The following is a 144,179-nucleotide window of genomic DNA, read 5'->3' on the forward strand; positions in this document are numbered from 1 at the left end:
ACACTTTTTAGGTTTACGAAACATACGTTATATTCAATTATATGTAAAGCAAAAATTATCCGAAAATGCAGTATACGTTTTTTAGTAAGACAAATCTAAAAACAGACGTGGATCATCATTAATCTAAATACTAAATAATGTGGGGTGTGATATTTTAATAAATAATTAATGCATGGTAAGAAAAACATTATATGGAAGAGAATTACAAATAACAAAGAATTAATTATTTATTTTTTCCTATGGGTGGAGCGGGAAAGCCGGCGCCCATGGTTTTAAGCGTCTAGTAACTTTCGCTCTTCCGTGCAATGCTGGACGCCATATATGTACCAGTACTTCGACCGACCCAAAAAAACAAAAAAACTTTCTTTTTATATAAATCAAAAGAGAAAATATGATAAATTAAGCCAAATTATTAAAGTATTTGTCAAGATATAAAAAAATTAAGAAAACTTCTAAAGCCAACCCCAATATCATAAACGAATAATAGTAATTGATTATGGGAAACAAAATTGATCAAAATTGATCAAGTCTTCAAATGAAAGAGACACCGTGTACAAGTCTTATACCTAGTATGTTAACATACGTTAGACTGAAATGCTAACAAATTAACTAAGGTTAACCGGAGTGGAAGCTTTTCCACGCATGAGAATCCGACGTGGCACAACAAAAGCCACGCGAACATCGCCCCAAGGCCGGTGTTCTGGCGCTGTGACGTGAGTCCGAAGACAGGGTGACACGACCAAACGGAGATGAGTTTGACAACGGTTCATTTGACCCACAAAAATCCTACCGTTCGCAAATTAATATATATATATATATATATATATATATATATATATATATATATATATATATATATATATATATTTTCAATTTAAAACCTATCAACTACAACTATAAATACCTACTATTTTACTAACATTTTACACTATAAAAACACTCTCTTCTCATATATATTTTTACCTTCTACCTATGGAACCAAATCAAAATACCCCCTACTCGAAACACTCAAAATTATCAATTAGTAAATATTAGTTACATGCAATTTATAACATCTTTAGTCCAACAACTTCTATTCACCAATCTTTCATACAACTCATACTACTACCAACAACAACAACCACCACAATTCAATCAACCCCAATTTCAAGCATTTCAACAACAACCTTCTCCGCAATTTAAACCCCAAATTTCTCAACGTCAACAGTTTCACGCACAACCTTCACAATCATCTCAAGTTCCATTGTCTCAATCCCAACATATAAACCTCGAAAATGACAACGACGACGAACGGGTTGAAGAAACACCACCAAATCATAGAAGGCAAAAAAATCAAAAGATCCAAGAAAAAAGAAAGCTACGCAATGGACCGAAGAGGGGGAGGAAGCTTTAGATAAAGCTTGGATTTTCATATCACAAAACGAGGATATCAGAAACGTACAAACAGGTCAAAGTTTTTTGGAATCGTGTTTTAGACAACTTCCGCACTTTATTAGGAATGCAAACGAACGGTACACACGACTTGGTCAATGCAAAATGGCGTGACCTTTGAGTGGCTTGCATCAAATTTAACGACGTATTTGACAATCTTAAAAGTATGGATAGAAGTGGTAGCAACGATTTCAACATTTTCTCAACCGCGTTGTACCAATAAAAAATTATCAATAATAGTAAACCATTCGGCAACCAAAAAGCATGAGAAACTTGTCGTGCTGGTCCAAAATGAGTCTTTTATCCGGATACAACGCATTCGGGGTCTACCACTGGCTCCAACAAAAGGGCAAGAATTTTCGAGTTAGACATTGGTGTTAGCCTCGACCTCAATGATGAGTTCGACACCACCAAGAGGGAGGGTCCACCGGACGTCCAACTTCGTCGACCACCGGGAAGGGACAAAGAGAGAAAGGGAGGCGTCTTCAAGCGGGAAATCAACCAACGAGGATGTACTAACGAACAAAATAGACAAAACTCTAAGTTTTTTAGAAAAATCTTTTTGAATCAAAATAGGAAGCTCGTTGGTGAAAAATAGCACTCACCGATCTTCAAATTTTAAACACGGTGACACAAACGAATCTCAACCCGAAAAATTTAAGCACGTTTTTAAAAATTCAACAATAAGTTCTCGAAAAATATCGCAACTAGATTCTATGGTTTTTATGTTTTTTTAGTAATTTAGGTTTAATTTTCTATGTTTTTTTTATGTTTTTTAGTAATTTGGGTTTAATTTTCTATGTTTTTTTTAGTAATTTAGCTTTAATTTTCTTTTTTTTTAAGGTTTAATTTTCTATGTTTTTTAATTAATGTAATGTGGTTTTAATTAATGTAAAATATTTTATTATGTTTTAAATTATGTTTTTTTTATTTAATTTAATCATAAAAAAATATTGTGGAGTGGTAACCATTTTCAGTGTCTAGTGAGTTGGTGGTGGGTTGGTAGTGGAGCTAACGTGGCGTTGAGCTGGCAGTGCTTTTCCGGTGGCTTGGCTGTGACCACTCCTCATAATCTAACTATCTAACTTGTCACTGCTACCAATCATCATAATGGTAATCATAAGGCCTAGGGGTATGGTAGGATTCTCACGCATGAAATGCGGATGTTGCATACATCTTCACTAGTGAACACCGCCCCAGGAGCTAGGTTATGATGTGGATTGGTATGCATCACAGATGATTATGGAGACTCTTATTGGCTGAGCAAAAGCTGGAGACTCTCATTGGCATGTCTCTATCTCTCTTTATGTTTCTCTCTCCTGTTCACTAGTAAACACCACCCCCAAAGCTAGTAGACATGTGGTGGAATGGATATTTGGATGATGTGGCAGCCCTAAACGCGTAAGAATCAAAAAAACAATTCCTTTTAGCCTAAATATAACTGCAACACCCGCCCTCAAGATGAGCTCGTAAATATAATTTGACGAGCCATTTTGAAAGTAATTAACAAAAGCTTTGAATCTTGGAAATGGTTTTGTGAATATGCCAGCCAAATACTTTTTTGTGTGTAAAGTGACAATCGATTCCGATATGTTTGGTCATTTCATGGAAAGTTGAATTTGATGCTAAATGTATGGCAAATTTGTTGTCTCAAAATTTCAAAAGTGGAATTAAATTCCAACATCACGAATTAAATATATCAAAATGATTTCATTTGTTATAGCTGCAATTGCTCGATACTGTAACACCCGGTCCATGGTATGTATTTAAATTAAAGTATTTTTCATGCTTTTCCCTGGGACTCGGCGAGTTGGAGGCTCAACTCGTCGAGTAGACTCGACTTTGGGCCCGGAGGTTTAGTGACCTACTCGACGAGTCGACGGACCGACTCGACGAGTAGGAGCTGTCTGGATGAAACCCTAAATTTAGGGTTTGCACCCTAATCAAACGTCTTATTCTGCCTCAACCCAACCCACATCGTCTCTCCCAACCCAGAGAAACCCTAACTCGAAACCCTAAGCCCCTTTTGAGTGTTCTTGAGCTTTTTGGTGACTTTTATGTGCATTTGAAGTTGGAAGAGGAAAAAAAAGCTTGGGAGTTCATGTGGAAGCTAGTAGATCCAGAGGTTTTGCTTCATTCTCAGTTCATTCAAGGTAAAAAGCTTGAACCTTGACCATCTATATCTTAGATCTTGTTTTGGGGCTATTTTCTACCCTTTTTTATGAGTTGTTAAGTTATAGTCGGATTTTGTGAGTGTGTTTGGAGTTACACTTCAGATCTGGAACCATTGAGGTTTCCCATGGCATAAAGGTGCCAACTTTATGGCCATGGGAGACCCATGCTTCTTATATACCTCTTCTTATGGCTTTTGAGCTAAAAATCCCCATGCATGGACGTCAAGATTGGAACTTTACGTATAAAATGGACCCTAGGAGGTCAGATCTATGGTTTTGATGCATTAAGACCCATTATAATCGACTGAATAATTTTAGACAAAGAGGGACTCGACGAGTCGCTTGGGTGACTCAGCGAGTCGGGTCATGTTTTCCCCAAATGTTTTCTGGAAATGGTCTTTGGTTGAGTGGAAGGAACACTCATCTTGTTAGGGGTTTGTGATGGACTTTAAGATCAAAGGACTCGACGAGTTCAAGAAGAAACTCGGCGAGTTCAAGGCAATGTCCCAACCACATGAAGACGGACTCGACGAGTTCAAGGATGAACTCGGCGAGTCATAGACTGAACACCTTCATATGGATGAAGATGGCCCCGACGAGTTCAAGGATGAACTCGGCGATTCGGATGGAGATAGTCTGATGTGCTGTTGAAGGCGAACTCGTCGAGCTCTTGCTAGACTTGACGAGTATGGGCGGGATTATTGGATTATCTGGACATGGGGACTCGGCGAGTTGGTGGACCAACTCGGCGAGTCGAGTCAACCAGATGTTGACTTTGACCAAGCTTCTGACCTTGACTTGGACTTAGACTTGAGTTTACCCTTGTAGGGGTTATGAGTATGGATTGGTAATGTAGAAAGGATGTTGTGTAGGGATTTAGGAGTCGAGAAGAGTTGATTTCCATACCGAGGGAAACGTAGACACTACACGACATTGAGGCGAGTTACCTTCCAGTAGAAGTGGGTCTAAGGCACCAAGGCCGACCCACTAGTAGTTGATTACAATTAAGATGATTGTCTTAGTGATAATTGTCTGGTTTGCTATTACTCGATGTGTTCCATGTGCCTGTATGATATGTTCTATGTGATAGTGGTAGTAGGGGGAATAGTCCCCCGATTCGGTCGTTAGGGCCGAAGGATAGGTCGGACACCCCAGATATGTCTGACAACATGATTATGATATATGGTAGTAGTAGGGGTGAAATAGTCCCCGTGACCGGGTGAGATAGACCGGAGGGTAGGCAGGCACCCCAGAATGGCCTGACACGGGTAGGTCAGCACCCCAGAATGGCTTGACATGGGTAGGTCAGCACCCCAGAATGGCTTGACACGGGTAGGTCGGGCACCCCAGAATTGCCCGGCAGTATGTATGATTGTATGGTATGAGGTATGATGGGGGAACTCACTAAGCTTCGTGCTTACAGTTTTTAGTTTTGGTTTCAGGTACCTCTTCAACTAAGGGGAAGGAGCCGGCAGGGTAGCAGAGCATCGCACACACATGATTTCCGCTTTGAGAACCCTGGGATTGTACTATGACGTTTTACTATTTGATGTTATGGTTTTCGAGACTTGAGATTTGTGACTTGATGTTTTGAAATCATAATAACAATGTTTTCCGTAAACTATTTTTATAAGTAATTAATTAAACAAAAGTTTTTGGGTCTCGATTTTGGGATGTTACAAGTTGGTATCAGAGCCTTGATTTGAGGGATTCAGGTACACCTTCGGGGGTGTCTGGACTCAAATCGAGGGCTTGTAGGATCTTTATAAGAAAAATGGCTTTTCTAAAAATTTAAAAATAAGGAGTTTGGGAAAGGAACAAAGTGTGTGATGCGTGCGACCGGCCGAGCTCAAGTAAGTTTTCCCCAAGATACCCATACATGATATGTTATGTTATATGATATGATTATGAGAGCTGCATGCTAGACTAGGGCTAAGGATCTAGGGAGGATGCCTTGTATGCCTGATATGTGATTATGAGAGCTGTCTGCTAGATTAGGGCTAAGGATCTAGGGAGGATGTCTTATATGCATGTTATATGAGTTATTGAGCTATATGCTAGGGTTGGTTAGTCGGCAGTATGATAGCCTGATTAGGTTATGCTTGGTAATGGTTACTCAATGCACGAATGTTGCTTGCTTTGTGCTTATAGGGGTTCCCGCTAGCTTTAACTAACTAGTAAGAGAATATGTAATAGTATTCGCAAGCTAGTTAGGGAAAGATGGTAGGGACTCCTTGTGCAGCTGATGGCGGAGAGTAGGTCGGAGAGTGCCCTAGGACAAGCCTAGGATGAGGTTAGTTGGAAAGCAGTATTAGTGAAAGGGACTTGGTGAAGTCGAAGCAATCATTGAGAAAAGTACGGATAAATGTGGAAGGTAGTATGGGCCCGTACTACTGGAAGCAGAGGATCCGTACTCGATCAAGGAGGGCTAAGATGGAACCAGGGAACTTGGAGAGTGTTTGAGACCTCTCGAGAGTATGTATGACCCTGACGTTTATGTGTCTTATTTCAGAATGGTGGTTACGCGACATGGAGCAGGAGGTTCAGGGTCTGGATCCGGATCAGGATCAGGCTCGGGTACGGGATCCGAGCAGGTTGATGACGGGCTACGCGAGTTCATCGCGTCTGAGATCACGAGAGGTATCCTTGAGTCAACCCCGGTCATTTTCGGGTCGATCAAGGAGGGGATTGTTGAGCTGATGGAGGATCGTCTCCGGGCATTCAGGAGTGACTTGGCTTCCAGCCAGTCAGGGACGCGCATATTGTCCTTCAAGGACTTCAGGGGGAGTGGTGCTCCAAACTTTCACGGGGCGAAGGACCCCATTGCTGCCAGGAGATGGATCGCAGACATCGAGTCTGCACAGTTAACGAGCTTCTGCCCGGAGGGGTCGAAGGTTCTCTTTGCTACAGGTTGTATGAGAGACAAAGCTAGGGATTGGTGGGAGTCGGTTGGTGACTCACTGGGAGCCCCAGCCATCGAGGCGATAACTTGGTCGGACTTTGTGACTAGGTTCAGGGATGAGTTTACGCCGGTTGTGGAGCTTCAGCAGCTGGCCAGGGAGTTTCTTGATATGAGACAGACTACGGAGACAGTGGCGGAGATCATCGCCAAGTTCCGAGAGAGGGCCTTGTTGGTACCTCAGTATGCAGGGGATGAGGAGATGCAGAAGACCCGCTATCATGATATGTTGAGGGCTGATATTCGGGAGCATGTCAGCTACTCAGCCTGCCCGACCCTGGAGTCCATGATTTCCAGGGCGAGGGAGAGGGATATTGATTTAGAGCACCTCAGGAAGAGGAAGGCAGAGACGGAGCAGGTTACTGGGGTTTCGAGGAAGAAACCCAAGGGATCCGACGCAAGGTCGAAGGGCCAGCCGGGCCAGAGCCGTTGCAGGAAATGCGGCAGGCCGCATGAGGGAGCTTGTAGAAGGGGATCATCAGGCTGCTACAAGTGCGACAAGACGGGGCACTTTAGCAGGGATTGTACTGCCCCTACCCCCACTGTTCAGACATCAGACCTGATTTGCTTTCATTGCAATCAGAGGGGCCATAAAAAGGCCAACTGCCCTAGGCTGACAGCAGCAGCAGCGTGACGAACGGTCGTTGTCGCGTCAAAAATAAAACCTTATTTCCACTAATCTAGCGAGTGGTAAGTAAGGGTCGGATCCAGAGGAGCTTATGGTTAATAGTTTAGTTACTATTTTGATTTAACGATAAAGAAATGATGATTAATTTGAGATTTATAAATATGATGACAAACAAAAAAAATATTATTTTAATTCAATTAAAAAAAATGATCGCTTCCGGTTTCAGAATTAATAATTATATGAATTAGAAATGAGTGTTATTAATTTTTCATAGCCGATTCAATTAAAGTCTAAGTCAAAAATAGAAAATAAGTGTAACCGCACCCTCCGCCCTACACACCGCTATTGGATGATTTGGCACGGTGGGGAGATCACTTAAAATTGTTTTAAACTTGGGACAATTAATTGATAAATGAATAAAATAAGTGTAACGATTTTATAATGTTAAAAACAAAAAAAAAATCCACAAATAATATTCAACAAATTCAAATGTTCACACCCAAAAATAATAGAATAAGTAAGAATTAAAACCTACTCCCGGTTGCGATCACGAGAGGATTTAGCCGCACATTGTAGACTTATACAAACTCATATTTGTATTCTTGAATTCTTGATGTCTTGATCTTGAATCTTGAAAAGTCTTGAATCTTTGATGGCTTGAATTCTTTGGAAAAAGAAAAGAATTTGGAAGACTAAAATTCTTCCAAAAAAATATAGAAATTTCCTAAAGAAAGTGGTGGTATGAAAATAGGTTGGTATAAGAGGTATATGAAGTATGTAAGAGTGTATGAGTGTGTAAGAGGTGTGTAAGAATGTAAGAGGTGTGTTTGAAATTGTGATTTTGAGGTGGTATTTATAGTGAATTTTTGGAAAATTAAATACCAAAAAGAATGAAATAAAGCTAGGAATATTAAGCTTTTAGATTGGATCTAAGATCCAATCTAAATCTTATGAAAAAGAATTCAAAAGAATTTAAAAAGATGGAATTATTTGGATCTAGGAATATTAAGCTTTTAGATTGGCTCGGCTGGCTCCGGCTGAGCTCGGCTTCGGCTTGGCTGGGGCCTTTTCTTTTCTTTTTCATTTTTTTTTAAATTAATTTAAATTAAATAAATTCAATTTAATTACTATAAATTAATTAGAAAATAATTAATTATTTCCCACTAATTTATTTTAATTAAACCTCATTAATTAATTTAAATTCTTTTTATTTTTATTTTTAAAAACATGATTTTTATATATTATTTTTATTTTGATTTTATTAAAAATACATTTAATTAAATTAAATTATTTAGAAAATAATAAAATTATTATTTCCTAAATAAATCATTTTAATTAAATTATAATTATTTTAAAAATACAATTTTTCATTTTTTTATTTTGTTTTCTCGTCTTTCCAAATCCGAACATCTTCAATTCTTTTGTTTTCAATCTTGATTTCTCTTCGTGTAATTCCTTGAACTTCTTTTTGCATCTTTTTGTACCATTTTCATCATATTTACCACCTACAAACATAATTCAAATACATGTCAAAGTAGCACCATTCTTAGATAAAATCGGTTATTTTACATAAATTATAGTATATTAAGCGTGATGTAAAATATACCGATCAAACCTCCCCAACTTATCTCTTTCTCGTCCCGAGAAAGATCCAAATGTAATTGATTAGCGTGCTGGAAAACTTCTTTGATGTTTTTGAAAACTAAAGATATGAATTATAAACTAGTTTTCACATGGAACCATAACAGAATTAAATAACACCAATCAATACCACCTGATCAAGATATAGCAACAAGTGTTAGGATGAGGTCACATTTCTTTCTTTGAAGTGGGGACGTGTTTACACTCAAGGTCGATTTAAAGATATCGCTTTACCATAGGCTTGATCTACCTCTACTTAGTGACTACTTAAATATCAATCAAAAGGACTTTCAGGTTGTAATGTTCGGCTAAGGGTAGGGTAGGGATGTTTTTGGATTGGTGACTTGGGTCTTTTAGACTTTAAGAGCACAACAAAGATAATTATTACAACTCGATAAATACAATACAACTATATACAAACATTAATAACATCTACAACTTATCTAACATGACTCAAAACGTTTAGATAAGACAAAAATCTTTTTGGATTATGTTCAACTTAAAAATCATGACATTATTTGAATATGTCATTTCAAATTAAAATTGTATTATTAACAAAAACACAAAAGTTATTCAAACTAAAATGCTTGGTTCTGGTTTTCTTTTCTTTCTTTCTTTTTTTTTCAATCTTTTTTTTTTCAATCTTTTTTTTTTGCACAGCAAAACCCCAAAGTGTATATATATGGACTCAACTTGAAACAAAAATTGCAAACGTTTACAAACATATAAAATATTTCAAACTAACCTTCACTAACGCTATACTTTTATTTTTAACATTTTTTTTGAACACAACAGATATATATATCAAAATATGGAAGCTCAAACTTTAGATTTGTTTCTAAACTTTGATTTTCTAAAAATAACAAATAACACATAAAAATCTCACATCATACAACTTTAAACTTAGGCTTAGATTTTCTAAAAATGTCGAAAATTTGTGTAAAATGTTTCGAACAACGTTAATTTCTTGATATCTAACCTTAAGTTTATAAAACTATAAATACTTACATAAACAAAAAGAGAACATTCAAATAAAGGGGTAGCTGTCTTCTTTTTCAATTTATATATATATATATATATATATATATATATATATATATATATATATATATATATATATATATATAAACCAATTTTTTTAGAACCAAGCAAGAGAAATTTTCTGAAATTTCACAATTTATTTGACTCGCTAAAATATGAACAATATATATAACAAATACATACACGGAAATGATAAAACTTTGCTTATAAAGTCGAAAGACATGGTAGGAAAGTGTTTGGGATATGGCTTAAATCTGCTTAAGAAACGAACAGGCTACGGCTCAAAGTGGTTAACAACAGGGATTTTAAATACAAATGGGTAGGCTTAAGGCTTAATTGGCTAAAAATAAAAATAAATGAATTGCCTTTATCATTTTGATATTCAGTATTCTTAAAATAGAGTTAAAACAAGTTCTAGAAAGCTGATCTACTGCATGAAATCTATCAGTCTGTTACGGTCCACTTTCTCACTGTTATGCATCCTATTGTTTGTTTCTATATCCATACAAGTAATACTAATTGGTGCTTCAAAATGTTTTTTTTATGTTTCCTGCTATAATTTGGTAAAAGCACACTAACATACTAACACAATTACATTCTTTCCTTTTTGGGATAATTTCTTATTTATATTAAAAAAAATCACACAAAACAAACAAAAAATCGAGATCACCTGATAGTTCTTGGTAGAGGAGGCTTTTATATCTTCAAAAATAGGAGAAAAATGTTGAATTTTTTTTTGGGCTCGATCAAAACCAAAAATTGCAGCATATTTGGTTTGTCGCCTTTTTGTCATTTAAGTATACCTCCCCAACTTTAAACTTTGCATCGTCCTCGATGTAAAACACAAAAGAAAACCATAAAACAATAAAATGAAATAAACCACAAACACACCAAATAAAATAAATCCATCATTTTCGCTGAGGATCGCGATTGCACTTGGCATGTGCAACAAACCTTTTAAACCCCTAGGTTACCCTAGTGGACGAGTGAAGTCTCGTGAGGGTTTGCAGTGAACATACCCACAAAGTTCTCGGGTTGCCTCCCGAAGTAAAAACTAGATGACGTAAGTGGGTTGTTCTTGTAAAAAGTCAACCCGTTCTACTTGTACCTCATGTCGTGTGGCGGATGAAATATAGGGCTTGAGACGATGCCCGTTTACTTTGAATGACTCACCGCCTTTTTCATCTTTGATCTCAATCGCTCCGTGAGGTGTGACATCAACTACTTCATATGGTCCTGACCATTTGCTTTTCAATTTCCCGGGAAAAAACTTTAATCGTGAATTAAATAGCCACACTTTTTGCCCTTTTTCAAAAGTTTTGATCTTTAATTTTGCATCGTGGAATGCTTTCATCTTGGACTTATATGTGACAGCATTATTGTATGCCTCATCCCGGAGTTCTTCCAGTTCACTCAATTGTAGTTTTCGTTCCTTTCCTGCTTGATCATACTCCAAATTTACTTCTTTGATGGCCCACAATGCTCGATGTGCTAACTCAACCGGTAAGTGACATCCTTTTCCATAAACAAGTCTATAAGGGGTTGTGCCAATCGGTGTTTTGAAAGCAGTCCGATAGGCCCAAAGCGCATCGTCTAGTCGAAGTGACCAGTCTTTGCGGTCAGGTCTAACGGTTTTTTGTAAAATTTCTTTGATCTGTCGATTAGACACTTCCACTTGACCACTTGTTTGAGGGTGGTAAGGTGTGGCAATTCTATGATTCACACCATATTGTTTGAGTAGTTTGCCAAATTTAAAGTTTTTAAAATATGACCCCCCATCACTGATGATCACACGAGGGATACCATGTCTCACAAAAATATTTTTCTTGACAAACTTACAAACAACATGGTGATCATTTGTTTTGGTGGCCTCGGCTTCAATCCACTTTGAGACATAATCGACAGCCACCAAAATATAAATATTGCCGAAAGAAGTTGGAAAAGGACCCATAAAGTTAATTCCCCACACATCAAATATTTCAACAACCAAGATGGGGTTCAATGGCATTTGGTCTCTTTTTGAGATCCCCCCAACTTGTTGGCATTTCAAACAGGATTTAACAAACACATGCGCATCACGAAAAATTGTTGGCCAGAAGAAACCCGTGTCTAGAACTCTGTGACCTGTCTTTTGAGCACTGAAATGTCCTCCACATGCGTATGAGTGACAATGAGCCAATAAATCTTGAATTTCATGGTCAAGGACACATCTCCGAATTATTTGATCTGGTCCAATCTTGAATAAGTCTGGATTGTCCCAAATAAACCGTTTTGCTTGTGCCATGAAATGTTTCATCTTTTGCTTTGTCCAATACTCTGGTATTTTTCCTGTAGCCAAATAATTCACAATATTAGCAAACCAAGGTAATCCATTGATGTTCAATAATTGTTCATCGGGAAAGGTATCCCGAATTTCTTCCTTGAAAGTGCTTGATACATCAATGGGGAGTCTGGACAAGTGATCAGCTACTACATTATCACTTCCTTTCTTATCCTGAATTTCTAAGTCAAATTCTTGTAGTAGCAATATCCATCTAATAAGCCTCGGTTTTGCATCTTTCTTTTGCATGAGATGACGCAAAGCACTATGGTCCGTAAAAACAACGACTTTTGACCCCCAAACATATGAGCGAAATTTGTCTAAAGCAAAGACAACTGCTAACAACTCTTTTTCCGTTGTTGTGTAATTCAATTGTATATCGGAAAAAGTTTTGCTAGCATAAGAGATTACAACGGGCTTTTTATTCACCCGTTGCCCCAATACAGCACCAACCGCATAATCACTTGCGTCACACATGCTTTCAAAAGGTTGTGACCAATCAGGTGATCGCAATATTGGTGCTTGGGAAAGTTGTCCCTTTAGATTTTGAAAGGATTTCATACACGATTCATCAAAAGAAAATGGTGCGTCTTTAGAGAGCAAATTGCATAAAGGTTTTGAAATCGCACTAAAATTTTTGATGAATCGTCTATAAAAACCTGCATGTCCAAGAAAAGATCTCATGCCTTTGACATTTGTGGGAGGTGGTAGTAAGGAAATGAGTTGTACTTTGGCATGGTCAACTTCAAATCCTCTTTCAGAAACAACATGCCCAAGTACAACTCCTTCTTTAACCATGAAATGACTTTTCTCCCAACTTAAAACCAAGTTTGTCTCCGTGCAACGTTTCAAAACTTTTACCAATTGTTGGAGACATGTGTCAAATGTTGATCCAAAAATAGAGAAATCATCCATAAAAATTTCCAAGGACTCCCCGACCATGTCTGAAAAAATACTAGTCATTAATCTTTGAAAAGTGGCAGGGGCATTACATAATCCGAATGGCATTCGTCGGAATGCGAAAGTACCATAGGGACATGTAAAAGTAGTTTTGGCTTGGTCTTCAGGATGTATAGGTATTTAATTGTATCCAGAATACCCATCCAGAAAACAATAAAACTTTTGACCTGATAATTTCTCTATTATTTGGTCAATGAATGGTAAAGGAAAATGGTCTTTTAAAGTGGCAGTATTTAATTTGCGATAATCAATACAAACCCGCCACCCGGTTACCGGCCGAGTGGTTATCTTTTCACCACTTGAAGTTTCTACGATCGTGACGCCAGCTTTCTTTGGAACGGTTTGCGTTGGGCTAACCCATACACTGTCAGAGATTGGGTAGATGATTCCGGCATCTAACCACTTTAACACTTCTTTCTTCACGACTTCCCTCATATTAGGGTTCGATCTTCTTTGCGTCTCTCTTGATGGTTTTGTCGACGGTTCGGTAATGATTCTATGCATGCAAACTGCTGGGCTTATTCCCTTAAGATCAGCAATTGTCCATCCAACTGCGGCTTTGTATGTGTTAAGCACCTTCAGTAATGCTTGTTCTTGTTCCTCTGTCAAATCTGATGCAATGATCACCGGAAGCGTTTGATTTTCTCCCAAAAAGGCATATTTCAAATGCTTCGGTAACAACTTCAATTCCAATGCTGGTGGTTCTTCCAATGATGGCTTTATCTTTGAATCAATTGAATCTGGGAGATCATCAAAATTATTTGACCAAGTTGACGTGCGACCATGGATAACATTCAGAAACTCTTTTTGATCTTCAATTGATTGAGATCTGTCACTGTCACAAAAAACATCCTCCAAATCATTGGTTATGTCCAGGAGCATATTTGCGGTATGCTCGTGAACACAATCCCCGATGGTATCTATCATAAAGCAATCATTATGATCTGGAGAGTTAGCGTTGGGTCCAAAGGCTTGTAGTCTCAACTTGCGGTTGCCAAAAGTCACGTCAATTGCACCATCTCGACAACTAATTTGAGCATTTATAGTTGCTAAAAAGGGACGACCGAGAATGACATTTTGTTGTTTGTCCTTGAAGTGTTTTTCAGAGTCCATAACTATGAAGTCAACTGGGTAATAAAAATCTTCCACCTTGACTATAACATCATGCAACATCCTCCGTGGTAATTTAAGTGACAAATCGGCCATGGACACAGTAATGTTAGTTGGTTGCAATGGGCCAAGGTCATATTTATCATATAAACTACCAGGAAGGACATTGATACTTGCTCCAAGATCAAGAAGTGCCTTTTTGATTTTTATGTTTCCAATTTCAATTGTAATTAAGGGTGCTCCAGGATCTTTTAATTTGGGTGGAAGTATTCCTGTCAAAGCGGCACTAACATGTGCTGTACCGTTTGATTTTGTTGGAATTCGGTGACGTCTCTTTTGAGTACATAAATCTTTGAGGAATTTAGCATAAGCCGGAATTTGCTTAATGGCATCGATAAGTGGGATGTTAATTTTGACTTGTCGAAAAGTTTCCCAAATATCATCATTTTTTTTAAAAACTTGTTTTTCTGGGTTTTTCAAAGCTGTTGGGTAAGGGGTGGTATTTGTCTCCACATGTCCTTCCCCAACTTTAGACAGTTCCGACTCATGCAATTTTCCTTTCAATTTATGTTCTGGTTCAATTGGTGTTTTAAGAGTCTTTTCACTTTCATTATCAGAAGATACATAATCCTCCACTAAAACCTCATCATGATTTTTTAACGAGTTTGGTGTAGGCTTATGCACTTGATTATCATATGATTTACCACTACGCAGAATAGTTACCTCATTTAGATGTGCGTTGTTGGTGGTGTTGGTGGTGGTGGTGTTGCTAGTTGAAGCTCTTGAGTGTTGAGGATTTACTTGCGTGGTGCCCGGAAGGTTGCCAGGTGGTCGCCGATTTATTTGCTCTGCTATTTGTCCCAATTGCTTCTCAAGTATTGAAATTGATTTGGAGTTAATTTCATTTTGCTTGAGACTTTCCTTCATCATGTTCATCAATTGTTCCATTTGCTTATCATGGTATGGTTCACTTGTCTTTCCATGATTTGCTTGAGAAAAAACTGGCCCATGATGTTGATTTTGACTGGATTGGCCCGAATTGTTGTTGCTGACCTTGTTGCCTTGCCAGTTTGGGTTGAAGTTGTTGTTGTTGTTCCGCCAATTTGAACTTGAATTGTTGTTGTTCCTCCATCGGTCATTGTTGCTTTGGTTGTTGAATTGATTGTGTTGTTGTTGTGGTCTATAGAAATTTCGCCTTTCTTCATTCAAGTCAGCCTAATCACCGGAAGAATAAAAGACTTCTTCAACTTTATCATTGTCTTGAGCAAACATGTTCCCTTTTCTGCAGTCTTTAGACTTGTGTGGTCCTTCACATAAAGTGCAAACAGTTTGAACATTAGATTGAGGGTTTTGTTTAAGTTGACTGATTTCAGTTGTCAGTTTCCGCATTTGGGAAAGGACTTCAGTCAGCACTTCATCGGTTTGATGTACACTCTCAAATCTAAGTTGTTTGTTTTTGTTGCCATGATATTGGACCGAATGAGCGGGATTGCCATTCATTGCCATTTCATCTATGAGTTCATAAGTCTCTTCTGGTGTTTTGTTCCTTATGGAACCTCCGGCAGCTGCATGGAGTGATTGTTGTGTATGAATGTCCAAACTATTGAAGAATGTTTGGACCTGCCTCCACATAGGTAGCTCATGATGTGGGCATCTTTGGAGTAGCTCTCGGTATCTTTCCCATGCTTCGTATAGCGATTCGCCATCTTCAGCTTGAAATGAAAGGATTTCATTGATCATCATGTTTGTCTTTAAAGGTGGAAAGTACTTGGTTAGGAATTTGTCAGCCAAGTCTTCCCAAGTGGTGATGGATTCAGCGGGTAATGTTGAGAACCACCTCTTGGCACGACCTCGTAGAGAGAAAGGAAAGAGGCGTAGTCGGATTGCATCTTCAGTTACTCCATCCATCTTGAACATGTCACAAATGTCCAAGAAACTAGTGATGTGTGTATTGGGGTCACTATCGGGTGAGTCATCGAATTGCGCACTATTTTGCACCATTTGGATCACATGCATCTTGATCTCAAAAGTTGTAGCTCCTACTTCAGGTCGTTTAATGCATGATTTGGTCCCGTCAAGTGAGGGTCGTGCAAAATCTCCCATGGTTTTTCGGTCTGTCATCTTGTCGTCGGTTTTGTTGGCTTCTTCAAAAATTAAGGCGCGGTGAGTAACACGATTTCTTCTTGCCGCTCTTTCGATTTCTGAATTAAAAAGCAATGGAGAGGATCGTCTCGAATAACGAGTATGCATGCACAACAAAAACATACAAACGCGTAAAAGGAATTTAACAATTATAAATAAAGACTATAAGAATCAAATAATTTTTTTTTTAATTTTTAAGAAAGACCAAAGAGAAAAAATTCTTAAACTAAAAAAAAAGTAAATAAACCCCTTTTTAAAATGAACAATTTTTTTTTCTATAAATTTTTTTTTATAATTTTTTATATATGTGTTTTTTATTTATTTTCGAAAATTAAAAACAAATAAAAAAAACAGTGAATTAATTTTTTTATATGTATTTTTTATATTTTTTTATATATTTTCGAAGTTATAAAAAAAATCAAATAAACAATTTTTTTTTATATTTTTTTATATATATTTTCGAAATTATACTTAAAAATCAAAAAAAAAAATGTGAATTTTTTTTAAATGTATATATATATTCGAAAATTATACTAAAAATGAAAAAAAAAATATCAAATAAACAACTAGAAAGAAAATGTGAAATTTTTATCAATTTTTTTTTTAATTTTTTTTTAATTTATTTTAAAATAAAAATCAAAATAAATAACTAAATATTAAGCGCAATAACTCCCCGGCAACGGCGCCAAAATTTGACGAACGGTCGTTGTCGCGTCAAAAATAAAACCTTATTTCCACTAATCTAGCGAGTGGTAAGTAAGGGTCGGATCCAGAGGAGCTTATGGTTAATAGTTTAGTTACTATTTTGATTTAACGATAAAGAAATGATGATTAATTTGAGATTTATAAATATGATGACAAACAAAAAAAATATTATTTTAATTCAATTAAAAAAAATGATCGGTTCCGGTTTCAGAATTAATAATTATATGAATTAGAAATGAGTGTTATTAATTTTTCATAGCCGATTCAATTAAAGTCTAAGTCAAAAATAGAAAATAAGTGTAACCGCACCCTCCGCCCTACATACCGCTATTGGATGATTTGGCACGGTGGGGAGATCACTTAAAATTGTTTTAAACTTGGGACAATTAATTGATAAATGAATAAAATAAGTGTAACGATTTTATAATGTTAAAAACAAAAAAAAAAATCCACAAATAATATTCAACAAATTCAAATGTTCACACCCAAAAATAATACAATAAGTAAGAATTAAAACCTACTCCCGGTTGCGATCACGAGAGGATTTAGCCGCACATTGTAGACTTATACAAACTCATATTTGTATTCTTGAATTCTTGATGTCTTGATCTTGAATCTTGAAAAGTCTTGAATCTTTGATGGCTTGAATTCTTTGGAAAAAGAAAAGAATTTGGAAGACTAAAATTCTTTCAAAAAAATATAGAAATTTCCTAAAGAAAGTGGTGGTATGAAAATAGGTTAGTATAAGAGGTATATGAAGTATGTAAGAGTGTATGAGTGTGTAAGAGGGTGTGTAAGAATGTAAGAGGTGTGTAAGAATGTAAGAGGTGTGTTTGAAATGGTGATTTTGAGGTGATATTTATAGTGAATTTTTGGAAAATTAAATACCAAAAAGAATGAAATAAAGCTAGGAATATTAAGCTTTTAGATTGGATCTAAGATCCAATCTAAATCTTATGAAAAAGAATTCAAAAGAATTTAAAAAGATGGAATTATTTGGATCTAGGAATATTAAGCTTTTAGATTGGCTCGGCTGGCTCCGGCTGAGCTCGGCTTCGGCTTGGCTTGGCTTGGCTGGGGCCTTTTCTTTTCTTTTTCATTTTTTTTAAAATTAATTTAAATTAAATAAATTCAATTTAATTACTATAAATTAATTAGAAAATAATTAATTATTTCTCACTAATTTATTTTAATTAAACCTCATTAATTAATTTAAATTCTTTTTATTTTTATTTTTAAAAACATGATTTTTATATATTATTTTTATTTTGATTTTATTAAAAATACATTTAATTAAATTAAATTATTTAGAAAATAATAAAATTATTATTTCCTAAATAAATCATTTTAATTAAATTATAATTATTTTAAAAATACAATTTTTCATTTTTTTATTTTGTTTTCTCGTCTTTCCAAATCCGAACATCTTCAATTCTTTTGTTTTCAATCTTGATTTCTCTTCGTGTAATTCCTTGAACTTCTTTTTGCATCTTTTTGTACCATTTTCATCATATTTACCACCTACAAACATAATTCAAATACATGTCAAAGTAGCACCATTCTTAGATAAAATCGGTTATTTTACATAAATTATAGTATATTAAGCGTGATGTAAAATATACCGATCACAGCGCCAGTGGTGGCGCCGACTCCAGCGACTACTCGGGTTACGGATGGTCGGAAGGTCAAGTTAGAAGCTCCAGTGGTGAGGAGCCGAGCTTTCCAGTTGACAGCCGAAGAGGCACGCACCGCGCCCGATGTGGTGCTTCTCTCTAGCTTTTATTATATGTCGCTTATGATATTGATGTGCCATGTTATATGTTTTGTTTAGGATCGTTCCATGTGAACGGTATCCCAGTGCAAGTGTTGTTTGAGTCGGGTGCTACCCGATCATTTTTCTCTCTTGCGCTTAGCAATAGGTTTCCTGAGTCTTCGGGCATGTTGGATTGCCCTCTAGAGGTTGAGATTGCAGACGACCGATCAGTTCGAGTAGCGGAGGTTTTCAGGGATTATGTCTTGAGGTTGTTCGAAGAGCGCTACTCGGTACACTTGGTTCCCATACCATTGCGGGGGAACAAGGTTATTATAGGTATGGATTGGCTGAGCCCCAATGGGGTAGTGATCGACTGCGCACATCAGTTGGTCCGGGTCAGGACCCCAAGCGAGGGAGAGCTGGTGATTCAGGGCGAGAGGACACAACGTGGACCAGCTTTATGTTCAGCAGCGAGAGCTAGGCGCTATCTCCAGAAAGGGTGCGCAAGGTATGTCGCCTATGTCTTGGATACCCGAGAGGCGGGTAAGGCGACGACGAGTGATGTACCGGTGGTACAAGAGTATGCGGATGTATTCCCAGAGGAGCTGCCTGGGATACCTCTGGAGAGGCAGGCAGAGTTCAGGATCGACCTAGTCCCTGGTGCGGCTCCGATAGCCAAGGCACCGTATCGGTTGGCTCCTCTGAGATGCAGGAGTTGTCTACACAGCTGCAAGAGCTGTTAGACAAGGGATTCATCAGACCGAGCAGTTCACCCAGGGGAGTCCCGATTCTATTTGTGAAGAAGAAGGACCGGTCGCATCGGATGTGTATAGATTACCGGGAGCTGAATAAGGTAACGGTGAAGAACCGTTACCCACTCCCAAGGATCGATGATCTCTTTGACCGGCTTCAGGGAGCATCTTGGTTCTCCAAGATTGATCTGCGTTCAGGTTATCATCAGATGAGGGTCAGAGAGGAGGATGTGCAGAAGTCTGCTTTTCGGACACGATATGGTGACTATGAGTTCGTGGTGATGCCTTTCGGGCTCACCAATGCTCCTGCCGCGTTCATGTATCTCATGAACCGCGTGTGCAGAACGATGTTGGATCGGTCTGTGATAGTTTTCATTGATGACATCTTGGTTTATTCCAAGAAGCAGGAGCAGCATGAGGAGCACTTGCGAGAGGTGTTGGAGACTCTGAGGAGGGAGACTTGTATGCCAAGTTCTCCAAGTGTGAGTTCTAGTTGCGTGAGGTGCAGTTTCTGGGGCATCTTATCAACCAGAACGGGATTTCGGTCGACCCGGCCAAAGTGGAGGCCGTGATGAGGTGGGAGGTTCCGAGGTCTCCATCTGAGATTCAGAGCTTCCTAGGACTGACAGGTTATTATCAGAGATTCATTCAGGAGTTCTCCAAGATAGTTGTGCCTTTGACCCGGCGACAAGGAAAGTCGTGGTCTTTCGTTGGGGGCCTGAGCAGCAGACCGCATTTGAGACACTAAGAAAGAGATTGTGCGAGGCGCCAATCTTAGCCCTGCCAGAGGGTGTGGAGGATTTTGTAGTATATTGCGATGCGTCCATCTCGGGTTTGGGTGTGGTGTTGATGCATAGCGGGCATGTTATCGCCTACGCTTCGAGGCTGTTGAAGCCTCATGAGGCGAACTATCCGACGCATGACTTGGAGTTGGGGGCAGTTGTTTTCTCCCTCAAGATTTGGCGTCATTACCTTTATGGGGTCCGCTGTACTTTTTACACGGACCATAAGAGTTTGAGGTACCTTATGGATCAGCTGAATCTGAACATGAGGCAGCGTCGGTGGCTTGATGTGGTGAAGGATTACGATTGTGAGATCCTCTACCACCCGGGGAAGGCCAATGTCGTGGCCGATGCGCTTAGCCACAAGGCAGCGCCGATCAGAGATATTTGTTTGAGGATGACGGTGGTGACCCCGTTGTTGGAGCGGATTCGAGAGGCCCAGCAGGAGGCTATAAAGGAGGAACATCGCAAGAGTGAGCACATTATGGGTCAGGTTTCCTCCTTCGATTATGATAGCTGTGGATTGTTGACTCTACACCGTAGAGTGTGGGTCCCATATCATGGAGGTGTGTGCCAGGTTTGATGGAAGAGGCGCACAAATCCCGGTTTCTATCCATCCCGGGGCGACGAAGATGTACATGGATCTTCGTCTTGATTATTGGTGGCCATGCATGAAGAGGGACATAGCTTGGTTTGTTGAGAGATGCCTGACCTGCATGAATGTCAAGGTCGAGCACCAGAGGCCCCACGGCAAGACCCAGTCGTTGGATATCCCGCTGTGGAAATGGGAAGATATCACTATGGATTTCATCACGAAGCTTCCCAGGACTGCACGGGGAGTGGATTCGATTTGGATCATCGTGGATCGGTTGACCAAGAGCGCCCATTTCATTCCGGTTCAGGAGAGCATTTCGGCCGAGAAGTTGGCCAACATCTATATCAGAGAGGTAGTGGCTCGACACGGTGTGCCAGTTTCGGTGATTTCCGACAAAGATGTGCGGTTCACTTCCAGATTCTGGAAGAAGTTTCACGACGAGCTAGGTACTCGTCTGCACTTTAGCACCGCCTTTCACCCCCAGATGGATGGTCAGAGTGAGGGAACCATACAGATAGTGGAGGATATGCTGTGGGCATGCGTTTTAGACTTTGGAGGTAGTTGGGATACTTACCTTCCTTTGGCAAAGTTTTCCTATAATAACAGCTATCACGCGAGTATCGACCGTCCCCCCTTCGAGATATTGTACGGGAGGAAGTGCAGGACCCCGATATGTTGGGGTGAGGTTGGCCAGAGGGTCATGGGGAGTACCGAACTGGTACTCAAGACTACGGAGAGGATCCAATAGGTACGGAGCAGGCTTCAGATTGCTCAGAGTCGATAGAAAAGTTATGCCGACAGGCGTCGTTCGGACCTGGAGGTGTTATTCGATTCAGGAAGCGGGGCAAGTTGGGAACCAGGTATATTGGACCTTTCAGGGTTGTAGCCCGGGTGGGCAAGGTGGCATATAGGCTGGACCTGTCAGCCAAACTCAGTCAGATTCACAGTACTTTTCACGTCTCCAAGTTGCGGAAGTGTCTGGTGGATGACTCGGCAGTGGTGCCTTTGGAGGATATTCAGGTGGATGACAGCCTGAACTACATCGAGCGGCCAGTGGCAATCCTCGACAGGAATTCGAAGGATCTGAGGAACAAGAGGGTGGAGTTGGTGAAGGTGCAATGGCAGCACCGCAAGGGCTCGGAATGGACCTGGGAGCCGGAGGACGAGATGAGGGAACACTATCCCGAGCTTTTTCTGGATTCAGCAGCAGACTTCGAGGACGGAGTCTAAAATAAGTGGGGAGATTTGTAACACCCGGTCCATGGTACGTATTTAAATTCAAGTATTTTTCATGTTTTGCCCTGGGACTCGGTGAGTTGGAGGCTCAACTCGTCGAGTAGACTAGACTTTGGACCCGGAGGTTTAGTGACCTACTCGACGAGTAGGAGTTGTCTGGATGAAACCCTAAAGTTAGGGTTTGCACCCTATATAAACGTCTTATTCTGCCTCAACCCAGCCCCCATCGTCTCTCCCAACCTAGAGAAACCCTAACTCGAAACCATAAGCCCCTTTTGAGTGTTCTTGAGCTTTTTGGTGACTTTTATGTGCATTTGAAGTTGGAAGAGGAGAAGAAAGCTTGGGAGTTCAGGTGGAAGCTAATAGATCCAGAGGTTTTGCTTCATTCTCAGTTCATTCAAGGTATAAATCTTGAACCTTGACCATCTATATCTTAGATCTTGTTTTGGGGCTATTTTCTACCCCTTTTTATGAGTTGTGAAGTTATAGTCGGATTTTGTGAGTGTGTTTGGAGTTACACGTCAGATCTGGAACCATTGAGGGTTCCCATGCCATAAAGGTGCCAACTTTATGGCCATGGGAGACCCATGCTTCTTATATACCTCTTCTTATGGCTTTTGAGCCAAAAAACCCCATGCATGGACGTCAAGATTGGAACTTTACGTATAAAATGGACCCTAGGAGGTCAGATCTATGGTTTTGATGCATTAAGACCCATTATAATCGATTGAATAGTTTTGGACAAATAGGGACTCGGCGAGTCGCTCGGGTGACTCAGCGAGTCGGGTCATGTTTTCCTCAAATGTTTTCTGGAAATGGTCTTTGGTTGAGTGGAAGGAACACTCATCCTGTTAGGGGTTTGTGATGGACTTTAAGATCAAATGACTCGACGAGTTGAAGAAGAAACTCGGTGAGTTCAAGGCAAATTCCCAACCACATGAAGACGGACTCGACGAGTTCAAGGATGAACTCGGCGAGTCATAGACTGAACACCTTCATATGGATGAAGATGGACTCGACGAGTTCAAGGACGAACTTGGCGAGTCGGTTGAAGATAGTCCGATGTGTTGTTGAAGGCGGAATCGTCGAGCTCTTGCTAGACTCGATGAGTAGGGCGGGAATATGGCATTATGTGGACATGGGGATTCAGCGATTTGGTGGACCAACTCGGCGAGTCGAGTCAACCAGATGTTGACTTTGACCAAGGTTCTGACCTTGACTTGGACATGGACTTGAGTTGACCCTTGTAGGGGTTATGAGTATGGATTGGTAATGTAGAAAGGATGTTGTGTAGGGATTTAGGAGTCGAGAAGATTTGATTTCCATACCGATGGCAGCGCAGACACTACACGACATTGAGGTGAGTTACCTTCCAGTAGAAGTGGGTCTAAGGCACCAAGGCCGACCCACTAGTAGTTGATTACAGTTAAGATGATTGTCTTAATGATAATTGTCTGGTTTTCTATTACTCGATGTGTTCCATGTGCCTGTATGATATGTTCTATGTGATAGTGGTAGTAGGGGGAATAGTCCCTCGATTCGGTCGTTAGGGCCGAAGGATAGGTCGGACACCCCAGATATGTATGACTGCATGATTATGATATATGGTAGTAGTAGGGGGTGAAATAGTCCCCGTGACCGGGTGAGATAGACCGGAGGGTAGGCAGGCACCCCAATATGGCTTGACACGGGTAGGTCAGCACCTAAGAATGGCTTGACATGGGTAGGTCAACACCCCAGAATGGTTTGACACGGGTAGGTCGGGCTCCCCAGAATTGCCCAGAAGTATGTATGATTGTATGGTATGAGGTATGATGGGGGAACTCACTAAGCTTCGTGCTTACAGTTTTTAGTTTTGGTTTCAGGTACCTCTTCAGCTAAGGGGAAGGATCCGGCAGGGTAGCAGCGCATCGCACACACATGATTTCCGCTTTGAGAACCCTGGGATTGTACTCTGACGTTTTACTATTTGATTTTATGGTTTTCGAGACTTGAGATTTGTGACTTGATGTTTTGAAATCATAATAACGATGTTTTCCATAAACTATTTTTATAAGTAATATAATTAAACAAAAATTTTTGGGTCTCGGTTTTGGGATGTTACATATACTCTGCCTAAATTGATGGACAATAAACAATACTTTGCTTCTAGACTTCTATGAAAATAATGAATCTCCCAAGAAAAACATATGAACCAGTCACATATCATCTTGTATCAAAGGCATCTAACATACTGATTTGAAGAGATTGATTAGATGATAGGAAAAGGCCTTGACCATTATTATGACAATAAGTGATTTGAAGCTTGCATTTTTGGTTGTCATGGATTTCTAATATACCGACTCGATCTACGAATAGCTTAAGTGATGTTGACCTATTAATTGTTATGTACATAAGACGCCCAATCAAATGACAATATTGAGCACGATCAACAAAAAAATGCACCATTCAATGTGGACGTTTTGAGCTTAGGGTTCATAGGATAAAGGCAAGTTTAGATGTCTGCATCTGTAACATCCAAAAATATGGTCCCAAAAATTTCGTTTTCATAATTAGATAAAATAGTAGTTTCAAATATCAACCATACATCTCAACAAAATCAATGTATCAAATGTTATCAAAATCAAAGTGAATATCAAATGCGGACTCATAATGGTGTGTGCGATGCAGTCAACTCGAGCTCTTCCCCTTGGAACAGGAAGTACCTGAAACATAAAGAAAAAAAACTGTAAGCACAAAGCATAGTGAGTTCCCCAAACTACCTCATACCATATATACAATAAGCATATAATGGGCCCCGCCCTATCATCGGGCCCCACACGGCATCGGACCCCATCCGGCATCGGGACCCGCCCGACATCGAGCCCAACTCGATAATGGATCGGTCCCCGCCCAATATACATCTAACATATATCAAATAATCACATACACATGCAATAAACACATAGATACATAGCACACAAATAGTCATCGGGCCCCGCCCGGCATCGGGCCCTAGCCCGACAAGCATATAAACACATACACATGCAAGACTCACGAAGACAGCTAACATACTAACATAGCATAAGCATGGGCCGGCATTGGTGCCTTTGACCCGCTAAACCCAATGAGGAAACTCACCTCGAAAAGTTGAATGAAACGAATGATCCCTGGCTGCTGGTCCGATAGCTCCCCGAGCTATCAATTGCCACATAAAAACTAATTAACATTTGGGATCTACATTATAACCAAAAATCTCTATTTGGGGTAAAAAGACTATTTTACCCCTACCCTAGCTTGGTCCAAGAATGAAGTCCACAGCCACAATCCAATGGGCCCAAAGCTAAACAATCCAGCAAAGCCCAAAATATGGCCCAATTTACAATTGGGCCCAACTCCTTCACATGGGCCTTAGCCCAACACCCAATAACATACTTGGCCCAAAAACTACTAGAATCAGATGGCCCAACAAACCATAATTCCCCAAGCCCAAACCAATGCCCAAACCGAAAGTCCAACAATGAAATGCGAACAGACTGAGTATGTCGGGCGTACTCATCTGGTACACTAAGCGTACTGCATAGAGGGCTTGTACGCTGCGCTTACAGGCTTGTACGCCCAACGTACTCAACCATTTCATCCAACTTCAAGATTAAGTTCCTAACCATTAATACTTTGCTCGAGGATGTAGATCTGACCCCGTTTAGCTGAAATACCACGTAAAGTTGCTAACTTTACGTCCATGCATGACCCTAATATGCCCCGAAGTTCAAAAAGGGCTTAATGAAGGACTTAATGGATACATGAGGCCCCTAAACTCCATAAAGTTGGCACCTTTATGCCAAAGGAGTCCACAAGGACCTTGGATCTGAAAGAATAAGCCTTTGGGACGTCCTAATCCCAACATCCATCAAAGACATGGTTAAAAACATAACTATTTAACCAAAAGGAGATCTAAACATATAGCAATCAAGATAAAAAGTTGATACCTCACACTTCTTGCAAAAATGAGTAGAGGTTCTGGATCCAGGACCTCCTCTTCAGGCTAAGAAACCTCAAGCTCCTTCAAAATGCACAAAGATAAGCACCAAAAGCTTTCCAAAAGCTCACACACTTAACAATGGAAGATGGGACTCGATTTTAAGGTTTCTGGACATAAGAGGCTGATAATGAGGCCACCTCTTAGGACATAATGACATTATATAGGGATTGCACCCTAAAAATTAGGGTTTTGGTCCTGACCATGTACGCTGCGCCTAATACCATGTACGTTAAACGTACGTGCATGCCTCCGCGCTTCACTTGGGTCTAATTACGCCCCGGGTACACCAAGCTTACGCCCAGCATACGGCCTCAGCGAGCCCACACACACACACTAAGGCCCAAATTCAGTAAGTCCACACGATTTACACAATTAGTCCATTAAATAAATGATTAAATAAATAATACCTCGAAGTCCTCTACCCCGAACAACTCTGGATAATGCTCTCTTATCTCCTCCTCGGGCTCCCAAGTCCACTTCAACCCCTTGCGGTGCTGCCAATGTACCTTCACCAGCTCTACAATCTTGTTCCTTAAGGTCTTCGTCCTCCAATCCAAAATTGCCACTGGTCTCTTTATATAATTCAGGTGGTCATCCACATGAATATCCTCCAATGGTACAACTGCGGAATCATCCACTAAACACTTCCGCAGCTGAGAGACGTGAAACGTACTATGAATCTGGCTAAGCTCCGCTGGAAGATCTAGATGATAAGCAACCCGGCCCACCCGAGCCAAAACCATGAATGAACCAATATACTTGGGGCCCAGCTTACCCCGCCTCCTGAACCGGATGACACATTTCCAAGGCGACACCTTCAGTAGAACCATATCTCCCACCTGGACTCCAAGTCTGACCGACGCCTATCAGCATAACTCTTCGGCCGACTCTGAGCTATCTAGAGCATGCTCCGAACCTGCTGAATCAGCTCAGTGGTCTTGAGCACCACCTCGGTACTCCCCATGAGTCGTTGACCGACCTCGCCCCAACAAATTGGGGTCCTGCACTTCCTTCCGTAGAGCATCTCAAAAGGAGGTCGATCGATGCTGGCGTGATAACTGTTGTTATACGAAAATTCCGCTAACGGAAGATATGTATCCCAACTCCCACCAAAATCAAACACGCACGCTCGCAGCATATCCCCAAGAGTCTGAATCGTTCGTTCACTATGCCCATCGGTTTGCGGATGAAATGTTTTACTAAAATGGAGACGAGTGCCCATCTCATCGTGAAACTGCTTCTAAAATCTGGAAGTAAAGCGAACATCCCGGTCTAAAACCACTGATATTGGCACTCCATGACGTGCCACCACCTCCCGAGCATAAATCTCAGCCAACTTCTCTGCAAAATACTCTCCTAGATCAGAATAAAATGTGGGATCTTGGTCAACCGATCCACGATGACCCAGATAGAATCCACTCCGCGTGCAGTCCTGGGAAGCTTCGTGATAAAATCCATAGTGATGTCTTCCTATTTCCATACGGGAATCTCCAACGGCTGCTTCTTGTCGTGAGGTCGCTGATGTTCGGCCTTGACCTTTCTGCAGGTCAAGCACCGCTCCACATACCAAGCTACATCCTGCTTTATGCAGGACCACCAATAATCAGGACGAAGATCCATATACATCTTTGTCGCCCCGGGATGGATGGAGAACCTCGACTTGTGGGCCTCCTCCATCAGAACCTGGCGTACACCGCCCCAGTAAGGAACCCAGACTCTCCGATGCAGAGTCAACAATCTGCGACTATCATAATCGAAGGAAGCCACCTGACCCACAATCCGCTCGCTCTTCTAGTGCTCTTCCTTCATAGCCTCAACCTGTGCCTCACGAATCTGCTCCAACAACGGAGTAATCACGGTCATCCTCAAGCATAGATCTCTGATCGGAGCCGCGACCGCCTAGCTGCTGAGAGCATCATCTACTACATTGGCCTTCCCCGGGTGGTACATGATCTCACAATCATAATCCTTCACTACATCCAACCATTGACGTTGCCTAATATTCAGATTCGGCTAATCCATCAAGTACCCCAGGCTCTTGTGATCTATGAAAATGGTACACCGGACCCCATAGAGGTAATGCCACCAAATCTTGAGGGCGAAAACCACAACCCCCAGCTCCAAACCATGCGTCAGATAATTTGACTCATGAGGCTTCAGCTGCCTCGAAGCGTAAGCGATCACGCGACCCCGCTGCATCAATACTGCCCCCAAAACTGTGATCGATGCATCACACTAAACCACGACGTGATCAACACCCTCTAGCAGGGTCAGATCACTGCCTAAGAGTCTCAAAAGATGTATGTTGCTCAGGCCCCCAGCGAAAGGTCACCAACTTCTTGGTTAGTGGGGTCAAGGGAACATCGATCTTGGAGAAATCCTAAATGAATCTCCGATAATAACCAGCCAAACCAAGAAAACTACAAATTGACCAGAATACCCTTCTAGTTGACAAGGTGCCCTAGAAACTGCACCTCGCGCAACCAGAACTCACACTTGGAGAACTTTGCGAAGAGTCTCTCCCTCCTCAAAATATCTAACACCTCTCATCAATAAAGACTATCACAGACCGATCTAACATCGGTCTGCACCCACGGTTCATGAGATCCATGAACACGGCAGAAGCAGTGGTGAGCCCAAATCGCATCACCACGAACTCATAATGGCCATATCGAGTCCGGAAAGCTATCGTTTGCACATCCTCATCCCGGACCCGCATCTGATGATAACCCGATCACAGATCAATCTTGCAGAACCAAGATACACCCTGAAGCTGGTCGAAAATATCATCAATCCTCGGAAGGGGATAACGGTTCTTCACTGTTACCTTATTCAACTCCTGGTAGTCGATACACATCCGATGGGACCCGTCCTTCTTCTTCACAAACAGAATCGGGGCTCCCCAAGGCGAACTGCTCGGCCTGATAAATCCCTTGTCTAACAGCTCCTGCACTTGTGTAGACAACTCCTGCATCTCGGGAAGAGCCTACCAATACGGTGCTTTGGCTATTGGAGCCACACCTGGAATCAAATCAATCCTGAACTCCACTTGCCTCTCCGGATGTACCCCAGGCAAATCCTCCGGAAACACATCCGGATATTCTCGCACAATCGGCACATTGACCACAGTCGCCTTATCCTTATCCCGGGTATCCATGACATAAGCAAAAAACCCGAACAACCCTGATGAGGATAACGTTTGGCCCTCGCTGCTGAACATATAATCGTACCACGATGCAGTCTCTCACCCTGAATCACCAACTCTCCCCCACTTGGGGTCCGAAACCTAACTAACTGCTGCTCACAGTCGATCACTGCCCCATTTGGGCTCAACCAATCCATGCCCACGATGACCTTGTTCCCACGCAGAGGAATGGGAACCAGATCAACCGAATATTGCTCACTGAACAACTGGAGGGTACAATCCCGATGAACTCTTGCAACCCTGATTTTCCTATCATCAGCAATCTCCACATAAAAAGGACGATCCAACTCCTCCAGAGCTCCAACAAATCTCTTGCTAAGCGCAAGCAACACAAAAGATCGGGTAGCCCCCGAATCAAATAATACCAAAGCAGAGATACCGTTCACAAGGAACGATCCTAAAATAAAACACATAAACATAAGCAACAATTCAATATAAATAAAGAGATAAGGAGAAGATACATACCCGTCACAACATCGGGAGTTGCACGCGCCTCTTCCGCCGTCAGCTGGAAAGCCCTGCTCTTCGCCGTTGGTGCATCTGCCCGGCCCTGACGGCCGTTAGTAATCCTCAAAGTCGCAAGGGCGTGCGCTGACATCGGTCCTGCTATAGTCAAACTTGGACAATAGGTCTTCTTGTGGCCCCTCTGATTGCACTGATAACAAATCAGATCAGATCCCTGCATGATGGGGGTAGCAGCAGTAAAATATCTGTTGATATGACCAGTCCGGCCGCACTTGAAGCAACCAGTACCATCCACTCTGCACGTCCCCTCGTGTACCTTGCTGCACTTGCCACATCGTATACGTCCATGATGGCCTCTCGATCTAAAATCAGATACCTTGGGCCTCTTGCCCGAACCCTCAACACTCGTCACAGAATATGGTTTCCTATTCTTCTCCATCTCCAAATCAATCTCCCTCTCCCTAGCCCTCGTCATCATGTCTTCCAGCGTCTTGCAGCTGGATCGGCTAACAAACTGCCGAATATCACTCCTCAACATCTCATGGTACCGGGCCTTCTTCATCTCCTCGTTCGCCACATACTGTGGAACCATAAGTGCCCTCTCCCTGAACATAATGGTAATCTTAACCACTGTCTCAGTAGTCTGACGGAGATCCTGGAACTCTCACGCCAGCTACTGCACCTTAATCACTTGTGCAAACTCGGCTCAGAACCTGGTCGAGAAATTACTCCAGGTAGTCGAATCAATAGCAACATCATCTCGCATAGCATGTCCCACCTCCTCCCACCAATCACGTGCCCTGACCTTTAACAGGCACGAAGCTAGTCTGACCTTGTCCCCCTCGGGACATCGACTGTTACGGAAGGCATTAGCAACATCTGCTAACCACCTGCCGCTCACAATGGGGTCCCTTGCCCCATGATAACTTGGCGCTCCACATGCCCGAAACTCCCTGAAAGTCAGGGAACACATCCCTACCAAAGCCACAATCTCAGCACGAAAGGTGCTCAATCTCTCATCAAGAATCTCCAGAATACCCTCCTTGACCGTGCCAAAGATCATAGGAGTCTGCTCAAGGATACTGCACGTAATCTCAGACGAGATGAACTCCCTCGTCTAGTCATCAAGCTGCCCGGCTCCAGAACCTGAGCCTGAACCCTCCCCAGCACCGGAACTGCCCACTGGCGTGCCTCGCAATACCACCATACTGAAAATAGACCATAAAACTATCATAATACGCATCAAATACATACATTTGGGAAATCACAACTCCACAAGCTCCCTGGATTCATTGCAGCCCTCCTTGAATCGAGTACGGATGCTTTACTTCCAGCAGTACGGGCCCATACTACCTTCCACATCTATTCGTACTTTCCTCAAGAAGTGCCTTAACTCAGCCAAGTTACTCTATATCCAACAATTCCCTCACCGATAAGGCTCCCATCATTACATCTCATACTAGGTTTTCCTATGGAAAACTCCACACCACTCTCTGCCATCAGATACAGAAGGAACTCCCGCTAACTTCGTTTAACTAACTCACAAATACAATTACATATTACAAAAACTAGATAATTCTTCGAATGAGAGGTCTCACACTACAACGGTTGGACTCAAATAAGAGCTGCGTAATAGAGTTAAAACCTAACCCTCTAAAATTATTTAGTTCCCATAATATGTAACTTAGCATATTCGTTTACTAGTTAGCTGAAGCTAGCTAGAACTCCAAAAAGCACAAAGTAAGCAACATCCAAGCATCAAGTAATCAAAACCAAGCATAAACTAATCATGCCATCCTATTACTGACTGATCAGTACTAGTATGCAAATATATAAGCTCATATAACAGGCATACAAAGGCATCTCTCCTAGATCCTTAGCCCTAATCTAGCATGCGATTCACAGATTCACAATTCAAAGCATATCATAAACATGTATGGATATTTTGGGAAAACTTACTTGAGCTCGGTTGATTGCATGCACCATACCCTTTTTCTCTTTTAGAAATACTTTTTATAAACCGTTCTTCTTTTGAAAATTTCTACCAAGTCCTTAATTTGAGTTCAGACACACCCAAGAGTGTGCCCAAATCCCTCAAACCAAGGCTCTGATACCAACTTGTAACATCCAAAAATATGGTCCCAAAATTTTCCTTTTTATAATCGATAAAATAGTATTTTCAAATATTAGCCATACATCTCAACAAAATCTATGTATCAAAGGTTATCAAAATCAGAGTGAATATCAAATGCGGAATCCCAATGGTGTGTGCGACGCAGTCAACTCGAGCTCTTCCCCTTGGAACTGGAAGTACTTGAAACATAAACTAAAAACCGTAAGCACAAAGCTTCATGAGTTCCCCAAACTACCTCATACCACACATACAACAAACATATAATTGGCCCCACCCTATCATCGGGCCCCGCCGGCATCGAACCTCGTCTGACATCGGGCCCCACTCGGTAATGGATCGGGCCCTGCCCATTATACATGTAACATATATCAAATAATCAAATACACATGTAAAAAACACATAGATACATAGCATACAAATAGTCATCGTGCCCTAGCCCGACAAGTATATAGACACATACACATGCAAGAGTCGTGAAGACAGCTACCATACTAACATGGCATAAGCATGGGCCGACATTTGTGCCTTCGACCCACTAAACCTAGTGAGGAAACTCACCTCGAAAAGCTGAATGAAATGAATGATCCATGGTGTAGGGTTTCAAAGCACTCCATGGATGATGGCAATGGGCCCCTTGATGAAGTGTAGGTTAAAAGCCCAAGACTTGTCTTTTCCCTATAAATAGTCATGTATTATTCATTATTAGGGTTAAGAGTGAGGCAAAATGTAGCCTCCACGTGAGGTTTCTTATGTAGTGTTAGATTCTTTAGTCTATGCTGAAAGTGTAATTTATTCCTCTTGTTTGAATAAATCGAGTGATCATTCGACCTAATCTTCATATTTGTGTTTGTTCTTATTTTCCGCATCTTGTTCATCAAATCTCAATTAGGGTTTTAATCCCAACAAGTGGTATCAGAGCGGGTCTTTGAAGATCTATTGATTTTTGAAGTATCGGTTCTTGATTTGGTGATTTTCTGCACAAGTTTTTGAAGATTATTGGTGTTTTTGGCGACTTGGAATCAAAATTCTGTTCAATCAACTGTTCATGGAGACTTATATACTTTGTTGCTGTTCATATGGTATTATATCAATTCGATTCATTTTTCTGTTCATATATTTTTTGGATCTGGTCATTCGTTTGATGTTGACAATTCTATTTCCTTGTTTTAGCCCAATGATTTGCTCTTTGAACTGTTCCTAAGCCCAGTTTCTTCCGATTACTGTTCATGTGTTTTAAGCCCACCTATATTGATTTTTGTTCATTAAATAAACCCATATGTCGTTCTTTGACGCCGCACGTTCAGATTCACGCATCGACACATCACAAATCTGTGAATTTTGTATCTCGATTTCGCAAGTCGTTCTCATACTCTGATTGAATTCATGATTCATGACTCTATTTAATCATTTGTTATCAATTTCTGTTCTTGAGTCAAAGTTTCTAAACAGTTTCATTCTCAAAGTCGATTTTGATTTTATTTGATTATGGTGTTTGAATTAATTTGCTTAATCTGTTCCACATATTGATTGGGTGTTTATCCAATGGAAATTTCGAATTCTTATGATGAACTGACGACGAACGGATGAACAACACCATGTCTCGAGTCGATGGTCAAAATTGAAAAAGTCAAAATCGGAACCATTTGGAATCGGGATGATGGAATTGATGTGGATATGTTCGGCACTTGAACCATAGTCGGAATTTCTGATAAGATTGGATGTTAAAATCGGAAGTTCACTGCGTTCTGAATTTCTTTGAAGTTCTGTTCGCATCGCCAAGTTGGTCTTGCAATCAGTGCTTAGAATGATCGGAATAAATTGAATGAGGTCTCGGAGTAGAGCCTGTGTTTGGAATGTTGGGGCTTAAATCGGAAGTATGGTTATACCTCAAAGTCAAAATTGGAACGAATGAAGAATGAATCGATCTCATCTGGACGAACTGTTGTTCAAAATTGAAAATTCAAAATTGCTGTGAACCTCTCTTCCTGGAATGTTCGGCTCGCACTCGTTTGATTCGGAAGCGAACCTGTGATCGGGTTCGTTTGTCAGCCCTTGGAACGAAAGTAATTGGAACGAAAGAGGGGAGGACCGAAACCGAACCTGTGCTCGGACCGAACATGGTTTCGGTTCAATGAACCTGGACCGAACTTGGTTTCGGTTGCTTGTACTCGGAGCGAACCTACTGGAGTCGATGTTTATATGTACCAATTTCAAGGCTTCGCGTCTAGTTTGAGTCATCGTTGAAAGATCAACTGGAGTATGATGCAGTGTTCGTTCAAACTCATCTAAATGGGGAAGATGACTAATGATTACACTTTTTGCCCCTGTTGTTTTCACAGTTTGGCTTTTTTGGACCATTCCCAGTTTTTGCTTCAAATAAAGGGGTATATTGATGCTGAATTACCATTCCAGCCCCTCTCTTTCAGCAAGTGACAGTTTCGGCCCAATATTCAGAAAAGTTTACAACTTTGAGGGCCGGTGAACAGTTTTGGATTTTTTAACACACATATTTTTTCATGAACAGAAAATTAAAGATTCCATCAAGTCTTGGCGGTTCGAAAAGTCGTTTTTCGTGATAACGACAAATTTTCACGACTTTTTCGGATTTTATACTTCATTGTATATATCATTTTGTTGCGGGGGAGCACAATAATTTTTATCCATTCAAGATCATTCTCATGACCATAAGAAGGATTTATAATCACGTTTTCGATTATAAATCGGGGGAGAATTTGGTATGGCCATTCGAAATTGGATTTGTGACTTTTCAAAGTTGAAGATTTTTGATAAAGCTTGTGGTAGAATTATGAAGGTAGCTTTTACAGTGGAAGTTCTTCATCGAGCTCTGCTAAAGCTTTTACAGAGAAGTATCCTTTACAGCGGAAGTTCTTTATCGAGCTCTGATAAGGACTTGTTATATCTCCGACTTCTAGTATTTTCTCGATCAAGTGGCATTACGAGTCTTAAAGTTTGGGTTGTTACATGATATTTTTTGATGGCTTATATCATTAGCTTATTTGAAGATCATTGTGACTTGGAGGGGGGGCTCTTCAAAGACAAGAAGTGATTCAGTTTCTTTGTTCTGAAATGGGTTTTTATGGCGGGTTTGGTTTTAATGAAGTTTTTTTTGGGATTACATTCGAAAATGAAGTTTAAAGACATTACTTCAGTGCTTGATTTATATATCCTAGAGCCCGTGTTTGAAGACTATTGAAGAATCAAGATTCGTGGATTGCTTCATCTATTCCTCGTTGCAAGTTCTTTTTATTCGCTAGATGCTTGTTTTGGAAGTGAAAGCATTGTCATCCATTCCATACTTTGAGGGAGAGATTGTAGGGTTTCAAAGCACTCCATGGATGATGGCAATGGGCCCCTTGATGAAGTGTAGGTTAAAAGCCCAAGACTTGTCTTTTCCCTATAAATAGTCATGTATTATTCATTATTAGGGTTAAGAGTGAGGCAAAATGTAGCCGCTACGTGAGGTTTCTTATGTAGTGTTAGATTCTTTAGTCTATGCTGAAAGTGTAATTTATTCCTCTTGTTTGAATAAATCGAGTGATCATTCGACCTAATCTTCATATTTGTGTTTGTTCTTATTTTCCGCATCTTGTTCATCAAATCTCAATTAGGGTTTTAATCCCAACACATGGCTACTGGTCCTACAACTCCCCGAGCTATCAATTGCCACATAAAAACTAATTAACATTTGGGATCTACATTATAACCAAAAATCTCTATTTGGGGTAAAAAGACTATTTTACCCCTACCCTAGCTTGTTCCAAGAATAAAGTCCACAACCACAATCCAATGGGCCTAAAGATAAAACAATCCACCAAGGCCCAAAATATGGCTCAATTTCCAATTGGGCCCAACTCCTTCACATGGGCCTTAGCCCAAGGACTACTAGAATAATATGGCCCAACTCCTTCACATGGGCCTTAGCCTTAACATACTTGGCCCAAAAACTACTAGAATAATATGGCCCAATAAACCCTAATTCCCCCAAGCCCAAACCGAAAGTCCAATAATGAAATGCCAACAGACTGAGTACGTTGGGCGTACTCATCTGGTACGCTAAGCGTACTGCATTGAGGGCTTATACGATGCGCGTACAGGCTTGTATGCCCAACGTACTCAACTATTTCAACCAACTTCAAGATTAAGCTCCTAACCCGTTAATACTTTGCTCCAGGATGTAGATCTGACCCCTTTTAGCTGAAATACCACGTAAAGTTGCTAGCTTTACATCCATACATGACCCTAAGAAGCCCCAAAGCTCAAAAAGGACATAATGGATGTATAAGGCCCTTAAACTCTATAAGAAAGTTGGCACCTTTATGCCAAAGGAGTCCACAAGGACCTTTGATCTGAAAGAATAAGCCTTTGGGGCGTCCTAATCCCAACATCCATCCAAACCATGGCTAAAAACATAACTATTTAACCAAAAGGAGATCTAAACATATAGCAATCAAGATAAGAACTTGATACCTCACACTTCTTGCAAAATGAGTAGAGGTTTTGGATCCAAGACCTCCTCTTCAGGCTAAGCAACCTCAAGCTCCGTCAACTCTTTCAAAATGCACAAAGATAAGCACCAAAAGCTTTCCAAAAGCTCACATACTCAACAATGGAAGATGAGACTCGATTTTAGGGTTTCTGGACATAAGAGGCTGATATGGAAGCCACCTCTTGGGACATAATGACATTATATAGGGCTTGCACCCTAAAAATTAGGGTTTTGGTCCTGACCACGTATGTTGCGCGTACTACCCTTTACGCTAAGCGTATGTGCATGCCTCCGTGCTTCACTTGGGTCTATTTACGCCCAGCGTACGGCCTCAGCGAGCCCATACACAGACTAAGGCCCAAATTCACTAAGTCCACACAATTTACACAATTAGTCCATTAAATAAATAATACCTTGAAACCATCGGGCGTTACAACATCCATGCATCTTCAAGCAATTCCAATGCATACTTTCTTTGAGAAATAAAAATGGGACCTTTGGACCTAGGAATTTCAAGTCTCAAAAAAAAAATTTGCCTAGATCTTTCAGTTTTAAACTCCACACTCAAAGGGCCTTTAGTGTGATTGATTTCTCAGTTTTGACAGTATTGTCAACAAATACTCGGAGGGAAACATATGAAGATCCTCGGATTTAAAGAATAATGAATATTATGCCTTTGATAATGTATCCTTCAGTACATAAGAATAAAGTAAATTTTACGTACCGTTAGTGTGGAGCTTGATAAAATCTATACACTAATTTTTGCAACTTGTAAACAATAGAGCCTTTGAATGAGGATTATGTGCCAATGTACAACCTTTTTGTAAATCCATGTACACCTCTTCTTCAAGATCTCCATTTAAAAACGCATTATTAATGTCAAGTTGCAATCACTTCCATTAGTATTGTGCATCGAGAGCCAGTAAAACTTAACATTCACTAACTTTTCTACTGATGAATGTGTATCCAAAAAGTCAATACCTTTAATTGATTAAAGCCTTTGATAACCAAACAGACTTTATATCTATCAATCAATCCTTTAGCTTTTCTCTCAATATTGAAAACCCATTTGCATCCTAAAAGCTTTATGATTATGTGGTGGTGTTACAAAGTGTCAAGTATGGTTATTTTAATTCATCATCGATTTCCTTATACCATTAAACAAGCTTAGTAGCTTTTGGGTTCACATTGAACTGAGATAGCTAGTGTATAAGCTTGACGACAAGTATAAAATCTTGTATGTTAAACAACATTAGATACAACATATTTGACTTTAGGTGATTAAGAATGTGAGTTTTGAATCACGGTGCAATGATAATCTTGAAGACATGTTGGACGATTATGTATATGAGTTGGGAGACTATTTGGTTTTATTAATATATTAGGATATCTTATAAGTAAAAGGGTGTATGAATGTGATATATATATATATATATATATATATATATATATATATATATATATATATATATATATATACAGAGAGAGAGAGAGAGAGAGAGATGTATGTTCAAATGAGGACAAAATTGACTTTGAGAACAAATTTGGATGACATATCTTTGGTTCGCCACCAACCTATCTTATACAAAAATCATACCCCACCCACTTTATACATTGTCGGTTTGAAGTAACCACCAAGAACACAGTGGAGCACCACCAGCTGCCGATGACCGGATCGTCGTCGTAACCACCAAACCTCCATTGAAATCACATAACTGATGCCTCTTCACTCTCTTCTGATCTTCTTCTCAGCAGCTCCCTCCATCTCCACTCGTCTTCTCGTCGAAAATAATCTTTCTTCGCCTCTCCTCTTCCTTGAAACGCCGCCCTGAACCTCCTCCTTGAATCAGTCATGAAACCATCTTGTCGGCAACCACCTCCCTCTCATTTCCTCTCTCATCTTGTTTCATCGGCCACCAGATTTGATTTCACCAGATCTGAAATAGAAGGCCACAAAATCAAATCGTTAGAAAACCAAGTCGTCAGAAACCGCCCCCTCATACATATAATCACATTTGATTAAATACACGAGACCAACTATTGAATCGTAAAAACGAAAATTAATCTAGTCCACATAAATCATACGTGATTAATACTCATAAATCATATGTGATTAAATAAATACACAAGTATCTAATCATATATGATTTATGTGGACAAGATTTGTTTTTGTTATTCTCGTATATTTAATCACATGTGATTATATGAATGATGAATCTAATCAGTAATCACATATGATTTATATCGTTTTTGCATTCTCGATTAAATATTTGTTTCTGTGTATTTAATCACATGTGATTATATGTATTTAATCACAAATTATTTATGTGCACAAGATTCGTTTTTGCGTTCTCGATTGAATATTTGTTCTTTATCCACATTAATCATATGTGATTAACTACATATAATCACATGAGATTAAATAAATGAAAACAATTATTAAGTAGAAAACACAAGAACAAATCATGTCCATATGAATCATATGTGATTAGATGCATCATACCTATGATCATATCTGATTATGTATACAAGACCAAGTATTGAATAAAAAATGTGAAATAAAATCTTTTCCACATACATCATATGTGATTAGATACATATAATCACATTTGATTAAATACACAGGACCAACCAATGAATCGAATATGCGAAATTAATATTGTCCACATAAATCATATGTGATTAAAACATATAATCACATGTGATTATATCTATATAATCACAAATGATTTATGTGGACAACATTTATTTTCATTATTCTCGTGTATTTAATCACATGTGATTATATGAATCTAATCACATGATTTATTTAGACAAATATGAATCTTATCCATATAAATCATGTGTGATTAGATACATATAATCACATGAGATTCGATACATATAATCACATGTGATTATATACACTAGAACAACTATTGAATCAAAAACAAAATAACAAATCTTTGTCCATATTAATCATATACGATTAAATATTTTATAATCAGGTATGATTAAATACATGAGAAAAATCATTAAATGGAGAATATGAAAACAAATATTGTCTATATAATTCATATGTGATTAGATACTTATAATCATATATGATTATATGTATCTAATCACATGTAATTTATGTGACTAAATACATATAATCACATATGATTTATGTCGTTATATAAATTTGATCAAAAATAGTGGTAGTTGTAATAGTGGTGGTGGAGATGGGTGTTGGATGTATAGTGGTGGTGGTGGTGATGGAGGTGGGGTGGGTGGTGGTGATGGGTAGTGGTGGTGGGTGGTAGCGGTAATGATGGGTAGTGGCAGCGTGTTGTGATGTTTGGTGGTGGTGATGATTGTTGTGGTGGGTGGTGGTTGGTGGTGACGTGTGGTGTTTTTGTAGGTAGTAGGTGGGGATGGTGGTTGTGATGGGTGATGGAGGCAGGGTAGTGATGATGGGTGGGGGTGGTGTGTGGTGATGGGTAGTGGTGGTGGTAGGTGGTGACGAATGATGGTGATAGTGATGGGTGGTGGGTAAGGGTAGTGGTTGCAGGTGATAGTGACGAGTAGTGGAGGTGGATGGTGGTGATGGGTGGTGGTGGTAGGTAGTGATGGATGGTGGTGGTTAGTGGTGGAGGTGGTCATGGCGGGTGGTAGTGATGGTGGTGGGTGGTGGTTTGGGTGGGTGGTGAGTGGGGGTGGTGGTGATGGGAGGTGGTGGGTGTTGGTTGGTGGCAATGGTGGGTGGTGTGTGTGGGTGGTGGAGATGGGTGGTGGTGGCAGGTGGTGTTGGTTGGGTGGCGGTGATGGTGGTGACGAGTTATGGTTTTGGTGAGTGGTGGGTGGAGGTAGTGGTGGAGATCGGTGGTGATGGGTGATGGGTGGTGGTGGTCGTGGGTGGTGGTGATGGGTGATGAAGATGGATAGGATGGTGGTGATAGGTGGTTGAGGTGGGTGGTGATGGTGGGTTGTGGTGTTGGTGATGGGTTTTGAGCATAACAAACAATCCTATGTGTGCATGCAACCCTAAATAATTTGATCTACGTTTTCTCTAATTGAACATACAAATTGAACAATAAGTAGAAACCCTAGTACAATAGTATATAATCAAAATACACAATTAGGGTTATGAAAGACATACCTCAATTGTTATGTAGTAATAACAATGAAAACCTTGTATTGTTGAAGCCTTGAGAGCAAGCGCCACAAATGTTGCACCTCTAATGGTTCACACCCAACACTAGATATGGAAGAATGATTGAGAAAGAGGTGAGGAGATGGAATTTTCGGCCAGATCTTCCAAGGAAATAGTTAGCCGAAAATCATAGGGTTATGCCCTATTTATAGTGCAGTCTGGAAACCCTAGATAAGCCCAAATCCAAGATTATCTTAAACCGGGTAATTATCCACTTTCCTGATTATCCATTAAAGACTATTCTAGAACCCCTAGGCTCCAAGAAATCGTCCCACCTCATGGATGGTTCTAGATTGCCTTTTGCTCAACTATTGAACAATTACAATTCAGTCCCTGCACTTTTAATTAATCATTTTAATCCCGAAATTAATTCCAATTAATTTTTGATTAAATATTAATTAAATATTACTATTTCTAATTAATATATTATTCTCATAATATATTAACAAATCATTTATTTCAATATATTCATCAAATAATAAATTCAACCTCTCTCTCCAAAATTATCTATACAGTTGCTAGTTTTGAGGGCAACCAAAAAGGACTGTGTTACTATCAATATAAGCATATACCAAGTCATCCGCTGAGTGTGATTTGATACCCACAGTCTGAGGTGAGACTTCCTTCGCAGTAGTCGTGGGTCAAAGGCACCAAGGCCGGCCCACTAGTTATGTTATAGCATGATGATTTTCTTTGTGATAATTGTCAGTCATGTATGTATATGCTTGATGACTCGATGATTTCTATTATGATATTATGTGGTAGTAGTAGTAGGGGTGAAATAGACCCAGTATCCAGTTGAAATAGACCGAAGGGGTAGGCCAGCACCCAAATATGCTTGACAGTATCCGGCTGAGGTAGACCGAAGGAGTAGGCCATCAGCCAAATATGCTTGGCAATATCCGGTTGAAACAGACCGAACGGGCAGGCCAGCAACCACATATGCTTGGCAGTATGTTTATTCAGTATGGTTGTTTAGTATGTGGTATGTTGGGGGAACTCACTAAGATTTGTGCATATAGTTTTCAGTTTCTGTTTCAGGTACTTCCAGTTCGAAGGGGAAAGGCATGGCTTGATCACATCGCATCACTCCATGTTTTTCCACACTTAGTTATTTTGGGATTTGTACTCTGATAATATGATACAATATGACTCTTTTTGAATATTTTGGTATCAGTTTCTTATGATTTGGATGAATTTAAAAACAAAAATTTTATTTGTATTTTTGGGATGTTACAAGTTGGTATCAGAACCTTGATTTGAGGGATTCAGGCATACTCTCAGGTGTGCCTGGACTCAAATCGAGGGTTTGGTATGTTTTTCACAAAAAAACCTTTAAACCTAAGGATTTTAAATAAAACATAAGGGGTGTGATGCGTGCAATCGGCCGAGCTAAAGTAAGTTTTCCCAAAATACCCATACAAGTTATATGTATATTGCTATGATATGAGAATCACATGCTAGATTAGGGGCCAAGGATCTGCTCAGGATTGCATGATATAATGCTAGGAGAGATGCCTTTATGTGCCTATCTGTATGAGCTTTTAGACTTACATGCTAGTATCAGATCAGTTACTTGTTAGGATGGCCTCTATAGGGTATGTTTTGAGTTGACTTGCCTGATGCTTGAATGTTGCATGCTTTGTGCTTTAGGAAGTTCTGTTGGTACTAACTAACTAATGGATGAATACATCGGGTTACATGTTATTGCGATTGGATAATTTTATAAGGGTAGGTTTAACTCTATTGCATAGCTCTTGTTTGATTCCAACCGTTGTAGGGTGGAACCTGTCATTCGAAGAATTATCTGGTACTAGTAGTAAGTAACTGTATTCATATAGTAGTTAGTTAGGTAGTACCTATAAAAGTTCCTTTTGCAGCTTATAACAGAGAGCGGTGAGAAAGGGAGTCCTATAGAGTCCCTATCAGGTGTTAATGTGTAGGATTCCTTATAGTTTGAGAGTGTATTAGTGGGGAAGAGCGACTCGGAGGAGTTGGGGTAGTCCCTGAGGAGGGTATAGATATATGTGGAAGGTAGTATTGGTCCCGTACTATTGAAAGCATAGGATTTATACCCGATGCCAGGAAGACCGTTGTGAATCTAGGAAACTTGAGAGTGTGAACCTTCCCCTGTGTATGCTAATTGTTTATGTGGTTATGTTTCAGTATGGGGATGACATGTCATGGAGCAGGAGGTTCAGGATCTGGATCTGGTTCGGGCATGGGCTCTAGACCAATTGATGAGGGTTTGCGAGGGTTCATTGCATATGAGATTACGAGAGGCATCCTTGATGCAACCCCTGTGATGTTCGGGTCGATCAAGAAAGGTATCACGGAGTTGAGGGAGGATCGTCTTCGGATCTTCAGGGCCAATCTGGCCGCTAACCATTCGAGGGCCCATACACTCTCCTTTAAGGATTTTAGGGGATGTGGGGCACCAGATTTCTTTGGGGTGAAGGACCCCATCGTATCCAATTGATGGATAGCCGACATTGAGTGTGCCCAGATGATGAGCTTCTGCCCCGAGAGGTTGAAGGTCTGGTTCGTTGTAGGATGTTTGAGAGAGTGAGCCGAGAGGTTGTAGGATGATGAGCTTCTGCCCCGAGAGGTTGAAGGTCTGGATTGGTTGGAGGAGGTCGGCTATGCCTTGGGAGCCCCGACCATTGAGACCATGACCTGGCCAGACTTTATGACTAGGTTTCGAGCAGAGTTTGCACTGGTTGTTGAGATGCAACAGCTATCCAGGGAGTTTCTTGATATGAGGCAGACGAAGGAGACAGTGGCGGAGATCACCACCAATTTCAGAGAGAGGGCATTGGTTGTACCCCACTATGCAACTGATGAGGAGATGAGGAAGACCCGATACCATGATATGCTGAGATCCGACATCAGGGAGGTCATAGCACGACATGCGGTACCAGTTTATGTGGTTTCTGACAGGGATGTCCATTTTACTTCCAGATTATGGAAGAGATTTCACGACGAGTTGGGTACTCGTCTGCATTTTAGCATGGCCTTTCACCCACAAACGTATGTTCAGAGTGAACACAACACCCAGACATTGGAGGACATGCTGCGGGCGTGCGTTTTGTATTTCGATGGTAGATGGGATACATATCTTCCGTTTGTAGAATTCTCATATAACAATAGCTACCACGCCAGTATTGATCGAAATCCTTTTTATATGCTCTATGGGAGGAAATGCAGGACCCCAATATGCTAGGGAGAGGTCGGTCAGCGAGTTATGCGGAGAACTGAGGTGGTACTCAAGATGACCAAGCTGATTCAGCAGGTTCGTAGCAGGCTTCAGACAGCTCAGAGTCGGCAGAAAAGCTATGCCGGGAAGCGCCGATCAGACTTGGAGTTTCAGGTTGGGGATGTGGTTCTCCTGAAGGTGTCACCTTGGAAAGGTGTCATCGAATTCAGGACGGTGAGAGAACAAGATCTATGCGCGTACAAGGTTTGAAAACTCAAACCTGGAATTAACACTTTTAAGATCAATTTATGCTTCTAATGTATTGGCCCACTTAAGTCTGGTAAACCAGTCGAGACACGAAGATAGATATTCGATCAACAAAGTATTCAAGTAGTAAATGAAGTAAGTTTGAGTATAATCAATGCAGAGATAATTTAAGAACAAGAAGAATGTTAAGAAAGAACTTTTACTTGAAAGAAAGTAGAAAATGATGTGAATAGAATAATTGCTATTCTTAGATATTCATTAATGAAACATTCACTCCCTAAATAGTGAAGGAGGAACCTAGTACAAACCGAAATACATTCAAAGGACTGGATAATGATTAGTGATTGACAAACTGACATACAAAAGATACACACGTTTAAGTCCTATGAACTGTTACATCATGAAAAAGACAAAATGCATTAAATGCATGTACAGACACTAACTTCGGATCACCATTATCTCAGATTCATCATGAGCTTTAGAGCACCTTCACATCTCCGATACTAGCTGAATTTGGATCTTGATGGGTTCAGATTACTAGAGGTTCGCTTTTCATGTATTAACAATCTCCCCCTGAGTGAACTTAGCAATCTTGTCAGTTTAGTTGGCTTCTTCTGATATGAAATGGTAAGCTCTGTACAACCAATCTCAGACTTCCAAATACCAGGCAAGATGATTGATAAACTTGTTATTCACAAGCTCAGGAGCATCACTCTTAGCAAGATTGGCTATGATTTTTTTAGAATGGATGAAGGAACGAGGTGTTTGTCGAGAGCTCGAAAGAATTATTTTTAGTTAGTATTCTTCTTCTTTAAGTAGACGTATCCAAGCTCTGGTTCCTCAATAGGTCCTTCTACCAAGATTTGCGCTTCAGGCAGTTCATAAGTGATTTTTTCCAATACGTGTTCAGTTCCGAACAGGTGCGCGAACTCAATGTCGGATCTGTAGAATTCGGCTACATAATCCTTCAAGAAGTTCATTGCAGCACTGTATGCTCCGATGCCTGGTTGATTATTTTGACGACTTCGGAAATGGGCAGCAATTGTGAGGATATCGTTTGGATTGATGGACGGAAAGTCTGCGTCCGTGATGGTGATGGTGGCTTGTTTATTCCGAGAAATGTGATATCTGTATAGCAAGCAATTCAGGTCGAACTTGCTTTGAACCTTGGTTCCATACCCAACGATCTTTGTTTTTCTCTTTCGAGACCACACTTCTTTTTGATGACGTGCGTTGATGGAGTAGAATGTCTTTAGCCTCTATCGCTCAGTTCGGATGATGGTATGAGGATCATCATTAGGATGAAGTGGAGAGAACTTGATGTAGTATTTTCCATGAGGAGAGATGGGAAGATCGATCTGGTCGGAGTCTTGATTAGGAAGATCAAAGTACATAAAGGGCACAATATCCAGATCATGAATTATCCCTTCTCGGAAGAGTGGGGATATGCCTAGCAAAGGATTGAGATTATCTTTTAGCGCTTGGATCCGAATGTTCTGTTCATGTGCTTGATCAATTTGAGCTTGTGACCAGCCTTCAGACTTTCTGAAGGTCCTTTGAGGGCTGTGAGGTTCCGAGGCAATGTTCTTCCCTTTGTCTTCATGTGGTTTATTTAAGTCAAAGATGACTTGTTGAATGGTTTCAGAGATGATGAACTCTGGAGGAGTAGGAATCAGAGGCTCTTCCGGAATATCGTCTTGTTTCCGAACATGAGAATCTTCATCGATTGGGACCATTCTTGGAGAAGGAATAGGGGGCAACATAGACTGAGTGGCTCTGAATACATCGACAATGAGCTTCGTCTTTAGTTTAGCCATTTCACGGCTTCTTTTAAGTACGTCTGCCAAGGATGATGGCTAAGTGACAGCGAACCATATCCTTCTTTCTTCCTCTGATAGAACTTTAGCTGGAAATTTTCTAGGAGCTTGAATTCCTACAACGGCATTTGTGATTAAGTTTTCATCATCATCATCATCTTCTTCTTCTTCATCTTATTTTGTTGGAGGGTCCATGGATATAACCTGTATATCATCATCATCAGATTCATCTCAAAGACTGAACTCTGAGGCAGGCTTCCATTCAATAGTTTGACCCTTTCGGGTAGGTCCTTCTCACCTCTTGCTTCGGAAGGCCATGCATCTGAAGCAAGTCAAGCTATAGATTGGAGTTTAGACAAACTTTCGAATACTTTCTGGAAGCTCACGTTGATTTGCTTGGAGAGAGCATCATAGGCTTTAGCAGTAGAAGCTTGAGCTTTCAGATGATCAAACAAGGTACCCAAGATGGAAATCATTTCGTCGAACTTGTTGTTGGGAACGTCAACGATGTTCCAGCAAGCTCGGAGTAACTTGATGACGTCCTGTTGCATGATGAGATTTAGTTCGTATTTCTTTTTTATTTCTTTCTCTAACCTCTAGAACTGCTTCTCATGATGGACATGTGTTTTCTGAATCAGCTCGTTTGTTGATTTGATCATGTCGTCGTGGATTTTCAGCATGATGGTGGTGGTGGAGATATGATGATCCAGGTCGTCATTGTATTTTTGTTCCACTTCTTCCGAGGTGTGCTTGAATCGTAGGGACATGAGTTGATCAACTTGATCTAATCGTTCAGCTACCGAGGGCCTAGGTTGTTGAATCTTGAATAGATATTGGAGGATGACATCGAGCTTTGACTCGAGGCTAGAAAACTTTTCATCAAGCTTGGAGTTTAACTGTGCCACTGATTTGTCGAGGGATTCAACTTTGGAGACAACTGTAGCTATGTTGTCTCGGAGTTCCAGACGGGCAAATAGATCTGCAATATTTTCATCTAATGATCTAGTATCCGAGGTGGAACTCTTAGACTTATCATCATTAACATCTTTGTTGACTTGAGGTTCAGAAGTATAGGGATTATTTTTTGTTTGATTTTCTTGAAGAGGATTTGTTTCGGTTTCACCTCCGAGAGTTGCTTGGATTTGGTCATCGATTTGAACTTCTTCATCAAAACATTCCGAGGAGGACGATGACAATCTAAAATCATAAAAAGGCTTTGAAGAAGAAGGTTTTTGCATAGACCTAAATGGGGAGAAGAGTGGAAGCATGCCAACCAAAGCATTGTTATCATCGAACATAAACTCTGTAGAATGGTCCTCATCCGAGGGTTGTTGGAAGGCAGGAGCTCATTCGTGGTAGAAGTCGGAGTAGGATCCGAGGAGGTAAGTTGTTGATCTGTTTCTTCGTTATAGGAGCAATGAAAGGCAAGTTGCTCCGAATGGACCGATTTCTCATGGAAATGAGAGTTGATTCAACTTGAGCACGATTTAACTCAGGATGTCTAGTGTGAGTCCTGTTAACAAAATCAGTCCAATCACCGTCAGTAGAAGTTGGTCTTCCTTTACCTGAACCAAGTATCAGACCAGCTGGGGCTCTAGAAGTTGGAGGGACAACCCCAACTTTCGAGAGCTTAGGATTTAAGGCAGAGACCTCTGTTCGTGCTTGTGCAAAAGAAAATGGGATTTCCGAAATGACACGTGGGTTTGTTCTAGGGGGTGCAAGGAACTTTGTTCAACACCGGCATCATCTCTTTGGGAAGATGAGGATCGACCATGTGGCGACTCCCCGCGAGTGTGTGCATGTGGTAATGAAACTCCGAAGGGTACTTCGGAAGAGTGACCAGGAGGGGTAATCGGATGACAAGTGTCAATCGGAGTGTCAATATGTGATTCATTTTGAGAGGAACCAGTGACTTTGGATCTCTTTTTGGCAGTAAATTTGGAAGGAGAGATTTTTCGTTTGGCTGCCTTTTTCTTTTTGCCACCAGTTGTGGTTGGTTTAGTCACAACTGAGGGATGATCAATAGAGAGTGGGGCAGATTGTGTTGTGACAAACACTGTCAAAGTCTCTAAGTGATGGTTTAGGAAAAGAGAATCGGATGGAAGGATTACAAGCAATTGTTGTGGCAACCTACGAATGGGTCCAAAAGTGGACTGATTCGGAAGTCTATATGTCTTAATAGATTTAAATGAGAGAAATACATCTTTCAGGTTTGTGTTGATAGGGATTGGCTCTTGTCTTTCCTTGTAGAGTTGTTGAAGTCTAAAATCCCAGAACCTTGGACTTGAAATTTCATATGGCTTTCTCTTGATGACAAACATCTGAAAGTCTTGCCATAGGACCTCAGTCAAGTCGACTGTGCCACCTTGTTTTCCTAAAAGACCTTGAAGAATGAGGTGCATCAACACGGTCCAAAGTTCAGGAACGGCTGATTTCTTGAACTTCTTAGCCTTAAACTCTTCAGTGTACCCAATTTCGTTCAGGAACGTCTGGAACACTTCAGACGTGGGTTCTTGCACTTGAAAACCCTTGGGGTTTTCTAGAATTCTAATGTCTTTGAGGAATGTTTGCTTTGAAACGGGAACAATTCTATCTCTAGTGATTTTCGTCTCTAGAACACCGTCCTGAATCTTGATTATCTCGAAGGCAGTGTGAAGGATGCGTAAAGGGATTTGATAGTTTGGGGTTTTGGTGAGTGGAATGGAAATGGGTTTATGTGAGATGAACTCAGTCATCACTCGAATGGATTTGTCATAATCCATAGGATTGAGTGAGAAAAATTGGGTTGTTTCGAGAAGGATCGGTTCTTGGGATGAGGATGAGGCGGAACCTTTCGATGATTTCTTCTTGGAGACAGGTTTGGGGATTTCTTGTAAATTTTGAGAGGAAGCCATTGTTGCATGTGTGAAAGCTTAAAGAACAGTTGCAGAGAGAATATTGGAAAAGAAGATGGTTTAAGTGTAAAAATTAAACAATTGGAGTTTGAAAACCTTTTATAGGTTGGACTTCTGGGCCAGGTTAGAAAAAGTACAATTATGACACCCGATTGGAAAATGGATCGCATTAAATGTGTTGCCAAAATTGGGATGCGTAAAAACTGCAAGGACGAAAGAAGGGATGTCCATTCATGCGAAATGAGAAAACTGTTGTTTCAGTTGAGTTGACGTGCACTTTATCGAGACATGTGCAAAAAGTGAGTTTATTGAGGAGTTAAGGATAATCATTAAAAAAAATAACCGTAAATTCAGTTACGAAAAAAATTTCGGAAAAAAATTGAATGAAAACCTTTAAACTTCTTTGCACAACAGTGGATCTCAGAATAAGAAAATTCCAAGATGAGATGTCAGAAGATACTTCGAGGAGAAGATGGAAAAAATACTTTTACATGATATAGAGTTGAACATGGCACAATCTCAGACCAAATATCAGAGGCAAAATGAATGAAGATCTTAGAGGGCAATTTTAAACAGATTTGAGATTTTGAGACATGAAGGATTAGATCTCAGACAAGGATAAGACATGAATACTTATTACCGTTTCGGATTTGAATTCCGAGATGAACCTTATAACACTTCAATTGAGATAGATTCTAAGGAGAGATCAAAGCAAAATACAAATGTAACGATATTGGTCATAAACTTCAAGAGATGAATAAATATGTACAACTTATAACTAGAAGAAAAGGTTAGACAAAAAGATGCATAAAATGATCCTCTTTATTCCGAGAGGAAATGATTCTGAGATGAAAAAGTTTTTAGACTTCGGAATTATTTCACTTTCTGCTGTTTCCATCAGAGAGTACAAACCTCTTGGAAAAATTAAGGATTAGGCGTCATCATACGCATTGTGTTCAGAAACCCATTAAATTTGGTTTCGACTAATGCCTTGGTAAATACATCAGCAATTTCATCGTCAGATGGAACAAAAATAAGTTCGATGTTTCCTTTTAAAACATGATCTTTAATGAAATGGTACCGAATATCGATGTGCTTCGGTATGGAGTGCTGAATTGGATTGTGAGAAATCGTAATGGAACTTTGAGAGTCACAATAGATTGGAATTTGTCGAAATCGATAACCATAGTCCAAAAGCTGAGATTTCATCCAAAGAACTTGAGAAGTGCAACTTGCAGCATCAATGTGTTCCGCTTCGGCTGTTGAAAGAGCAATGCAGTTTTGTTTCTTATATGACCAGCTAACTAATATTCCACCCAAAAATTGACAACCTCCTGACGTGCTTTTCCTATCCAATTGAAGACCACCATAGTTTGAATTTGAGTATGCCTGAAGAAGGAAACTCTCATTTGCTGGATACTAGATTTTGGGACTCTTTGTACCTTTGAGGTATCGAAATATTCACTTAACCACCAAAAGATAAGACATATTTGGATTGACCTGAAATCTAGCACATAGGCATGTTGAGAACATGATGTCCGGACGACTTGTTGTAAGATAGAGTAGCGATATAATCATTCCTCTATACTTCTTTTGATCGACAGTAACACCTGATGGGTCCGAGAAGGTCTTGTGTCTGAAACCCGTAGGAACCTTTGCAGAGGCACAGGTGTCCATCGAATATTTTTTCAGAAGCTCCGAAATGTACTTTTCTTGGTGAATAAATATTCCTCTTTTGGTTTTCTTGACTTGGAGTCCGAGGAAGAAACTTAATTCACGATTCATGCTCATTTTGAATCGACTAATCATTATTTTTGCAAAATCAACAACTATTTTTGAATCCGTGGATCCAAAAATGATATCGTCAACATAGATTTGGACTAACATGAGATTGTTTCCGGTTTCGTCTAGCTTGTTTCATAAGAACCATCTTGTACCAACAATAGGGTGATCATGAGGAGGAGGAACGAGAGTCCATACTTCATTTCTATCTAATTCTGCTAACTCTTATTGCATGGCTGTAATCCAGTCAGCATGTTCTAATGCTTCCTTGATGGATTTTGGTTCAATCATTTAGATAAATGTCGAGAAATAACATTTGTTTTGGATGTTAGAAGCAGAACGAGTTTGAACACCAGCGTTGAGATTTCCTATAACCTGGTTTGGAGGATGATCCTTTTTCCAGATGTGTAATCTCGGAAGCTCTTGTTCAGCGGATGATCCGACATCAACAATGGGGTTATCTTGCTCCCCCTTGAACAATTTGAATTTGAGGATGATGCTCCCCCTGGACTTCTGAACCGGATATGTCTACGTTGTCTTTGTTCGGGAAGTCAAAGAAGTTAGCATCATCTTTGTTGTTGTTCGGAATAGGATCGAATTCTGCGAATTGATCTGCTGCATCTTGAAAACCTTCAACATTTGATTCAATAGAAGGATGACCATTCTCCCCCTCAACCTAAGAAGGATGAAACGGTTCAGAATCAAGCGGAGGAAATATGGGTGTCGGACCAGAAACATTTTGTAAAATTGGAGCTATAGTGGGTGAGGACAATCTTGATCGAGATTCCGAATCAAGAGTTGTTTTTGAATGTCTGAACAGGATTTCAAAGTCGACTTCATAGATGATTTGAGTATTCAGAGATCCCGGAGACGGAGCATCAGACTCCATGATGTGGGTTGTAACTTGAGTTGGGCTAGAATTTCGAACATAGTTGTCATCAAAAGTGACATCAAAGCTTTCTTCAAGTACACGAGTTCGATGATTCAGAACTCGGTAGGCTTTAGATTTGGCGGAGTATCCAAATAAGATTGCTTCACCAGCTTTGGGTTGAAACTTTGTGAGTTGGTCACGATTGTTCTTGATAATGCATCTGCAACCGAACACATGTAGAAATGAGATACTTGGCTTGCGACCATTCATGGCTTCATACGGTGTCATTTTGAGGCGTCGATTAATGATACTTCGGTTTTGAGTAAAGCAGGCAATGGACACGGCTTCAGCCCAAAGATAAAGTGGTAGATTAACAAAGTTCGACATTGATCGAGCAGCTTCAACGAGGGTTCTGTTTCTTCTTTCAACCACACCATTTTGTTGAGGTGTGTAAGGAGCAGAGAAATTGTGGTCGATGCCTTTGTCGGGGAGGAATTTCTCAATGGTGACATCAGTGAATTCCGAGCCATTGTCACTTCGGATTCTTCTTACAAGAAGTTTGACGAGAACTTCAATTCCTTTGATGAAATTAATATGTTCTGAGGCTGTTTCATATTTTAGCCTAAGGAAGAAGACCCAGGTGAACCTTGTATAATCATCAACAATCATAAAAATTTACTTTTTGGGATGTAGACTTTCTATAGTGGAGGGTCCACGAAGATCAATGTGCAGAAGTTCTAATGGTTCCGAAATTGACTTTTCAATGATAACAGGATGGCCCTTCTTGGATTGCTTCCCACATTCAGATACAAAACATAAATGATCGTTTTCAAACTTGAGGAGTGGTAGACCTTGGACCATTTCACCGAAAACAAGATCATCCATATATCGGAAGTTTAGATGAGTGAGCCTCCGATGCCATAACCAATTGACATCAGGAACATCTTTTGAGAGAAGACAAAGCTGAGGCTTGCCAATGATCATGTTGATATGTAGAGGATACTGTTGGGTTATGAGCATTCTAACACTCCTAAGTATACATGCAACCCTAAATACCTTGGATCTATGTTTTCTCTATTATACATACAATTATGAACATCCAAGGTATTATCCTAATCTAGCATACAAAATAATAAATATAACAAGATAGAATACATACATCTTTGATGTAGAATGTCTTCATGAAGCTTGAGTGCCTAATGCCCCAAGTGTGACACCTCAAATGGTTCACACAACACCAAATACACTTGGAATAACTTGAGAGAAACTTGAACACTCCTTTAAATCGTCTAGCCCTCACACTCACACATTAGTGCACGATTTCTTGAGCCATGGGATTCTTTTATATGGTGGCTATTAGGGTTACACCATGTAACTCATAACTTTACCCATTCCTTATGCTCCATGGATTTTAACCTCCATGGAGTATCCATGGGTCACCCCGTGGACTTAGTCCAACATAAGGAATCTTGGATCACAAGCCCACATATATAAGAATGAATGATTTACACAATCAACCCATATATTTAATTAGTCTCCTTTTGATCACTTAATTAATTCCAAATTAATTCTTGATCAATACTAATTAAATAACCTTATTAATATATTAGAACTTATAATATATTAACCAACCTTAAGTGTTATTTCTCTCATTATAGTCTATCCAAATGCATGATGCCATGCAACCCAAATGGACCATGCTGGGTCGGGTCAAGTCTTACCAATTATAGTTATGGACTTAGACATTAATCCAACAGTCTCCCACGTGGATAAGTCTAAAACTATTATTGTGTATGACTTCAGGAACCGATCAGCAATCGTAGCTCTCAAAAGCTTCTGTCGAACTCTAACCTTGTCGAAGAACTCTGACCTTTGTCAATGACTTGTCCATTAGATAAGGGATCATATATTCCTCCATTCTAGATATCATATGGACTGAGACATGGATTATCAATCATTCTCTCTGTCCATTTGTTGTTTCCCGATTTCCGATTCATGATGACTGACTGATTGAACAAATCAAATCAGTCCTGGCTTGGCCAAGCACTCACATGTATCATCTTTAAATCATCGAGGGGCCCACATATATCGCTTTTATCCCGAAGGTAAAAGGAATGGATAAACTTCGACTCATATGGCTTGTTCTACTACTTGTTGAATCATACACAAAGGCACGTTTTATAACATCGAGTTACCAATGCGTTTTCGTGCAATCAATGTATAACCAATTCATAGTAACAACTCATATCTCTAGGTTTGAAGAATATAAGATATTATCGTCTCATGATCACTCGTGATAAAATCCATGAAGTGATTCAAATGAGCGCGGGTTGAATCCAATACTCAGAACTTATGAGCACTCATGAGTGTTGTAGCACCACTTTGTCCACCAACTTGGACCTCTACCAACCAACCCATGACAGTCTTGATTCATATCTACTTCCAACATATGACCGACTGTGGATGGTTTGAATAACTTAATCATTCAGGAAGAGCGACTTATTTATTCTGGAAGTCAAAACATGCAAAGTGAAACACAAGAATAAATGAATCAAATATGGTATCAAACCCTATGAATATAAATAAACACTTTTATTTATCACCATACTGATTACTCATTATTCATTGTTTCGGTTTTATCAACTTTATACTTGAATTTAAAACAATAGTTGTCCCATGCTCCAAGCATGTACACTATGTTTTCTAAACACTAGTCATGCCATACACCAAGTATGCATACTATGTTTGTCTATGATCTTTACTTTGTAAAATAGATCAATTGAACATCACTCCAATGATCCTCTTTTCACAGTCCCAAATCCTTACTGCAAATGCAAGAATTCCAAATTCATGCCATTTACTGAAATCTGTTAGATTCTAAACTTATATGCATTGATCCTCTTAATGATTATGCACGAAGTCAGAAAGACTTGACAACAATCATTACAGAGCATTCCAAAGGAGATCAGCTCCTTGGAAACATCCTTCTTTCATTAAGTTTCCTAATCTTACACAGATTGAATAATTTCTAACTTTGAAACATTTCCATATTCCATTTTGACTATCACTTCTGAACAAGAGTTGCCTCCTTACAGATTATGTCAATATGGTCCTTCCAGAATTAACATTATACTTCCAACTGTCCTTGAGCAACCAATCTTTGGTAAACCTTAGATTGTCCTCGACAATTGCTTAATCATTTTAGTCATATCCAATTCTAGACCTTTTCCCTTCATAATGCCCCAGGCATTTGGAAAATTTTAGAAAGGATGAATATAACACATGTAATCGATCCTATATCCGAAGCATATGGGACACGATTCATGATGTCTCACATAAAGACTAAACCAGTCTTTTGCTATAATATTTCCATTTCAATTTGCCAAGTTCTCAAAATTCAGATTATGAAAAGGGATGCCGTAATCATAATCGAATTTTAGAACGCAAATAATGGACCCATATATAGAATTTCCTTATGTTGAGCCATTCCAACATGAAATTCATATATATATATATATATATATATATATATCCTTGATTAAATACGATTAAAATCTCAATCTAAGCTTTTAGAATTGAAATGAAGTATAATTTCCTCTCCCTTAATTATAGCAAAACAACTTTTTCAACCCCTGCAACCTCACGAATTGAAACTTTTGTTTTCTATAATTAACATTGCTAACTTGCAACCTTTGTCATAATTATCATGCTCCTACTAACATGATGATTATTAGCATAACACTTATGCTCCCACTAGCTTTGACATGTACTCGGAAATCAGCTGACTTTCTTACCAAAGTTCAGATTTCTGATACTAGATTGTTTTGATAAAACTTTATCAAAATCATACACCTCTCTTAGATAGCTCACATGTGTGTCTAAACAATTTTAGAACTATGAAAAGGGATGCCGTAATCGTAGTCTCAATTGTTTAGACCTTTGCCACTTCTCACAAGTCCATGTTAGTGTGCCGGTAAACCACACACGCTCCACTAACGACTTTGAGAATGCAAATATCACAATTGCTATCTAGCTAAAATCTACTTAGTGAAAGTGTTTCCTCACCATCATTTTCATGAATCGGAGAGAAACCTTATGACACTTAGATTTAATAGTGTATGTGTTCTTATCCATGTGAATTTGTCAAAACCATAATCACAAGACAAGGTTAGTGACAAATCCAAACTCATATTGATTAAACTTGTGCAATCTTAAATTCTTGCCATTTGGCAGCTCAGGTGCCTGCCATTGCTTCCAAGTAGTTGTGCAACCAATTGAGAACTCTCAGAACTCCTATGCAAAGCCAAATTGAATAGGCACAAAAATTTCAACACGATAGGTTATAAACCTCAAGTCGTGTGCTAGTGAAGGACTTTAGGTTTTATTCTTGATTAAGTCTTGAAACTTTCAAGAGCTTTAAGACTCCCACTGTCCTCTTGACATATAAGACTCCCATGTCAAATATTCAAGAGATAGTGCGGATTCTTTATCAAGACTAACACTTTACACAATTGGCCTAAGTTGGTCTCTGTTTTATCCAAAACATCACAACTTACCAATTTCAAATGTACAAGAGTAGATAACCTTTTACTCTTACATTTGACTAGTGTTAACAAACCCTCTTTAAGATATGTCACTCAAGTTACAATCTTGGAGTATGACTCTAAGAATTGTTTTGGAATGAAGTATGACTCATCTTCTTGATTTAACCACTTCAACAATTCATAACTCCTCTTCTTAACTATCAGAATGCACTTAGAGGATGAATTGTGATAAGGTCTCAAAATCATTAAGATGATCTTAAAACATGATACTAAAGTACTCTCCCATCTTTTCAGATTTGAGAAACTTTTATCCTTCTGCCTAATTTGATTCTTCTCATTCGTTCTGTCATACATTAAAACTTTTCCAATGTCTCAGAATTATACTTAAGCTTGTAAGTATAATCATATTTACTAAGCCTTAGTAAATCATGACGAATAGTCTTATCGATCTTTTTTGGTGGACTTGATCAGTGCACAAGAATGTGTACTTGATCCCTTAGTCCTTTACTTGACTCACATATACATGTGAACAAGGAACTAGTCTTAATTTTCCAAAGTTGAAAATTCTCATTCATCATACTATACAACTTGCATGATTCCAAGTTTCTATCCAACTGAAACTTGGGTGATGAGAATCTTTCCTTATTTGGTAAATTTGGACACTACCACAAATGAAAGAATTAAATTCATATTTTCACTCTTGCTCTTAATGGAATCTTATAAGCAACAAAGATTTTCACAAATGCCATTGTAAGGATATTTTAAAATAAATAAAATCAAAAATTTTCTTTTTATTTTAAAAACTTTGCGGAAAAAACTATCCTTACAGTGCAAAAGCACATGAAAACTTTGTTGTTATCTATTCCTAAGCAATATATCATAACTCCTAAGAAGTAGCTCAAGAATTCGATCTTCAAACTATGCGATAGAAATCCATCTACGCGATCAGATTCAGCATATTCTTTCTTTAAGTTTCTTCAATTTTCTTTGATTCTTCAAACATCAACATGTGACCCAGTCACATCATGTAATAAGAATCTCCAAGTAGGAACTTAATAGAGTTAGACAATAGACTTTACCTGAAGTAGAGTCAAACTTATTGACTTTAACATCCTTAGGTAAATTTGGCAGCTTCGCAACCAATGCTCCTTCCTTTGGCAATGGACCCTTGATAATGGGACTATCTAAGACTTAGCCTCTCTCTTTACCATTTGGTCAACCGAGTTGACTATGGCCGATCCCTTTCCATTGGGAAGAGAGAGCTTTACTGGATATCCAATGTCATCATTGTCAATGTCCATAAAGTTTTAGGAAGTTGATCTTAGCAAATAGATAAGATCATTAAGGGTCTTGTCATAGTGTGCTTTATAGGAGTCCCAAAGGAACTCACTATGTGACTTAGAAAGTAGTTGAGCCACCAACTTTCTCAAGACTTTGACACCCAACTCTCCCGGCTTGTCAATATGTGACTACATCTCCAAGATGTGATCACACATAGACCTTTGCTTGCCAATAGGGCTTGAGTGACCTTAAAATTTTCAAGAACTTGTGGGTTTGGGAGAATAATTGGAGGAGGTGGAGGAAGTATGATATCCATGGGACATCATCTTCATTTAGGAAAGCTTGTTTCAAGAGATTTGGGAAGATCATAAATGTCTAGACCAGACATCTTTTTGGGAGATATTCAAGATAGTTGATTTAAAGTCCTTAATATGACACCCAATATGAAATATTAAGGCTAGGACCCAACAAACTATTTTATAACTTAGAAGAGGGATGCCGTAATCCAAGCTATAAAATATTTGAAGGTAGGTGAATGACGATTCACCAATTTCCACCATGAAAAACGAAATAATTTATTAGGTTTTATTTGGATTTGAAAGTCCTAGATCTTTGAGATTCATTGAACTGTTCAAAGGCATGTTTCAATCTCGAGTGTGCCCTTCAGTTTTTGTGACTGGGATGCCGAGGATCACAAAACAAGGTGTGAATAACCATGCAAATATACTTGGTACCCTTAATATTTACCCCTTAATCAGTGTGCCGGTTAACCACACACGCTCCACCGATACTATGATAAATATTAAGTTACCCTTTGCCTACCTTGTTAAGTCCAGGTTAGTGTGCCGGTTAACCACACACGCTCCACTAACGACTTAAGCAAAGTGCAAAGTGTAATTTCATGGGTTAGCACCAAATTCACATTTTCCTAAGTAACTAAGATTGGGTATTAATAAGAGTTTAGTTACTTAGTATTTATCATTAATACTTTTAATGAAAGGAGAATTATAGTCCTTGTCCTACCCGTTCGGCTAACGACCCTCCACCAGTCAAGGAAGCGGTGGGTGAGAGTGGACACCCATTAAACTGCCATTTTATAGGCAGTAACCTTATACCCCCCTTATAGACCGGCTTCGTGAATGAGGCCTACTAACGGTAAGACTGACTTTACTCTTATACATATATATAAATATTATTAACTTATAATATTATAAAGTATAAGGGTTGAATTTTAACTTTTAAAATTCTAAGGGCTAACTTGGAATTAAAGTATTCATAAGTGAAAACTTTTCAAATTCCAAAACTTGAGGGCAAGTTTTGAAACTATTCAAAACTAATTAATTAGAACTAGACTCTTCATTTTGTAACCTTTGCCAACTTTTATGAGTTTTATGATTCTTAAATGTGACTTTTCATATAACTTGAGGACAAGTTACAAAAACACACTTTGGAATCAACTCTTAGATTAAAATGGATTGAAAACAACTATTTCACACAACTTTTCTATTAATCTAAGAACCTCATAAGAACAAGATAATTCAAATCATCAATCTTCAAGAAATTAGCATGAACATACAAACTAATACAAATCTTGAAATTATGACAATTATCTTAGAAATTGGATTAGCATGAACATTACCACATCAAAAACAAGTTTATAAGTCCAAAAACATTTTAGGGTAATGTTCCTAGTCCAATTCCATCTAAAACAATCGAATATATGCATCCAACTCGATTTTTCAGCTACTTTTGCAAGTATAAGAAGAAAACAAGCCTAGGCTCTGATACCACTGTTGGGTTATGAGCATTCTAACACTCCTAAGTGTACATGCAACCCTAAATACCTTGGATCTATGTTTTCTCTATTATACATATAATTATGAACATCCAATGTATTATCGTAATCTAGCATACAAAATAATAAATATAACAAGATAGAATACATACCTCTTTGATGTAGAATGTCTTCATGAAGCTTGAGTGCCTAGTGCCCCAAGTGTGACACCTCAAATGGTTCACACAACACCAAATACACTTGGAATAACTTGAGAGAAACTTGAACACTCCTTGAAATCGTCTAGCCCTCACACTCACACATTAGTGCACGATTTCTTGAGCCATGGGATTCTTTTATATGGTGGCTATTAGGGTTACACCATGTAACTCATAACTTTACCCATTCCTTATGCTCCATGGATTTTAACCTCCATGGAGTATCCATGGGTCACCCCATGGACTTAGTCCAACATAAGGAATCTTGGATCACAAGTCCACATATATAAGAATGAATGATTTACACAATCAACCCATATATTTAATTAGTCTCCTTTTGATCACTTAATTAATTCCAAATTAATTCTTGATCAATACTAATTAAATAACCTTATTAATATATTAGAACTTATAATATATTAACCAACCTTAAGTGTTATTTCTCTCATTATAGTCTATCTAAATGCATGATGCCATGCAACCCAAATCGACCATGCCGGGTCGGGTCGGGTCAAGTATTACCAATTATAGTTATGGACTTAGACATTAATCCAACAGATACATGTTATTGTTGTGATTCAATTTGATCAGACATTCTTTTCGGTCCTCTGTCATGACGTAGCTATGCTTTTTGTAGAATCCAACTCAGCAATTTGCATCAGTAAGTTGAGCCACACTAATCAGGTTGTGTTTCAGATCTGCTACATATGCCACATTTGAGATAGATAAATTTCCATTGGTGAGGGTGCCATAACCTTGGATTTGTGAATTTGAGTTCTTTCCATACGTCACGTAACCATCATTTGGAGATATTTTGAGATCACGCATAAAGTCTTTCTGCCCCGTCATGGGCATGAAACAAGAACTATCAATATATCATATTATATCTTGTTCTGAATCATAGAGTGCCTATAAAATCAATGAGTTTTGGAGTTTTTAGGCTAAGAGTTAGGTTTTGGGACTTTGGCACGAGATTTGGACTTGGTTTATGACTTTTGAGCAACTGGCATCTCGAAGGGTTTGTTCCGAGATACTTTCAGAAAGAAGAAAAACGCCATTTTCTTTTCATTTATCCAGAAATCGTATTTAATAAAATGTTGTTTGGGAACTACTTTTCTCGGACCAACAGTTTTTGGAGTTGTAGGAATCACAGTGTCAACCGAAGTTGCAGTTTCTTTTTCAAAACTTTTTACTTTCCATTCAAATTTTTGTTTTTAATCATTTGAAAATTTTTGAGTAACATTGTTCTTAACAACCCGTTCTTTATTTTCTATTTTTGATGGCACATTTGGTTTTGAAAGCTGTTGTGGTTTGAAAATCATACAATCAGATTTAGCAGTAAACACAAAAGAAACTGTCAGAGGAGAGTTAGTTTTGGCAGAGTGAGTCTCAACAATAGTCTTTTTCGAATTAGGACAGACAAACTTGTTTTGAGCGAATGGACTAGGAGGAATGGATGGCCTCTTAAGAGTCTTAACAGGAACAAATGTATTTTGGTTCCTAGTGGTTGGACTTACTATCCGAGAGGCTTTCATTTTGGATTTCTCACTAAATCTGGAATCTTTTCTTGACCTAATTTCTTTCTTGAGGGCATTTTTGGCTTCTATCTTAGGTTCGACAACATCTTTCTTATTTAACCAAGGTTTCTTCCGAGAGTTTGATGATAACTTGGAAGTTTGTCCAGCTGATGGGTTCTCAAACTTAGGCTTGATTGGTACTAGGGTTATTTTTGAAATCATTTCAGAATTAGAAACATACGATTCAGATGAATCATTACGTAAAATTTCTTCATCAACGTCGCTATCTAAAGATGCCCAAACGAAATATGATCTCTCATAGTCAGGTCCAGTTGTCTCTGGAATTAATTCCTCAACAACACAATTGTTAGGAGGACCGAAGTTCGGAACTTGAACTCCAGTGAGGGTGATGCTAGGGAATGAATCTGAAATCTGATTCAAGTCCAGGGCTATCAGAGGCGGAAGACGCATGGAATCAGGACATTTGAAAACTATAGGTTAGAACTCAAGAATCAGAGATTTGAACTGATCCAAGGTCTCAGGAAGGGGTGATAATAGTAAGACAGGGGGTATCCAAACGTTTGTGGTTCGGAATATCTCCCATAAACGTTAGATTTTGTAACTCCTTCTAGGGACGAGCAATAGGTTTCGGAAACTCGATTCTGAGACCTACAACTTTGGACCATAGGTGATGAAAATTATGAGTCATTCGTTCAGTTTCTTCAAGAATATCTATGGAATGATGTAAAGCATCAATTTTGGCATTAATACGTATGTTATCAGAAATTAAAACATTCCTTTCTGAATAAGTGACTTCACATTTGTCTTTTAAAATGATACATTCATCTTGAGACATTACAAGCTCTCGTTCTAGTGATTCTATCTTAAGCTTCTTATCTTCGAATCGTAATCTAAGGCGAGTCAGCTCACTTTCCATCTTCTCACTCACTTCTATGGAAGACTGATAGGGTTTATAGATGATGGTCATATCTGATTGGATCTGGGTTAGATATGGTTCATTGAGAGATAGATCAAAATTATTTTTCAGTAATCATAGATTTTACCTGCTGAACGATGCTTCTTCCTGGTGGATCATTGGTTGCCATGTAGCAAAAGGTTTGCTCAACATCTTCATCATCTCCTTTTGAACCTGATTACCAGTAGCCTTCATCACATTTAATTGTCTGCCTTGCCATAAGACACATATTCCTTCCAATATTCACATTATCCTCATCTCCAAATGACCAATACCCTTCAACATCTCTTGACACAGTAGTAACAAAAGATTTCTCACTTATAGCCATCTCTTGAGCTCTGCGGGCATAGTATGCAGAATCCTTGACCTTTGGTTTCTGAGTGCTTTCAGCCAAACAATCTTTGGCAAAATGATTACCATGACCACATTTATGACAAACTATCTTCGGTTTTTCTGATTTTGGATTTTCATGTGATTCCTAGGGACGACTTGATGATGATATGTTTGCTTTGTAAGCGAGTAGGTTCTCTGAAGGTTTAGGAAATGGTTGAGGATTATTTTGGTGAGATGCTTGGAAACGGTTTTGATAAGGTTTTTGATTGTGATTCCATGGACGTTTGTATTTCATGGACAATAGTGCTAACTCCTGTTGGAAATGAAGTTCGGAGTCCATGGCTTTAGGATCGAGGTTTCCCTTAAACTGATAGTTGGGATTTTTAGGAACAGGTAAAGTTGGCTGAGTGGGTTGAACAAGAGGAATAAGTGAGGTAGTTCCGAAGGGATCAGTCATGGGTAAGTTCGGAATATGTGGATTAACACAACTAACCAAGACAAGAGGACCTCCGGAGAGTTAGGGATGAGAGTGGATCCAAACCCGGACCGGTAGACCCGGACCCGAAAAACCCGGAAACCAGTTAACGAGATTTTGTAGGACCGAAAACCGGACCCGTATATAGGAGCCGGTTCCGGTTCGATTCCGGGTAAGGTACCGGGTAAAGTGGGTATAGAACCGGAAAACCCGGAAATAACAAAGTGGGTCGGATGGAACCGGGTAAAGTGGGTCTAAAACCAGAAAACCCGGGAAAACCGGAATTTTTTGGTAATTACTTAGTGGTTGAACTTTGAAAATTTTCAACTTTGATATCCCAACTTCGGGGACTGTAAGTCATTGAATATTGAATCAAAAATGACAAAATTATAGTCTAAAATCATGTACAAACTCTAAACTACAAGTTGCACAAAACCTCATGATAATTCAATTTCAAACGAATTAGATATGCATGTTTTAAAATTTCACAAAATACAAAAATAAAGTTGAAAAAAAAATTTCGCAGCTTTGATATCCCTACTTTGGGAGACTATAAATCAATGAATATGAAACCAAAAATGACAAAATTATAGTGTAAAATCATGTACAAACTCTATACTACACTTGAAAAAAACCGCATGTTATTTCGACTTCAAACGAATTAGATATCAATGTTTTAAAACTATCACTAAATACAAAGAAAGCTAGAAAAACATAAAATTTCCAGCTTTGATATCCCGACTTTGAGAGACTATAAGTCAATGAATACACCCAAAAATGTCAAAATTATAGTCTAAAATCATGTACAAACTATAAACTACACTCTGGAATATACCTCATGCCAATCCGACTTCAAACAAATGAGATATGTATGTTTTAAAACTATCACAGAATACAGAAAAAAGCTAAAAAACATAAAATTTCCAACTTTGAGAGACTGTAATTATATGAATATAAACCCAAAAATGACAAAATTATAGTCTAAAATCATGTACAAACTATAAAATACACTCTGTAAAAACCTCATGCCAATCCGACTTCAAACGAATGAGATATGCATGTTTAAACTTTTCACAGAAACCGGTTCCTGCCCCTAAAACCGGTTCCGGTTCCTAACACATTTTCGGTTCTTAAACCCGGTTTACCCGGACCCAAAGGACCCGAAACCCGTATTACCAGGAACCCGGATAGATCCATTCTTTAAACCCGGTACCCGGACGTGTTTTACATATTCCGGTTCTAACGGTTCCGATTTCGGTTCCGGTTCGGTTTTCCGGTTCTAAATCTCATCCCTACGGAGAGTTCTCTTAATGTTTGTGCAACATTGGATTCATGGCCTTGTAGTTCGTCAAAGAGTTGGTAGAGCTTCATCTTCTTTAGAGATCTGTTACTTTGAAGACATGACTTGACGTTTCCCCAACCTTTTCCGAGGCTATTGATAAACTTAGGTTGTACTCGAGAGGAGTTCTGGTTATGTCGTGTGCAATCATGTTGTTAAGAACAATTTGATACCTATCTGAAGCTGAGGAAACTGATTCACCGGGAGTAGTGGTGAAGGTATCAAACTCGTTAACAGCAGAAGTCAGACGCTTGTCTTTCATATTCTCTGACCCTTCGAACAGATCTTGAAGAGTGTCCCAAATCTCTTTAGCAGATTTGCACAACTTAATGTGCTCAAAGAGAGAAGGAGGTACACCAAACACCATCTCGGAAAATGCAATCTGGTTAGCATGCAACTTTTTGATGTCTGTTGCAGTAAGAGGTGCTAGACGTTGATCTTCTTGACCCATGAGAGTTACAACAACATCTCTCACCGTTTGTCTGACTGGAACATGTGGACCATCTTCCACAGATCTCCATATTTCTTCAACTTTTTCATTACCAAGTAAAAATCATTCCATTCTAACTTTCCAGTGATCATACTCTTCAACAAAAAATAATGGGGAACGAGTAGGGCAACCCACAGTATTTGCTATTTGCATTGAACACATTTGTTCAATTTGATTAGGAGCAGCCATTGAAGTTAAGAGTATTAGAGCAGAAGTGGTATATAGAATAAGTTTTATCCTGGACACTAAATGATTGAGATACCATGGTAATCTCAGATAAACTATAATCTGTTCTTATGGATTCAAAGGACAACCACTCAAGCTCTAATACCAATTAAGAGAACAAGATCTATTCGCGGACAAGGTTTGAAAACTCAAACCTGGAATTAACACTTTTAAGATCAATGTCTTCTTTTAATGTATTGGTCCAGTCAAGTCTAGTAAACCAGTCGATACATGAAGATAGATAACCAATCAACAAAGTATTCAAGTAGTAAATGAAGTAAACTTGAATATAATCAATGAAAAGATAACCTAAGAGCAAGAAAAATGTGAAGAAAGAACTTTAACTTGAAAGAAAGTAGAAAATTTTGTGAAGAGAATAATTGATATTCTTAGATATTCATTAATGAAACATTCACTCCTTAAATAGTGAAGGAAGAACCTAGTACAAACCGAAATACATTCAAAGAACTAGATAATGATCAGTGTTTGAAAAACTGACATACAAAAGATAAACACGTTTAAGTCCTATGAACTGTTACATCATGAAAAAGACAAAATGCATTAAATGCATGTACAGACACTAACTTCGAATCACCATTATCTCAGATTCATCATGAGCTTCGGAGCACCTTCATATCTCCGACACTAGCTGACTTTGGATCTTGATTGGTTCATATTGCTAGATGTCCACTTTTCATGTATTAACAGAAGCGGGGCAAGCTGGACCCCAGGTATATCGGTCCTTTCAGGTTTATAGCCCGGGTGGGAAGGGTGGCGTATCGTCTGGACCTTCCGGAGGAGCTTAGTCAAATTCACAGTACTTTTCATGTCTCGCAGTTGCAGAAATGTTTGGCTGATGATTCTATAGTGGTTCCATTGGAGGACATTCAGGTGGACGACCGCCTGAACTACATTGAGAGTCATGTGAGCTTCTTGAGTGATTTTTGGTGTTCTTTAGAGGCTTTGAAGAAGAAGGAAGCTTGAGAAGAAGCAAGGACGTGGGAAGAGCTTGTAAATCCAGAAGTTTGGCACCATTTTTGACCCATTGAAGGTATAAATCTTAAGCCTTGACCATTGCATGCTTAGATCTAGTTTTGGGTGGAAAATGTCAACTTTTGGTCCCATAGTTTGGATTCTTGGAGTTAAGGAACTTCATACCATGTGAGCTGTCCTTTTCAGCTCTTGGAGGTGTGTTGAGTCATAAAAATCGGATCTTGATGGTTAAGCCTCAACCATGCAAATGTTAGGGACCAACCAAGTGTGTTTATGGAATTTATTCGTGTTTTGAGCCCCATCCTTGAATGCAAAAGCATAAAGTTTGCAACTTTGTGGCTTAGGACATTTCTAGGGGTCCGGATCTTAGTTTTGGACGTAAGGTATTAAGGTATTAAGACATGGAGCTAAGTTAGGGTTGGCATACCAGTATGCCATGCATACTCAAGTGTATGCTGAGCGTACTAGTTTAACACCTCGACATTGGTTAACACCAGCGTACGCTGGGCGTACAAGCCAAGTACGTCGCGCGTACGCGATCTGTGGGCGTGGAAGATTTTGGGCTCATTTGGTGTTGGGTTTTAGACTTGAGAAAGTTGGGCCTCGGGCCCCCTGAGTGTAGGAAGTCCTTTTTGGGCCTAAGGTCTTGTTTGGGGTCCTTGGTGATGGGTTTTGAGCAATTCTAACACTCCTAAGTGTACATGCAACCCTAGAAAACCTTGGATCTATGTTTGTCTAAGATACATGCAAAATACTTTTTCCAAGGTTCATAAACCTATCTAGCATACATGGGGAACATTATAATATAAAAGATAGCAAGAATTACATACCTTGTAGTTTTTATGATTCCTTGAAACCTTGAGAGCCTAGCACCTCAAATGTGATGCCTCAAATGCTTCACACAACACCAAATGCTTTGGAATAACTTTGAGAGAAATGTGTAACACTCTAAAAATCGGCCAAGCCCTCTTATATCTTAGTGTAGCCGATTTTGGTGAGTATGATGTTCTTTATATAGTGTGTCACATCTAGGGTTACACCATGTACACCCTAATGTGACATGACTCTTCATTTCCATGACCCATGGGTTTATAACTCCCATGGAGCCTCCATGGAGCATCCAATGGGTTTAATCCAACTTGATTATCCATGGAGCCTTTTATGTAAAATCCAGATTCCCAGGTATCTTATTTTAAGTATTTTATATTGAATTTTAGAGAGGGACTCGGCGAGTAGGCGCCCAGACTCGCCGAGTGGGATCGCGCATGCTTGGTCTGATTTAATGAAGGACTCGGCGAGTCCATTCGTGGACTCGACGAGTCCACGCTGTTTAATGAAACCCTAATTTATCGGGTTTGGGACCTATTTAAGGACCCTTATAGCCACCATTTGCGGCTACCAGACCCTTGAGAGAAACCCTAATAGTGCTTGAGCGTTTGAGAGAGAGAAGAAGCCATTATTAGACCTTTGTGGGTTGGTTTTGCAAGAAGAAGTTGATTCCAGCTTAGAGGAGGCCAAGGAGGTTGCACATCTGTGGTTTTCAAGCAAAGGGCATCATCTTTGAGGTAGCATATCGATCCTCTTTCTGTTTTGTTAAAGAATCCATGGATCTAGGGTTTTCTATACCCTTTATTGGGATGATTTGTTGGAGATATGGTCCCTTATCATGTTTAGGCTTCAGATCTGGACCCATAGTGGTCCAGAGAACCTTATCCATCTTGCTTTATGATGAGATATGAAAGAAATGGACTTAGGATGTTGTATTTGGGGCTAAATCATCAAGTAGAGTCATTTGGACGTTGCATGAGTATCAAGTTCGAACCTTTACGTGTTTATTAGGCTTGGGAAGGTTAGATCTATGGATTAGAGGAACAGATCTGACCTCAGAAGGTCATTTGAGTGTGAGCATGGAATGAACTCGCCGAGTCCATGAGCAGACTCGACGAGTCGAGTCGGGTTGCCACGCGACTCGCGACCTGTGACGACTCGTGGAGTATAGGGTTCACTCAGCGAGTCAAGAGAGGACCAGGGGCGAAGAGGGAAGGCGTGTACTCGTCGAGTCACTCTAGTGCACTCGGCGAGTCGGGTCAAAGTTGACCGTTGACTTTCGTTGACTTTAGGGTTCTGGTCAAAACTGATTCAGGAGAGCTCAGGGAAGGGTAGAATGGCCTTCTACCCAGTCTGTAGAGATGAGATCATGAGAGAGTATTGATCGGGAATGTTATTTGAATAATAAGAGGAGGCTAAGTCGGGACGTTGAGCACGAGAGGTTATCCGACTTCATTGAGGTGAGTCTTCTCACTATACTGTACCTGGAAGGGTACCTATGTGTGACCGGAAGGTCTTGTATGTTATGATGTATGTGCTATATGCGGTTATGTGATATGTATGTGTTATGTATGCTATGAATGATAAGGACCGGAAGGTCAAGATGATATGTATGTATGTGCTATGTATGTTACGTATGGTAAGGACCAGAAGGTCGAGATGATATGGACCGGAAGGTCAAGAGGTTACGGACCGGAAGGTCTACCGGGATTTGGGACGGAAGTCCCCTGAGACACATGGATCGGAAGATCCTACAGAGTTGTGGCCTGGAAAGTCGTATGTGGGGTATGTGGTATTTTGGGGAACTCACTAAGCGTTTATGCTTACAGTTGTTGTGTGATGTGTTTCAGGTACTAGCGAGGATCGCGGGAAGGCGCCGACGTGATCCGTACACACTTAGGGAGTTTATGATATTGAGATCTTGGGATATGTTTTGTTATATTACAGTGGACACATTATGTTTTTATGATTATCGTGTGAATGAAATTATGTTTTTAAATGAAAAATTGTTTTGAAAAATTACGTTGTTACAAGTTGGTATCAGAGCCTTGGTTTGAGGGATTCGGGTGCATCTTCGGATGAATCTGAACTCAAACTGAGGAATTAAGAAAGTTTTTCATAAAATAAACAATTTTTCTAAGAAAGTAAAAGATTTTGAGAAAAGCAGAAGGAAGCAGTGTGTACGATCAGCCAGCGCCTGAACGGTGATTTCCCAAAATACCCTTACATTATGTGTTATGAGATATATTATGATATGATATGCATGCTAGAGTAGGCTAGGTATTCATGTTAGGACTAGAGTGGCCTGATTTGTGATGTCTTAGCCTAGGAAGGAGTTTGCTGCTATGTGATGCTTGAGAGCGAGTAGGTAGCAGTGAGGAGCTAATGAGAGGTCTACCGAAGGGTAGCCTATGCCAGTGAGATATAGAGTACTTGTGATTTGGGATCCAAGGAGGAGGACTTAGGGTGAATACTGATGCGGTGTGGATGGTAGCATAGGGCCCGTACTACTGAAGACACCGGAGCAGTACACACTCTAAGTAAGAATCCATTGGGTACTAAGGAACAAGTAGGGTTAAGTATCGAGTGCGAGTATGCTCGAGCGAGTCTCTGATATTTTTATGTTGTGTTACAGAGACATCATGGTTGGGACACGCCACAGACCTGAGTCGAGCGGCGTGAGTGACGAGGAGCTTCGTCAGATGATCCACGATGAGGTGGCGGCGGCGATCAGGGCCGAGATTCCGGAGATGTTTGGGTCTATCAAGACCACACTGATTGAGACTTTCGATGAGTGGTACGCTGCGGTGACTGAGGCTGCTGCTGCTGCTGCCAGACCTCAGGGAGGTGACTCGTTGTTGCTTCGAGAGTTCAGCAACACGAAGCCACCAGAGTTTGATGGGACGCAGGATCCGATCGCTGCAATGAGATGGATTGCTGATATCGAGGGATGCTTCTACATGTGTTCATGCCCGGAGCATCTGAGGGTACGGTTCGCGTTGAACCAGCTTCGCTTGGGAGCGAAGGATTGGTGGAAGTTCGTGACGGCGAGCTTCACTCTTGCAGAGATTTCAGCGGTGACATGGGAGAGGTTCACCACCATGTTCAGAGATGAGTATGTTCCCCCTGTGGAGAGGGAACGGTTGGTTCAGGAGTTCTTGACCCTCAAGCAGGGTACTGATTCGGTTACTGTGGTTACCAGGAACTTTCATGAGAGGGCGGTGTTCTGCCCTGAGCAGGTGTCTTCTGAGCAGGCACGCATGAGCCGGTATTTGGGCGTTCTGAGGAGGGATATTCGGGAATTCGTGTCGAACTCGACTTACCGGACATTTGCTGAGCTTCAGGCAAATGCCCGAAAGATGGAGACTGAGTTGGAGACTCAGGCCAGGGAGGAGGCCGAGTCCCAGAGGATGGATCGGCGGCCGACACAGTCTCAGCCGGCAGCCAAGCGGGCCAAGTCCGCTGATACGAGATCTGGAGGACAGAAGGGACGCACTTGCGGAAAGTGTGGCAAGGGACATGATGGGGTCTGTCGATCGGGTGCTTGCTACAAATGTGGCAAGGAGGGGCATATCGCCAAGGATTGCCCCAAGGGATTTATGGTTTGCTTTCATTGCAACCAGACTGGCCATCGGAAGGCCGAGTGCCCGCAGTTACATCAGGGATCAGCATAGGGATCTGCCCCTGCTACTAGGGTTACCGAGGTTCGGCCAGTGAAGGCCGACGCACCGAAGGCTCGTGGGAGAGCTTTCCAGTTGACAGCGGAGGAGGTCCGCGCAGCGCCCGATGTTGTGGCTGGTATGTATTCTTATTTATTTATTTTTTGCTGAGATGAGATATTGTGCTTATATGATGATATGCGTAGGTACTTTTCTTGTGAGTTCTGTACCTGCCTTAGTGTTATTTGACTCGGGTGCGAGTCGATCTTTTGTGTCGATAGCGTTTAGTCGGCATATCAGTAGCAGACGAGAGGCGATGAGTCGACCTCTGCGAGTTTCCATAGCTGACGAGCGAGCGGTGTATGCTACGGAGGTGATACGATGATGTGTACTCGAGATCTTTGGTGTTGAGTTCCCGATAGCGATGGGGGACGTGTGTGTTATAGTGGGCATGGATTGGTTGAGCCAATTTGGGGCTGTGATAGACTGCGAGCGACAGTTGGTGACGATACGAGACCCTAGTGGGGGAGTCTTACGGTGTACGGTGAGGGTACCCGATGTGGGTCAACGTTCTGTTCGACTGCCAGAGCGAGACAGAGTTTACAGCAGGGCTGCAGCGGGTTTGTAGCCTATGTGATGGACACACGAGAGGCCGCTGGGAGGCCGAGTTCGGTGGATGACGTTCCGATAGTGCGCGAGTTCCCGGATGTTTTTCCCGAGGAGTTGCCGGGTGTGCCTCCCGAGAGGCAGGTAGAGTTCCGCATTGATTTGGTTCCGGGGGCAGCGCCTATCGCCAAGGCGCCTTATCGCCTTGCGCCGCCAGAGATGCAAGAGTTATCCTTGCAGCTTCAGGAGCTACTGGGGAAGGGGTTTATTCGACCGAGTAGCTCGCCATGGGGAGCGCCGATCCTTTTTGTCAAGAAAAAGGATGGTTCACACCGGATGTGTATTGATTACCGGGAGTTGAACAAGTTGACGGTCAAGAACCGTTATCCATTACCGAGGATCGACGATTTGTTCGATCAGTTGCAGGGAGCATCTTGGTTCTCCAAGATCGATCTGAGGTCTGGATATCATCAGATGAGAGTACGTGATGAGGATATCCAGAAGACGGCGTTCAGGACTCGTTATGGGCATTACGAGTTCGTGGTGATGCCTTTCGGGCTCACCAATGCACCGGCAGCGTTCATGGATCTCATGAACAGAGTGTGTAGACCGATGTTGGATCGTTCGGTGATCGTGTTCATCGACGATATATTGGTGTATTCGAGATCTAGAGAGCAGCACGAAGAGCATCTGAGAGAGATTCTCGGGGTATTGAGGACGGAGAGGCTTTATGCTAAATTCTCCAAGTGCGAGTTCTGGTTACTGGAGGTCCAGTTCTTGGGACATCTCGTCAACCAGGATGGGATTTTGGTCGATCCGGCCAAGATTGAGGCGGTTTTGAGTTGGGAGGTGCCGAGATCTCCCACCGAGATCAGGAGTTTTCTAGGATTGGCCGGCTACTATCGGAGATTTATCAGGGATTTCTCCAAGATTGTCGTGCCTCTCACCAGGTTGACCCGGAAGGGTGCTTCTTTTTCATGGGGTCCGGAGCAGCAGACCTCGTTTGAGACACTTCGGCAGAGATTGTGCGAAGCCCCTGTGTTAGCCCTCCCGGAAGGGATGGAGGATTTTGTGGTGTATTGTGACGCATCGATATCGGGGTTGGGTGCGGTGCTTATGCAGAGAGGGCATGTGATAGCATATGCATCGAGGCAGCTGAAGCCTCATGAGACGAGGTATCCCACCCATGATCTGGAGCTAAGGGCAGTGGTGTTCGCCCTCAAGATCTGGCATCACTATTTGTATGGGGTTTGGTGTACCATTTATACGGACCATAAGAGTTTGAAGTATCTGATGGATCAGCCCAATCTGAACATGCGTCAGAGAAGATGGTTGGATGTGGTAAAGGATTATGATTGTGAGATCCTGTACCACCCGGGCAAAGCTAATGTGGTAGCCGATGCGCTGAGCCGTAGGGCGGAGAGTGCCCCAATTCGAGGCACTTGTATGAGGTTGACAGTCATGACCCCGGTGTTGGACACCATTCGGGAGGCCCAGGCAGAGGCCGTGATACCGGAGAACCGCAAGAGGGAGCGGGTGATCGGGCAGGTGTCCGAGTTCGTGACGGATAGTCGAGGGCTGATGACCTTTCAGGGTCGGATTTGGGTGTCGTATGCAGGCAGGGCACGTACCATTCTGATGGAGGAGGCGCATAGATCGAGGTTCTCGATCCATCCCGGGGCCACGAAGATGTATTTGGACCTGAAGAAAGATTATTGGTGGCCCTGTATGAAGAGGGATGTCGCGTGGTTTGTTGAGAGGTGCTTGACCTGTCGCAAGGTTAAGGCTGAGCACCAGCGCCCGCATGGCAAGTTGCAGCCGCTTGAGGTTCCCCAGTGGAAGTGGGAACAGATTTCCATGGATTTCATCACCAAATTGCCAAGGACCGCAAGGGGTGTCGATGCAATTTGGGTGATCGTCGACCGGCTGACGAAGAGCGCGCATTTTCTTGCTATTAGTGAGAGCTCTTCTGTTGAGAGGTTGGTAGAGTTGTATGTGAGAGAGGTGGTATCGCGTCATGGAGTACCGATCTCGATTGTGTCTGATCGAGATGTACGTTTCACTTCCAGGTTCTGGAAGAAGTTCCACGAGGAGTTGGGTACGAGGTTGCATTTCAGTACCGCCTACCACCCACAGACGAACGGGCAGAGCGAGCGGACGATTCAGACGCTCGAGGACATGCTCCGAGCATGTGTGTTGGACTTCGGGGGAAGTTGGGACACGTATTTACCCTTGGCCGAGTTTTCCTACAACAACAGCCACCATTCTAGTATTGGAATGCCTCCCTTCGAGTTGCTGTATGGGAGGAGGTGTCGGACTCCCATTTGTTGGGGAGAGGTAGGGCAGCGTGTGATGGGTAGCACTGAGATAGTGCTGCAAACGATAGAGAAGATACAGCAGGTGAGACAGAGATTACTGACGGCTCAGAGTCGTCAGAAGAGTTATGCGGATCGGCGACGATCCGAGCTGGAGTTCCAGGTGGGGGACTTTGTACTCCTGAAAGTATCTCCTTGGAAAAGAGTAATTCGATTCAGGAAGAGGGGCAAGCTGGGGCCCCGGTACATCGGTCCATTCAGGGTGACCGCGAGGGTGTGCAAGGTAGCATATCGGTTAGAGCTACCTGCGGAGTTGAGCCAGATTCATGATACCTTCCACGTGTCCCAGTTGAGGAAGTGTATAGCCGACGAGTCGGCGATGGTACCACTGGAGGATATTCAGGTGGATGCGAGCCTGAATTATGCGGAGAGACCAATCGCGATCCGGGATCGGAAGATCAAGGTTCTGAGGAATTCTAACACCAGCGTACGTTGGGCGTACAAGCCAAGTACGTCGCGCGTACGCGATCTGTGGGCGTGGAAGATTTTGGGCTCATTTGGTGTTGGGTTTTAGACTTGAGAAAGTTGGGCCTCGGGCCCCCTGAGTGTAGCAAGTCCTTTTTGGGCCTAAGGTCTTGTTTGGGGTCCTTGGTGATGGGTTTTGAGCAATTCTAACACTCCTAAGTGTACATGCAACCCTAGAAAACCTTGGATCTATGTTTGTCTAAGATACATGCAAAATACTTTTTCCAAGGTTCATAAACCTATCTAGCATACATGGGGAACATTATAATATAAAAGATAGCTAGAATTACATACCTTGTAGTTGTTATGATTCCTTGAAACCTTGAGAGCCTAGCACCTCAAATGTGATGCCTCAAATGCTTCACACAACACCAAATGCTTTGGAATAACTTTGAGAGAAATGTGTAACACTCTAAAAATCGGCCAAGCCCTCTTATATCTTAGTGTAGCCGATTTTGGTGAGTATGATGTTCTTTATATAGTGTGTCACATCTAGGGTTACACCATGTACACCCTAATGTGACATGACTCTTCATTTCCATGACCCATGGGTTTATAACTCCAATGGAGCCTCCATGGAGCATCCAATGGGTTTAATCCAACTTGATTATCCATGGAGCCTTTTATGTAACATCCGGATTCCCAGGTATCTTATTTTAAGTATTTTATATTGAATTTTAGAGAGGGACTCGGCGAGTAGGCGCCCAGACTCGCCGAGTGGGATCGCGCATGCTTGGTCTGATTTAATGAAGGACTCGGCGAGTCCATTCGTGGACTCGGCGAGTCCACGCTGTTTAATGAAATCCTAATTTCTCGGGTTTGGGACCTATTTAAGGACCCTTATAGCCACCATTTGCGGCTACCAGACCCTTGAGAGAAACCCTAATAGTGCTTGAGCGTTTGAGAGAGAGAAGAAGCCATTATTGGACCTTTGTGGGTTGGTTTTGCAAGAAGAAGTTGATTCCAGCTTAGAGGAGGCCAAGGAGGTTGCACATCTGTGGTTTTCAAGCAAAGGGCATCATCTTTGAGGTAGCATATCGATCCTCTTTCTGTTTTGTTAAAGAATCCATGGATCTAGGGTTTTCTATACCCTTTATTGGGATGATTTGTTGGAGATATGGTCCCTTATCATGTTTAGGCTTCAGATCTGGACCCATAGTGGTCCAGAGAACCATATCCATCTTTCTTTATGATGAGATATGAAAGAAATGGACTTAGGATGTTGTATTTGGGGATAAATCATCAAGTAGAGTCATTTGGACGTTGCATGAGTATCAAGTTCGAACCTTTACGTGTTTATTGAGCTTGGGAAGGTTAGATCTATGGATTAGAGGAACAGATTTGACCTCAGAAGGTCATTTGAGTGTGAGCATGGAATGAACTCGCTGAGTCCATGAGCAGACTCGACGAGTCGAGTCGGGTTGCCCCGCGACTCGCGACCTGTGACGACCCGTGGAGTATAGGGTTGACTCAGCGAGTCAAGAGAGGACCAGGGGCGAAGAGGGAAGGTGTGTACTCGCCGAGTCACTCTAGTGCACTCGGCGAGTCGGGTCAAAGTTGACCGTTGACTTTCGTTGACTTTAGGGTTCTGGTCAAAACTGATTCAGGAGAGTTCAGGGAAGGGTAGAATGGCCTTCTACCCAGTCTGTAGAGATGAGATCATGAGAGAGTATTGATCGAGAATGTTATTTGAATAATAAGAGGAGGCTAAGTCGGGACGTTGAGCACGAGAGGTTATCCGACTTCATTGAGGTGAGTCTTCTCACTATACTGTACCTGGAAGGGTACCTATGTGTGACCGGAAGGTCTTGTATGTTATGATGTATGTGCTATATGCGGTTATGTGATATGTATGTGTTATGTATGCTATGAATGATAAGGACCGGAAGGTCAAGATGATATGTATGTATGTGCTATGTATGTTACGTATGGTAAGGACCGGAAGGTCGAGATGATATGGACCGGAAGGTCAAGAGGTTACGGACCGGAAGGTCTACCGGGATTTGGGACGGAAGTCCCCTGAGACACATGGATCGGAAGATCCTACAGAGTTGTGGCCTGGAAAGGCGTATGTGGGGTATGTGGTATTTTGGGGAACTCACTAAGCGTTTATGCTTACAGTTGTTGTGTGATGTGTTTCAGGTACTAGATACTATAAATAGTTATGGACTTAGACACCTTATCCAACATCTCCCACTTGGATAAGTCTAATAACTATATTGCAAGTATGACTTCAAGAACCGATCAGCAATCGTAGCTCTTTTCAAGGTTTCTCGGAACTGAGAAGATGATGATACGCCATTTCAGATAAGTGGTCATATAATCCTCTGTTCTAGATATCAGCCGGACAAATACATGGAACAATGTCTTACTTTTTGTACAACAGTTTGTTTCCCGATTTCCGATTTGTTTGACATAGAACTTAATTGAACACATCAACTCAGTTCTGACCGGGCCCGGTACATGGGTCAAAACAAAATCATCGAGGGGCCCAGATATCGCTTCTAATCCAAGAAGGAACAGATAAACTTCGACTCATATGCTTGATCTTCTACTTGTTAAATTACACACAAACGCACGTTTTATAACATCGAGTTACCAATGCGTTTTCGCACGATCAATGCATAACTAACTCATAGTTAACAAGTCATGTCTCTAGGTTTAAAGACTTATATGATATTACCGTCTCGCGATCACTCGAGATAAATTCCATGAAGTGATACCAGCGAGCATGGGTTGAATCCAATACTCAGAACTTATGAGCACTCATGAGTGTTGAGGCCATGTCCAACATCTTAAACCTCTATAACCAACCCATGACAGTCTTACTTCATATCTACTTCCAACATATGACTGACTATGGATAATTTGAATAATATGTAAACTCAACATAAATATTCTGGAAGTCAAAACATGCAAAAGAAATAATAGTAAACGATTGACAAAAGATAGCAACACTTTACTCATAAATAAACACAACTTTTATTCATCATCAAATGTCAATGACACTTTACATATTTCAAAATTATCTAACTACTAAAACTAATATCATCCTTCAGCCCTATGCTCCTTGCATGCTGGAGATGCTTAACCCTACCCAGTCCCTTCATGAGGGGATCTGCCGGGTTCTCATCCGATGATACCCTCTTTTCCACGAGGAGTCCTTCTTCTATACGATGTCTGATGAAATGGTATTTTCTGTCAATGTGTCTGGATCTCCCGTGATCCCTTGGTTCCTTTGCTAAGGCAACTGCACTTTCATTATCACAGAAAATCTCTATGGGCTCATCTATAGCTGGTACAACTCCAAGGTCTCCAATGAAGTTCTTTAGCCATATAGCCTCCTTTTCTGCCTCGCTTGCCGCTATATACTCTGATTCGCAAGTTGAATCAGCCACTGTCTCCTGCTTGGAACTTTTCCAAGAAATTGCTCCTCCATTTAAGGTAAAGAACCAGCCCGACTGAGAGCGGAAATTATCCCTATCAGTCTGGAAGCTAGCATCACTATACCCTACAACTCTCAAGTCATCACTCCCACCAAGGGTAAGGACCCAGTCCTTAGTCCTTCCCAGATACTTGAGAATATTCTTTACCGCTGTCCAGTGAGCCTTACCAGGGTTCCCCTGATACCTGCTAACCATGCTTAAAGCAAAGGCTACATCAGGACGAGTACAGGTCATAGCATACATGATCGAGCCTACTGCAGAAGCATAAGGTACTCGACTCATTTCTGCTATCTTAACCTCTGTACTCGGGCTCTGAGTCTTACTCAGTCTAGCGTTACTCTGGATGGGTAACTCTCCTTTCTTGGAATATTGCATGCTGAACCTCTTCAGCACCTTCTCCAAGTATGTACTCTGACTAAGCCCAATTAGTCTTTTACTCCGGTCTCTCAGAATCCTTATCCCTAGAATATAGGCAGCTTCTCCAAGGTCCTTCATAGCGAAACACTTCCCAAGCCAGGACTTAACTTCCTGCAAGGTTGGGCTGTCATTTCCTATGAGTAGTATGTCATCCACATACAATACCAAAAAATTAACTATACTCCCACTAGTCTTGACATATACACAAGATTCATCTTCACTCCTCGAAAAGCCAAACTCTTTGACTTTCTCATCAAAGCAAAGATTTCATCTGCGAGGTGCTTGCTTTAATCCATAGATGGATTTCTCAAGCTTACACACTCTATTAGGGTACTCTGTGCTGACAAAACCCTCTGGCTGGTTTATGTAAACATCCTCAGCCAATTTCCCATTGAGGAAAGCGGTTTTGACATCCATTTGCCATATTTCATAGTCATGAAATGCAACTATGGCTAACAATAGTCTAATAGACTTAATCTTGGCCACTGGTGAAAAGGTCTCATCATAATCAACTCCTGGAGTTTGAGAAAAGCCCTTTGCAACCAGTCGTGCCTTATAAGTGTGTACATTACCATCCATGTCGATCTTCTTCTTGAAGATCCACTTGCACCCAACTGTCTTACGACCTGGTACATTGTCAACCAAGTCCCAGACCTGATTGTCATACATGGACTATATCTCGGTGTCCATTGCCTCTTTCCATTTAGCAGACTCAGGGCCTGTCATGGCTTCCGCATAGCTGTTAGGTTCATCCAGACTTACCAGTGTCCCATCACTGATAAGTGTCTCACCTTCCGCAGTAATATGGAAACCATAGTAATGCTCAGGTACATTCGTAACCCTTGTGGAACGCCTCAGAGGTACAATTGGAGGTATAATTGGATCAACAGGAGTCTCCTCCTCAAGTTGACTGCTAGGGTTTGAGGTTCCTTCACCACTTGACTCTTGAATTTCTTCAAGGTCAATTTGCCTCCCACTGTTTCCTTGGCCTATGAACTCTCTCTCTCGAAAGATAGCCCTCCTTGCTACAAAGACCACATTCTCACTAGGTCTGTAGAAGAGGTAACCAAAGGATTTTTGTGGGTAGCCGATGAAAATACACCTCTCACTTCGAGGTTCGAGCTTGTCGTGAGTCTCGCGTCTCACGAAAGCCTTGCAACCCCAAATCTTGATGTGGGCTAGACTAGGAACTTTTCCAGTCCACATCTCGTGAGGTGTTTTGGCAACCTTCTTTGTAGGGACCAGATTAAGGATATGGGCGGCAGTCTCTAAGGCATACCCCCAAAACGAGATTGGTAGCGTAGCTCGACTCATCATGGAACGAACCATGTCCAATAAGGTTCGATTACGCCTCTCAGCTACACCATTCAACTGTGGTGTCCTGGGAGGTGTCAATTGTGAGACAACCCCACATTCCCTTAGATAGTCGAGGAACTCAGTACTAAGATACTCACCACCACGATCGGATCGAAGCATCTTAATGTTCCTGCCCAATTGATTCTCGACTTCCTGTTTAAACTCTTTAAACCTTTCAAAAGTCTCTGACTTATGCTTGATTAAGTAGACATATCTATATCTACTATAATCATCTGTAAAAGTTACATAATAACGATTAGCATCCCTTGTGGCATTTTTGAAGGGTCCACACACATCCGTGTGCACTAGAACCAACAAACCTTCACCCCTAGCACATGAACCTGTGAAGGGTGACTTTGTCATTTTTCCAAGTAAGCATGATTCACAACTATCATCTGACTTTAGGTCAAATGATTCCAAAACTCCATCCTTTTGGAGTTGGCCTATGCGTTTCTTGCTTACATGTCCAAGACGACAATGCCATAATGATGCTTTATCTAAGTTATTATCATTAGTAGAATCAATACATAATACATTATTTCCTAAATTATCTACAACAGACACAGCTTCATACACACCATCACAAGGTAATGCTTTAAAATAAAACACATTATTAAAGAAAGCATTTATTCCACCAATTTCATTATCAAAGGAAAAGGTAAAACCTTGTTTGTACAAAGCATGAAAGGAAATAACATTTCTTGCCATTTTTGGCGAATAACAACATTTATTCAAATCTAAAGTAAACCCACTACTTAGCAACAAAGTATAAACTCCAATCTTGGTGACAGGTGAAACTTTACTATTTCCCATGATCAAGTTTATCTTTCCATGCTCCACATTCTCACTTCTTCTTAGTCCCTGCAATTCTGAACAAATATGAATACCGCAACCGGTATCAAGGACCCAAGAGTTAGAATAGAGTGAATTATTAGATAAGATAGTGTAAATACCTGCATGGTTGGGTTTCATTTTCCCATCCTTCAAATCTAGCTGGTACTTTGGGCAGTTCCGCTTCCGGTGCGCCTTTTCATGGCAATAGAAGCATTCAGCCTCTTTGGGATCAGAAGAAGGTGTAACGAAACCTTTCTTGGTTCCGCTAGAAGAGGAGCCATCAAGGGTCTTACCCTTGGTACCCTTCGAAGGGTTCTTCCTCTTCTTCCCTCTACCTTTCCCGATTGCCAGGACAGGTGCTGAGTTTGGAGTAGTAGTAGGAGTGGTCACAACCGACTTACCTTTAAGACCTGATTCTGTGGTCTTTAGGAGTCCTTGAAGTTTTCTAAGTGTAACTTCCTCCTTGTTCATGTGGTATGTCATGCGGAATTGATCATAACACGAAGGTAAGGAGTGCAAAATAATATCTATTGCTAACTCCTCAGGGAAGTTGACATTCAACTTCATCAATCGGTCCACATACCTTTGCATTTTCTGCATGTGGCTTGTGATGGGTTCACCATCTTTCATTCGGGTTGTGATCATAGAGGAGATGATTTCATAACGCTCTTGACGAGCACTCTGATGGTAGCGGTCCATCAAATCCTCGTGCATCTCAAAAGGATAGTAGTCCTCATAGGACTTTTGGAGCTCGGCTGTCATAGTGGCCATCATGATGCATGCCACTTTGGTAGCATCTCTTTCATGTGCCTCATATTCAGCAAACTCCTCAGGAGTAGCAGTTGGCTCAGGTACCTTAAGCTCCTTGTCGAGAACATATTCCTTGTTCTCATATCGAGTAACCATCCTGATGTTTCTGATCCAGCCAGTAAAGTTGGATCCATCAAAGATGACTCTCCCACAAAGGTTCATGAGAGAGAAGGATCCAGTAGGGTTTGGGCCAGGAGCAACATTGTTGGAAGACATCTGAAAAGAAGAAAACAAGTTTAGTTTAGATATAGAAATAGTCCTTAATAAAACACCCAAATGTAATATTAAGGCTAGGATCCAATCACAATATATTATAACTTAGAAGAGGGATGCCGTAATCCAAGCTATAACATATTTGAAAGGTGACGATTCACCAATTTCCACCATGAAAACGAAATATAAATTATTAGGTTTTATTTGGTTTTTAGAAATTCCTAGATTCTTTTGAGATTCATTGAACTTTTCAATGGCATGTTTCAATCTCGAGTGTGCCCTTCATGTTTTGTGACTGGGATACCGAGGATCACAAAACAAGGTGTGAAGTAACCATGCAAATTACTTGGTACCCTTAATGTTTTTCACTTAATCGATGTGCCGGTAAACCACACGCGCTCTACCGACCCTATGAAGAAACCTTAAGTCACCCTTTGCCTACCTTGTTAAGTCCAAGTTAGTGTGCCGGTAAACCACACACGCTCCACCAACGACTTAAACAGAGTGCAAAGTGTAATTTCATGGATTAGCACCTTATTCACATTTTTCCTAAAGTAACTAAGATTGGGAATTTATAAAACATTTAGTTACTTTATAATAATCATTATACTTTTTAATGAGAATTTTAAGTTACTGTCCTACCCGTTCGGCTAACGACCCTCCACCAGTCAAGGAAGCGGTGGGTGAGAGTGGACACCAATTAAGTTGCCATTTTATAGGCAACAACCTTATACCCCCCTTATAGACCGGCTTCATGAATGAGGCCTACTAACGGTAAAACGACTTGATCTTATACATATATATATTATTAAACTTATAATATTATAAAGTATAAGGGTTGAATTTTAACTTTTAAAATTCTAAGGGTTGGAACTAAAGTTAATTAAGATGACTTTACATGTTCCAAAACTTGAGGGCAAGTTTTGTATACTTTCAAAACTTTTCATTTCTCATAACTTATGATTTTATTAGAGTATTAAAATGAAGACTCTTCATTTTCATAACTCTTGTGTTCTTTTAATGGTTTTAATTCAAGTGAGACTCTTGGTTTTTCCATAACTTGAGGACAAGTTATGGACTCCATTAAAACACATAATGATCAAGAATTAACTAACATGAAGGTTACAAATAATTCCTATGATCATCTAAATTCATAAGATCAAGAACATGAATATTCATATCAAAGTTTCAAGAACATATGAACACATATAATCATGAAAATTTGATATTAGCCATTGTAAATGGATTAGAACAACCATTACACCATCTAAAACAAGTTTAATAACACCAAAATAGTTTAGGGTAATGTTTCTAGTCCATTTCCAGCAGCAAAAGTCGAAAATCTGCATTCTGAGGCTCCTACTCGTCGAGTGCACGAACCTATTCGTCGAGTAGGATGAGTTTTCACATGAACTCGACGAGTCCCCCCATGGACTCGGCGAGTTCAGCATGCAGACAGCACAAAATCGACTTTTTTCACTATTTTGCATCAAGTATCAAACAAGCAAGCCTAGGCTCTGATACCACTGATGGGTTTTGAGCAATTCTAACACTCCTAAGTGTACATGAAACCCTAGAAAACCTTGGATCTATGTTTGTCTAAGATACATGCAAAATACTTTTTCCAAGGTTCATAAACCTATCTAGCATACATGGGGAACATTATAATATAAAAGATAGCTAGAATTACATACCTTGTAGTTGTTATGATTCCTTGAAACCTTGAGAGCCTAGCACCTCAAGTGTGATGCCTAAAATGCTTCGCACAACACCAAATGCTTTGGAATAACTTTGAGAGAAATGTGTAACACTCTAAAAATCGGCCAAGCCCTCTTATATCTTAGTGTAGCCGATTTTGGTGAGTATGATGTTCTTTATATAGTGTGTCACATCTAGGGTTACACCATGTACACCCTAATGTGACATGACTCTTCATTTCCATGACCCATGGGTTTGTAACTCCCATGGAGCCTCCATGGAGCATCCAATGGGTTTAATCCAACTTGATTATCCATGGAGCCTTTTAGCCCACTATATAAGTTATGGATGATTTACATAATCAACCCATATATTTAATTAGTCATCTTTTGATCACTTAATTAATCCTAGATTAATTCTTGATCAATACTAATTAAATAATACTATTAATATATTAGAACTTATAATATATTAATAAACCAAAAGTGTTATTTCTCTCATTTAGTCTATCCAAATGCATGATGCCATGCAACCCAAATGGACCATGCCGGGTCGGGTCAAGTACATACCAGAAATAGTTATGGACTTAGACACCTTATCTAACACTTGGTCCATAGTGGGCCTTAAATGCTCTATGGTGGGCTTGGATGCCTTTTTAGGTTTTGTGGTTTTAGGCCTTGGAGAGAATGAGGCCCAATAAGGCAAAGGTAAAGGAGCCTTTTCGCTTTAAGTCAAGGACTAGGATTTTGGACCTTCGAGTTAGATTGTGACCTAAATTCTAATTAGGGTTTTGTGCTTGTGCGATAGGGAGAGGAGTTAGCGAGTCATCCGCTGAGTGTGATTTCATACCCACAGTCTGAGGTGAGTCTTACTTCGCAGTAGCCGTGGGTCGAAGGCACCAAGGCCGGCCCACTAGTTATTTTATAGCATGATGATTCTCTTTGTGATAATTTTCAGTCAAGTCTGTATATGCTTGATGACTCGGTGATTACTATTATGATATTATGTGGTAGTAGTAGGGGTGAAATAGACCCGGTATCCGGTTAAAATGGACTGAAGGAGTAGGCCAGCACCCAGATATGTGTGGCAGTATCCGGTTGATATAGACCAAAGGGGTAGGCCAACACCCAGATATGCTCGACAGTATCCGGTTGAAACAGATCGAAGGGGCAGGCCAGCACCCAGATCTGCTTGGCAGTGTGTTTGTTCAGTATGTTTGTTTAGTATGTGGTACGTTGGGGAAACTCACTAAGCTTTTTGCTTATAGTTTTCAGTTTCTATTTCAGGTACTCCCAATTCAAAGGGGAAGGGCCCGGATTGATCGCACCGCATCACTCCATTTTTTTCCGCACTTAGTGGTTTTGGGATTTGTACTATGATAATATGATACATTGTGACTCTTTTGAATATTTTGGTATCAGTTTCTTATGAATTGAATGGATTTAAAAACAAAAAATTTATCTGTATATTTGGGATGTTACACATAATTCAGATGACTTAACAAATACATCCTAAAATGAATTTTTTTTGCACTATCCAATGATGAACCTGTGATGCATCAATTGGGTTTGTGGACATAACATGATTAGAATTAGCAAAAAAATAGAGCATTTTGGCTCAATGGAATTTTTTTGATTCTTTTGGCCAAAATACATCAGAAAATGAAGATAGTCAAACTTTTCCATTTTCAAAACCTAGAGACATTGCAGATTCATCAAAACCTCATATTTGAAAAAAAAAATAGTTGACAATCGGTATGAGAGACTGATGAACCATAATAATGAAATGTTTGGTTGATTTAAAAAATTCAATATTCACAAATAAAGTAATTCTTCATTTCACAAATCCCTAATTCCCCAAAATCGTGAAAAAATTAAGGGGAATTGATACTTTTGGAAGAAATTATGAAGATGGAAATGGAGGTGGAGGAGAAGATAGTCCGATGTATCCATCAAAATAGGAAAAATATAAGTCCAAGTGATTTATGCGAATTCAAAAACGGAACTCATGTGGAAGAAATGATCAAGGAAAGGTATGAAGAACACGAGGTGGGGCTATTGTCCTCTCTCCCTATTCTACTCTCAATATCTCCTCGAAATTGATTAGCCCTAACAGACGTTTTTGTTCATGTCACAAAATCTCCTCACACGAAACAAAAAAGTGAGCCAACCAAACCAGATCGACGGAAAATGGGGGAGACGGTGATCGGATGGGGAGGAAGTGAAGTGGGAAGAGTAAATATTCGAAGGTATTCTTGAAGAAGGTGTGAAGATGGAGTATATACTGAAACAGTCAGAGCCCTAACCGAATAAGGAGGGAGGTGAGACCGTCCTTCTCCTTTCTGTTGCTCTTTCGATGGCGGTGCGTGGTAGGTAGAAACAACCCGGCTCCAATACCAGGGGTATCTAAGCTGGCTCAAAACTGGCACTGTGCATAAGCCGCACTTGAAATTTATTGTATATATAATTAAATGATTTAAATCGTTTAAATCTTTAAAATCCCGATTAATCTCATTTCATTTATTTTATTATTTATTTAACCAAAAAACTAACTTCACTAATGAAAAGAATTTGGATCGTTAAAATTCTCCCCAAGGGGGAGAATATTTTTTCCTCAGAATCAGATACTGATACAAACTACTTAGAGAAACTAACCTTTACGTCTTTTTCGACCACCTATGTCACTTCTGACCCATACCCATCCTTCCATTGGAGCTTAACGAACTTGACTCGTTTCACCCCCATTGCTTGGTCTCTCTCTAAACATGATATCTACCAGCTCCCCCATCTCGTGCTTCAACTCATCAACTCACAAATTGTCTGTTGGAAAGGCACTTACCACTTAAATTTCCTTGAACATCAAAATGAATAAGCCCTTTCCAAGGTAAGTCTTTCTGCATCACTTTTTCACTCACCCCGAAGGTCTACGATCAAAAGCTCCTTTACATAAAACCCTATCTGACATGACGATGGTACACCCGAAAACTCATCAAGGAAACGTCACTAAACTCCTTGACCACCTACATATAATAGAGATATACTTACTTCCTTGAGTCCTCCACCGATAGGGTTAAGAAAACTTCGCACCACCTCGCTAGCTACTTGTGTGATCTCCTAACAATAATGATAAAAATGAACCCAATATTTTCTCTTAACGTAGCATACATACCGTTATATGAAACGTGGAATACACACATCCCTTTCAACATGGAGAATCTCAGTCTGACTGGTAGACAACCAAAACATATCAATGATAGCATCATACAACTTGATCCTGATAGGAGTTGAAGTCAAGGGAAAAAGTATTTCCAACCTATACAATAGAACACTCATCGTATATTCCCCAAACATGAAAACAAGATTCCCTACTGCTATCATAATGTCTAATATAAAAATTCAGAAAACTCTAAACTAACATAAAAAGAAGCACAAGAAGCAGTAAATACAAACAAAACACTTAGATGAAAAAGTTCTAAGAGTACTTCATCATCGTGCCTGGCCTCCTCGGCGATCATCTGAGATGCACGAGCTCTCCCTTTAGTCGCCTCAGTCTTCCTACTACCCATATCACCCTGAATCTTCGGTTTTGGGCATTGGCCACTTTTGTGACCCGTCAGTATGCAATTATAGAAGATCTAATCAAGGGTCCTACAATCCACCTGTTTATGACCTGTCTCACCATAACGCCTGCAAGTAACAATACTGCTACTACACGACCCCTTGTGTGAGGAGAATCACTTCATAAAGAAACTCACCTTGTCACTCTTTACAACCTGATGACCATTCTTCTTCTTCTGCTTTAAGGATTCAGATTGGCCCTCTGCCTTTCGTTTTCTCACACCATGTGTGACGTATCGATTCCAAGATGACAAATCAACCCCAAAATTGTGCGCTTCAAGTTTCACGGCGTATTTTATAGTTCCAACCTTATCAGACATCAGACATGCAGCTCGTAGGACCTGTTGCATCTCCTTTATCTGAGCCCCCTACACCTTATTTTCTTCCTCTAGTTTCTCAAGGCGTGCAACCATGGATAAAATATGAAATGCTATAAGCGGTCGCACTTGAGGTTCCTAATCTAGCTGAAGCGATTGGGACACATACCCTCATTGGTATCTTTGGTCGCTTTAACTGTCTCTGGTACCGATGTTCTCTCTCGACGAACACATACTTTTGAACGAGGAAAAGATTTGAAATTTTCTAGATAAGAAAAGGAATGATGCCAATAAAATAAAAAATGGACCAACATTCTAAGGGTTATTAAGTTATTAAGCACATAAAACACTCAACCCCCCCCCCCCCCAAAGAGTCTACAACAACATAATTAAGCCAATCTACATTGTGAGTCTGAACACCAACTTCTTATTTAGTTCGCTCACAACATGAATGATATCAACTTGTAACATCATGACTTTTCACCCATTTTTTTATTTTTAAAAGCACTTTTTATCCAAAATACATTAGCGGGAGTCTTATTTTGAATTTTATGAAAAACATCACCAATGGTATTTTATTACCAAAAACATCCTTCTTCAAAATTAAAGTTCATAAAACCAAGTCAAAACAAGTTCTCAAAAAAACCAATTGTAATGAAAACTCCATTACATGACCAAAATTGTATCATTACTAAATATAGACTAAATATAACTACCCAAGAGACCCCATCCTCACCAAGCCATTGTTGGGTTTTGAGCATTCTAACACTCCTATTGTGTACATGCAACCCTAGATGCTTTGGATCTATCTTTTCTCTAATATACATGCAAACTTTGTTTTTCCAAAGCATCATCCTAACTAGCATACAATGGAGTATCTTTACTACAAAATTCTAGTTAGATGACATACCTTTTGTTGTAGCTGGAAACCATGGACCTTTAAGAACTTAGCACCAATAATGTGAATGCCTCAAATGGAATCACAACACACCTAGAACAAAGGATGACTCTTGAGAGAGAATATCTTGTACATAAAATGGCTCATGAACTCCTAGAACATGTAGTGACCGATTTTGGATGCTAAGGGCTCCTTTTATAGTGTGGCAAGGATTAGGGTTAGCACCATGTAAAGCCTAATACCCATGACTCTTCATATTACCTAGGATCCATGGGTTAAACCTCCATGGCCTATCCATGGACTACCATATTGGTTTAGCCCATCCTAGATAACATAAGCCCACACCATAAGAATGATTGATTTACCAAATCAATCCCCTTACATTTAATTAGTCTCTCTTGATCACTAAATTAATTCTTGATCAATACTAATTAAATAATATGATTTCATATTAATATATTAGAACTTATAATATATTAATAAATCATAAATTACCTCTTCTCAAAAGTCCATCCTATCAAATTGTCCTGGTGATATGTAACCCAAATGGACCATGCTACTCTCGGTTCAAGTACATACCAATTATAGTTATGGGCTTTGACACCTAATCCAACAGTCTCCCGCTTGGATAAGTCTAATAACTATTATTGCAAGTACGACTCCAGAACCCGACTAGCAATCGTAGCTCTTAAAAGTCGTTGTCGAACTCTGACCTAGTCAATGACGCGTCCATTAGATAAGGGATCATATATTCCTCCATTGTAGATATCATATGGACATGAGACATGGATTATAATCATTCTCTCTGTCCATCTGTTGTTTTCCCGATTTCCGATTTATGACGACTGACTAATTGAACAAATCAAATCAGTCCAGGCTTGGCCAAGCACTTAGGGTGTCATCACTAAATCATCGAGGGGCCCACAGACATCGCTTTTATCCCTCCAAGGTTAAAAGGAATGGATAAACTTCGACTCATATGTTTGCTCTATCTACTCATCAAATCACACACAACGATATGTGTTATAACACCGAGTTACCGGTGCGTTTAAATATCATCAATGTGCAACCGACTTGTCGACTGCAACTCATATCTCTCCATTTCAAGAATATACGATATTATCGTCTCATGATCACTTGTGATAAAATCCATGAAATGATTCAAATGAGCGTGGGTCGAATCCAAAACTGGAATCCTATTCCAAGAGTACTCATGAACACTGCAACTATGTCTAAAACACCTAGAAAAACTACAGACCCATTCATGACAGTCTTGCCTCAATACCTACTTCCAAAGTATGATCGACTGTGGATGGTTTGAATAACCTAGTTATTCAAGAATTCAAAACATGCAAAGTGAAACACAATAATAATACTAATCCTATATGGCCCAAAAACTTTTGAGTCATATTGATTACTCATTATTCATTGTATAATGTTTCGAATAATCAACTTAAGACTTGAATGAAAACAATAGCTATGTGAAAGACCCCTTTCATACTTAACATTATTACTCCAAACATGCTACATGCATATTCATAAACATATTTTACATATATGATCCTATTACAAAAGGCTGGATACAAACCGAATAACGAGGTTTTTACAAAGTTTTATATATTACATAACTACCCAGGAATTTACACACTAAATACAAAAGTTATAGTATTAACTATTTTAAATTTTCCAGTAGTACATGTCTATATTGGATGCTTATTACCTGCAATAGTTAATGTAAGTCCCTAATCTGCTTGTGTATCAATCAGATCCGTTTGATGGTGCGGAATCCCAATCAAACGGATGATGTCAGATTAAATAGAAGAGAAGGAGAAGAGGAATAATATGAATCTTGTATGTATTGATATGAATGAAGATCCGGATACAAGATTCACACACACTAACACACACTCTCTTTTCTCTCTCTCTAGAACACCTTCAGATGCACACACTTAAGCTCCTCTAGTGTTCATCCTTCACATGCACTCCTCACCCTATATATATATATATATATATATATATATATATATATATATATATATATGGACCTAAGGCCAAGCCCAAAATACAAATAATCCAATGCTCGGTCCAAGCTACAATTAATCCTATACTATTTTTGGCCCAAATAATAAAAACAATAAATGCTTAGAAAAGCAAAGTATAAACCATATTTTTGACCCAACAATCTCCCCCTTGGTTTATAGCTTTCTTTTCTTTTCTTAAATGACCCAACAAGCTCCCCCTTAAAAAGTAGCTGGCTTTTCTTGTCAATCTTCATTGGGAGCTTGGCTTCAGCTTTTATCTTCGAATTCTTCACAGCTTCAAGATGAACATGATGCATCTTCAATAATTGACTTCATCTTGAGCAGTTGGGCATTTCTTCAGAATTTGGCATTGAACGCACATTGGGTGAGGAGGCTTGACGTACTGATTCTTGAAAGATAGCGCTTTCAGTTTGAGAATCTTCAGAGAGAATATCAGAGAGAACTAATCTTCTGGATCACTTCAGCAGGTTCAAGATAGCAGCGGACTGATTGAGGAGGCTTCAATGCAATCCGTCACATAATCTTCAATTGCAGCTTCACCTTGCTTCTGGGGTTGAAAGATTGAATGTCGAAAGAATAATCTTCATTTCTTGCTCCTTCGAATGAGAATTCTTCGATGATCACGGATGAAGCCTTGGCTCAGAAATCTTCGACACAAACTCCATGAGTTTCATCTTTACCTGAATTCACTATTCAAGACAAAACAAAACTAAAAGAAAATTTTAGCACATAATATTTTTGGATTTTTCATATTTTCTGAAAAAGAAATAAAACAAAAATAACACTATTTTTGGATTTTTAATTTTCTGATTTTTGTTTGGTTTTTTTTAATTATTATTATTATTATTATTATTATTATTATTTAATTTTTAATTCTCCCCTAATATTTAAATTAGAAGAAAACTATGAACAAATTTAACAAAAATAAAATGATATCTAACTTTAAGAGTGATTTGGGATCAAAGTTTTTAAATAGCCTTTATCCGTTTATCAGTACCTCTCCCTTCATGAATAGATCTGGTCAATCGCTGGTATTGTGGTCCACTTAAACATGAGACATTGTGACAAAATTAGGACATACTATAAGTGACAAGACAATGTGATCCTAAGTTCCTAGATAATATTCCTTAAGGACCATTCAGCTGACGACGACCAAAGATATTGTTGTCCACCTAAATTGAGCAGCGAGATCTACAGACAATCTGTAAGTGTTCAGTTTTAGTTGTATCAGAACATGTTTCCCGCTTCCTGATATGCTCCAGTAATCAAGGACTTCCAGAATACTCCTTACATCGGGTGAGCAGACAATCATTAAGAGAGAAGATAGATTTAGAATGCATATGATATACACCGAGGTCGGATCTCTTCCAATCACGCAGAGGGTGAAACATATGACTAACTGAAGTTTTAGAGGGATTGAGAAAAAGAATGATGCATATACTGTGTACCAGGTCGGATTGTGAGTCACGCAAAGGAGACAGTATATGGCTAACAGATAGAAAGAATTGCATAGATAGAAGATGCAGAGAAATAGAATTGCATATGTTGCAGTCCAGGTCGAATGTATTTCAATCACGCAGAGGAAGCAACATATGACTAACAGACAGATAGAGAGAAAACAATTTTCTACACACCTAATTCATCGGAATTCACCAGTCACCCCATCAATACCGGAATTAAGGACAAAATCCGCACATCGAGGAAAAGTTAATCCACGGTTCCAAGTACAGGTTAAACGGATTTAACTAGGTCAAGATTTTTCAAGTCTCTAGTCAAGTCCATTTTAATCTCTCGTGCCTACCAGCGCATCGAACACAGAGCCTAGACAATTCAGATTCAGTCCCTTACACAGGTTTTAGACTGCCCGTTATCACATGATTATATCACTTCCCAAAACATCTCATGCAAGCACATTCCATTAACAACATATTTTTGGATTTTCTGATTTGATTTTTTTTAATGTTTTTGGATTTTTTTTTTAAACTTTCTAATTTTTTTTGTTTTTATTTCTCCCTCTTGGCGCGTTTTGCCATCCATGTGCGTAGTAGGGAACGTATGCGCGATTTGGACAGTTTCGGGCAATGTGACCAGGTGTTCCACAGTAAAAACAAGTCTTTTTCTTCACTGGGAAATTGTTTCTTCCTGCCCCTGGTGGCGTGTCCTTGCCTTGTCTCTGATTTTTCCCACATGCACACTTGCAACAAGCCGTCGGTTGTTTCACTTGATTTGGTGGCCTGTATTTCTCAATAGCAGGTTGATCAGAAGCAGCTAAGTTCGAAGCAACAGATTCAGAGTTCAAGGAGATGTTGGTATGTTCAATGGTTTTCTCCTTGTTCTCATCTTCTGCTACTTTACCTGCACATGAAGTAGAAACATTAGTATTTTCAACCTGAATACCTCCTGACACAAATCCAGCTGGTTTGCCATATTGAAGATGTGCCTCCCTGTCAATTTCTTCCTGTGTCGTAGGGATGGATGTGTAGTTATGATTGAAAGATGGAGGAACACTATCATACCCTAGACCCTTGTTTTGATTATCTTTGAATTTTAATTGGGTTTCAAATAAGGACTCGACTGTCTTACTTGACGCAGTATAATTTTTGAAACTAACATCTGTTTTTCCACACTTAATTTTCAAGGCGTCAAGTTCTTCGGTTACAGCATCAAGTTGTCTCTTAATATAGTCATAATTTTCACACTTGTTGCTGAATTCTTCCTGAAGCTTCCTAAAGTCCTTTATTTTTGTTTCTAACTGGGCCTTTAGGGGTTTCTGTCCTTTCCTGAGTTGATAACCTTCATATCTCACGTCCTCAACTTCTCTTTTTAATAAATCATTATGTTCACGAAGAAGTTTAATCGTGGCTTCACATGATTGAGAACATGAAACTTCACATGATTGAGAACATGAAACTTCATTGACCGGAAGGTTTGCGGAACTAATTGTTTTTCGACAATTCAAAGCGTCAAGTTCTTCAATTATATCAGCAAGACTAAGACGATTGAGATCTTTTGTCTTCTTGATGACCGCCACGTTCATATCCCACGATTTCGGAAGTGAATTCAATAGCTTTTTGTTTATCTCAGATTTGGTCAAGAAGATCCCAGCTATATTCATCTCAGTAGTGAGTGTGGTAAATCGCTGCAACTGAGCTTCCAGGGTTTCTCCAGGGATATAATCGAACATGTTGAAGTTTTGTCTTAACATCTCCTGACGACTCTCTTTCATGTCTTCAATTCCCTCGTAAACTTCAAAAACTATTAAAAGCACAACTAAAACTTAAAAGTCAAACCCAAAAAAAAATGCCCTTTGACTATAAACCTCAAAAGTCAACCTTAAAAGTCAATTTTAAATAGTCAAACTAAAAAGTCAAACTTAAAAGTCAAACCGAAAAGCTAAATTTGAAAATTTAAAAGTTAAACGAGAAAATCAAAGTTTAAAGTCAAAGGTCAAATTTTAAAAGTCAAAGTCAAAATTTTAAGGTCAAAAGTTAAAAAATAAAGTCAAAAATTAAAAACTAAATTTTTGGGTTGAAAATGGAATTTTAAAATAAAGAAAATTGATTTTTGGGTTAAAAATGTAAAATTTTCGAAATTGGATGCGAAAAGGAGTCTATTTGAATTAAAATCGGAACAGTTGAATCATCAAGCAGCCTAGCTGAGATGGTAAGGCGCATGCGATGCTAAAGCGAGGAACCCGGGTTCGATCCCTGGCACCTCCAAAAATCTGCCCCCCCCTTTTCTTTTTAATTGTACAATGCGAGGACAAGGGCTTATGAAGACGGCTACGAAGCGAGGACGAGGCCGAGGCTCCTGAACGAGGCGAGGTGCGAAGCGATGCGAGGTGCGAAGACCGAAGTGCGAAGGCGAGGACCTGGTGCGAGGATGCTGCTGACCGAGAAGGCGTGCGAACCGGAAACTGCTGCTGACTGAGCCGTCCTTCAAGCCGTTCACCGAGCCGCTACCGAATTCCGAGCCGAGGCCGCAAAATCCGGCGACCGTAAACCGCCGACCGTAAACTCCGGCGACGGTAAACCGGCGACCGTAAACACGTTTACGGCCGTAAACTCCGGACCGTAAACTCTTCAAGGACCGTAAACACAGCTGCAGATCGCGAAAAAAACGGCGTTTTTCACCATTTTTGCTCCAAAACTCGATCAAAAACTTGTTTTTATGAAAAACGCGAAGAACAAACCCCCCCTAATTTTCAGAGATCTATCCAAAAACGCAAGAATCTTTCCAAAATAAGATCAAATCGGCTCCAGATTTGACAAAGATGACTGATACAATCCAAGCTCTAATAGCAATTGTAAGTCCCTAATCTGCTTGTGTATCAATCAGATCCGTTTGATGGTGCAGAATCCCAATCAAACGGATGATGTCAGATCAAATAGAAGAGAATGAGAAGAGGAATAATATGAATCTTGTATGTATTGATATGAATGAAGATCCGGATATAAGATTCACACACACTAACACACACTCTCTTTTCTCTCTCTCTAGAACACCTTCAAATGCACACACTTAAGCTCCTCTAGTGTTCATCCTTCACATGCACTCCTCACCCTATATATATATGGACCTAAGGCCAAGCCCAAAATACAAATAATCCAATGCTCGGTCCAAGCTACAATTAATCCTATACTATTTTTGGCCCAAATAATAAAAACAATAAATGCTTAGAAAAGCAAAGTATAAACCATATTTTTGACCCAACAGTTAAATACTGAGAGGGATAAGCGGGTGACACTTAGTGAGTTCAATAACAGTTACAATATAATGTTATGCCATATATATATATATATATATATATATATATATATATATATATATATATATATATATATATATATATATATAGGAGTAGGATCAAATGAGAACACCTAAAAGGTTGAGAACGCGAGAACGGATCTGGACCATCAAAATATTCAGATCTGAGGCTATTATCAAACGGGTCATTTACGTAAATTCTAAAACCATAGGTATTAAAGTGTAACTTGTAAAAGGTCACAAGGCTATAATGGTAATTGTAATTTTAACTTGTTCCTATAATTTCTCAATCACATATCATATTGCCGTTCAAATTATTTGTCCCCCACTTCATTTCTTTCTCTCTCTCTCTACCTAGGTTTTAATCAATTCCTCCCTTAGCCTCCCTCCATCGCACATCGTTTGAATCAATCCTAATCGGAGCATCGCAAGTCTCCACCTCGATGCGTTTTTGGTTTAATTTTTCCTCCATTGCACCATCACTACCCATCTACGCAGCCTACATCACAGGTCGATGAAAGACGTAGGAAGGAAGTGAAGGCAGTCGGCAACGTCTGTGGTCGGCCGTCGTGATGGCGAGGGGAGCATCTCCGTGGTCGACGAGGCTGAAAAGGAGGAAAGGAGGAGGCAGCGAGGGGTGGGTTGTCGGTCTCGGTGGATCGAAGATAGGGCACCTTTGGTGATTGGATGGATCGAAGAGAAGAAGAAAAGAGAATGGAAGCAGCGGGATGTGGGATCTGCCATTGGTTTCCGGTGACAAAGCCCCGATATTGGGTTGTTTGGTGATCGAGAAGGGCAGCAACGATTCAAAAATAGGTAAGGGTTCCTTTTTTTGTTCTTGTTTGATTTGGCAGAACTCGATAGGCTCAAGTGGGTCTTTGAAGGCTCAGGTGGCAGCCCTTACAATTGATGGAAGAGATAGCCACACAAAGTTGTAATCAGATTCAAGGTAAAAGGTTGTGCACATAAGCTGTTTGATGATATGCGTGAGTGGGGTATTCATTTATGAATAGCAGGGTATTCATTTGTTAATAACAATGTATTCATTTGTAAATAGCAGTGTAATCATGTGTGAATGAGTGTATTTTATTTATGATTAGAGGTATTGTTTTATTCATTTGTGAATACCAGGGTATTCATTTGTTAATAACAATGTATTCATTTGTAAATAGCAATGTAATCATGTGTGAATAAGTGTATTTATTTATGATTAAAGGTATTCTTTTATGAAGAAATGATAATTTTTACACCCCTTTTATTTTCAGTTGATTAAAAGAAAAGAAGTGGATTACTTGTAAATTGATATGTATTCATTTGTGATTGCAGTAGTATTAGTTTTTTTGAAAAAAAAAAATCGTTTATGAATACAAATGTATTTATTTGGGGTTGGATTTCTATTAATTTTTTTGAAAAAAAAAACGTGAAATATGAGAAAAAAAATTTAAGAAAAAAAAATTAAATTTTTTTAGTTTTAACTTTTTTTTGATAAAAATGTTTTTTATATTTCATTAATAAGAAAAATAAAAAATCAAATATCTCCTTCTTTTTTGGTAACTGATCCTAAATTTAAGGGAATTTGATTGATTTTATTTTATTTTAATTTAATTAAAATATGCAATTACTTATATGCCCTTATATATTGATTGGTGCAGAACTGTTCTCGCGTTCTCAACCTTTTAGGTGTTCTCATTTGATTTTTTCCCTATATATATATATATATATATATATATATATATATATATATATATATATATATATATATATATATATATATATATATATATATATATATATATATATATATATATATATATATATCAATATGATAGAAGCAAAGAGGGACAAAGAACAATAAAGGCAGATGAGTATCATATGACAGGCTTTCCATATCAACCAATAATCTGATTCAAATATTTACAATCAATGAAATACAACAATTTCAACATGATATACATCAATAAGACTTCAGCCCAAGTGGCATAGAAAATAAACGATTTCTGAATTAACATTTTGCTAGCAATTTACAGGCTTTCAACCCTACCTAGCCTTCTGCCAATGCCAAAGTGATGCTTAATCATTCACTTCATGGTCAAAGGCTACATACCAATACCCAAGTGATGCTTACTCATTCACTTCGTGGTCAAAGGTATAGCTCATTATCATAATAACACAGGAAAGCACACCGCACATATAACACATAACATACAATTGTCTCTATATTGAACTCACCGTGAAATAACCGAATGATAAAATGATAATTTGGGCAGCACTTCGTTCCTAAAAATGACTTTCTTTGACGAAACCGGGGATTTTAGTTGAAAACCAGGCTTTGTGTGGGCAGAGTTTCGACTGAGAATATCATTTTCTCGGGGTCTTCGGTGCGCCGGGACTTGCTTCGGGTGTTGGGGTACTTTCCTAGGCTTCGAGGTGTGTTAGTGTGGCTTAAAAGGAAATAAAGGTGAAAGAAATGAAAATGTGTAACCTAAACCCGGAGACCCTCGCCTTCCTTTTATAGTGGGCTGCTGACAGAGGAACGCAGGGCGTTCCTTCGGACGCAGCGCGTAGGTGCGAGACGTGTGTTCACTTATTACGTGTCATCCATGCGAGGTGCTAGGTGGATGACTCCGGACCAGGTGGCTGCGAACGCAGGGCGTTCCCTCGGACGCATGGCGTTCCCTTCGAATAAGCTTCGAAATGTGTGTCACAAACTTCAAAAATTCATATCTTTTACATACGAGCTCCATTTTTGACGTTATTCATATCCACACGTAGGTGAGATTATATACTCTACAACTTTTGTTTAGACTCCGTCGGCTAATTTTGAATTTATTTTTAATATTATTATTTTTAACAGACTGGGACAGGAAAATCCGTTAAAAACTCATAACTTCTTCATCCGACGTCCGTTTTCATCTGTCTTTTTACCGTGGTACTACTATTGACGAGACCTTCGATTCTCGTTTAGGTTGTGTTGGCTAAAACTCACTCGATCTTTATTTTGAGTTTCGGGTTGTGTACTGCTATGCTGAATCTTAGAAAAATCATAACTTCCTCATACGAAGTCAAATTTGGACGTTCTTTTTATGAAAATTCTTGGTTTAACGAATACTAAAACTTTCATTTAGATCACTAAAGCTAAAAAGTAGTTTATTGAAAACTCACTTTTTACATCATTCGACGTTGTGTCGGTTCTGTCGCAAATCTTTAAGGAGTCATAACTTCTTTGTTATAACTCGGATTTCGATGAGGTTTTTGTCTAAATGTTTCTAATGAGATAATCTACAACTTTCAGTAACATTATTTTTACTTATTTCCAACTTTATATTTTCGTTAATTTCGATAATTGACTTTTGATCGGAATCTCATAAGACTTCCAATACTTCCCGAATGATTCTACACATAGTTTTACTTCAAATCTCATAAAATTATCTTGTTAGAACTCAACGCTCAAAAATCATATAATATTCAATAATATTCACTTTTAAGCTATCAAGCTTATAAAACACGATAATTATATATGGTTATAAATGTGTATGTTACACTATGCCATGCTCCAAGCATGCACATTATGTTTGTCTAAACAATAGTTATGACATGCTCCAAGCATGCACACTATGTTTGTATATGGTCCTTACTTTGTGAAATAGATCAATTGAACACATCTTCAATGAAACTTATTTCACAATTCCAAATCTTTATCACCAGTGTAAGAACTCCAAATTCTTGTCACTGCGAGAATGTGTTAGATTCTAAACTATCATGCAATGATTCCTTTGTAATGTCTAGGTACCAAAAGTCACGGAGACTTGACAACAGACATTACAAAGTATTCCAATGGAGAGCAATTCCATGGAAACGAAGTCTCAAATTCAAAGTACATTCCTTTGAACATCCTTCTTGCATTGAGTTTTCTAATCTTACACAGACTTATAGAATAACTTCCACTTATGGAAACATTTCCATATTCCCATTTTGAGCATCACTTCTGAACAAGAGTTACCTCTTCTCAGAGTATGTCAATATGGTCCTTTCAAAAATTTAAAATATACTTCCAACTGTCCATGAGCAACCAATCTTTGGTAAACCTTAGATTGTCCTCGACAATTGCTTAACCATTTTAGTCATATCCGGTTCTAGACCTTTTTCCCTCTTAATGCCCTAGGCATTTGGAAAATTTAGAACGGGTGAATATTATAGCACATGTAATCGATCCTATACCCGAAGCATATAGGACACAATTCATGATGTCTTACATAAAGACATGATACTTGACCAGTCTTTTGCTATAATATTTCTATTTGCCATGTTCTCATCATTCGAATTACGAAAAAGGATGTCGTAATCATAGTCGAATTTTGAGAACGCAATTAACACATCCATATATAGAATTTCCTTATGTTGAACCATTCCAACATAACATTCATATATATATATATATATATATATATATATATATATATATATATATATATATATATATATATATATATATATATATATATATATATATATATATATATATTTGACTAAATCTGATTAAAATTTCAATCTAAGCTTTTAGATTTGAAATGAAGTATGAATTCCTCTCCCTTAACTATAGCAAAACAACTTTGCAAATTCAAACTTAATTTTCTATAATTAACATTGCTAACTTGCAACATTCATCATAATTGATTATCCTCCCACTATCATAATAATCATTACTTTTACTAGCATAATATTTATGCTCCCACTAGCTTTGACATGTATATAGAAATCAGCTGGACTTCTAGAAATCAATACTTATTGACTTTCATTAACAAAGTTTAGATTTCTGATACGAGATGCTTTGATAAGACCTTATCTAGGCTTCTTGAACTCATACACCTTTCCTTAGATTACTCACATGTGTGTCTGAACAATTTAAGAACTTACAACAATAAGTCTCAAATGTTTAGACTTTTTGCCATTCCTCACAATTCGAATTATGAAAAGGGATGTCGTAATCATAATCAAATTTGAGAATGCAAATATCACAACTGTTATCTATTAAAATCTACTTAGTGAAAGCGTTTCCTCTCAATCATTTTCGTGGATTGGAGAGAAACCTTATGACACTTAGATTTTATGGTGTATGTGTTCCTATCCATGTGAATTTGTCACACCATAATCAAAAGACAAGGTTAGTGACGAATCCAAACTCATATGGATTGAACCAGTTTAATCTTAATTTCTTGCCACTTGGCAGCACAAGGGCCTACCATTGTTTCCAAGGTTGTTATGCAAACAACTGAGAACTCATAGAACTCACATGCATAGTTAACCAACTGGAATGGGCACAAAAATAAGAATATGTCAACACGATAGGTAATAAGCCTCAAGTCGTGTGCTAGTTTTTAACAATAGGTTTACTCTTGATTATTTCTTGAAACTTTCAAGATCTTTAAGACTCCCACTGACCTCTTGACATATAAGATTCTCTTGTCAAGAACCATTCCTTGACAAACAAATATTCAAGGGTTAGTGCGGATTCTCATCAAGAATGACACTTCACACAATTGGCCTTAGTTGGTCTTTGTTTTATCCAAAACATCACAACTTACCAATTTTAAATGTACAAGAGTAGAAACATTTTACTCTATATTTGATAAGTGTTATAAACTTTTCTTAAGATTATGTCGCTCAAGGCTCAATCTTGGAGTATGACTCTAAGACTCGATTTTGAACGAAGTATGACTCATCTTTTAGATTTAACCATTTCAACAATTCACGAATCCTCTTCTTAGCCATAGAAATGCACTAAGATGACCTTAGAGGATCAATTGTGATACGGTTTTCATAATCATTAAGATGATCATAAAACACGATACTAAAGGACTCTCCCATCTTTTCAGATTGGAGAAACTTTTATCTTCCTGCCTAATTTGATTCTTCTTATTCGTTCTGCCATACATTGAAACTTTTCCAATGTTCAGAATTATACTTAAACTTGTAAGCACAACCATATTTACTAAACTTTAGTAAATCATGATGAATAGTCTTATCGTTCTTTGTGGCGGACCTGACCAGCGCACACCCAGTGTACCTGATCCCCTAGTCCTTCACTTGACTCACATATACATGTGATCAAGGAAGTAGTCTTAATTTCCTAAAGATGAAGGTTCTCATTCATCACACACTACAAGTTGCATGATGTCACACCCCCGAAACCAGACGGCGGAAACGTTCGAGGGCTCGCGTGACTTAAATTGAATATCATCACAATGAATATACATGAATCATAACATAAACATCACCATGCATCAATACATTACAACTGATATTGTTCACATCCAGTACATTGTTTTAAACATTACACATTCATAACATAAATTGTTCGAGAGTTTTTAAAACATAACATCCTAACGTACTTGATATTACCCTGCAACTTACCGGTTACCTGAGAATACAAGTTATTTTGAAAAACATCAACATATGAAATGTTGGTGAGTTCATAAGCAGGGTTGTGATAAAAATGATTTGTGTAGTTTGTAAAACCCATAAAATCCGATATTTTCTGAAAAGACAGTTGTTTATCAAAGTGTGGAGATCCATAAGTTGATGCATGAATGATTTCAAAACGTGTATAAAAAGGGAGTTTTGTATTATAGTTATAGAAGGATACAAGCGAGTGATGTTGATTTCCTCGAAAAACCCGATGTTTTCCGAATACATAAAATACAGTTACTTCTCAAATTGTTATACTGCCACAATGAATGATTTTGATTACTCTTCCTTGATTATTCGGATGGTATTGGTTTAATTAATTTTTGTGAGTCGTTATAACCATGCATAATAATGACTAGTTCGTCTGTCTTGGCTACCAATCGTGCGCCGGGATTGATATTAAGATTTTGTCACCCTAGACTGGCCGAGTCTAACTGTAGCGAACATCTGAGGTGTGGGGGAGTCACCCCCGTATAGATCTATACACAAACTCTCGCTCTCCTTCCAGGAGACTTTGATTATAACTACACACTACGAACGACCCTTGGAGGTATCGCCCGTTATTACTCACTTAACCCAAATAACATTGATTACTATTGATTAACGACCTGAATTTGTTTACTTTGATTACGCATAAGCCTAACAAACGAGGAGAAGAGGAAAACAAAGTCATGCTACTTTCGTGAGTTATTTCAGGCTGTTAGGTATACGAAGGACACGTTGGTCCATTTCGCATTTGATTACTCGGACCTTACTAGCAGTGCTAGTGGGCCACTAAGGCCCAATAGCACTTAAAAGCCATTGAGGGTCCCTTTAATATGAAATTGGGTCATCGAAGGCCCAATAACATTTATTATTATTATCTCTTGGGCCCGAAAATCATGTGGATGGATCACAAAGGCCCAACAAGCATGATTGGAACTTTCAAGCCCAGAGTTTTGAATGTTTACTTGTTTTAGGTATTGCATAATTGTTGGAAGGTTTGATTGAACGATGGTTATTTTTGTATCGACTCGAGACCGGTCGATTTGTTTATAACGATATTTGGATTTATACGTGTATTCATCTTTCAATTTTGTAAGTCGTAGTTTAGTATTTTTGACTCAATATTCTAGAAATAAAATAATTGACTTAAGAATATTGGTTTGACCTTTTCAGCCCTTCTTTAATAAAAATGACAATTTTAGTCCCTTATATAAAAAAAAACATTTTTGCCCTTAAACTCTTTTCTTGACACTTTTGAATCATAGACTTGTTCAAATGATATTTTTAGCTCAAACTTATTCTTTGGCAGTTTCAGCCCTTCCAGAAAAGCGTTTTTCGGTTAAAGCCCAAACTTTTGCAATTTTTACAATTTTGGCCCAAAATCCAAAAACTTTACATTTTTTATCCTTTTTGGAAAAGACAAGCATTTTTAACCCTTGAAATAGTTTTGTTTAACTCTTTATCCCTTGTTTTGAAGAATTTACCATTTCAGCCCTTTAAAAGTCATATTTTTCGCAACTTTGGGCTTAATGGGCCGAAAAGCCCAAAAATTGGCCCATTAAGCTAATATTTACATTTCAAGTCCCTTGAAGAGCATAATATTCATAAAAACATTTGTTGTAACTGTTTTGACTCTTTTGACCCTTAAGAAAACCGTAAATGACAATTTTTAACCCAACTTTTGTTTATTTGACAATTTAAGCCCAAAAATGGGTTTTATGTTGCAATATGTTTATCATAATCTTAGAAGTTAATATTATTGACTTGTTTAGTGTAATATAACTTAGATCATGTTTGTTTTCCTTCTTATGGCATAGATCTTGAGATTTCTTCCCTTTTGATTACATATTAATCACAAAAACACATAAAATCACACATACATGCATAAAATCATACATAGCATACACATACACATAGATCTACACATTTTCTTGTATTCTCCCCCATAAAACATATAAAAACCGAAAAGAGAGGGGTATGAACTCACCTTTGTTTGTTGTTTTCGATTTAGGAGGAAGAAATGAAGAAAATTTGGTCCTAGCAAGCCTTCTTGGAAGATCTCGAACTTAGAGGTTTCTAAGATGGTGATCATGAGTTTAAATGAGTTAAGGAGAGATTTTTGATCATACAAAGAATCTAGATCATGGATCCAAGCATGAACTTACCTAAGATGATGATTTTTGTGGAATAACCTCCTTGGAATGATTCTAACTCTCGAAAATTTGATGAAGAAGAAGGAGTGTTTCTTTGAGAGTGTTTGAGTGAAATGTGTGTGTGTGTCTTTCCCTTTGTGGTTCTCGGCCGAATGAAGAAAAAGAGAGAAGGAGAAGAGAGAGTGATGATAAGATGGTTGCTTGGAAATATGAGTTATTGCGTGGAGAACCAAAATATAATAAGGAGGTGGCAAGTGGAAAGTCAACTCTTTCCCCCCCCCCCCCCTCATTTGTGTAGTTGGGCCGAGGAGAGGAGAAGAAGAAAAAGAAATTCGGCCTTTTTGTGCTTAAGTCCATTTTATGGCCCAATTAGGTGATTTTTCGGCCCATTGGGCTCCCATGATGGTTTACGGCCCAATTTGTCAAAATAATGGGCTTCATAGTCCATTAGAGTTAATTAGGTTAGTTATGGCCCAATGAGGCCCATTAGGGTATTTTATTTCATTCTAGGCCCAATATGGCCCAAAATGTTAAAATAAGTGGAAGTGGGTCCAATTAGAGTCCACATAGGAGTTTTAAGCCCAAAATAGTCAAATTGGAAGCTTATTGGTCCATTAGGCCCAATAAGGAAATCCTTGTCCATAATGGACTTAAACCGGGATTTCTAGGTTTTCCAATTCTTAGTTGACTATTTGCGGTGCTTGTATAAGGTGTTTGATGGAAGTTTTGTTGTTATTGAATAAGCATTATACATGTTTTCTCATTTTGGTTCACAAATGTTATCATTGTTGTTGTTACAAAGCATCAAAATTTCTAGTTGTGACATTTTCCCCCCGTTAGAGGGAATTTCGTCCCGAAATTCTTTTGAAAGATAGATTTGAGAATGCGAGAATAGGTGAGGGTACTTCTGCTTCATTTGGTCTTCACGTTCCCATGTGAATTCTGGTCCGCGTCTCGCGTTCCATCAAACTTTCACAATCGGAATGCGACTTTGCTTAGTACGCTTTACCTCCCTGTCCATGATTTCGACTGGTTCCTCGATGAACAGGAGATTCTCGTTGATTTCAATCTCTTCAAGTGGAATGACGAGAGTTTCATCGGATAAACACTTTTTCAAATTGGAAACATGGAACACGGGGTGTACACTGCTGAGCTCAACGGGTAGCTGCAGTCTATAAGCCACTGGACCTATTCGGGCAAGAATCTCGAAGGGTCCAATGTATCGAGGGTTTAGTTTTCCCCGTTTCCCAAAACGAATCACCCCTTTCCAGGGAGAGACCTTCAATAACACCCTATCCCTGACTCTGAATTCCAAGGGCTTTCGACGCTTATCGGCGTAGCTCTTTTGTCCGTCTCGTGATGATTGCAGTCGGTCTCTAATTTGAATTATCTTCTCGGTCGTCTTGCGTATGATTTCTGGTCCCGTTAGTGCATTGTCTGATGTTTGTCCTTTTGCTAACTGAGTGTCCCCTACCTCTGCCCAAGACAACGGTGATCTACATTTACGCCCATACAATGCCTCGAAAGGAGTGACTTTGATGCTCGAGTGATAATTGTTGTTGTATGAGAATTAGATCAAAGGCAAGTGGGTATCCCACGACTTTCCAAAGTCTATCACACACGCGCGAAGCATGTCTTCAAGGGTTTGAATGGTTCGTTCGCTTTGACCATCCGTTTGTGGGTGGTAGGCAGTGCTCAGGTCAAGTTGTGTTCCCATAGCTTTCTGAAGGGATTGCCAAAAGCGTGAAGTAAACCTACTATCTCTATCTGAGATGATAGATATTGGCACTCCGTGGAGTCTCACAATTTCCTTGATATAGATCCTTGTCAGACGTTCCATCTTGTATGATTCTTTTATTGGCAGGAAATGAGCGGATTTTGTCAATCTATCGACTATTACCCATATGGTATCCAATCCATCAGTCGACTTGGGTAGTTTAGTCACAAAGTCCATAGTAATCCTTTCCCATTTCCACTCGGTAATTACTGGCTGTTGTAGTAATCCCGAGGGCTTCTGATATTCTACCTTTACTTTAGCACATGTGAGGCATTTGCTAACGTAAGTGGCAATTTATGCCTTCATGTTAGGCCACCAATAATGTTGCTTGATATCCAAGTACATTTTATCTGAACCCGGATGAATGGAGTATCGCGTCTTGTGAGCTTCATTCATGACTACTTCTATGAATCCCCCAAGTTTAGGGACCCAAATGCGGTTCATGAAGTAATATGTTCCGTCCTCCTTCACTTCGAAATTCCTTTCCATTCCACGTAGCGTTTCGCTAGTTCTGTCTTCTGCCTTCATGGCATCCGACTGGGCTGCTCTGATTTGCGAGGTCAGGTGGGATTGGATGGTTATGGAGAGAGTCTTCAAACGACGATTCGAGTAATCCTTCCGACTCAAGGCATCAGCTACTACGTTAGCTTTACCTGGGTGGTACTTGATTTCGCACTCGTAATCGTTCAGCAATTCAACCCATCTTCGTTGCCTCATGTTTAACTCTTTTTGATCTAAGATGTGCTGGAGACTCTTGTGGTCGGTGAAAATGGTGCACTTGGTACCATAAAGGTAGTGCCTCCAAATCTTCAGGGCGAAGACCACAGGTCCTAATTCCAGGTCATGGGTGGTATAATTCACCTCATGTGTCTTCAGTTGCCGGGACGCATAAGCTATCACCTTTCCACACTGCATGAGTACACAGCCTAAACCTTGATTCGACGCATCACAGTAAACTACAAAGTCTTCTGTTCCTTCCGGCAGTGATAGTACCGGTGCACTGCAGAGTGCTTGCTTCAGAGTTCGGAATGCAGCTTCTTGTTTATCCGTCCATTCAAAAGGCACGCCCTTTTGTGTAAGCAAGGTAAGTGGCTTGGCTGTCTTGGAGAAGTTCTGAATAAACCTCCTGTAGTAGCCTGCGAGACCTAAGAATTGACGAATTTCGGTGGGTGTCGTTGGGATCGCCCATCCTTCGATAGCTTTGACTTTAGAAGGATCCACATGTATCCCTTCCTGACTAACAACATGACCCAAAAAGTTCACACTACGGAGCCAAAACTCACACTTAGAGAGTTTTGCGTATAACCTTTCGGTTCGCAGGGTTTCCAGGATTTGTCGGAGATGTCGGCCGTGTTCTTCTTCGCTTCGGGAATAGACGAGGATATCATCGACGAAAACGATGACAAAGTTGTCGAGGAATGGTCGACAGATTCGATTCATTAGGTCCATGAATGCGGCAGGGGCATTCGTTAGACCGAAGGGCATTACGACAAATTCATAATGTCCATAACGAGTTCGAAAAGCGGTTTTGGGAATATCCTCTTCCCGGACTTTGAGTTGGTGGTATCCAGATCGCAGATCTATCTTAGAGAAGTGACTTGCTCCTTGGAGCTGGTCGAATAGATCGTCGATTCGCGGAAGTGGATAGCGGTTTTTGATAGTGAGCTTGTTAAGTTCCCTATAGTCAATACACATCCTAAAGGTACCGTCTTTCTTCTTAACAAAGAGAACCAGAGCACCCCAAGGTGAGAAGCTAGGTCGGATGAATCCTTTGTCCAAAAGCTCGCTGAGTTGACTGGACAACTCTTGCATCTCCGCGGGAGCCAATCTGTAGGGCGATTTGGCGATGGGAGTAGCTCCTGGCACTAGATCAATTCGGAACTCGATTTGTCTTTCTGGGGGTATTCCTGGAAGATCCTCAAAAAGACATCCGGGAAATCCCAAGCCACAGGGATGTTTCGAATATTGATCTCTTCTTTGGAGTTATCCACTATATGAGCTAGAAAATCCAAGTCCTTCTTTCGTAGATACTTATGTGCCTTAATGCACGAGATAAGACGAAGGTTCGTGCTGGGTTTGTCCCCGTATATAATCAGGGTTTCGTGATTCGGGAGGTGAAGGCGAACGGCCTTCTCGTGACACATAATTTCAGCATGGTGGGGGCTTAACTAATCCATGCCGATAATCACATCAAAACTCCTAATGGAAACAGGCATTAAGTTTATTTGAAAGACGTGATGATTTAAGGTCAGGGTACATCCGTTGTAGATTTCCCCAGTGGATTCTGTTTTCCCATTGGCCATTTCCACCGTAAAGGTTTCATTAAGCTTCTGGGGTTGTTGTTTTAACAAATGTTTGAATTTATTACTCACAAAACTTTGTTTTGCCCCGGTATCAAATAGGATGCATGCATAAGTGTGGTTTAGGAGAAACGTACCGATAACAACAGTGGGATCCTGCACCGCTTCTCCCTGACCCATAGCTAGCACTCTTCCTGTTCCTCCGTTCCCAGGGTTGTTGATGTTGGGGCAGTTTCGACGGATATGCCCAGTCTTTCCACATCCATAGCAGGTGGGGCTTGATCCTGTGTTATTGCTGCTATTGTTGGTGTTGCTGTTGTTGTTGTTGTTGCGGTGGTTGTTGTTTCCTTGTTGTTGGTTCTGGGTAGGATAGGTCCTGCAATACCTTGCCCTGTGACCCTTCCGATTGCAACTGGTACAATGCATCTCTCTGCATTCGCCATTATGATGAAGACTGCACTTGTTGCACTTTGGGAGATTCCCAGAATACTGCTTAGGGGCACTTGGATTAGCTGAGGCTGGAGCATGTGGTGTGGAGGGAACTTGGGTGGTTGCAGCATTGACTGTCACTGTCTGTTGCTTCTTTGACGACGTTGAGCCTTGTCGTCCTTTTCTTTTGTTGTTCTTTCCTTTCTTGTTGTCACTCTCCTTCTTGCCTTTAGTTTCCACTGGCTTCTCGCCCTTCTTGTTGTTGTGGTCGTACAGTTTCTTAGCCAATCTCTTGGCACTGTCGAAAGCTTCAGGATTTGCAGCTATTACATTTCCTTGAATTGGGGAGGTTAATCCCCAGATGAATCGTTCGATTTTCTTTCCCTCTGAAGTAATCATGCCAGGGCACAACAGTGACAGCTCGCTAAACCTTGCTATGTATGCATCTATGTCGGAATTTCGGACGGTGAGATTCCACAGCTCTTGCTCCATTTTCTGAATTTCGCCTCGCGGGCAGTACTCAGCCATCAGCATTTCTTTCAACTCCGTCCACGGCATAGCGTTGGCTACGGGGAGAGTCATGGCCTCTACATGTCCATTCCACCAAGTAAGAGCTTGGTCAACGAATGTGCATGCGGCGAACTTCACTTTCACCTCCTCAGGGCATTCACATATCTCAAATACCGATTCCACTTTTTCCATCCATCTCTTTAGAGTTATCATTCCACCCGTGCCATTAAAGGTTCGTGGCTTGGCGTTGGTGAAGTCCTTGTAAGAGCATGTCTTGGTAGGTCCTTGATTTGCTCCGTTGTTCGAACTCCCAGCCCCTTGTCCATTGACTCCACCATTGTTCCCTTGGTGGATTTGCACCATGGCTGCAGTAACCGCAGCAGATACAGCTGCTTAGAAGGCAGCTGAGTTGACTTCAGGTGGGGTTGGTCCAGGGTTTCCACGGGTTGGTCATTGGGGCATCTTTCTGTCATCGAAAGGAAAGATGTTGAGTGCCTATGATTTTTATGAGATTGTGGTCCTATAAACTAGGTGTATTGCATGAACTTAAGTAGTTTCGCATGTTAACATACAATCATGGATACATAACACATAACTGATAACAACATCACAATAGAACACATAAAATTTTCCATTAATATTATCCGCATTTTGATACATGAAAATTTGCTCGAAAGAGCATACATAAGTGGTGCAAGTTCGGCAGCGTAACGGCTCTATGAGTAGTGTAATCACTTAAACATAGAGTCGATGGTACATAGCATAGATCATATAAGCATAATACTAAGGATAGGTATGACTAGTCCTAGTCATGGCGGGATGTGCCAGAGGGTGGTGCTGAAGAAGTTGACGCTCGCTGAAGGCGAGCCACTTGTTGTTCCGCGTCACGGAGGCGAGTCTCCCACCTCACCTGCCTCATGTGAAACTCTCGGATGACCTCTCGCGTCTCCTGTTCTTCACGCTCGACTCTAGTCCGCATCTGGTGCATCTGGTCAGCGGTGCTCTGAGTCAGGTCGCCGGTGTTCCGCAGTCGTCTCACCATGACCGGAAGCGCGCGATCAGCTGGTCCTCCCTCCCTCAAGTCGTAGAACTCGCGTGACATGCCAAATGGAGGTCGTTGTCCCTGCTGTCTGCTCCATCTCCAAAGATCGATACCCCAGGGGGTGTAGGACCAGTCGGACCCATCCGGTGGGCGGGCACCCTAGTTGGGTAAGGGGGGTTGATGACTTCGGACTCCGCGTCCGAATCACCATCATCGCTAGGTTCCTCCTCGAAGTCCTCTTCGGCTTCCTCTTCCAGGACCTCCACGGGCTCGGCAGGTCCGCCCTCGACTTCCGCCTCAGGTTCCTCTTCAGACCCTTCCTCAGGGTCTTCTTCAGGTTCCTCCTCCAGCCATCCGTTATTTCCCTGATTAGGGAAATACGGATCTCCGGGGTGATGGAAGTCGGCCATACAGTCTGCGAGAGTATATAAATTTACTATTATTCCTAAGATGTTTTAATTATTATGTAAATTGAGTTGATGTTCTTTTCTTGGTAACAAAGGGGTACGTTTTTAGGTTTACCGTCCATCGAGGTTTTCTCGGAGTATGTAATAGTTGTACTTCGGAGAAAATGTAGTTGATCAGGCTACATCCACCCCTTAATACAACTAAAAACAATCCCGACTTAACCAAGATGTCAGTATTTTCTTACTTGATTTGGTATTATGTTCTTTTTCCTATATCGCACAAGTAAAGATGTTTTTATCGTTGCGTTTTGTTTTGTTTTGTTCAGAGTGGTTTTAGTCCCTCTTTGGTTTATAGTTGCATATCAATGTGGGATTAGATATGCCAGTTCACTATAAACAGAGCTCTGATACCAACCTGTCACACCCCCGAAACCAGACGGCGGAAACGTCCGAGGGCTCGCGTGACTTAAATTGAATATCATCACAATGAATATACATGAATCATAACATAAACATCACCATGCATCAATACATTACAACTGATATTGTTCACATCCATTACATTGTTTTAAACATTACACATTCATAACATAAATTGTTCGAGAGTTTTTAAAACATAACATCCTACCGTACTTGATATTACCCTGCAGCTTACCGGTTACCTGAGAATACAAGTTATTTTGAAAAACGTCAACATATGAAATGTTGGTGAGTTCATAAGCAGGGTTGTGATAAAAATGATTTGTGTAGTTTGTAAAACCCAGAAAATCCGATATTTTCTGAAAAGACAGTTGTTTATCAAAGTGTGGAGATCCATAAGTTGATGCATGAATGATTTCAAAACGTGTAGAAAAAGGGAGTTTTGTATTATAGTTATAGAAGGATACAAGCGAGTGATGTTGATTTCCTCGAAAAACCCGATGTTTTCCGAATACATAAAATACAGTTACTTCTCAAATTGTTATACTGCCACAATGAATGATTTTGATTACTCTTCCTTGATTATTCGGGTGGTATTGGATTAATTAATTTTTGTGAGTCGTTATAACCATGCATAATAATGACTAGTTCGTTTGTCTTGGCTACCTATCGTGCGCCGGGATTGATCTTAAGATTTTGTCACCCTAGACTGGCCGAGTCTAACTGTAGCGAACATCTGAGGTGTGGGGGAGTCACCCCCGTATAGATCTATACACAAACTCTCGCTCTCCTTCCAGGAGACTTTGATTATAACTACACACTACGAACGACCCTTGGAGGTATCGCCCGTTATTACTCACTTAACCCAAATAACATTGATTACTATTGATTAACGACCTGAATTTGTTTACTTTGATTACGCATAAGCCTAACAAACGAGGAGAAGAGGAAAACAAAGTCCTGCTACTTTCGTGAGTTATTTCAGGCTGTTGGGTATACGAAGGACACGTTGTTCCATTTCGCATTTGATTACTCGGACCTTACTAGCAATGCTAGTGGGCCACTAAGGCCTAATAGCACTTAAAAGCCATTGAGGGTCCCTTTAATATGAAATTGGGTCATCGAAGGCCCAATAACATTTATTATTATTATCTCTTGGGCCCGAAAATCATGTGGATGGATCACGAAGGCCCAACAAGCATGATTGGAACTTTCAAGCCCAGAGTTTTGAATGTTTACCTGTTTTAGGTATTGCATAATTGTTGGAAGGTTTGATTGAACGATGGTTATTTTTGTATCGACTCGAGACCGGTCGATTTGTTTATAACGATATTTGGATTTATAGGTATATTCATCTTTCAATTTTTGTAAGTCGTAGTTTAGTATTTTTGACTCAATATTCTAGAAATAAAATAATTGACTTAAGAATATTGGTTTGACCTTTTCAGCCCTTCTTTAATAAAAATGACAATTTTAGTCCCTTATATAAAAAAAACATTTTTGCCCTTAAACTCTTTTCTTGACACTTTTGAATCATAGACTTGTTCAAATGATATTTTTAGCTCAAACTTATTCTTTGGCAGTTTCAGCCCTTCCAGAAAAGCGTTTTTCGGTTAGAGCCCAAACTTTTGCAATTTTTACAATTTTGGCCCAAAATCCAAAAACTTTACATTTTTTATCCTTTTTGGAAAAGACAAGCATTTTTAACCCTTGAAATAGTTTTGTTTAACTCTTTATCCCTTGTTTTGAAGAATTTACCATTTCAGCCCTTTAAAAGTCATATTTTTCGCAACTTTAGGCTTAATGGGCCGAAAAGCCCAAAAATTGGCCCATTAAGCTAATATTTACATTTCAAGTCCCTTGAAGAGCATAATATTCATAAAAACATTTGTTGTAACTGTTTTGACTCTTTTGACCCTTAATAAAACCGTAAATGACAATTTTTAACCCAACTTTTGTTTATTTGACAATTTAAGCCCAAAAATGGGTTTTATGTTGCAATATGTTTATCATAATCTTAGAAGTTAATATTCTTGACTTGTTTAGTGTAATATAACTTAGATCATGTTTGTTTTCCTTCTTATGGCATAGATCTCGAGATTTCTTCCCTTTTGATTACATATTCATCATAAAAACACATAAAATCACACATACATGCATAAAATCATACATAGCATACACATACACATAGATCTACACATTTTCTTGTATTCTCCCCCATAAAACATATAAAAACCGAAAAGAGAGGGGTATGAACTCACCTTTGTTTTGTTGTTTTCGATTTAGGAGGAAGAAATGAAGAAAATTTGGTCCTAGCAAGCCTTCTTGGAAGATCTCGAACTTAGAGGTTTCTAAGATGGTGATCATGAGTTTAAATGAGTTAAGGAGAGATTTATGATAATACAAAGAATCTAGATCATGGATCCAAGCATCAACTTACCTAAGATGATGATTTTTGTGGAATAACCTCCTTGGAATGCTTCTAACTCTCGAAAATTTGATGAAGAAGAAGGTGTGTTTCTTTGAGAGTGTTTGAGTGAAATGTGTGTGTGTGTCTTTCCCTTTGTGGTTCTCGGCCGAATGAAGAAAAAGAGAGAAGGAGAAGAGAGAGTGATGATAAGATGGTTGCTTGGAAATATGAGTTATTGCATGGAGAACCAAAATATAATAAGGAGGTGGCAAGTGGAAAGTCAACTCTTTCCCCCCTCATTTGTGTAGTTGGGCCGAGAAGAGGAGAAGAAGAAAAAGAAATTGGTCCTTTTTGTGCTTAAGTCCATTTTATGGCCCAATTAGGTGATTTTTCGGCCCATTGGGCTCCCATGATGGTTTACGGCCCAATTTGTCAAAATAATGGGCTTCATAGTCCATTAGAGTTAATTAGGTTAGTTATGGCCCAATGAGGCCCATTAGGGTATTTTATTTCATTCTAGGCCCAATATGGCCCAAAATGTTAAAATAAGTGGAAGTGGGTCCAATTAGAGTCCACATAGGAGTTTTAAGCCCAAAATAGTCAAATTGGAAGCTTATTGGTCCATTAGGCCCAATAAGGAAATCCTAGTCCATAATGGACTTAAACCGGGATTTCTAGGTTTTCCAATTCTTAGTTGACTATTTGCAGTGCTTGTATAAGGTGTTTGATGGAAGTTTTGTTGTTATTGAATAAGCATTATACATGTTTTCTCATTTTGGTTCACAAATGTTATCATTGTTGTTGTTACAAAGCATCAAAATTTCTAGTTGTGACACATGATTCCAAGTTTCTATCCAACTGAAACTTGGGTGATGAGAATCTTTCCTTATTTTTGCAAATTCTCGACACTACCACAAATGAAGGAATCAAATCCATTTTCCTAATATTTCTAGAAACATAAACATCAATTTTCACAAATGCCATTGTAAGGAGATATAAAATAAAACAAAATCAAAATTTTATTTATTTATAAAATGCGGAAAAACTTTTCCTTACAATGCAATTACAAATGAAAAACTATGTTACTACATATTTCTAAGCAACCTATCATAACTCCTAAGCAGCAACTCAAAAATCCGATCATCGAACCATGCGATTGAAATCCATCTTCGCGACCAGATTCAACATACTTTTTCTTTAAGCTTCCTTTCTCTTCTTCGATTCTTCAAAACACCAAAATGTAATTACATTACATCATGTATTAAGAATCTCCAAATAGGAACTTAATAGAGTTAGACAGTGGATTTTACCTGAAGTAAAGTCAAAAGTTTTGACTTTACCATCATTGTGATCTTTCAGGTAAATATGGCAGCTTCGCAACCAATGCCCCTTCTCTTAGCAATAGAAACATATGGACTCTTTGGGAATGGCACATGGGACTATCTCAGACTTATCCTTTCTCTTTACCATTTCGTCAAATGACTTGACCATGGCCGATCCCTTTCCATTGGGAAGAGAAAACTTTTATGGACTTCAATTGTTCCCATTGTCAATGTCCTTGGAAGTTTGGGAAGTAGATCTTCCAATCAAATTTGCTTTTCCAGTGCGCCAAATCATTGTTGATTCAGCAGCAACAAACAAATATGTTAAGATCAATAAGGGTCATGTGGTGATCTCCCACATAGTAGTCCTTAAAGAACCTGGCATATGACTTAGGAAGTGAATGGAGAACCCAGCCAACAGCCAACTTCCTCGGACTTCGACACCCAACTCTCCCAGCTTGTCAATATGTAACTTCATCTCCAAGACGTGAGTACATACAAACTTTCCTTCCTGCCAATAGGGCTTTGAGTGACCTTGAACATGTGGGTTAGGGAGAATAGTTAGAGGAGGTGAAGTTCCACTCAAGCACAAAGAAGGGATTAATCTTTCACCTTGATTGCCTTGTGGAAAATCATCTTTGTAAAGAAAGTTTTTTCAAACGATTCGGGAAGACCATAGTTGTCCGAACTTAGACATTTATAAGGGAGAAATTCAAGTTTAGTTGATTTAAGTCCTTTATATAACACCCAAATGAAATATTAAGGCTAGGACCCAACACAATATTTTACAATTCGGAAGAGGGATGTCGTAATCCGAATGCAAAATATTTGAAGGTAGGTAAATGACGATTTACCAATTTCCATCATGAAAAAACGAAATTGATAATTAAGTTTTAAATGGATTGAAATTCCTAGATCCTTTGAGATTCATTCAACTTTTCAATGGCATGTTTAAATCTTGATTGTGCCCTTCAAGTTTGTAACTGGGATGCCGAGGATCACAAACAAGGTGTGAATAACCATGCAAATTAGCTTGGTACACTTAATGTTACAACCTCCTAATCAATGTGCCGGTTAACCACACACGCTCCATTGATCTATGATTAACATCAAGCTACCCTTTTCCACGTACTGTCAGTCCCAGATTAGTGTGTCGATTAACCACACACGCTCCACTAACGACTTAACAAGGTGCAAAGTGCAATTTCATGGGTTAACACCAAATTCACATTTTTCCTAAGTAACTAAGATTGGGAATTTTGATAAAGTTTAGTTACTTTATAATTAACATTATACTTATAATGAGAATTAATATCCTATCCTACCTGTTCGGCTAACGACCCTCCACCAGTCAAGGAAGCGGTGGGTGAGAGTGGACACCCATTAAACTGCCATTTTATAGGCAGTAACCTTATACCCCCCTTATAGATCGGCTTCGTGAATGAGGCCTACTAACGGTAAGACTTAATTTGCTCTTATACATATATATATATATATATATATAAATATTAAACCTATAATATTATAATAGTATAAGGGTTGAATTGTAAACTTTTAAAACTCTAGGGTTTGGAACTAAAGTATTCAAAATGTGAAACTTTACAAATTCCAAAACTTGAGAGCAAGTTTTGAAACTTGTCAAAACTTTTCAAATTCATAACTTATGAGTTTCATATAGGTTTTAATGAAAAGACTCTTGAAAATCCATAACTTGAGGACAAGTTATGGAGTTAATAAAACCATTTATGGGAAAAAGACTCTCCAAGTTCATAACCTATGATTTTAATGATCTCTTTAAAAGAAAAAACTTTTCATTTTCCATAACTTGAGGACAAGTTATGGAATTCATCAAAATCATTTAGATCAAAAAATCTAACAAGAAAATGAAAAAAATTGTCTATGATCTAAATTAAACTCATAAGAACAAGACAATTCATATCAAACAAATTTCATGTAATTAGCCTAACCATATAAACTAATACAAAACATGAAACTTTGACAATTATCTTTTAAATTGGATAAGCATGATCATTACCACATCAAAAATAGGTTTATAAGTTCAAAAACGGTTTAGGGTAATGATCATAGTCCAATTCCAGCTTTAAAACTCGAAAATCTGCATCCAGGAGCACCAACTCGTCGAGTGCATGAACTGACTCGGCGACTTGGTCATATTATAGGGTGGACTCGGCAAGTCTGTCAGTGGACTCGGCGAGTCTGTCAGTGGACTCGGCGAGTCTGTCAGTGGACTCGGCGAGTCTGTCAGTGGACTCGGCAAGTCCTCTGTTCAGACAACAAAAATTTGATTTTTTTCAAGCTTTGAAAACAAGTAGCATCAAGTATATTGGAAAACAATCCTAGGCTCTGATACCACTGTTGGGTTTTGAGCATTCTAACACTCCTATGGTGTACATGCAACCCTAGATGATTTGGATCTATGTTTTCTCTAATATACATGCAAACATTTTTTTCCAAAGCATCATCCTAACTAGCATACAATGGGGTATATTTACTACAAAATTCTAGTTAGATGACATACCTTTTGTTGTAGCTGGAAACCTTGGACCTTTAAGAACTTAGCACCAATAATGTGAATGCCTCAAATGGAATCACAACACACCTAGAACAAAGGATGACTCTTGAGAGAGAATATCTTGTGCACAAAATGGCTCATGAACTCCTAGAACATGTAGTGACCGATTTTGGATGCTAAGGGCTCCTTTTATAGTGTGGCAAGGATTAGGGTTAGCACCATGTAAACCCTAATACCCACGACTCTTCATATTACCTATGATCCATGGGTTAAACATCCATGGACTATCCATGGACTACCATATTGGTTTAGCCCATCCTAAATAACATAAGCCCACACCATAAGAATGATTGATTTACCAAATCAATCCCCTTACATTTAATTAGTCTCTTTTGATCACTAAATTAATTCCAAATTAATTCTTGATCAATACTAATTAAATAATATGATTTCATATTAATATATTAGAACTTATAATATATTAATAAATCATAAATTACCTCTTCTCAAAAGTCCATCCTATCAAATTGTCCTGGTGATATGCAACCCAAATAGACCATGCTACTCTCGGGTCAAGTACATACCAATTATAGTTATGGGCTTAGACACCTAATCCAACAGCCATCAGACTATGTTACCTGAACCGATGCAAGGTAACAACAAGCAAAGAAACAAGTGTCCACATATGCTAAGTGAGATAATTATAAGTACAGTTTTATGTAACACGCATATCCCAAATAGGTCAAACAAACCATCATATAAGCATGCATTCAAACACTCACATAGCATGACATCAAATACATCACATAATCAACACAATAAGGATCAAATAATATTATTCTTCTTTAGAGCTACTACATTTAGTCATACTTCATTATTCATCTTTGTAACTAATTATTATTTCACGCATCACTATAATATTATAAGATAATATTAATCTTCACTTTCATAATTAATAATTACCCTCCTCTAATCACCTTTTGTAATTATTATCAAATACTTCCTATTTGTGGGTCTATATGTTTATCAGTAACCCCAAGGTAAGTATCTTGTTCACTACTAACGTGATCGGGAAGACCCAATGCACTAAGTGAGGCGCGACTCTCATCCATAACATTGTCTCCGATTGTTGTTGTGTTTTGTTGTGTTCGCCACTCTGACGTTGCATATACTAATACATGCATTGTTGTTAAGGATTGATATAAGCGGTTCCAATTCCTTCATGTTACACTTCCTAAATCCCATATGGTGTTTGTGCAGACGTTCCATCAATCATCAACACCACTCAAGTTCTAGAAACCATTGACCAAGCCGTAAGTCACTATTTTGAAAAATCACTTAGTGTCAGTTCTGGCTTAAGCTCTTATCCTATAGGTATCTAATGCGTTTAGTAGGTTAAAAGAAATGCTCAATGCGGAAAAACACTTAACAATTAAGAAAGGTCACATGCAACCTAAAAGGATTTATGTCTTCACATTAAGGTAACATACTTTGAATAACAAAAACCTAATATGCATCCTAGTAATTTCGAAAATCAGAAACTAACGATACATACCTCAAACTTGTTATACCAAACAAGTTACTTCAATCCTTCCTTTGAAGAGCTTGGAAAGCTAGCACCAAAAGGATGATGCATCTAATGACTCACACCCAAACCCTATAACTAGAAGACACGTGAGAAGAGAGGAAAGAGGTATTAATCATATAATATATTAACAAATCATTTCCTCATAATTTCCAATTAGTTTATTAATCATATAATAATCTAATAAATCATCCCCTCTTTATAAATGTCATTCTAATCAAGTTCTAGTTATAAGGGCAACCCAAAAAGGACTTTGCTTCTAATTACAAGAATATACCAATTTAGTTACTGTCTTAGACACCTTAATCCAACAGTCTCCCACTTGGATAAGTCTGTGACTACATTTTCAAGTATAGACCTTGAACTAATTAGAAAAGAGTGATTTCCAAAGCCACTGTCGAACTCTGATTCAAATTAAACATTGGACCTAAGATAAGTAATCAACTGTCACATCTTGTTTCCTGTCATATCTTATTTCAGGGTCGTGGGCTGGAAGTCGATTGCGTAAAGGATTTCGGCCTTAAAGAGATAATGTTTAGACCTTTTGGAAGGAGGCAATGATTGTTGCGAGATCTTAACCTTTAAAGTGTGTTTTGGGTGAAATGGTAGGAAGGGGAATGTCATAGGTCGGGTTGTTGCATGAAATATGGATTTTTTTTCGAGAAGTTTTTTAGTCCAAGATATCTAGATTATATTGTGGGGCTCTTTAATACCTTTCTGTGGATATAAAGATCGTCGAAAAAGGAGTTGGAACGAAGAAATTATGACCATTAGAAGTTAGGAAGATGTTGGGTTTAGTCTAATACGTTGGGAATACATGGTTTACGCTAGGCGTACTAGGCATTGATGATCACATAGATTCAACCTTGTACATTGGGCGTACCAGGAGTACGATGGGCGTACGCGATCAGAACCCAAACTCTAATTTCAAGGTTTTGAGACCTATTTAAGCTCCTTAACTTCCCCAAACCCTTTCCATTCTCATCCTCCACCTCTCCAACATCCTCCCTTGAAATGCTAACCCTAGTTTGAGCCTTGTGATCAAAAGAAGGTGTTTTTGAGTGCTTTGGAGTGTTCTTGGTGCATTTTCGAGAAGAAGGAGCTCATTGGAGAAGTGCTGCTTGCATTGGAGCTTGTAGATCGTGACCTTGATCACCTTTATCTTTCTTCTTGAGGTATAAAGCTTGAATATTGATGATGCATTGGTTAGATCTAGCTAGTTTTGAGTATTATGAGCTTTTAGTCACTTTAGTGCATAAAGTTTAGATCTTGAAAGTTTGTGACCTTGTTATGGATAAAGTTGGAAAGTTTATCCATCTAATCATCATATTGATTCAGATCAGAAGGTTGGAGACTTGGACTTAATAGATTAAGTTGAGAAAGATGCCATTTTTGTCCCTTTGAGACTTAAAGACTAGATCTTGATTGTTTGGAACATCCTAATGGATAAAGTTGGAAACTTTATTCGTTATGGAGTTATTATGGACCATAAAAATGTGATCTTGGTCCTTGTATCCCTTCCATGCAAGAATTATTATGTCTTAATGGATTAATAAGTTAGGGTTTAGAATTTAGACCTTTTCTAGCCATGGAAAGTCATAAAGGTGGAAACTTTATGACTTAAGTCGATGTTTTGAGTCTAGATCTAAGCTCTAGACAAAAGGACTTCATGGATAAAGTGCTTAATGGAGGAGTGAGAATAGGTCACATACGTTGGGTGTATGTTGAGTATGATGGGCGTACTAAGCATCCATGGACTTTGACTTTCCTTGACTTCGATTGACCGTTTACTTTTTGACCAAGTTTGAGTTTGGGTCAAACTTGAGGATTTTGGGCTATTGATTAAGATCTATCTGGTTCTGGTGTTAGTGGATTTGCGGGTGCAAGCCATGCAAAAAATGGATCGTATCGCAGTGTTTCAGAGTTCTTCGATTCAGGTGAGTTTTCCTCATTGTACATGTGGGTCGAAGGCACCAATACTGGCCCACTAGGTTATGTGTCCTGGTATATAGGATGTTATGATGTTGTGGTGATCTGTTAGATCTATATCCTGGTATATATGATGTTGTTGTGCTATAGTTATTTGTTAGATCTGTGTATATATCCTTATATGATAGGATGTTGTAGTAATGGTATACTGGTTATCATCTAGTGGAGTGCCTTAGGGGTTGTATGTAGTCATGCAGGATATCATGAGAACTCTTGATCTAGGCTTTTTTGCATGTTCCTTTTTTGGTTGTGGCTCTAGAGTAGGATCATCTGCTTGGGTGGCTATCTCACATCTGGTTACTTACGGTTACGCATTTCATGGAGGTTAGCTAGTAGCAGACAGTGTGTTGTAAGAGGACTAGTAGGCGGTAGTGAGTTGTATGATTGATGTTTGCATGTATTATGTGCCTACTTGATCCTTGATTGTTTAAATATCGATATATGGTGGTAGTGGGTTGAGGCGGTCCTACTTTGTGTTGTAGACCAAGATACCCGGTGCGGGTCGGCTGTAAGACGTAGGCATGGAGGCTCGGGAAGAGCGGTTGGGTTGAGATGGTAGGCTAAAAAACCATGGGTATTCCAACCCGATGGCTTATTGGACCCGTTGCATGTTGGCATTCCTTTCTGAGGACTGATTGGGCCTGGGCATTCCAATCCGATGATTGTGGGCCGTTATGCATGCTTGTATATTTATCGTATGGGGTATTTTGGAGGAAACTCACTAAGATTTGTGCTTACCCAGTTTTTTTATGTTTTTCAGTTTCTATCGGTGATCGTGGGAAGGAGAAGGCGGAATTGTACACACTCATCAGCAACATTGAGGATTTCGCTATTCTTATATTACTCTGATTTTCAATAAATGTATTTTGGAATAAACGTTTTTTTTATTATGGATTTATAATTGGGAAGTTTTACTCTAACAAAATTATAAATTTTTGGTTGTGAAAATGGGATGTTACATCAACTATTCCTTTGTTCTACAAGATATCGTATGAATTGAGTCATGGACTAAATGATCAACCTCATGTTCATTTATTTGTTTCCCGATTTCCCAATTTGTGATAAATTTATACTACAAAATCTAATGCATCAATTTAGTCCAGACCAGGTGCTTGGTTTTTCATAGATCAACTCAAATCACTGAGGGGCCCACAGATATCGTTTAGACTGTTCAGGCAAAAGGAACGAATTACTTTGACTTTATAGTTATACAAATTACATGTCAAATTACACATGTAATAACCCTTTATAACATCCAGTTACGAGATGCGTTTGAGCAAACCAATGCGTAACTAATCTGTAAACTATGAACTATATGTCTCTACTTTAAGAATAAAAGAAATTATCGTCTTAGAATTACTTGTGATTAAAATATATGAATTAATCTCTAAGTGTGGGTTTATCCAATACTTGAAATCCCTATTTCCAAGTACTCATGAATATTGCAGCAATCCCAAGCAATGTCCTATCCCTATGGACAATCTACAAATCAATTCATGACAGTCTTAATTCTCTACTTACTTCCAAAAGTATGAACGACTGTGAAATTTTGAATAATATTTAAATTACTCAGGGTAGCATGCAAAGTGAAACACAATAATAAATTAGTTAACTATATCAGCATGCCCATTGATTATAAATAAATCCCTATTATTTAATCACCATAAAAATTACGAATTTATTCATTCTATAATGTATCGAGTAACCAACTAACCACTTGAATTAAATAACATCAGTCATGTCATGTTGTGAACATGCGTACTATGCCTCTCGATGGTCCTTCCTTTTAGAATAGATCAACTGGATATTATTCCAATGATTTATTTCACAATTCCAAATTCTTGTCCTTATTTAAGATGTAGTGGAATTTCATCTTTACATACATTGTCTTTCTGTGATGTCTAGGTTTTAATGTCATAGAGACTAAGCCTTAGATATTATAGAATGGTCCACTCGAACTTGTTACTTGAAACAACTACATGGTTATAAAGTCTCATATTTAAGGTACATTCCTTAAACACTTCTTGTGCATTAAAGTTTTCAACTCACATGTAGTAACTATAAGAATATCCCATTATGGAAACATTTCCATATTTCCATATCACCATAAATTCTTACTAAGAATCATCTCAATCTAGAATGTGTAACTATGGTCCTTATCAAATAATGTCATAGTTCCAACTGTCCACAATCAACCAGTCTTTAGTAAACCTCAGAATGTTATTAATAGTTATTTAGCAACTTTAGTCACTTAAAATTCTAGTCCTTTAGAGCATTTGAAAAATTAGAATAAGCAAATATTATAGCATATGTAATCAATCATATATTCATTCAATTCCTTGCTACAGTATTTCCATATATGGAATCTCCAATGTTGAAACATTTCAACATGCTATTCATATATGTCTTTGACTAAGTTCTATTAAACTATACAATCTAAACCTTTAGATTTGTAATGATATATAAGTGCCCTCTCCCTTATGTCCACTATAGCGAAACAGTTCCCAAATTTTGCAACTTGCAAATTAGAGACATTTCTCCCTATGGATAGTATTGTTAACATGTAATACCAGCATAAGAGTTATGCTCCCACTAGCTTTGACATGTACTCAGAAATCAACTTGACTTCTAGAAATCAATAACTTTTGACTTTTTCGTGGAAGTGCAGATTCCTATTTCGCGATGCTTCGTCAAGCCTCTGATTAGGCTTCTTAAGCTTATGCATTTTATCTAGATAGTATATGTGTTCAAATCCTTTCAATACGTGATAAACATATCTCCTGAAAGTTTAAATAATTCCTTGCCATTCCTCACAATTGAAAATATGAAAAGGGATGTCGTAATTATATTATAAATTTGAGAATGCAATTTACACAACTAATATCCATATAGATCAGATCTTCAAAATCTATTAGCAAAAGTATTTCCTCATAACCATATTCATGTATTAGAGTGAAACCTTTTTTCACCTAGATTCGAAGGTGCATACGTTCCCGTCCATGTGGAAATTTCATATTCAACCTACAGTCATAAGACAAGGTTTAGGACAAACCAAATTCAAATTCAGTTTTCCATTGTGGACTGAACTTCACTATTATTTTTAATTTCTTTCCTTCTAGCAGCTCAAAATGCCTACCAGTGTTTCCATGTTGTTAGCAGTTCACCCATATTGATCAGTGTACTTTCACCGACAAATGAGCTTTGCTTTCGTAGTTCAGTGAAGAACATAGAACTCATAAGCATTGCCAACTGAACTGGAAGTACACAGAAAAAAGAATATATCAATAAACACAACATGTTTTCAACCTCAGTTCGTGTGCTAGTGATAACTAAAAGGATCACTGTCGGTTGACTCTTACAAGATCAAGATCAACATGAATCCCACTAACTTCTTGACATGTGAGTTTTTTTCTCAAGGAACATTCTTGACGAGTTAAAACAAATATTTAAGAGTTTGTGCGAATTTCTGACAAAAAAACACTTCATAGAATAGGACTCAGTTTGTCTTTTGTTTCTCGATCAATGAAAACATCGCAACTCCAATTCTAAATTTGCTAGAGTAAGAAAACATTATCACTCCACATATTACAAGGTGTTATCATCCTTCTTGTTTTGAAATGAGTTTCAAGATACGATTTATACTTACTAGATCATGGCTATAAAACTTGATTGGAACAAAGTATAACACACCTATGATCGAACCATTTCCAACAATGTCCGATTCCTCTTCTTAGTCATACAATTGCACTAAGATGTTATTGGGGGAGTCAATTGTGATACAATTCCACAAATACTAAGATGATCGTAAAACAAGATACTAAAGCACTCTCTTTTCTTTTTATATTGGAGAATCTTTTATCTTTCGGCCTAATATATTCTTCCATTCATTCTGCTACGCTTTGAATCTTTTTCAAAGTATCATAATTGTGATTAATCTTATAAACACAATAATATTTACTGAAACATCAATAAATCATGACGAATAGAGTTTTCGTCTCTTGTGGTGGATTTGAAGAGTCCACATAAACATGTACTAGATCCATTAGCCATTCACCTGCCGCGCATAAGCATGTGAACAATGAATTAAGTCACAATTTTCCAATGAACAAGATTCTCATATATTATACAACTTGAATTGTACGACACCAAGTATATGTCTGGTTGATGACGAGATTTTTTTCAATTGGTCAATTATGACAATACCACAAGAAATATCTTAAGAATCAATCCAAAATTAATGTTTCTATTATTAGAAACATAACCAGCACTTTCATTAATGCCATTGCAGGGAAATAAGATAAGGCAACTGCGTAAACCAAAACTTCAGTTTTATTGAAATAAAATGAGATATTTGAACTTGTCCATACAATGCATGAAATGAAAAACTATATTTCTAAACTTCTACGAAGTGTAATAGCAATCTAATAAATTATCCTAACTCCCTATAAGTAGCTCCAAATTTTGACCATCAAACCATATGACCAATGTCCATCTTTCGATCAGATTCAACGCATTTTGTTTAAGGTTCCTTCTTTCTTTCAGATCCTGCAATACCATCAAAATGTGATCATCACATCATGCATTAAGAATCTATAGAATAAGAACTTATGGAATTAGATAATGGATGTACCTAAAGTAGAGTCACATGACTTGACTTTACCATCTTTAAGATCTTTCAGGTATTGTGGGAAGTTGCGCTTCCAATGTCCCTTCAATTGGAAATAGAAACAGTTGGACTCATTGGGGTTAACATGTGGAATGATCTCAGAATGAACCCTTCTCTTTACCATATCATCAAATGGTTTGACCTTGGCCTATCCCTTTCGATTGGGAAGATAAATCTTTTCTTGATCACTAATTTTACCATTGTCAATGTCCATGGAATTCTTGGAATTAGACCCTATAATAGTTTCTGCTTTAGTTGTATTCTTAAGCATTTACGCTTCAGCAACCATCAACATATATGTTAGATCAATTAGGGTCACATCGAGATTATTCATATGAAAGTTCTCAATGAACTAACCATATGACTTAGGAAGCAAAAGAATAACCAAATCAATGGCTTGCTCCTTTGGGAATATGACACCCATCCTTTCCAACTTGTCAATGTACGACTTCATTTTTAGAATGTGTGCACACACATAATTTCCATATTCATGTTTACATGCCAATAGGGGTTAAGTAGTTTCATATCTTTCAAGTAGAGGAAAACGTGACGTTGGGAGAGTCACGGGAGGAGGAGGTGAAAGATTTGAAAAGAGACGATGTCCAGTTCCACCATTTCCTAAGGAAGGCAAGACATTTCACCTTCACTTGAAAGTGGAAGACCAACTCCAAATGATTGAGAAAAACATTTCCAAAAGAACGAGGAATACCATTTCAATCTTCATAAGACATCTAAAATTGGGAGAAGAGAGAATTCAAGTTACTTGATTTTAATCCTTATAATTATTAACCTAAAATTTAAATTAAGGTTAGGATCCATATTTTTGATCCAAACTTTGAAGAGGGATGTCGTAATCAAATTCGAATATATTTTAGGTAGGTAGAGTCATCTCATCAATTTCAATCACATGAAACTCCTAGATCTTTGAGATTCATTGAATCTTATCAATGACCTGTTTAATCTCGATTATGCTCTTACTAATTGTGACTGAGATGTCGATGATCACAGATAAGATGTGAATAAACATGCAAACTTGCTCAAACTCTCTCGATCACTTTATAATCTCTCATTGATGTGTCGGTTAACCATACATGCTCCATCAACAATCATAAATATGAGTTGTTTCATGATTCCATCTTTATAGTCCCAAATTAGCATGCCAATTAACCACACACGCTCCACTAATGACTCATAAAGAATCAATATGCGTTTTCATGGATTAACATACAATTTCACACTTTTTCCTAAAGTATCTAAAGTGGGATTTTATAAGAAAGTTCTAGTACTTTATAGATTATACTTTTAATCTTATTATGTCCTATCGAATCTGTTGAACTAACTACCCTCCACCACATAGGAGAGCAGTGGGTGAAAATGATACCCATTCAACGATCATTTTATAGGCTGTTTCCTTATACCCTCTTTATAGCATGGCTTCGTGAATGAGGCTTACTAGCGATTCGACTGACTTTTTTTATACATATAGTAATTAATCTATCTATCTATCTATATATATATATATATATATATATATATATATATATATATATATATATATATGTTTGTGTGTGTGTAATGGTGTATTTTAAAACATTTCAAAATATTAAGTTTAAGATTAATTATCTGAATTAATTGATTAATTAATTAAACATTAAAAAATTTAAAATTAATTATTTAAATTAACTAATTAATTAATCACTTAAACCATTTATGAATTTATAATTATCTTTTAATTAGTCTTATAATTAAATTAATCATTTAGATCCATTAGGATAATATTAATTAATCTCATAATTAATCATTATCTTGTCTAATATTATCTTCTAATATTTAGGGTTTTTATTTTTATCATCTTAGGCAAGCAAAATCGGATTTTGACTAAAAACAAAATAGATAATTACCAAATAAAACCACATAAATCAAATTGGGTAGAAAATACCAAAATTTTGGATTTGAGCTGTATTCATATCATGACAGAGCCTCTATCAAGTCGTGATCTCAGTCTGACGAATTTTTTTTGTTTGATTCAACTAATGTGCTTTCAATGTTAGACACACCAATTAGCTCTGATACCACTTATGGGTTTATTAGGTTGCAACAAAAATGCTCAATGCAGAAAAACACTTAACAATTAAGAAAGGGCACATGCAACCTAAAAGGATCTATGTATTCACACTAAGGTAACATACTTTGAATAACAAAAATATAATATGCATCTTAGTAATTTCAAAAATCAGAAACTAAAGAGACATACATCAAATTTGTTATAGCAAATAAGTTACTTCAAGCATTCCTTTGAATAGCTTGGAAAGCATACACCAAAAGGATGATGCCTCTAATGGCTTACACCCAAACCCTATAACTAGAAGACACTTGGGAAGAGAGGAAAAGGTATAAATTTTGTTCACCATCTTTGAGGGAAGTGTATGCACAAATTTGAGGTCCCAAGAGGTCCTATTTATAGTTTAGGTAACTTAGGGACAAAGCAGGATTTGAATAAGTAAATAATGGATTTAAATTTAATTGAAATCTTTTCCTTATTAGCATCTAGGAAGCTTCTAGAAACCCTAGAAAGACTCCCAAAACCATCCACCCTTGGATGATTCTAGAATTACCTCTTTTGTTACTACTAAACAATTACAATTCACCCCTTGCATATTTAATTAATTCTATTTAATTCCAAATTAATTATGGTTAATAATTAATCAATGCTAATTGATGTCATATTAATTTATTAATCATATAAATAAGAAAAAATATATTTGTGAAGATTTCAACTATATAGGTGTTTATGCGCAACGCGCGGGCATCCGCCTAGTCATATATACTTATAAAAAGAGGCATTTTTTCTATCACCACAATCATTTGAAACTTCCATTTCTTTTCATATTTCGTTATAAGAATGATTCCATAATATCTATTTAATCTTACTAGCATCTAACTAAAAACTACCACTCAATAGTTTTTTAACTTATGATACTTAATGGTTCTTATGACACTAATTGATTAACATTGAGATATATATAGTTCACAATGGTAGATTTTTATTAGAATGGTTTAATGAGTTGTGCGAGTGGTTGAAAGATAGATTATAAACTCCATACAAAAAAATTATCGATGGATATAATAAATAATAATAAAGAGGAAGATGATGATGAGAAGGAAATATGAAAGTTTATGGTAAGAAATATTGCTTCATTTTCTTATTTCTTATTATCTAAATTTATATTGTATAATTATGATTTTGGTTGGAATGAAAAATATTATATATGAAGATGCTCTAATCATTGCCTCTAGATTCACATGAAAATCAAGACTACTTCACAACAATACAAAACAATAATGGATACAACTAGCGTATTTCATGCTTCTTGATTTTAAAATTTTGGTGGTTCAATTTATTTTAAAGTTTTTGCATTTTTTTCATGAAAGTTATAATCATGTTCAGCGGGATCCCAAAAGGAAGCTATGCAACTATCCGTCTAAAGTCTAAACCCAATTGTCAATGTCGTATAAATTATAGTGGAGTTTGCAAGATGGTGCAGATTAATGTTCATTCCACTTCAAATTGTATAACTAGAATTTTAAAAGGATTCATTGGATATAATTTCTAGGATGATATAATGGAGTGCATGTCGGCGTTTAATTTTATAGGTCTGCATGTTGTGTTGGATGTTCACAATCGCGTAAATGGAAATGGTCCTATAGATGACAATTATGTAGTTAATAAAGCTTATTAAAACTGATTTTGTTATATTCCATAAAAATGGTAAATTTGAGTTATTGATATATCATTACAAGCTATTATTTGATTATAAATCTTTTCATCATTCATGATCATTTTAAACGAAACGTTTATGATTTAACTGTAAGGTAAAAGTGAAATAAGATTTAGTCATTGCAATTTGCACCTATAATTTTATGTTATGCTAATGAAAAGCACAAGGACACGAGACTCTCATAGAATACAAATCGTTTAATTGTTTTATAACTTATGTTTTCTAATAACATATGAGGGCTAAAACTCATTTTGGGTTTCTAAATTATTATTAGTCTGGTTAGAATCTATTAGAGAATATTTTGACATCAATTATAAACATATTTTATCTATAATTTTAACTTTTCCTTTAATTCGTTGTATTTACGTTATCAATAATTTATATGGTTAAATTTTTCATATGTTTTAATAGTCAATCAATTTATTCCGTAATAAAAAATTAGAACCCCAATATCGACAATTTTAGGAGTAGTTTTGAAAATATTAAAAACCGACATAACATGTTCCAGGATCGGTTCCAATATTCTAGGGCCGTAGGTTCCAATTTTAATAGGTCTATATATAAAAAATGACCAAAAACCATGGATAAAATACAAATTTCAACATATTCTAACCATATATTTGTTTTACTACGTAACGCGCGAGAATACGCCTAGTCTATATATATATATATATATATATATATATATATATATATATATATATATAAAGCTAGCATTTTTTTCTTGAATCTCATACATTTGAAACCCCCTTTTTAACTTCCTCAAACCACATTCATTTGAAACCCCTTTTTTTTAACTATTGCAACTCAAAAGTTTTCTTAATTATGATTTAACACTCAAAAGTTTAATAACTTATATTATGTTTAATTAGCATTTAGTGAAAAGTTTACTATAAAAGGCCAATCTTTTGTGTCTTTGTGTTATATAAAATCTTACATGTAAGAAGGATGTCATAAAAAAATAAAAAGAAAAATTTTCAATAGGCACAATTCTTTTAGAACGTATTTGCAGTATGCATGTATCATTTTTTACTCATAATTTGATCGTATTATATTTTTTTTCCAGTAATATAAATAAGACCATTCAAAATAATATGTTTAGAGATATTTTTATTTCTCAAACCATACCATTCAAAATCATATGTTTAGAGATATTTTGTTTTTTCTCAAACCATATTGATTCAAAATCATATGTTTATAATATATATTTTAGTGTTTTTATGTTATTAAAAGTTATAGTGTTTATTTTTCTTATTTTTTATTATTCGTTGTATATATATCCTTTTTAACACAAATGTTATAATATATGTTTTTCTATTTTTATGTTACTAAAAGTTGCAGTTCATATTTTTGTTCATACGTTTTGTTACCCGTTATATTATCATTCATTTGATATATAATTTACACAATTTTAAACGGTTTATAAAATCATCACATAATTGTATATATCATAATGACACTATAATGTTTAATAAAACTAATATGTTAACTATATGTTTGCTTTACTACTAACATTTTGTTTCAAAGTAGAAATATTAAATAATAATTTGGTAAAATTTATTATTTTAACTATAAAGTTATATTCTCGCGCAACGCGCGGGGATTCTCCTAGTATCTTATAATAGAAGCATTTTTCTAAACATCACATTGATTTGAAACTCTTTTATCTTTTCATATTCTCAAATGACTATATTTCTAAGCACCATATTGATTTGAAACTCCTTTGTCTTTTCATATTCTCAAATGACTTTTCAAATGTCTTCTACGTAATTGATTTAGCATTAAACATCAAACATGCTATATAAACTCTTACATGTAAGAAAGATGTCATAATAAAATGAAAAGAAAATTTTTCAATAGGCACAATTCTTTTAGAACACATTAGCAGTGACGGAGTCCCTAAAAGAGCTCTACAAGTCAAGGTTGTGGATGAATGTATCATTTTTTATTCATAGTTTGATCGTGTTATATTTTTTTTCCAGTGGTGATGTGCAATTCGAGTTGTGGTTTGCAATTTTTGAAGTTACATGTGAGAACGTCATCATTAGCCTATTTGTTTTTATCACTTCGTTTTTGTTATGAATATTTCAATATGCTTTGTTTTTTTTCTAAGATTTTTGCTTCCTTTTATATTTACATTTGTCCATGTATAATATATTGTTTGAACCACATATTGTAATTGATTAAAGCAATACATGTTAAGTATATTGATATGCTCTATAATTTGTATCATAAAAGCTTAATTTCAAGTCCATCGTTATAGCAAGTTGTACAAATCTTATATAAAGTGGCCCATAATAAGAAGTTTACAAGCTTAACAAAATTTCTTTCATAATTAGTTTAATGTTATTAATAATTTTTTATTGTATGCCTTAAAAGGCAGCAAACATGCCATAATGAGTTTTTATATCAACTTCGTATAAATATAATTATTTCAAAATTAATAATAGCGATATGATTATTTTAATTACGTGTATCTCTCTCTCTCTGTGTGTGTGTGTGTGTGTGTGTATATATATATATATATATATATATATATATATATATATATATAATTCTATTCTACGCAACGCGAGAAATTTACTTAAATCAAATTCATTTGAAATTTTCACAACAAAAAAAGAGTTTTCTAATTTGTGTATACTTATGATTTCAAATATAAAGTTATTAATCACTAAAACACAAAAATTTTATAACTTATGGTTAGTAATTGGTAGTGACTTTTTATTTTCATCTCATTTATATACATTGTATCCGCATTGGTAATATATAAATAAGTTTTCTCACAAACAATCACGTGTTTTAAGATATTTTTAATTAAAATATGAAGAGTTGAAAAAAAGAGTGTTTTGCCGCATCATGGTTATTACTCTGCATATTTTTCTTGGAACAATAAGTATTCTTTCATAATTAGTTTAATGTTATTAATAATTTTTTGTTGTATGCCTTAAAGGCATCAAACATGCTATAATGAGTTTTATATTAATTTCGTATAAATATAATTATTTCAAAGTTAATAGTAGCATATGATTATTTTAATAGCGTGTATGTATGTATGTATGTGTGTGTGTGCGTGTGTGTGTGTGTATAATATGTGTCTTCTATGTATTTTTTGTATGATTTATCAGTGTTTAATAATGTTTTTTTTTGTTACAAATATTATAGTAGACATTATAGTATTTTTATGTTATTAAAAATTGTAGTTATTATGTTTTTCATATATTTGTTATTTATTAAATACATAAATTAACATACAATTTATATACAATTTACAAACCTTAAAATGGTCAATAAAATCATCAAATATTTATTTTTTATACTATTCGTTATTCTTTATATATAGAAACCAATATATGTTTTATATACATTTATTAACATTGTTTTTTCATTTATAAATACTAAATCACAATTTATAGAATTAGAAGAATGATTAGATAATTTTGTGGATGTGTGTGTTTGCCGTTAAAAAAACTATATAAATATATTCTTGTGCAACGCGCGTGGATTCGTCTAATTTCTCTAAAGTTACCTTATGTTGACACGTTAACACCTCCGCAACATATATTTTATTTTATTTTTATACGGTTTTATTTTCACTTCTACTTTTCTACTTCCTAATTTCTACTTTGACTTTCATTTGCTTTTTCATCTTCCTCCCCTAAACTTCTTTTTCTTTTACATTTTTTACACTTAAACTAATTTTAATCTAACGTGTTTTATCTCCATAACTTTAAAGTTAAGTTAGATGATGTGATGAATCGAGAATGTAACAAATCAGAGTAACAAATATGAAATTGAACACGCTATGTAAATATGATCTTGATTCAGCTCTATTATGCTTTCAAATGTTAAAGAGAGAAAACTAGACAAGTTCGTACAAGACTCTTATCTAACTCTAAGTAATGTCCCTATTTATAGGAAACATGAAAGCACACAAAAAATTACAAGTACTAAACAGTACGCTTCGTTACAAAAAATGCCTTGTAAAATAAACTTAAGTCTTCGACATATTACAACAGGTCTTCGACCCTTACAATCTCCCCCTTTGTAATAATGTCGACCTTCTTCAGTTCGTGAGAATCTGTATAGCATACAGCATCACCCTTCGAATTTCAATGTACCACGAAATAATCTTCTTCAGCTCCTTCTTGTCCCCTTCATTATTCTTCTTGCAACTATTCATACGAACAATAAAGTTCGTATACTGGGATGTCGGATATCTCTCTACTTCGCATGCTTGAAATAAGAATCTTTTGGCCTTTCCATTTGTATCCTTCCCTGCGAAGACTAAACCGAATGGCTTCAAACAAATCTCCCCATCAGCATACTTCTTTAACTCAGGTTGAGTCTTCGTTGGTTCCATGGGTACTTTTACTTCCAATCCCTTCGCAGTTGCCAACTCCACATCAGTTAAGGCTAAACACTCATAGTAGTTATCTATGAATATTTTGATGTGGGCAAGACCAAGACGAAAAACTTTTGGATTAGTTTCTCGAAGATACGAAGCATCTTTATCTTTCAATAGTAATGCAACTTGTATAAGATCATACAAGTTCATCAATTGAAAATCTGCCACAGAGAAATCACAAACTTCACCATTCGCTCTTGCAACAAAGAAGCGAAGATTCTGCAGTATATTCTCGAATAAAACATCCTTCTTTATGCTGATCACATTCTTTATCTTCACAAGTGACCATATTTCCTTTGGAAGTTTCCCAAGAACAGCATGAAACCTGATTTTCATATATGTGTAGTCATCATCATTATCAAACTTCTCAGCAATTTTGTACTGAGCCATGATGAACATCATCTCATTTATAGGGAAATCCAGTTGGTTCATGTATGAGTTAGCAACAACATAGCTTTGCTTCGGCTTCTTCTCAAAAGCATACATATGATTATATATAACTTTTGATTCCATCGTTTCCTAGTTATAATGCTTAGCAGGATCACCCTTGTTCATTCCAGGTGGATCATTTGCACTAAGTCGCATAATGCTTTGCACTATTCTTAACTTTTCCACCTCAGCTTCTGCTTCATCTTTCTTCTCCTCTTTCGATTTTTCAACCACAATAGTTTTTCCTTTGTCTTTGATAGAAGAGCTATCAACATTTTCCTTTGGCTTCGAACTACTACCACCTCCAGCAGATGAACCAATAACAATTCCTTTCGAAATTGGCTTTGTAGTTACTACAGTCGAAGTCACCGGAGCAGCAGTATAAACAGTTGGTTTTGTTGTTGGAATTTTCATTGAGAAAACTTTTCCAACAACCTTGGCATCTTCATTCGAAACTCCCTCACCAACCTTTCTTTCTTCCCCTTGCACCCCTGTGTGAACAGGTGGGGCATCTGTTGGTAGAAGACTTGAAATTTAGACAATGGAGCCAACTGTTTATGCAAAACAGCTTCGAATTAAGAAAACTTTTGAGATAAGAATTCTGGTGTAATGATCGAAGAGGAAACAGGCATGACAGATAAGTATTTCAACTCCTTTAACAAAGTACGAAGCTCCACAAGACTTTGGTTGTTATCCGTAGAAAGTTGAGTTACTTGAGGACTCAAACTTTCATACAGTTTAACATATTTTGTAATAGCATCAGAAATGATGTCCATCTTCTGATTTAGATATGCATAATCTTTCTGAACAACAACAATCTCTTTCACCATATCTTCACGAAGTTCTTGAAGCTTGAAGTTGACATCTTCGCGTACTTGCTTCACATCTTTAACAAACAAGACATGTCGTTCTTTAGCCACCCTTCGTAAATCCTGAACTTCACCCTGAAAATTCGAAGATTGAGATTTCATGCGTAACTCATTACACTTATCATGCTGGTCCACCTTCTCCAAGAGTCTAGACTCAGAATCTTGAATCATTCCAGAAACTTTACTAACCATCCTGGCTTCGAATGCTTTGAGCATAACATCCAGTTCTAAACTTGAGATAGATTGACTTCCACCCATGTCAGCCTGAGACTGAATAATCGAATTCATCTTTTTATTCAGAATCTTGAACTGCTTCATCGTCATTAACATATTATCTGGAAAAGTTTCTTCTTCTTCATCAAATTCCATCTCTTCAAATGTTCCTCCAAATCCCCCTTCTTCAATATCAGTGTCCTTAGTAGATTGAAGTGGATCAGTGGTTTGTGATGAGAACAAAGTAGTGATTGGTTGAGTGAGAATGTTTTCAAAAGTAGGTGAATTGGTAGTGTTCGAAACAGGAATGATAAAAGGAGGTAAGGAAACAAAATTATCCATTACAGAAGATGCAGGTATACTTTGAGTTGAAACACAAATTTCTTTATTGGAATCTCCTTCACCCATGTTGACAGTTATAACCGTATCAGATACGTGTGTAATGATGTCAGAAGTTCGAACCTCCTTAGTAACTGACTCTGTTATCGAAACTTCGGGTGGTATGACCATAGTCTTCTCAGGAGTAGATGTTGATTTGAGAATAGTAGCTTCAGGTGTTTCAGGAACTTTCTCACCTTCAGATGAATCCTCTTGGAGAACCAACTTTCTTTTCTTTAGCTTCTTCTTGGAAATACGTGTAGCCGCATCTTCAGCTCTTCGTTTCTTTGATGAGGGAGAAACGGGAGCTGGAACCTCACGAATAAGAATTCCTTGGTGATTCAGATATGGTTTACGAACCATATTAGAAGAAGACTTAAACGATCCATCTGAAAACTTTTGTAATCCACGAGACATCTTCTTAATTCTTCGAAAGATACCTAATTTGGATGGAATGGTTTCCTTTGCGTGGCCATCAGTAACAGGCTCTACCGGCTCAACCAAAATAGGCGAAACTTGTTCGTCTGGCTTTGTCTGTTGCTTTAGTGATTTCGTTTTCTTTGGCTCCTGAACAGGTTTCTCAGGAGTAGTTGTTGCATCCTTCTTTGATTTTTGTGACTTCTTCGAAGGACCAGCTGCTTCTTTTGGCAACAACTTCCCAGTTTCATCATCAGGATTAATTGTTTCCAAATACTCCATGAGAACCAAGTTTGTTGGATCAACACGTTGTAACATTGCATCAGGAATCCTTGCAATGTGCGTAAAGATTTCAGCATCATCAGTAACCTCCTTCGGAAATTGATACTTCATGAATTCAGCTGTCTCCTCACCAGCAGGCACCTCAATTCCTTCTTTGGCATAGAAATAGCGAAGTATTAAACTCCAATACCTTGCACACGAAATCCCTTGCACAACATTCGTGTTTTCAACACTCTTCTGAAATTCCTTCCACAGTTGTGTAGAGTAATCCACTGAAATATCAAAGTATAATCCAGCTACCATCGCATACACCTCCATTCGACCTTTATCTAATCCAACACTGCGGCCAGTCAAGCAGCGTAGAAAGATTCCGAATAGAAAATTCCAAACAGTCGGAAGTACAGACTTCTTGAAATCACTGATCTTAGTGAGTGGGGGTTGATGACCCATCTCATTAAACATGTGGATAACTTGAGTAGAAGAAAGATCAGTATATAGTGGAGAATTAGGGATATCAAGAATCTGACAAAAAATCTTCTTGGACAATCGTATCTTCTTTTCATTCACCAGTTGTAAAGTAATAATATCCATTGCTTTGCTATAAGTGGCAGTGGATCCTGCTTGTGAAAGCCATGACAGTAGAACAGCAAAGGAATTGAACATGGAAGTCGAAAGAACATATTTTTTCAATGTGACTACCAACATCTTCAAGGCATCTGGATAAAGAGAAACATCCTCTTCGACTTGATAGTTCGTACCTTGAATCTTCATGATCGGTTGTGAAGTAACATCTTCATTGTTTTGTGATTGAACATTGAGATCAGCAGAAGTGGCCATGATTTGGGTTTGTTGAAGCTTTGAAGAACAATTGGAAATTTCTAGAGAGAATTTGGGAATTTTACGTTAGAAATCGTAAATTGATAAAAACCCATTGATTCCCCTTTTATATGTAACCCTAGAGTTTGAATTTGAAGGGGGATTAGCATTAAATGAGATCCGACGTGGCACCTTGAATCTCGCACCACTCTGCCGATAAAGTAGCCATGCGTCAAAAAGTAACTGTCACATCGCCTTGAAACCCGGACTGAATACAAAACGTCTTGTCAAACTGTCTGTTCGTATACCCCAATTGAATTGTAACCGTCAGGAACCTTCGGATGGAGGTAAGGCTCTTTCACTTTTGGGATGAAAAGTGAAGTCATGTGCCAGATGTTCGAAATCATCAGCCTGAGTTGGTATTACTCAGAACCTCAAGGATTTCGTGAGTGCAGTGTGCCAAAGATAAGATAAGAAGCAAATTAACAAAAATTTGGAACTGTGATGTCGAATAATATATATTCAACACAAAAGCAGATATACCCCGGGCAAAGGTTACTTCGTTAATTATCAAGAGAGATAATCAACTGCTTGTGTATGTTCCCGTGAATTTCAATCGGATACTTATAGAGAAGTATCGAAGGGCTTCTTTTGCAAGGCTTCATGGGTGGTTTACAATTTTGTTACATATCAACCTCAACATAAGGTGAGTAATTGTAACCGAAATTACTTGTTTGACCGGTGTAGTCAGTGACAAGTATGCTTTGAATTATTTTGAAAGTGACTTGGAAATCAAATGAAACTCACACGGAAATCATACTCATAAAAAAATTATACTGGATCATGTTGGATAACAAACATCGTGGGCTTCGATAGTTTGATCAATACCACACATAAGAAATGAATATGATTTGGAGTTTCGAAAAGGGGTACTGAAACAAATGTTTCGTTAAATCTGGAACTTGGTTCCCCGTCAATTCCTTATAAGGGTTCGAAAGGTTGGGTTTCACTTCCATCACGGTCTCATGATGTTAGATCATTAACACAGACTTTTGACATGCCTAAGTCATGATTGGTTTGATCAATGACCTCTCGGACATATGTCATTGTGTGTGAAATGTGTTAGAACTTTGTGATGAAAAAGATTGGTTTTGAGAAACGAATTGTACCTCTGTTATTTTCGGACCAAACAGAAAACTCTTAACTCATGTGAGAAGAGTAAGGTAGCTCAATTGACAAATGTGAATATAAGCCTGACTTGGGAAGAAATTTTCGTATGAAGAATTTCATTAAGGCTTTCGTAAACACACATTGAGTCTATGGAGGCTTGGGTCGACATGCTGCAGCATGCTTTTAGGGACAGTCTAACTAGTACATAGTTGTCGAAATTGTACCTTCCCATAGAAACGCAAACATGACTCTTGGAAAACTTTTGTGTAATCTGCATAAAGAAAAGACAAAGAACAAAACAACAAAAATCTTTTTGATATTTTTGATTTTTCGAACAGAAAGAAAATATTTTTGTGTTTTTGTAAGTTTTTCGAAAAAGAAAACAATGAACAAAAGAAAATCTTTTTGGAATTTTTGATTTTTCGAAAATAAACGACAAAACAAAATTAAAATCTTTTTGTTGTTTTTGATTTTTCGAAAATAAGGCTAAAATACAAACTAACGAAAAACATTTTTACAAACATACGAAAATTTGTAAACTAACGAAAATTTGACCACCTTACTAAAATTTGACAAACTAACGAAACTTTGTACCACATAACCAACATGCACATTGTCGAATTCGAAGCGTGTCGAAGTGTTGACTATGAACAGTAACCGCTGAATAAAGTATTATTGCCTCTGAATCGACACATTTGTATAACACTCATTTGTTATACATTCGAAATCATTCCTGGAACTGAACTCGCTTCGATCATTCCCAAACCTGTCAAAATTTGAACAAATGATTTTTCATCCAAAGCTTTTGTAAAAATATCAGCAAGCTGATCAGTTGTTTTTACAAAATGGACTTCAATGTTGCCATCTTCCACATGATCTTTTATAAAATGATAACGAAGAGCAATATGTTTTGTTTTCGAATGTTGTACTGGATTATGACAAATGCGTATAGCACTTTGTGAATCACAGTACAATGGAATCTTTTTCATATTCACAACATAATCTCGCAACTGACTCTGGATCCAAATAATTTTTGAAGCACAAGCAGCAGCTGCAACATATTCAGCTTCAGCAGTGGAAATCGAAACGCACGTCTGCTTCTTCGACTGCCAACTCACCAACTTTCCATCCAAAAATTGACATCCACCACTTGTGCTTTTTCGATCCAAAGTACACCCTCCTAGATCTGCATCTGAAAATGCCTGAATGAAAAATCCTGTTTTCGAAGGATACCACAATCCTAACGAAACTGTTCCCTTGAGATAACGAAAGATATTCTTCACAGCAGTTAAATGTGGTTCTCTTGGATTTGCTTGATACCTAGCACAATTACGTACAGAAAACATGATATCAGGTCTACTTGCAGTAAGATAAAGCAATGAACCTATCATGCTCCTGTATAAGGTAAGATCAACCGCAGGCATTTCTAACGAAGGTGATAGCCTTGTGCCAACCGCCATTGGTACCCTTAACTTTGTGCTATTTGTCATTCCAAACTTTTCGAGCAAATTCCTTGTATATTTTTCCTGATTTATGAAAATGTCTTCTCTGCTTTGATAAATAGTTAAGCCAAGAAAATTATTGATTTTACCCATCATGCTCATTTCGAATTGGCTTTTCATCAAATTTTCGAATTCATTAGATAAAGCAGGGTCAGTAGAGCCAAAAATAATATCGTCGACATAAATTTGAACAAGCATTAGATGATTCTCAACTTTCTTTCGAAATAATGTGGGATCAACTGATCCTTGTTTAAATTTTGACTGTTTTAAGAAACTGGTAAGAGTTGCATACCATGCTCTTGGTGCTTGTTTTTGTTGGATTAATGTCTAAGTCCATAACTATAATTGGTAAGACTTGACCCGACCCGGCATGGTCCATTTGGGTTGCATGGCATCATGCATTTGGATAGACTATAATGAGAGAAATAACACTTAAGGTTGGTTAATATATTATAAGTTCTAATATATTAATAAGGTTATTTAATTAGTATTGATCAAGAATTAATTTGGAATTAATTAAGTGATCAAAAGGAGACTAATTAAATATATGGGTTGATTGTGTAAATCATTCATTCTTATATATGTGAGCTTGTGATCCAAGATTCCTTATGTTGGACTAAGTCCATGGGGTGACCCATGGATACTCCATGGAGGTTAAAATCCATGGAGCATAAGGAATGGGTAAAGTTATGAGTTACATGGTGTAACCCTAATAGCCACCATATAAAAGAATCCCATGGCTCAAGAAATCGTGCACTAATGTGTGAATATGAGGGCTAGACGATTTCAAGGAGTGTTCCATTTCTCTCAAGTCATTCCATGTGCATTTGGTGTTGTGTGACACATCTAGGGTTACACCATGTAAACCCTAATGTGTCATGACTCTTCATTTCCATGACCCATGGGTTTTTAACTCCCATGGAGCATCCTATGGGTGGAACCCAACTTGATAATTCATGGAGCCTCTTAGCCCACTATATAATTAGTTATCTTTTTGATCACTTAATTAATTCTAAATTAATTCTATTTCAAGGAGTGTTCCATTTCTCTCAAGTCATTCCATGTGCATTTGGTGTTGTGTGAACCATTTGAGGTGTCACACTTGGGGCACTAGGCACTCAAGCTTCATGGAGACAAGCTACATCAAACAAAGGTATGTATTCTATCCATTTGATTACCCAAGTATCAAGTATTGTATGCTAGATAGGGTAATACCTTGGAAAGTTCATAATTGCATGTATAATAGAGAAAACATAGATCCAAGGTATTTAGGGTTGCATGTACACTTAGGAAGTGTTAGAATGCGCAAAACCCATCAGTGTACATGTCTGATACCACTGATGGGTTTTGAGCATTCTAACACTTCCTAAGTGTACATGCAACCCTAAATACCTTGGATCTATGTTTTCTCTATTATACATGCAATTATGAACTTTCCAAGGTATTACCCTATCTAGCATACAATACTTGATACTTGGGTAATCAAATGGATAGAATACATACCTTTGTTTGATGTAGCTTGTCTCCATGAAGCTTGAGTGCCTAGTGCCCCAAGTGTGACACCTCAAATGGTTCACACAACACCAAATGCACATGGAATGACTTGAGAGAAATGGAACAATCCTTGAAATAGAATTAATTTAGAATTAATTAAGTGATCAAAAAGATAACTAATTATATAGTGGGCTAAGAGGCTCCATGGATTATCAAGTTGGGTTCCACCCATAGGATGCTCCATGGGAGTTAAAAACCCATGGGTCATGGAAATGAAGAGTCATGACACATTAGGGTTTACATGGTGTAACCCTAGATGTGTCAACACTATATAAGAAACCCATTCTCCACCAAAATCGGCTACACATAAGAAACAAGAGGGCTAGAGCCGATTTTGCAAGTGTAAGATTCTCTCAAAGTTTACTCCTTTGCATTTGGTGTTGTGTGAAGCATTTGAGGCATCACACTTGGGGTGCTAGGCTCACAAGGTTTCAAGGATCATAATCAACAACAAGGTAAGTTATTCTATCTTTCATTCAAGTTAAAAAATGTTCCCCATGTATGCGACAAGACCCTTAATGATCTTATCTATTTGCTAAGACAAGACCCTTAATGATCTTATCTATTTGCTAAGATCAACTTCCTAAAACGCTATGGACATTGACAATGATGACATTGGATATCCAGTAAAGCTCTCTCTTCCCAATGGAAAGGGATCGGCCATAGTCAACTCGGTTGACCCAATGGTAAAGAGAGAGGCGAAGTCTGAGATAGTCCCATTATCAAGGGTCCATAGGTAACTATTGCCAAAGGAAGGGGCATTGATTATGAAGCTGCCAAATTTACCTAAGGATGTTAAAGTCAATAAGTTTGGCTCTACTTCAGGTAAAGTCCATTGTCTAACTCTATTAAGTACATGCTGATTCTGATCGCGAAGATGGATTTCAATCGCATGGTTCGGTGATCAGAATTTTGGGCTATTACTTAAGAGTTATGATATTTATATTGCTTAGGAATAGATAACAACAAGGTTTTCATATGGATTGTAAGGATAAGTTTTTCCGCAAAGTTTTAAAATAAAAGAAAAAGGTTTTGATTTTATTTATTTTAAGTATCCTTACAATGGCATTTGTGAAAAGTTGTTGCTTATAAGATTCCATTGATAGCAATATTGGAAAAATGGATTTGATTCTTTCGGTTGTGGTAGTGTCTAATATTACCAAATAAGGAAAGATTCTCATCACCCAAGGTTCAATTGGACCGAAACTTGGAACCATGCAATTTGTATAGTATGATGAATGAGAACTTTTAGCTTGGAAAATTAAGACTAATTCCTTATGTGAATAAGGAAAGGACTAAGGGATCGAGTACACATTCTTGTGCACTGGTCAAGTCCACCACAAAAGATCAAGAAGACTATTCGTCATGATTTACTTTAGTTCAGTAAATATGGTTATACTTATAAGTTTAAGTATAAGTCTGTAGCATTGGAGAAGTTTCAATGTGAGACAGAACGAATAAGAAGAATCAAAGTATGGCAGAAAGATAAAAGTTTCTCAAATCTGAAAAGATGGGAGAGTACTTTAGTATCATGTTTATGATCATCTTAATGATTAAGATACCATATCACAATTGGTCCTCTAAAGTCATCTTAGTGCATTCTTATGACTAAGAAGAGGAGTCATGAATTGTTGAAATGGTTAAATCAAAAAGATAAGTCATACTTCGTTCCAAAACAATTCTTAGAGTCATACTCCAAGATTGTAACTTGAGTGACATATCTTAAAGAGGGTTTGTTAACACTAGTCAAATGTAAGAGTAAAAGGTTATCTACTCTTGTACATTTGAAATTGGTAAGTTGTGATGTTTTGGATAAAACAGAGACCAACTTAGGCCAATTGTGTAAAGTGTTAGTCTTGATAAAGAATCCGCACTATCTCTTGAATATTTGACAAGGGAGTCTTATATGTCAAGAGGACAGTGGGAGTCTTAAAGCTCTTGAAAGTTTCAAGACTTAATCAAGAATAAAACCTAAAGTCCTTCACTAGCACACGACTTGAGGTTTATAACCTATCGTGTTGAAATTTTTGTGCCTATTCAAGTTGGCTTTGCATAGGAGTTCTGAGAGTTCTCAATTGGTTGCACAACTACTTGGAAGCAATGGCAGGCACCTGAGCTGCCAAATGGCAAGAATTTAAGATTGCACAAGTTTAATCAATATGAGTTTGGATTTGTCACTAACCTTGTCTTGTGATTATGGTTTTGACAAATTCACATGGATAAGAACACATACACTATTAAATCTAAGTGTCATAAGGTTTCTCTCCGATTCATGAAAATGATGGTGAGGAAACACTTTCACTAAGTAGATTTTAGCTAGATAGCAATTGTGATATTTGCATTCTCAAAGTCGTTAGTGGAGCGTGTGTGGTTTACCGGCACACTAACATGGACTTGTGAGAAGTGGCAAAGGTCTAAACAATTGAGACTATGATTACGGCATCCCTTTTCATAGTTCTAAAATTGTTTAGACACACATGTGAGCTATCTAAGAGAGGTGTATGATTTTGATAAAGTTTTATCAAAACAATCTAGTATCAGAAATCTGAACTTTGGTAAGAAAGTCAGCTGATTTCTGAGTACATGTCAAAGCTAGTGGGAGCATAAGTGTTATGCTAATAATCATCATGTTAGTGGGAGCATGATAATTATGACAAAGGTTGCAAGTTAGCAATGTTAATTATAGAAAACAAAAGTTTCAATTCGTGAGGTTGCAGGGGTTGAAAAAGTTGTTTTGCTATAATTAAGGGAGAGGAAATTATACTTCATTTCAATTCTAAAAGCTTAGATTGAGATTTTAATCGTATTTAATCAAGGATATATATATGAATTTCATGTTGGAATGGCTCAACATAAGGAAATTCTATATATGGGTCCATTATTTGCGTTCTAAAATTCGATTATGATTACGGCATCCCTTTTCATAATCTGAATTTTGAGAACTTGGCAAATTGAAATGGAAATATTATAGCAAAAGACTGGTTTAGTCTTTATGTGAGACATCATGAATCGTGTCCCATATGCTTCGGATATAGGATCGATTACATGTGCAATATTCATCCTTTCTAAAATTTTCCAAATGCCTGGGGCATTATGAAGGGAAAAGGTCTAGAATTGGATATGACTAAAATGATTAAGCAATTGTCGAGGACAATCTAAGGTTTACCAAAGATTGGTTGCTCAAGGACAGTTGGAAGTATAATGTTAATTCTGGAAGGACCATATTGATATAATATGTAAGGAGGCAACTCTTGTTCAGAAGTGATAGTCAAAATGGAATATGGAAATGTTTCAAAGTTAGAAATTATTCAATCTGTATAAGATTAGGAAACTTAATGAAAGAAGGATGTTTCCAAGGAGCTGATCTCCTTTGGAATGCTCTGTAATGATTGTTGTCAAGTCTTTCTGACTTCGTGCATAATCATTAAGAGGATCAATGCATATAAGTTTAGAATCTAACAGATTTCAGTAAATGGCATGAATTTGGAATTCTTGCATTTGCAGTAAGGATTTGGGACTGTGAAAAGAGGATCATTGGAGTGATGTTCAATTGATCTATTTTACAAAGTAAAGATCATAGACAAACATAGTATGCATACTTGGTGTATGGCATGACTAGTGTTTAGAAAACATAGTGTACATGCTTGGAGCATGGGACAACTATTGTTTTAAATTCAAGTATAAAGTTGATAAAACCGAAACAATGAATAATGAGTAATCAGTATGGTGATAAATAAAAGTGTTTATTTATATTCATAGGGTTTGATACCATATTTGATTCATTTATTCTTGTGTTTCACTTTGCATGTTTTGACTTCCAGAATAACTAAGTCGCTCTTCCTGAATGATTAAGTTATTCAAACCATCCACAGTCGGTCATATGTTGGAAGTAGATATGAATCAAGACTGACATGGGTTGGTTTGTAGAGGTCCAAGTTGCTGGACAAAAGTGGTGCTACAACACTCATGAGTGCTCATAAGTTCTGAGTATTGGATTCAACCCGCGCTCATTTGAATCACTTCATGGATTTTATCACGAGTGATCATGAGACGATAATATCTTATATTCTTCAAACCTAGAGATATGAGTTGTTACTATGAGTTGGTTATACATTGATTGCACGAAAACGCATTGGTAACTCGATGTTATAAAATGTGCCTTTGTGTATGATTCAACAAGTAGTAGAACAAGCCATATGAGTCGAAGTTTATCCATTCCTTTTACCTTCGGGATAAAAGCGATATCTGTGGGCCCCTCGATGATTTAAAGATGATACATGTGAGTGCTTGGCCA

Source organism: Lactuca virosa, chromosome 8 (genome assembly GCF_052849685.1).
Source record: "Lactuca virosa cultivar CGN04683 chromosome 8, Lactuca_virosa_CGN04683_v6, whole genome shotgun sequence".
Lineage (NCBI taxonomy): Eukaryota > Viridiplantae > Streptophyta > Magnoliopsida > Asterales > Asteraceae > Lactuca > Lactuca virosa.